Below are 115,310 nucleotides of genomic sequence, written 5' to 3' on the forward strand. Positions count from 1 at the left end.
GGGAAATGAACGTATTGCCCAAGTCACGTAGGATAAAACTGCAAAGCGAACTGCGGTGTCTGGGTGCAGCTGTGACTGCAGAGGGCAGGCGCTGCCCCAGCCCTGTGTCCAGGTGCTGCCCCGGCCCTGTGTCCGGGCGCTGCCCAGGCCCTGTGTCCCAGTGCTGCCCAGCCCTGTGTCCCGGTGCTGCCCAAGCCCTGTGTCCGGGTGCTGCCCCAGCCCTGTGTCCAGGTGCTGCCCAGGCCCTGTGTCCGGGCGCTGCCCAGGCCCTGTGTCCCAGTGCTGCCCAGCCCTGTGTCCCGGTGCTGCCCAAGCCCTGTGTCCGGGTGCTGCCCAGGCCCTGTGTCCAGGTGCTGCCCAAGCCCTGTGTCCGGGTGCTGCCCAGGCCCTGTGTCCGGGTGCTGCCCAAGCCCTGTGTCCCAGTGCTGCCCAGGCCCTGTGTCCGGGTGCTGCCCAGCCCTGTGTCCCAGTGCTGCCCAGGCCCTGTGTCCAGGTGCTGCCCAAGCCCTGTGTCCGGGTGCTGCCCAGCCCCGTGTCCAGGCGCTGCCCCAGCCCTGTGTCCCGGCGCTGCCCAGCCCTGTGTCCGGGTGCTGCCCAGCCCTGTGTCCGGGTGCTGCCCCAGCCCTCTGTCCAGGTGCTGCCCAAGCCCTGTGTCCGGGTGCTGCCCAGCCCCGTGTCCAGGCGCTGCCCCAGCCCTGTGTCCGGGTGCTGCCCAGCCCTGTGTCCGGGCGCTGCCCCAGCCCTGTGTCCGGGTGCTGCCCCAGCCCTCTGTCCAGGTGCTGCCCAAGCTCTGTATCTGGGCGCTGCCCAGCCCCGTGTCCGGGCGCTGCCCCAGCCCTGTGTCCGAGTGCTGCCCAGCCCTGTGTCCGGGTGCTGCCCAGCCCTGTGTCCGGGTGCTGCCCAGGCCCTGTGTCCGAGTGCTGCCCAGCCCTGTCCGGGCACTGCCCAAGCCCTGTGTCCGGGCGCTGCCCAGTCCTGTGTCCGAGTGCTGCCCAGCCCTGTCCGGGCACTGCCCAAGCCCTGTGTCCGGGCGCTGCCCAGTCCTGTGTCCGAGTGCTGCCCAGCCCTGTCCGGGCACTGCCCAGGCCATGTGTCCGGGCGCTGCCCAGCCCCGTGTCCGGGCGCTGCCCGCCGCACTCCGGGCTCACTGACCACGAGCGACCCCAGTCCCCTGGCGGGTCCTCGGGCACGCCTCACACTGTTAACAATACTCCTGTTGATTTAACTAGCTGCAGCAGAGGTTTTTACATACACACACACCAAATATATTTCACCATTTTTTATAATACTCTACAGAACAGTACTACCTCTCTTTGCTTACTTCATCTCACAGCTGTGTTAAGCCCTTCACTTTTGCAGCTGCTGGTGACTCAAACATGCTGTTACCCAAAAACTGCATGCATGTGTGCCTGATTTTTCCTATGAGGTTTTTGTAGCAGTGCAATTTGCATGCTCTTGCTCCTGATCTGAGCTAGTGTGAATTTTGAAACAAGCCAAACTCCCTCAACTGACACTCAGCAACACTCATACATATCTATATAAAAGGTACTCCATGACCCACATGATGGAAAAGGTCAGAAGAAGCCATCACAATCATCTCTGCTGGCCTTGGGCATGATGAATCTCTGAATTTATATATTTGAATGGATCTGATTACTGCCTGCCCCTTGCCAAAAGTGCTGGAATTTACAGTTAAGTGCCTGTTCTCATCTTAAGGAATCAATTTCTGCTTTCTCTGTGAACTGCGACCTAATTATTGTATCAAACTCTTGCAATTTTCTGTTCTTTTCCTTCCCTCATGCACATGGCAGATCTTGGTTCACACATTCTGACAGGAGCTCATTGGGTGGGAATTCATTCACCCACCGAGGAATGGGCCCAGAGGGTTCATGAGTTCATTTTTGCAGCAACACGTTTATTTTTTGTTTAAGTCGTCTGATGAAGAGTGAAGGGCAGTGAATTTGCAGCCAAGCACCGTCCACATAGACCACTGCTGAATGAAACACAATTTAAACTATTTCCACAGTAAAAGCACCATGCAAAGGAACCCTGGAAAATCTGTGCTTTCACCTGAATCCCGCATGCTGCAGAAGCTGGAGAGCATCCACCTCCTTAGGCTGCATGGCAGGATGATCCCTTTAACCCACGGTGCATAGCCCGCTGATCTGTGAGCACCTTCCCGTCGGGATGCAGTGCTGTGGGCTGTCCCACCATGGCCGAGCTGCTGGGAAGCCCCGGCAGCCCTCGGGCTGTGCCGCCCTGCCCAAGAGCTTGGCCGGCAAAGCGCTCCCACCAGCCCAGCTGGAGCCCGCTCGAGCACATCCCCAGGAGCAGAGTGGCCCCGTAGAGCCCTGCCAAGTGAGGACAGTTCTCCGTAGGAATGCTTCCTGCTGTTTTATTGGCACTGTGGGCTTTGCTGTAGCAGGAATAAACTGGTTTATCTTGCTGAACGACGAAGTTACAACTTGTTATTATACACAGAACACCAAAACAGAGAACATATCTCCTCCTCCCAAGCCCCTGAAATACTCATTTAAATTAAAATACCAGGAGGTCCCAACTGCATTTTCATACACTTGTTGCCCTATTCTGTTAGCAGAGAAATGTATGGAAAAGCTTAGTAGGAGGTGGAGCAGCCTGACACAAAGCAAATCTCCAAAAGCTACTGGTTTTCACTTGTGTTGTTGAGACAAAATATTTAAGTGGAGTTTTACATGATTCCCAGCTGGTTGTGCACAAGTCAATAATGTAAAGAGTATTTGTTCCCCCATGGTGCTCAGCACCTCATGCAGAACTGTTGTTTTCCTCCATGCCCTGACACAAACAGCTCATCCTCAGCTGCCCTTAGTACATGGATCTCAAAACTAAAAGCTAAGACTCCACCAAGGTCTGCCTTGTATGTCTGAGTCACTGGACATTCTTCATTGTAGATGTACAAACACACCACAGAAACAAGCCTCTGGGACACCAGCATGTGGATTGGATGAAAAATCAGCAGAACAACATACTGTACTTCAAAAGAAAATATCAAACCCCAAACCAGAGAACATTTTGAGTTAATTGTTTCTAAGTATTTTCAGAGATTCCTTAATATTTAAAGCAGTGGAAAGTTTCTCATCATATCATTCCCAACCGGAAAGGAGAAGAACCTGAAACCACAGGTAAGATTGTTCAGAAATATTTAACGCTGACCTTTCTCTGCCCTCGTGTTAAAGTTGGCAACCATTTATTGATTTTTATAGGACTAAATTTAGTCTGATGTTGAGACTTTTGGAACAAAAAGATCCCACATTGTCATGGTTTAACCCCAGTCAGCATCCAAGCTCCACACAGCCGCTCGCTCGTTCCCCCACCAGTGGGACTGAGAAGAGAATCAGAAGAGCAAAAGTGAGAAAACTCGTGGGTTCAGATAAAGACAGTTTAATAGATGAAGCAAAAGCCACACACACCAGCAAAGCAAAGGAATTCCTTCCCTATCTTCCACGGGCAGTCAGGTGTTCAGCCGTTTCCAGGGCAGCAGGGCTCCATCACATGCAGCAGTTACTTGGGAAGACAAACTCCAATGACCCTCCACCTTGTGTACTGAGCATGATGTCCTGTGGTCTGGAATATCCTTTGGGTCAGTTGGGATCACCTGTCCTGGCTGTTTCCCCTCCCAACCTCTCAGCACTCCAAGCTTCCTTGCCAGCGTGGCAGTACGAGGAGCAGTAAAGGCCTTGGTTCTGTGTGAACCCTGCTCAGCAAGAGCAAAAACATCTCTATTTATAATCACTGTGTTCAGCACAAATCCCAAACACAGCCCCACACCAGCCACTGGGAAGAAAATTAACTCTACCCCAGCCCAAACCAGCACAACCAAGTGCAGGCCTGGAGCAGCCAGAGGATGTCCTGGAGTGAGGCATCAGGGTACCTGCGAGGGGCTGTGGGGTCAGCCCTGCAGTATCTGCTGGTTTTCTGCACTGCCATACTCAAAGACAACAGACTGCAGAGGCGGATTCAGAGGTGCTGGTTTTTCTTTCCTGTCATTAGTTTTTGGCTAAAAGCCTCTGTTTCAGCAATGGTCCCACCACCCCTCTGTTGTTTCCTTGGAGAGCCAAGCACAGCAGCCTCCTGTGCAGCCAGCGATGCTGAGAGCCTCAGTCGCAGCCTTTCAAGCACAAAAGACCACAGGAAATGCTAACAACCTTTCAGTAGTCAAAATGATCCCAGCCTATGTGCTGAAGCGAATTTATCACCCTAGCAGAGGTTGTGCTGGCAGGAACCTCACACCCAACGTTTGCTGCTTTGGCTGTGCCATAGCTCCACAAGTAACTGGTCATTTCACACAGAAATTACTTGAAAGCACAGATGAAATATTTTTCTTTTTTTTGTTGTTTTGGTTTGGTTTTTTGTTTTATAGTCTACTGCAATGATTTTAGGCCAACATAAACCAGTGAAAAGCATCTTACAGTTTTACAGAGCAGCATGGAAACTTTCATGAAAAAGCTGTGAGAGCTAGCAGCCAAAGGAGCCAGAAATAATATTTAAACTTTTTCCTGGAGTGCTTTAAGATGGACATCATGAGTAAAATCACTCTGGGTATTTCAAGTAAACCAATGGTGATTGAGTTGGGCCTGACCAGGGGGCAGGATGAAATGACAGCGGCTGCTGGACAGGCAGCCTGGGGAGAGGAGGCAGCAGATGAACTGGCACAGCTCTGACCTGGGACAGCAACACAGTGTCAAAGAATGAGCCAGCAGTGAATTGGCCTTTGCTGGTTTTGGCCTTCTGCCACAGCAACACTTGCTGACGTTTCAGAGACATTGTTTTGCATATGCAGATACCTCCCATTTGGACACTGATGCTGATGTAATAAATGTTATAAAAATCGTGAGTAATCTCACTAGCTCCGAACTACTCCAGTATAAAAACTCCCACACCGACAGTCCATGCACACTTAGACACAGTGGTAGGTCTGTAATACCTTCCATTTTCTTTGACTGTCTCCCAACAGTGTATTCCATTGCCAGCTTTGTGCCTTAGAGTCGCTCTTTGGCTGTTTGGTTCTTGGGTAAATCAGGTGAAATCCAAAGGCAAGAGAGTCAGTATATTAACAGAAGTGTTTCTTAGTTGACATTCCAGCTCTCCTGCACAGATTTAGCCTTTTTCAGTTGAAGGACTTGGGAGCAGAGTTTGGATACAAGCTGTTCCCAGTCCCTTGTGCCATATGGCTGCTGATTTGCCACCAAAATGCCCATCACTGGGACTTCACTCCTTTGCTAAAACTTGTATGGGTTGTTCTGCTGCTGTATTTATCACTTCGTTGCTGCCTTCCCCTGTTCCTAAACATTAAGCAGTTCTCAGCCTTTGCAATGCAAGAGTAGCACACATCCCTCCACTCCATCCCTATGCCAGGGTAAGACATTCCCCAAACATGCCCTTGCTCCAATGAAGGTTCATTTATCCTCCCTCTTAATTACTGGGAAGTGCAAGAGAGTCTGGAGAGCTCCTCATGGGGCTCTGACCCCCTCAAGCACTTCCCAACTCTGGTTTAGTTAAGAACACAACTTTCAACAACAAGGCTTCCATGCTTTGCCATGGATTATGAACTTGTGCCCCTGGACTTTCTGCCCAGAGCTGCCTGAGGTCAGGGATCCATCCTGCCTCCCACCAGCCCTATCCCTGCTCATTAGTACTCTCCAGCAGTCCCCAGCACTTCCAGCACTGTCTTGCCAAGATGCTAATGAGTCCCAGGAGCCACTGGAGATGTATTTCCCTGGATCATGGGGCCCCGGCAGAGTCTCTGGCTGCTCCTTGTGCCACTGTGCGTCACCTACAGCTCAGCTCACTCTGCATTTCACTGGTGAACTGCTGCTCATCAACTAAGCAAGGGTAAAACAGTCAGAACACGAGAACTATGAAGAGACAATTTCAGCTCCTGCTCAGCTTAGCCTGTTTATGCCTGGATTTATATGCCAGAGTGAGACCAAACAGAGGGAGGAGGAGCCATTTGTCACCAAAACACCTGCAGAAAAAGCAGCTCCAGCCCATCCATGGCTCTGCAGCCTGCTCTAGTAGTGCACAGACCACTGCTGATGAGTCTGGGGTGAGATGTGTGTTGGGATTGATGCCAGTGGTGAAAAACAAAACCCCTCGAATGTTGGCAGCTGAAACACCAGGTAATTACTTAATTGACTCCATGATTTCCACCTTGGAGCAGCAGCCTGCAGCACTCAGGCTAAAAGCAGAAGCCCATTAGTAATTCTGGCAGCAGTTAATGTCCCAGACCATGGAAAGCAGAAACCCAGAGCATGTCCTGGTGCAGTGTTTGGAAGCTGAGAGACATCCTGCATCCATCCATCTGCCAGGAGTGCTCACCTCTGCTGGACCCAGCAGCTCCTCCAGCTCTGTCCAGAGGCACAGACACAGAGTGTCCAGAACTGAGACATCCATGCAGGGAAACTAGAACAAAAATGAAGGCATACCAAGAAAAATTCAGCACAGAAGTGAGTTAGCCCCATTCCCCGCTGGGTGGTACTGGGCAGACTGGCAGCCACAGGACTCCTGCTGGGACATGGGGAGGTTGGAGGCTTGGGGTGGGCAGGGGGCACCAGACCCACCCAAGGTTTCAACTGGAATCAAGAGGCAAACAAGTGAGCAAAGTTATAAAGATGCTGCAGAGCAGCACTGCCAGAATGGGAAAGCTCTGTGGGAATAAAACCACATCTGGGGGCTGCTTTGGCTGTCAGGTCTGTAAAACATTTCCTTGCACTTCCCCTCAGGCAGACCAGCCCTCAGCAACACTTTCTCACACCAAAGGGATGCAGATCTTGGGATCTGTCACTGCCATGAGCCCTGTCGTGGGGAAGGCACCAGCACCCCAGTGTCTCAGGCAGGGTGGTCTGGAGGGCACAGCAGCGTCACCAGAGGCTGCCACACTGGGCACACCCACAGCCCAGCACTCAGCTAATTCAGCTGTCAGCACTGTACATCAATAACCTCAGCTTTAAACACAGGTAACTGTCCAGTTAAGCTGACTTTGGCAGGAATAAATCCGCCCTGGCACCAGCTGGGCCAGGGACAATGTGTTTGGGCTCTGCTGCTGTCAGCTCATGGCAGCAGTGCAGCAGGGCCAGGATCAGCTGGGTCCAAAGCCATGAGCAAACAGTGCGAGGGAAGGGGTGGCTGAACACGAGGCTTGTCCCCAAAAGCCCTATGAACAATGTATAACTTCTTACAGGAAACAATCATTTATATAATTCCCATGGACTTCAGTTGCCACACCAGGGAGGAGGGAAAGCATTAGTCATGCACTAGCAGATGTTTTGACTTACGTAAGACTTAATTTTTTTTGTTTCTTTCTTTTAAGAAAAAGGCTGCATCCCACCCTAGAGCCTTCCTGAGAGCCTCCTCACCCTCAGCCACTGCCACAGCCCCACAAGCCCAGCGCTGCCCTGCCCTGTGGCATGGCTCTGCCAGCTTCAGCACTTGCCCAGTCATTGTAAATACATTATTTTTATAAAGGCTGTCTTGAAGGGGGTGTAAAAAATGGATGCAACAACAGCTTAGAGACAGAAATTCAACACAAGTTTCATTGGTGTTCAGCAGCAGCAGGTAGGGCATGGGTAAGGCTGGTAAGGACAGTTAGTTCTTGTCAGCTGAGACACATCAAGGAGGGAAACAAGCTCGTTAGCTTTGAGCGGGATAGGAAGGTGTGGGCTGGTGACCAGCACTGGTGACAGCCCTTCCCTGGGGGAGTGTCACAGGGAGAACAGGGCTCTCACCAGGCTGCAGAACCCCATCCAGGCTCATCACCGCCTCACTGCATGAGCTCCCTGGAAGAGCAGCCAAAGGATCTGCACCAGCTCCCAGCCAAGCTCACGCTCATCGAAATCTCTGAGTGCCCCAGACAGCTGGGTATCTTAATTAAAAAATTTATCTTCGTTAGATAGAACCGGACACGTTTGCATGTCCAGAGATGAGTCTCACGCTGGTGGGGCTCGGGTGGAATTAGGAGCTGTCAGAGGGTGCCTGGCCTTTGGATGCTGTCAGGAGGGTGTTATTAGATTTAAAGGTCTGGGATAAGCTTTGCTCCAAGGCTGAAGCTTCATTTCCAACACACAAACCTCCACTGATTTTGCAGCATCAAGGATTCCAAGCCCAAGTCTCTGGAAGGTTCCTGGGGAGGGAAGAGGCATCTCTGTGGAACAGAGCAAGGTTGGTTTACCTGCAATGTTTATGCTGATCTGATGCACGAGTAGTTAAAATCCAGCAAATTACACTTTTATCTCATGGAACACAAACCAAAATGCTTCAACAGCTGCTGCCCTCCACCCCACAAGCAAGGAAAGTGATCCCAAAGGGCATCAGGAATGTGGTGCTGTTTTCCAGCTGAGCTGTGATCATAAAAAGGTTTCCAACTGCTCCACGGTATTTACAGAAGATGGATAATGCTGCAGTCTCTCAGGGCCGCTAAAGTCTGCTTTCCAATGTTTCCATAGTGAGGCTAGAGGTGTATATTAAGGAGAAACAAAAAAGTTATCAAAAGTTGGGGAAATACTCTTATTTTCATTCTGTGCCTGCAGCCGGCTCAGGCTCGGGATACAGCACAACCTCCCCAAGGGAGTGGCTCACTCAGCCCTGGCTGCTCCAGGTCCTGCTTAAGCCCAGAGGTGGGCAGGGGGATGGGGACAGCCGGGGCACCAGGAACACTCCAGACACCCACCACATCAGCACTGGTCAGCCAAGGGAAGGGCTTCACTCCAGGGAGATGGGGACATTGCTCTGGCTTGTGCTGGAGCAGGGAGGGAAACATTCAAAGAAAAATATTAACACAAACCAAATCGCACCAAAACCCAGCATATCCCAGAGCAGCACTGGCTGGTGCCAGTACTGTCCCTCCCACAGCTGATGAGCTATCACTGGGCAGGGCCAGGGGAACTGACATCTGAAAAACACTTTGCCAGTTTCAAGAATCAATCTCATCTGGCAAGTCTTTTCTCCTCTCCACAGGAAATTAAACATATGCTCACAGGGAATGTCTCCAAACACATGCACACCCACGTGGGAAAATCTCTGCCACATCCCTGGGGCTGTGGTCACTCCTGCTGCCCTGCCCCAGGGGACTGAGCTGTTGGGCAGCCCCAGACACCGAGGGTGCCAAAGGCAGAGGGGATCAGGCAGGAAAAACGGCACTAAATGGCCCAACATGGGCATAGTCCAGCCAGAAGTAATGAGGGTGCAATTAATGTACAGCCTTAGCAATTAATATACACCCTCAGCAACAAAGCCAATGCAACAGAGAATCTCTCAAATGTTCACAAGACCAGGGAGCTCCATGAAAGTCAGAGCTGCTGCCCAAAGGGACCAACCTGCAGCCATATCTGAGCTGAAACAACAGCAGGGGCTGCCAAAACCCTCCGAACTGAGATGCCTGGGGTGAGCCGCTATCTGCAGGTGGCCCCAGCTCTCACTGGGAAGGAATGCTCCTCTCTGCACCCTGGGCTCCATGCTGGCTCCCCAGCGTGGCCCACGGCTGTGCACAGATGCCATTCCCAGGCAGAGCCACTCCCAGGGCAGTCGGACTCAGAGGACGCAGGAGGGACGGGGCTGCCACGCACAGTCCCTGCCATGAGCTCACAGCAAGCTCTGGGCACCCACAGCACAGTGCTCTGTTTTAGTTTTAAACATGGATGGAAAATCTTTACCTCATTTGCTAAAAGCACTTTAATGTCTTTGCACGGAAAAAAACCACTAAAATGTATCAGTAATTTGGATTATTTGATTCAGTCAGCACGACTGAGAGTACTTGCTTCACTTCGAGTCCAGGTTCAAAGCACTAATCACTGAATTCTGCATCATTTCCTTTACATTTCATTTGTGTCATTTTTTCATTCATTAGTGAAGAGTGTGACAGGTGCCAGAGTGCCCTTAGGTGCCCCTTGGAGCCCACAGAGTGAGTGGCTCTTGGATCCAGCCAAGTACTGAACTGCTGGACCCATCCAAGTTAAAGGCAAGTCACCCACAGAGCATTCCTTGGTGGTCAACTATTCCAGAGATGACTGGAGGAAGCTGAGAGTTCATTTCAGCACCTCAGAGGGTTCTAGTGTTGAATGAGGTCCTGGTGAGGCAGAGGCAAGGCCTGGCACTGCCACACTCCAGCACTGTCCTGCTCCAGCCCTGGCAGCATCAGGCCAGGAGCGCTCCCAGAGCTAAAAGCAGGTTCTGTGCTATTTCTCCTCACCAGTGGAGAACGGGGCTGGCTGGGACAGCATCTTCCACCCAGCCCTCATCCTGCCATGTGCCATCTCACAGCGGTGCGGTTCATCCAGGGCGACGTTGGCGCTGCACGAGGAAACACCATTTATCCAGAAGAAGAAAACCAGAGTCACCAAGAAGGAATTGTTGGGAGCTGCTGCTTCCCCAGTCACCCTTGTCTAGAGCCCAGACAGGCCCTGCTGTGGCCCTCAAGCACTGCCACGTGCTCCCTGCAGCACCATGGCTGCTCCTGCTCAGCCAGAGCCAGCCCCGGCCCCGCTCCGCAGCAGCGCTCTCAGCAAATTCTCCGTGCAGACAATGCCACCGCAGAGCTGCCCTGCTGTGATGAGCACATTTCACCCTGTGACAGGCTGCACTTTGGACATACACAACACAGCTTTCCCAGGAGTCTCTTATTCACCCAGTTGCTCAGAGAGGCAGACACAGAGTCATGATTTTATCTCCTCGTCTTTTTTTATCACCTGGCTCATGTCCAGTCCTGTGGTATCTTCCAACAAGGGGCATCAGCAAGACTCACCACGCACCCACCTCAGACACCACCATCACTTCCAAGCTCCCGGAGCCCCTGGGAGAGCCTCTGCTCAGAGGGGCCAGCCAAGCTCCTGCAGCCCCTGCTCCGTGCCCTGCACCCCACAGCAGAACCCCAAATGGGGACAGAGCAACTCAGCGCACCCTGACCAGGCCCAGCACGCAGCTCTGCTTCTAGGGCACTGCAGGCACCTGCCAGCCACAAGTTCCTTGAGCCCCAAGGGCCCCTTTGCTCTGGTGGGCTGGGCAAGGAGCAGAGCAGCTGCCCAGTAGCTCTCCGATGCAGCAGACGAGGAAGTGCTTACACACACTCACCAGTTAAAAGGCATTTTTAACTTTAGAAGGAAATCAACACACGTGTCAGTGCGCAGCAGTGTGGAAAGGTAATTTAAATGCAAATACTGCATTCAGCCCATGGAAATTAATAAATACATTCAACTTATTGTTCACACTTAGAGTTAATGATTATTACACCTCAGCCGGGTAACTGGACCCTCTGGAGAGAAACAGAAAAGGTATTAATTTCAGTTCAATCAGTCAGTGAGAGCCTGCACAGCACCTTCCCCCGGAGCCACGGCAGTGCCCGGCCCGGCCCAGCCCCGAGCGGGGACAGCGGCCGGGGAGGGAAGTGAAAGGGGAAAGGAAAGGGGAAAGGAAAGGAAAGGAAAGGAAAGGAAAGGAAAGGAAAGGAAAGGAAAGGAAAGGAAAGGAAAGGAAAGGAAAGGAAAGGAAAGGAAAGGAAAGGAAAGGAAAGGAAAGGAAAGGAAAGGAAAGGAAAGGAAAGGTCGGGCAGGGTCGGGTCGGGCACGGCAGAGCCGGGAAGGGCAAGGCAGGGCGGGGTCAGGAAGGGCAGAGCAGGGCAGGGTCGGGTCGAGCAGGGCAGGGTCGAGCAGGGCAGGGCAGGGCAGGGCAGGGCAGGGCCGGGCAGAGCAGGGCCGGGCAGGGCAGGGCCGGGCAGGGCAGGGCAAGGCAGGGAAGGGTCGTTTCGGGAAGGGTCGGGTCGGGTCCCCCCTCCCCGCGCGGGTCGCTCGGCCCGGCCGGGCGCGGGGCGCTGCTGCCCCCTGCTGGCGGCGGGCGGACACGGCGGGGACACTCCGGACACCCTCCGGACACCCTCCGGACACCCTCCGGACACCCTCCGGACACCGGGCCCGCCCGCCGCAGGACGAGACGGGCACCGAGCACACCCGGTGCACACCTTGCACTCAGCCCGGAGAGGCCTCATGAGTGTCGCACACAGCTGGCACCCTCAAGGGCCTGGCCAGGGCCCTGCTCCTCCATACGCATCCGCTGCCCAGGGACCTGCTGGAGCCACCCCCGCGCTTTCCCCCGAGGCGGTGCCCAGGATGCTCCCGCGGTGGGCACCGGGCCGTGTCAGAACCAGACCCTGCTGCTCTCGGTGCTAAGGAGAGGGTGGTGACCGGTACAGGGTGGGCCTGGCAGTCCAGAACTTATCCTATCCTATCCTATCCTATCCTATCCTATCCTATCCTATCCTATCCTATCCTATCCTATCCTATCCTATCCTATCCTATCCTATCCTATCCTATCCTATCCTATCCTATCCTATCCTATCCTATCCTATCCTATCCTGCCCTGCACTCCCCTCCCCTGAGGCTGTCCCCATTAACCGGTGAGGTGTAATTAAGGACGGGGTGATGTAGGTGGAGCCCCGCCTGCAGCTCAGCCAGTCCTCCCCCTGCTCATGGCCCACACAAACCCCTCCTCGAGCATCACCAGCTGCGTCTGCAGCTGCCCCACCTCAAGGATGGATGATGGATGGAATCAGAGAGGTCTCTGCCTCTCCACGCTGCCAGGATGGGAGGAAAGTGAAGCCATGAACCAGCAGCAATAAAAAAAAAAAAATAGGAAGAGAGATAACCCAGTGTGAGTGAACATCCAGCATGGTTCCTTGCAGCTCGGGTGCGAAGGGCTCTGGGGCTGTTTGTTTAGAATCGGAGTTTTTTATCCTCTCAGCAGCCATAAACAGCACCCAGAGCCCAGCTATAGGGGCAGGACATGGTGTCTGTATTGCCCAGGGCAGGATGCTGTGGGGCGCAGGAGGGCTCTGCACTTTGACAGCCCACACTGGCACCTGGGAGAGGCAGAGGCTAAGGGTCTCCCATGTTCCCAGGTTGCAGTATCACCTGCTTTGGTGTGACACTTCCCCATCCTGCTGCTCCCACACTGGGCCATGGGACAGTCTCTGCCTCAGAGATTGCTGACGAAGGCTGAACCTTGCTGTCTGCAAGAGGTACATTAGCCCCTGGTGAGCCCACCCAAAACTAGCCTGAACAAACCTGACTTATAAAGCTGCCTGTAACTCCAGCCCAGGAGCTGAATCCCAACCTCCCATCTGGAGCCACAGCAGCCCACACTCCAGCCCTGAGGTCAGCTCCTGCATGGGGCCCGGGGACAAAGGGCACAGCTCCCATGGTCCATTTACCACCCCAGTTGTGGCACTTAAAGCCTCACTGTCAGAAGAGAGGACGAACAGCTTCACATGAGCCTGGATTAGGAGTACTGCAGAACAGGGACTTTTTAATTGAAACTATTATTGGTAACAGTGACATTGACTGTCAGGCAAAGGCTTCATTTGGCTCATTGCCAGTGTTGCTGTGGGGACCTTCTCAGCTAGAGGTGAGCCTGCCTGGAAGCATTTTGGATGCAGGACAGACCCTTGATGAACCTAGCAGTGCAGGCGCATTGGGAAAGCTGTTTAATTGCATTGTTTTACTGAACCTGGTGATAAATCTCATGGGTTAGAGGTGCAGTGCAGCAAGGTGCTGCTTGGCGAGCGCAGAGCCCTGGTGAGGTGGGACCAGCTTGGCTGGCAAGGCAGTGACTGCCGAGGGGGCTGACAGAGCTGGGCAGGACGGTGCTGCCTGGGCACCTCCATGGCAGGATACCGGATACACAGCGGGGCTGAGCTGAGCACCGAGCACGCTGCCACGGACAAGGTCCTCCTGTGCTTCCTGTGGTTCTCACGTCACCGAGCTGGCTCTAATTGATTCTGTAAAAGCCAAGGTAGACAGTCTCAAGGCCCATGGTGCCTGCTGGGGACCCACCGCCACTGCAGGAAGGGACTTGGTTTGTCCCCTTGGCCGTGCTATCCCCTCACTTCTATGCTCCTTCCCTTTGGGAGGAGATCACTCTTGTCCCATTTGCCACAGAGCGAGCACTAAATAATCTCTGCTAAAGCTCATTTTGACATTTGCTTTCATCTGCCCTCATTTGTGCGCTGCGGGCACAGTCCCCTTCCCAGAGCAGAGTGTGAGGTGTCCCCTGTGGCAGGGCAGGGGGCTCCCCCCTGTGGATACAATATTGCTGCCAGCAAGAATTTCTCTTGCTTCTTTCCAGTGCCGTGAGATATTTTTCTCTCTCACGGAAGACATTAGCAGAGTTCTATAAACTATGAACACCTGCGACCTTGCAAACCTTTGTTTATAGTAGAGTAGAAAAATATTGTGACAATGGATGTTTTAGGATTTTAGCCAGTCACCCCAAGGGGTGGCTGATCCTCTGACCAATTAGACTATGAAGAAAAAAAGTCTTATATAAAAGAGTTGTAAAATAATTAACTAAATCAATCTTGCTGCACAATTCCTGCCTGCTGGATCTTTCTTCTCCTCCCTACCACTGTGGGATACCGTGACACCCCCAATGGGGGGATATGGCGGCTGGCACAGATCAGCACAGGTCCTGCCACCTCACTGGAAATGGGCAAATCCCTTGGAGGTGGTGGGTGGGTCATTTTATTCACCTACATCCTTCTTTCCTGTGTTTGCACCATATGCCCAGAGCTGAAAGAGCCCATATGTCACCTCCATGGCCCATCCAAACACACAAAAAGGCAGCCGCTGAGCATCCAGGGGATGAGGGGTGGGGAAGAAGCACAGGCAAGAGGCAGCAAAAGTCTTCTGAAACCACAGACAACATTTTTGAGAAAAGTTAAGCAGTTTATTCAACAGGATGAGTCCACACCCAACCAGTGGCTTCATTTACATGGCATCACCAGCACACACGAGGACCCACTCAGACACTCTAGCTGACGGCATCTCACCATACATTACAGAGACAACACCAGAGGAGGAAGAGGAGGAGGAGGATGACCGGTACAGTGGGCAGCAGCCGGCGGTTTCCCACGGCCTCCCGGCATAACCAACCCCGTCCCCACCAGACCTCGCAGCCCAGCCACGCGAAGCAAATCAGACTCGGGACATCTACTGCCGCCCCGCGAGAACCACAACACCGCTAGTTCAATAACATACCCGGGGATACAAAAGCGACCTACCAGGGACTTCAGCCTAGGGAACAAAGTGCACCGTCATCGCCGCCCCGGAGCGCGCGCTCGCCCCTCGGAAGGGGCCGCGGGGCCGTCGCGCTGCCCCCCAGCACTGGGGCAGGCCCGGGGCCCAACTGCCCCGGCAGAACGGGCTGGGCGGGGCAGGCCCGCGGAGCCGAGCCCAGATCCGCGCTCGCTCTGCACAGCAGAGAAACAGCTGCCCCGTGCAGCCGCCCTGCCAGGGCCGCGGTCCTGGGGCACGAGCACACCCAGCCTGGGTCCGGCGGCAGCTCGGCCGTGGGTTGTCACAGTGAAGCTCTGTGAACTCTGAAGCCCACACACAGTCTGTGCCCTCGGGGAGGTACCGTGGATCGGAGTCAGTCACTCACAAACCATGAGCAGGTTCCAGTTACGATGCTCCTACAATGTATGTGGTTCAATTTTGTGCCAAGTTCGCTTAAAGAAAAATACATTTCTTCCCTTAAATTTACAGTAGTTAAAACTACACTTGGAATACCATATTACAAAGGGGGAGTTTATTCTCCAACAAAAAGTCTTGGTTCCCTTTTCATTAAACAGAAAAATGGAAGGACTTTAAAAGCAATCACCCCCAGCACAACACAACTGCCCAGACGAACCCATGTGTGCACAGCTCCCAGGCCTGAACTCCAACCGTTTGTTTTGGTGCTCAAAAAGGCACTTAAAGATAAGAAAATAATTGTATTAAAAACTCACAACAAAACAAAACAAAGGAAAATGAAAGGCAATAATTTAATAGAAAGACACTGGAACTTGTACCGTATGGTCAAAAGCAAGAAGGGAGGAAATAAAACCCTGAATGAAGATGGGTTTGCTCTCAAGTCATCTCGGAAAGCATATAAAAAACAGAAAACTGGCAAAGTGAACGTTCTCCAGGAACTAAATGGAAACAAAAGTAATAATTACTGGCAATGGATACACAGCACTCGTGCCAAATGGATCCTTCCCTCTCCCAGCACAAGGTCCATGACCAGCCCAGCCTGGCTGAACATCTGTGCCAGGCCGGGCAGTGGCCAGGGCTGTGACAGGAAAGGGGGATGATGGAGAAATAAACACCAACATGAACCAATTGTGGTCATTACAAACGCCAAGGACGTTCACAGACAAGCACACACACCATCTGCCCTGCCAGTGTGACAGGGAGGGACATGGGCAGAGCTGCTCCCTACGGGCTCTGCGAGGGGTGCCGGCGGCTTTGCTTCCCTTCGGGATTACTATTATTATTACTGGGTTTATTTTTACATCGAGCTACCTACTAAGTGCAAAGATTTGTTGAGTGGCATCGGCTTTTATCTAATTTTAGCCTATCTTTGTACAGTTTACAGGTTAACAGTTACTTTCGAGCAGTTAAGCAAGTATAGCAATATATACAGGGCTGGCAGAGCGGGGTGTGAGGGGACACGTGCGATGGGCACGGGGCAGGCACCAGCCGGTCCCAATGGTCCGCAGTGTCAACTCCGTGCCCGGTGCACAGAGGTGCAGGTGTGGAGGTGCAGATATGGGGGTGCAGCTGTGAAAGTACAAGCATGGAGGTACAGGTACAGAGGTACAGGTGTGCATGTACAGGTGGTCTTGCGTGAGTGTGAGCTCGCCAGCCGAGGAGACACGAGCCACTGCAGGACTGACAGGCTCTGCCACCCTGCTCAACACCTCCACTGCCTTCTGGAAGTCAGGCTGCTTCTCCTGCAGAGCTGGGGTCCACAGCAGTGCTGGAGAGAGGAGGAAGATGAAGTGGGGGGACAAAGCAAAGCCCCAGGCAGGGTAGGTGGCCGCTGGGTGAGTCAGGAGGGCTTGCAGGCATCTTCGCCCAGGCACAGACAGAGCAGCAGGATCAGAGATGGCAGGAAGGAAGGATGAATGTTAAGGAGCCATTAGTACATGACCATGGGGAAGTGCCAAATCAAACCATGGGGCATTGCGTGGAAATCTGTACAAGGAAAAGCTGCAGGAGAAGCACGGAGCATCTTGGATTCAGTGCTTACAGAGGAGTCTGGATCATCAGAGAGGACCATGCAATGCCCAGCCTTCTGCATATTTTTTCTCTGGGTAAAACAAAATGTAGATTCCATTGCATAAACTCAAATGGTTGTATTACATGGTACAGTACAAAAAGTGCAAAGTATCACCCATCAGATCAGTTTTGCATCTGATGCAGTCAAATACGGCTCATGCTTCTCATGCAGGACAACCACTCTGACCCGAGACCCCTCCTCGCTGCTCAGGCCGGACTGTCGAGAGACCATTGGGTTGGGTTTTGATTAAAAAAAAAAAAACAGAAAAAGCGCATGGGGAAAGGGAGATGAAGAATCTCCAAACTCTGTAAGTTACTCCATGCTTTACCACAGGTTTGGTCACTAGACCTTGTTCACTCTGAAAACTTGCAGAGCAGCAGTGTTCCACGGTCCCGGTGCAGCACAGTGTCCTCCTCCTGCGTGAGGGTGATGGCACACACCTCTCTGTCCCCACTCATGACATTCACTTCACTCCATCCCACTCATGGCACACACCTTGCTTTGTCCCTGCTGCCCAGGGCATCATGGGCACATGAAGACATCTGAGGATTCAGGATTGGAAAGACTCTAGCTGGCCAGACACACACGGTAATTTATGGATTTCCAGCTCTTCTCCACAGCCCAGCAGTGAACAGACCCCACTGTATGCCCATCCAGTTTTTTTTTTTCAACGCCAAGAGGTACAGAAAATAAATTCCAGGATGGCCTTGTATTGCTTGACGCACAGCTGCTGCAGTGTGGACTTCCATGTGCGCACAGAGAGCCTTGGAAACCCAGACCAACCCACTGTCTCAAGAGAGGACATTTCAGAGCCAGTTTCTGAGGTAAATCTACTGTTTTAAGAAGTCACTGAATTCTGTACACTTTGTTTTTAATATATACTTCTACATTGAGCATGTTCTCCAGTGCCAACACGTAGACCTGCTGTCTCCTCCTGCTGTAGGACTGCAAGCTCGGGAGGTGTTTCTGCATGAATGGGGTGTGTGCACACCTATGTACATACACACACACGTATGTACAGCACCAGGCCAAGGCCACACACGTTTCCTTTCACAGAGGCTCCCCGCAGCAAGGCTCCGAGCCCTGCTCCTGCAGCGAGGCTTCGCCGCGCCCGCCCCGCTCCCACCATCCGGGTGCCGGCTCTCCTGCCGCAGTCCCCGTGTCCCAGCCTACATGGTGCCCGATTTATCTGCCGAGCTGCTGGGGAAGAGCTTCTCAGTGGGGGTGACGGCGGGGCTGCCCACCCCCGAGCTGCTGCTGCTGCTGGAGCGGTGCTGCACCACCGGCCGCACCGGCCGCATCGGCGGCGGCCGCAGCTGCGCCCCAGCCAGCCGGGCCGACAGCGCCGGCTTGAAGGTGGTCATCATCTCGGTGGTGGAGCTGCTGCTGCGCCGCATGGCCGCGTCGGGGTCCCGGATCAGGATGGTGTGCAGGGGGCTGGCTGGCTCCGAGTTGGCAGCGCCCATCGGGGGGTTCTTCATGGGCTCTAGTGTGTCCAGCACCACGTCTGGGGCCTGCTTGGCCGTGTTCTGCCTCTCCAGCTCCCGCAGCTCGTTCAGCGCTGTGCTCATGGTCTTCTCGATGTCCTGTGAATGCCAAAGGAATGTCTGCACTGTGCCACAGCATCACCTGCTCTTCTGCACCCCACCGTCCTGGCATGCCTGTCTGCAGAGAGGGTTTCTGACCTAAGAGCCCCCAGGGAAAACAGGAGCTTTGGGAGAAGGTGTGAAGCCCAAACTGGCCGCACAAAGGTACCCGGTGTTCCCCAGGTCAGCAGGAGGTTGATCACTAGCTAGCTCCAAAGGGCGTAAATCCTGAGCACCAGGAGTGATGGGGTGAACACCAGCCTGCCCACACAGCTCCCCCTCAGCACTGAGGCTGGCTTTTCCCCACAAAAGAGGCCCTGCAGCCTCCATTGCATGCATGGGGCCTCTGCTGTCCCTGTGCCCACAGGACATTGGCACGTGGCAGGGACACGCACAGGGATGTTTATCGAGTGAGTGGCATGACAGCAGCTTGCCATGGATATACGAGAGGCAGCAACAAGGCCTGAGGCAGCTGAGGAGAGATTGGCTCCAGCCCCTCACCACCCACCCACCTCCAGCCTCCACAGTCTGTCCACAAGGATCCCCCAGAAGGTGAACGCAGTTCAACCAGAAGTGCCCATGCACAGAGAACTAGCTACACTGCCTACGGCTGGGGTCTCCTGCACAAATGGAGAGGCCCTAGTTTGGATTTACTTAAATTCACCTTAACTTAATTAAGGCCACTAACTCAGCAAGACCATGGGAGAAGTAACTTAAGGCACCAGAGTCAAGTGCTGAAAAGTCACTCTAGTTAATGCTGTTCTGGTGTAGACAAGTCCTTATTTTATAACACCTACAAAATGCTCGCTAAGCCTCAGGTAAAGTTCAGCTGAAGGGAAATAATTATCAAGTTAGCTCCAATTCATTCTATTAAGCTGCTCAGATGATGAGTGAAAATATTCCCAAGCCCAGCAGCCCCACAGGCTTCAAGGTGAAAATTTACATCAGCTGAGTTAGCATCTTTTACAACAACAACCCAACACAGTTGGGTAACAGCTGTGACAGCAGCACCGTGACAATGTCTGAGGTGAAGGGGCTCTGGGCACTCCCTAGTGAGTTCCCCCTTCAGCCTCTTGGTCCTTTCCCAGCCCTCTTACCTCAGCAAGAGCTTCTGCTTCCAGAGATTTCTGATCTCCAAGACTGCTGTGCCGGGTGGATCCACAGGTCGATCTCAGTGGGTGGCTGTCAGCCAGGGCCTTCCTGTCTGGGAAATTGATGCTGCCTGCGCTGCCGAACGTCGCCATCCTGCGCTTCTCAGGACTCTCGATCCTGCCCCTGTTGAGGGGGATCTTGTGGGGGCTGCTGGGGCAGGCTGCTGCTCGAGGAGGGGTGTCTATGCCAGGCCCCATCCCTCGGGGCGGGCTGTGGGTGTCCCCGCCGCTGCGGCGCCGGGGGATGGCCGCACCATCAGACCTCAGTCGCACTCTGCAAAGAATCCAGCACAACAGCGGGTCAGCGTCTGCCAGCCTGACCGTGGCTGGCCACATGCTGCAAGAAAATTGTTCAGCTCAAACCAAACTCGAGCCCTCCAGCTTCAGAAGACTCAAGCAAGGGGGAAGACAAATATTTCAGCTAGTACCAAGAAAGGGACAGCATCAAATTGTAAGAGTAGTTTGGATTGCAAGAGACCTCAAAGGTCATCTTGTTTCAACCCCCTGCCATGGGCAGGGACACCTTCCACTAGAACAGGTTGCTTAGGGCCCCCCTCTGTACATATTAAATCCCCACTAGCAGTGCACATGAAACCCCCTCCATGCTCATATTATCCTGCAGTGCTTACTAGAGCCTTCCCTCTCATCCTGCCCTACCCCACACACCGACTGTTCACACCTGTGACAGCAACCACCTCCATGATCACAGGAAAATGAGTTACCTGCCCATCACTCCCCCAAAGCCATAGTCCATGATATGATCTGTTGGCGACTGGATGTCATTCTTGGAGGAGGCTTTATCATCCAGCAGTGGCCCGCTGCTCGCCTCGCTGTCCGCCTTCTGGCTCAGGCTGTCGGAGAACGCATCATCCCTAGGGAAAGGAGACCACATCAGGGACAGGGCTGTGCCCTGGGGAGCCAGGGCCCAGATGCCACGTGAATCCAAGCATCACCACTCCAGCAGCTCCCACTTTGTTAACAAGGAGCTGGACCAAGGCCACAACTTCACTGGGAGCTTGGAAACAGTGCACATCTTCCTCCACATCCCCTGCTACATCCCCTCTGTACTTATAATAGAAACAGCACCTGCAAAGGGCCCTGGGATCTGCCCACAGGCCAGGTGAGCACCAAACTATCCAGGTCAACGCTCAAAGGGGGAAGGCCAGTGGGAAGCCTGGGTCACATCACTTTGGGGAGTCCATGAGAGATGGGGTCCAGGTACACTGAGGTACAGTGTTTAGTACTTGTCCTTATCAGCCTGAATGAGAAAAAAATGGAGCCAATACATGGACAGGGAGAAGTGAACAGGCCCAGATTTCTCACCAAAGTCATTAAACCTCAGCAAAACTGACTGATTATTTTAGGTGACTGAAGTGGACCTTGTGCAAGTATAGGATTTTAACAACCCTCACCACTTTACTCACATGTCTTGCACCACGATGTACTGGTGGGGAATGAGCCCATCCACCCCATTGTGTCTCCCTTCCCACCAGTCTTCCGACGCCCGATGGTACAGCAGGAGTGAGGCCCCTTTCTTGAATGAGAGCTCCCGTGGAGATCGTCCAATGTAGTCAAACTTGGCTATGGCTTCAATCTGCTCCACCTCTGCACAGGAGAGAGGCACAGCAAGAGAGCAGCTCAGTTCAGCTACCACAAGGGAAGATGAACCCAAAAGAGCCATCTCACCAGAGCAGCACTGCTGCTGCTGCCCAGCGTCCCCAGAGCATCTGACACTGAGCACAGGCCTTCTTGTTTCCAGACTGATCAATTCTTATTGTTGTTCCAGCCTTTCTGGGACCTCTCTCAGACTCACAAACCACCGGCAATTACAAACAGCTACAAACCAGATGGGGAGCAGCAGGAATCTCCCTCTGTGCATATGGCATCCTCACCCACACTCCCATTTTCTGCCTTTGGTTACAGAACCCCATTATCCTCCAGCCTGAGATTTTGCCAAGCTGTGTCAGATGCTGTGATCAAACCCCACTTACCTTCTCTTCCCTTCCTTATCCTGAAGACAGTTTGGCCTGAATTACCGATGAACAACTAATGCCCCTTTGGGGATCCCCATGGAAATAATGATACCAGCTCCAGCCAGACAGCTGCTCTGCACCCCACCATCTGCAGCACCCTGCCTCACTGCTACCCCACTTTTCCTAATGTGAACTCTACCAAACACCTGTGACTCTCAAACTGGGAGCTCAGGGCCTGAAATACAGGAGGGCTGAGGCAGAACTTCACTTTGGAAGGTCATGAGCACACAGGGTCCTCTAAGCCTCTGGCCAAGGGCATCACAGCAGGAGCTGCTGGGGCACCCAGCACGGAGGAGCCTGTGAAAATGCCAATCTGTTTCCAGCTGGGGAACACTGAATCCTGAAGAAACCATTGCAACAACTGCAAAGCAGCAACAGTGTCTCTCTCCTCACTAACCACAGTGACCCACACTCTGCCTTGCTTGGGTAGCAGACTGCTGCCACTCCCCAGCTGCCCCTGCCACTGTCGGAGCATTAACGTGCCTTGATTATACGAGACTGGATCATTTCAATCCCCACCTGGACACTGGCAGACAGAAAAGGACAAAACAAAACAGGGCAAGCCTGCCCAGTTCCTCCAGATCTGCACATTCTGATTAAACACAGAAACTTGCTCTGCCCCATCGATGACTGTGGGCTCAGCAACCATCACTGTGTGAACCAACACTCTGCTTAGGGACCAAACCCACATGGAGAAGGGGGACACCAAAGGACACGGGAGATGCTGCATTGGACCTCTGCCCTATTCCATCCCCACCTGCGACAGGCCAGGCCACTTCAGCAGATTCATCTTCCCCACCTTAAGCAACCCCCACATGAGGGCAGAGTGTCTGGGAACACCACAAGAGGATCAACAGGAAATGTTATGGAGGAGACAGAGCCAGAAGGGCTCCTACAGCCCTGACACAATGCTGGGCTACCAGCAGGGCAAGGGGGAGAGGGAATATGTAAATTCACAAAGCCGTTCCTCTGCTGTACACTTGGCACCACAGTTAATCACTCGGAAACCCCAATCGGAGCCATTAACGTGGCCACCCAAGTGTGAAATTGGCTGCACAGCAGCTCCCTTGCCTCCCTCTGCCAGGCCTGTCGGCTCCTGCCTGGAGCTGAGAGCAGGCCTGGAGCCGCCCGGCCCTGCTTGCCCTTCCCTGTGCCCGGAGCCGCCTGGCCTCGCGTGCCCTTCCCTGTGCCATTCCTCCTCCCGTGGCCCCGCTTGCCAGGTGAGCCCATCCTCCTGCCCGCAGGCCTCACAGGGCAGACGTGTTCTGCCGAGGCAGGATGCAGCCGAGGCAGCAGCAGCTGTCAGAAGCAGAAGGTGCTCAGCTCCCCAGGGCCCTCCCAAGCCCTGCCATGGTTCCCTGCCCCACAGCGGTGCCCACGGCATTTCCCAAACTCCCCCTCATGGCTGGTGTTGCTGGGACGCAGGAAGCACAGTGCTGCCTCCTGCTCCAGCCCAGCCCTGCCAGCAGCCAGCCCGTCCAGCCTCTATCCCGCAGTGCTCGCTGCTCTCCTGCAGGCATGGCTCTGCTGACACGGACCCAGCCCCTGCTCACACCCTGCTCACCATCATCACTGGTGTGCGGCTCTGTCCCGTTGTCGTGGTCCACTTCATCAATGGTGCCCGGCTCGCTGTGCGGGCTGTCACTGCAAAGAAACACATCAGGCTGTCACACAACAAATGGCACTGCTCCCAATGCACTCAGCACACCTCATGTGTTGAGGGAGATGCTGCCCAGGGAGGTGGTGGAGACCCCATCCCTGGAGGTGTACAAGAAATGACTGGACATGTCTAGGCAACAAGGTGGTGGTTTGGTCAAAGGTTAGACTCGATCTTGGAGGTCTTTTCCAAGCTAACTGATTCTGTGATTCTCTGATTCTACGATTTCAAATCACAGCGTATCTCCAAACTTGCTCTGAGAACAGCAAACACCTGCACCACGAACGCCAGGCCCAGAATGTCACATTCTGTCGGCTCTTGTGTCTATTTAGTAGAGTTTGGCAAAACTAACACAAAGTGACACCAAGTTAAATGTCCCATTCCCTAATTCACCGTGAGCTTTAGCATTTTATCCTCTGCTGCACCAGGAAGGATGGTGGCAGGTGACTAGTATCAGGCACGGTGAGGTCTCAGAAATGTATGAAATTTGTAGAAAATCAGCTCAAGTCTGTTATTGATCCTGGTTTGTTAAACCCAGACCTGAATGCTGGGTTAGAATTCCAGCAACAAAGGGAACTGGAAGGTTTGGGTTAACCTCGGGCTGAGGGATTTCATCCAACCAGCAAGTTATGATGGAACTATGGGACTTTACTCAAAATTCCCAGCCTAGCAGGAATTTAGATAGAATTGACCTAAAATTCTGTTTCGTTGAACATGCTTCTGTGGATCTGCAACTCAAAAAATCTTCATCAATACTAGTATTTGCACTGGAAAAAGTTTCTTCTGATGTTTTTTACTGAGGTTTTCTAATACAAGAAAATGAAGTATCTGGTGAAACTGCCTGTTTTGACTGCTAACACTAAATCAAACGGTTCAGCGTGCAAGAGCCTCTTGGCCTGATGCAGGCGTTTGTACCCAGGAACCCTGCAGAGAGCTCACCAGTACTCCTCCCCTCCGGTCATGCACTTCTCATAGACAGGCCCTTCCAACTCTCGGTGGCTGGGGAAGATGCCCTCGTGGTGAATGATGATGGTTTTGATGACCTCATTGACATGGGCCTGGCAGGACACCGGATCCTGCCCATCAGGAATGTGCATCAGCGTGGGCCCGAAGCAGATGGCCAGGTTGTAGGGATCCATCATGTTCTCATCGCTGTACTGTGACAAGCTGCAAGCACATGTGTGAGGGAGCTGCCGTGCCTCATTCCCGCTCGCTTGGAAAACCTCCCACCACCAACCCCCACCGGCCCAGGACACATCGTCAGCGAGCTGCCCCCTTCCCCAGACACACAGCCACGGCCCAGCAAGGCTGGGGAAGAAGCCAAGCACAGCTCCACATGGCAACACCAGAGAGAACTCGGGCAGCAAAGACGGGGAAGCCCCGGCAAAAGGGGTGGCAAGGAGAAGCTTGGCGAAGCAGGAAAACAGACTCACTGGTTAAGGAAAGCAAAGAGGTATCTCATGACCACGATGACAGCCCGAGGCAGAGTGACAATGATCTGCTGGATCTGGTGCACTCTCTCTGCAGGGTTCTCAATTTCTGGAACACATGGACAGAAAGCACATCCTTTAAAACTTTCTCAGGACCAGACAGCTCAGCACCAGAGGGACTTGTTCCAGATCTAGTGGCCCAGTAAGAGAGGAAAACAAACACCTGTCTCCAGAGGTCATCCATGAGTTTGGCACTAAGGTGCAGGAAGAGAATGGGGCACACTGCTCCTCCAGAGGGGAATTTGTACGTTCAGATTCAGCATAAAGACCATATAAAGACATTTCCGTGGGTTTATTTTTAAAATAAATGTTTATGCATTATTTATTTCATTCCTCAACAACTCCTCTGTTCCTCAAAAGCCTGAGTCAATGTGGCACAGAAAACAGAGCACTGTTTTCTAGGGCAGATTTTTAAATGAGGTTTTTATTCGTGTTGCTCTTTTGGGCTATGCATTGGATCCTTCAGAGCCCTTCCACTCCTGTCTCCTACTGCTCTGAACAGGAATTAGAAATTCCTAGGAAATAGGTTAGCTGAACCAGTGCTGAGTCAGTACTCTCAGATTTGCTGCTCCCCACTCCACAGGGGTGCATAGAGCCCGGAGCTGCCATCAGACACCTGCTCCCTCCCTTGGGAAGGAGGTGACTCAGGGCTGTCCTGCCCTAAGCTATCCCTGTGTTCTGTAGAGAGTTAATCCTGTGGCTGCTGTTTCACAGGAAGCAGAGGACAAGCACCAGAGCTTTTCTGGAGCAGGCAGATCACACAGAAGTGTTGCTCTAGCTCAAACTATGCCATTTGCTAATCACAATAAAATTCACTGACAACATGTAGCTGGGATGCCATTTAATCAAAATTCTGAGCTAAATCCCACCTCAGTGCCAAGATGGATAGCTTTATAGTATTTAATGTGGGGAATTTTTCCATTTGATTTATCCCATCATTGCCCGCTGGGTTCTCTACTTCTTCAGTTTGGTTTTACGTAAGAGGATGTTTGTTAAAACAACTAAATACAAACTGGATAAAACCCTATGACAATAGAGATCTGTTTTGACACCTAGAGGAATAAACTCTCAAAGCACTTGCCTTTCTCACTGAGCAAAATGTTCCAACTGGGCATAATTCAGGAATTAACGGGGGTAACCATCACCACTGCACACATGAGGACAGCTCCATGTGGCCGCTGCAAAGTGCCTTTTGACCTGTCTATTGCCCATGTGCCTTTGAGGAACTTCCACATAAAGCCCCAGCCCTCCAAGAATAAAAGGAAAAGTCCTTCACCCTGCTTAGGCTGGGACACCAAGTGTGCAGCCTGTGTTTATGTGTGTTAGTATTTCTCTTGTCCCACCCAGTTCTCCACGAAGAGCTGTCACATGTACTTACTTATAGTAGATATCAAATCTTGAAACCTTTCCTTAGGAAAGAGGGGGTTTTCCAGTCCTCGGAAATACAGCTTCAAGACTCCAGCCACTGAGTTAATGTCTCGTTCATTCTGATCATCAGCAAGGGGGTCTTCACCTGCCCAGAGAAAAGGTTTTATGTCCAGCATCAGCATCAAGCTGGACTAACTCAACAAGTGGTTTTCCTCATTTAGTGGAACACCCAAAATTCCCAGGGTGCAGAAACCCTCCTCATGTGCAATGGCAATGCTGACTTTTCCTGAAAACCAGTTTTACTGGGGGATTTCAAACCTTTCCTGAGGACAAGGATGGTATTGGTTGTCTCTCCTTCACAGTCTCCAGTCCAGCAAATTTGCATTTACAGCACCAGCCCGGAAAGCTGAGGTGGTCTGAATGACAGCAAGTGAGAGCCTGAGAGGAGAGGCTTGGCTGGAGGATATAATTACACCCCTGGAAGAGACCCAGTGGTTCTGGACAGCTTTGTACTGACCCACACCTATGAAAGGCTTTCAGTGCCCCAGAAATCTGGATACTAATTAGTCTTAAATTGGATATGCAAATCCTCCAGCCTTTGACAATCCCAACACTCCCTTATCCATTACCCCATCCACCTTCACCCCGATCCTTCCAATGCTGCTCAAGGATTAAGGGTCACTATTCCCAGCAGGACTGTCCCTGTCTCTCCACCCAGGACAGCAGGACTGCTTTCCCTTTCTCACCAGCCTGGCACCCTGAATGTGATTTTCTCAACAGATTTACTGGCACCTCCACAGCCAGCACTGCCACCAGGTACAGGCAGGGATGCTGTGCATCCCTTGGCAAACTGCTGCAGGAAGGATGAACAAGGATCCCCAGCAAAGTCTTTTATGACTCTTGTGTTTTTAATGACTGTGGAAAAGACATCTGCATGTACCCCTACTTCTCATACTCCTTCCCTGGGTGACTCTTTGCTATTCCCAGAGACACAACACTGAGAAATCCAGAAGGGATAAAACCTTCTCATGTCTCGTAGCAGAAAGGGATTTACACAGGCTTTACACCATGGCTAATGCAGCCAGCACACACCAACTCCCACCAAGGATCCCTGCTTGGACAGGGCATCCTGCTGTATCTGCACACCCCAGCTACACACCTCTCTCAAATGAGTTCTTGATATCGTTGACTTCCACCTGGGAGCCAGGGACTCTGAAGATGCCCTGTTGCTGGAGGCCTGGAAGAGAACAACACTTTAGGAGAGATTCCTGGAACTGTGGGGCAATACCTGCAGGTAAAAACAGCAGAACCCAGGAGTCGATGTACCAGACAGGCTTGGACCAAGCAGGGACAGCCTGCTCCATCTCACTTCTGCTCATATTCTCCAACCAAGGCCCCAGATCAGGGTGCTGAAAGAGCTCGTGGCCTGAGTGAACAATTTAACCTGGGTACATGCTAGCAAAACCTCACTATTTGCCACTCATCCAATGCTGCATCACAGCCAATGCCATTGGAATTATAACCCAAGCCCATGGAGAATGGAGTGCAGGCACCCCTGCGATCTGCTGGATCTCACTGCTCACTCAAGTACTTTATTCCTTGGCAGAAGGTTTCTGTGGATGTACTGAGCCTACTTACCATACAGATTGATGTAGCGGATGCAGCTTTCTACGACAAGTGGAATGGCCTGTCCCGAATCCTTCAGGAAAGGAAAGGAAAAAGAGGAAAAATTACTGGTTTATTGCTAACAAAGCATGGGAAATGCATTAAAGATTGCAAAACCAGAGATTTGAAAATTAGTGCTGGGGAGTTTAGTAAGAGGACAGGCAGGGAAAGGAGCTGTTACAAACATGGAGCCATCGAAGAGCGCTGAGGATACTGTGTGCAGCCAAAAACACACAAGAAAGCTGTCACTAAGGTGTGTGAAATATTGCTGCTCCCTCTCTGGCTCAGATAAGGAACTGCCGTGAGGGATCACAGCTATTCCACCCCGAAGGTGGAATGCTGAGCTAAAATAAAACTTGTGCTACACCTGGCTGGTGGAATAAGCTTCCAGTAACACAGCTTACAACATTATTTCCACCAAAGGAAACAGCCATTGTCAGCAGGTGCTAAAAAACCGAATAACCACCACTGTGCATGGAATGAAGTGCCTGAGTCTGAACCAGTGAAGAGTTCTGGCTTCTCCCCAGGCCCCTGGTGGCAGAAGCTCAAGGGGACCATGGGCCATGTCTGACAGCCCAAGTGGACACATTTCTCTTTGGGATTCTGGCTGTTTTTCCAGCAGAGCACAGTGGCATCTCTGGCAATTCCCTTTGTCTCACAGATGGGCCTCCAGTAAGTACCTGATTCCTCGTTCGCGCATTCCTCCTTCCTCTGAGCACACAAAAAAGCAGCAGAGTGGAAAAAAGAGAACAGATTAAGCAGGGGTAAGTTCAGTTAGAGGTAAGCATCTCCTTCGGAGGCCATGAACGCTCAAATGCAATGGCAGCTTGGCAAGGGCCAACACAGGCCTTTGGGATGTCCACGCTCCCACCCAAACCCCTTCGGCACGCTGCACCCCAGCCTCAGCAACCTGCAGGGACAGCCTCTTGATTTCCTCCCTCTCTGAACCTGTGGCGTTCCCAGGAGCCTGAGGACAAGGCCAGACCTTGCCTGGAGCACAGGCAAGGCTCTGAGGGGGCACTGGGCAGCCATGGGGGCACTGGGTGACCAGGGGACAACTGGGCAGCTGCCAGTGGCCCAGCTGCCTGTGAGGCCGTACATCCCAGGGGCAGTCAGCCGTCCCCTGAGGGGTCTTTGCTAGCACGGGACACTCCTGCTCAGATGGATTTCTAGAGCAGGCAATTCCTCCTTCTCAGTGATGAACAGGCTGGGATTTAATGAGCATTACTTTTTTAAAAACCAGTTTAAGTCAGGAGTAATCACAAATCCTAACGGGATTACAGGCTTTGCCAGCAGGGCCAGTACTCTCTGTGCTGGCACTGTGTACAGACTGCCCTGAGACTCAGGGCCGAGCCTGAGGGAATAAACCCCAGCCAGATGATGCCTATTAGTCACCTAATCCAACAGTTCATCATTACTGCTTCCTACAGTGTTTTCACTGAAGCTTTCTCCAGAACAGGATTAAACACTGCCACTGGAATAGCATCACTGCCTTTGGAAATCCTTCCCACAGCCATTCCACAGCTAATGGCAGGGTTTGGAGGACTGGCAGTGGGATAGTTGGAGGCATCCTTTGGGACAAATCCCACATCCACAGCTCTTCATTCTGCTTTTCAAACCTTCCTTCTGGGTGATTTCCTAGGATGAGCAGTGCCAAATGTCCCTTACACTGAGATGCACTGGGATTAACTGAGTTCATCCAAGTTCACCCCACCATATCGAAAGGAATACTCTGTCCCACGGATGACAGCCCCATGCTATACATTACCAGCGCTGGTCTGGAGGAGACCCCTCGGCAGCTGTCTAGGAATGACTGCTCCGAGGCTGGATGGTGAGCCCAGGCGCTGGCCCTGGCGTGGGCTGGTCAGCATGCAGGCCACTGAGTCCCTTCCCCTGCAGCATTCTGAGGTCATGGCCTCCCAGACAGGATGGTGACTCTGCAGGGACAAGGTCACCTGTCCTCCCCAAAGGTTAGTGCCTACTCTGGGCTGTGGGAAGGGCCCTTCAGACCTCAGTAAGCCCCAGGCTGCATAGGACATCACCTGTCAGCAGCTGGCAGGGGATGAGACAGCTGGGCTGGTTGTTATTGATGTATTTTTGTGTAAGGCTGAGGATCTCCTGTCTGCCCTCCAACATGGCCACCCATACAACAGGATTTCTACCCCAGGCTGACAATCCTTGAAAGTGGGAGACACTTTCTGGGGGCTTATGAGACATTTTATCTTCCTTCTCAGCCACAAGGACGGATGGCCACCAAAACCATGTGGAAAAGGGGAAGAGGGGATGTCTGTTGATCCTTTGAGGGCTGGGCTGAGCTTGTGTAATCTTTTTTCTCAGGATGGGTAGAAGCAGCAGGACAATGAGAACACTCAGCCAGGACTGCCTCATACTGCACGTGGCCACCAGCCATGGGCCCTCCCTGCTGCCCTGGTCTGGGGCACAGAGTTGATGGGACAGGGAACACCAGGAATGTACGAGGGAAGCTATGGAGAGAAATCATCACCGAGGCAGAGGCTGCAGACGGGCTGGAGGGACCCCCTGAGGATGGCAAGCAGCCAGGACAGGAAAGCCACCATTCCATTCCCAGCGTTCACAGACACTCCTACTGCAAGCCAGCAAGTACCTTAATGAATGTTTCCATATTGCCGTTAAAGAGTTTATGATTATAGACTGAGAGAGGCCTAGGTCTCCTCATTTTCTGTGGCTTAGGGGGAAGACATGGGGGCCTGGGAGAAAATGGAACAAAATAAATCAACAAAACACCAACATAAATGCAATGACAGGGTGAGATCTCACAGGTTAAAACTGAGAATAAAAAATCAAACAGAAAAATCCTTCTGTGAGGATTTGACGTGTAGCTCCACACACCCTGCAGCCACTCACACTGGTGTATCCCACATGGACACCGCTCCAGCAGGAAACCAAAGGCATTGGTGGTCAGCTGGATTTAACACCTGCCTCCCACCACCACAGCTCAGCACTCCCTCAGCCCAAAAAGGAACCAAGAGCAGCTGAGGGGATATAAACCTCAGCTACCCTAGAAAACACTGGGGTATTCCTTTTTGTTCCCAAACAGATTTCCTTCTGCTCACAGAAAGTTCCTGAATGAGGACAATGGGAACACCTCCACCTTCCCGTGTCTAACTTCTGTTTGGAATCCCAGGGAGGGGAATGACCCTGCCACTGCTAGTGACCAAGAAGCCAGGGAAGCTTGTGACAGGTTTCAGTGCAGTACTGAGGACACTGGAGGGCTGCTCCCATTAATGCTATTCCCAGTCCAATTTCTTTGGATAATGAAGGACATTCAGTGTCTAGATCTAGAAAAAGGAGAAAAACACCACAAAATCCCAAACAGATTTCTGCCCTACCCTCTGCCCCAGGCCCTACTGTCTGTAGGGGAAAGAACACAACTGCAAACACACACAAAACTGGGTGCTGGGAGCCTTCATGCAGGAGTCCTCATGGAATAACATGGACACTGTACACAAAGCTTGGTGCAAAGGGGACAGCAGGACTCAGCCACAGGAGAGGGAAAGGGTCTGCAGCTCCCACTGACATCACCTGCTGGTTCCTTAATCAGATGCCTCTAATTGAGCAACCTCGACTCTACACTCCTACAGCTTCCAACCACTCCTTCGAGGGGTACCTGAGGAGCAGAGGTGACTGCTGCCCACTGGAGCATCCCTGCCCCTCACACTGCAGGGGCTGTGCCTGCAGCCCCCAGCCAGGGACCTGCACACACATCCGGGCCCAGGCTGTTGGGGCAGCTCCCCTGTGCCCAGAGGCAGCAATGGCACTGAGGGGCGGCTGCTCTGACAGCTGACCTGGCAGGGACTGGTGAGCAGGGCCACGGACAGCTCCTCGGAGTGCACCTGGGCAGCCACACACTGCACAGCCCCTGCTCTCTGCAGGTCCCTCTCTGTCCTCACAGCACCTCGGTGCCCCACTGGGTGCCCAGCCCTGACGCCACTCGGCCCAGTGCCAGCAGCACAAGGAGCCTCCTTCCTGCCTGGCACGGCAGCCCAGGCTGCACCATCTGCTTCACCACTTCTAAGAGGGAATGGAGCTTTTTTTTGCCGGTATTATAAATTTTATTAAATACAAACAAGGTTGGAACAAGCTCACACACAGAGAGGCTGTGCGTGTTCTAGGGAGCAGTTTGGAGGCTCTGCTGGCCTATGTCTCACTGCCAGAACACCAGCACACTCCTAGCAAGCCACTGGAGCTCTGTGGAGAAGCTTCACGGACTGGACACGGATCAAAGCCTCCTCTCAGTCACATTTACCCCAGCCCCACCCCCTGCAGTAGGGGGATGAAGTCTGTGATACAGGCATGCTCTGCACTCATAGGCAAAGCAACCAGAGCTGGGAGAGCATTTCAGGGACATATTAAAGTCCTCAGAGGAAGAGGGATGGCAGGGAGTGGGTGGACACCTTCATGTCACCCTGTCCAAACACAACCCCATCTCAGCTACGCTCCAGGGCACTGCACCGTGCTGACAAAGCACATCCAGGCACACCAGAGCCAGTCAGCCAGAAACCACACTGCAGCAGAACCAAGGGCCTGTGTGTCACCCCCCTGATCCAGGCATTCCAGGCCATGCAGCTGGGAAGCAGGATGTGGGGCATGGGGACTGCCAGCCCATCAACACAGGGGGGCTGGAGGTGGGCAACTGAACCCCACCAAGCTGCACCAGTAGCAAAGCAAACCCCCCTTCCCACAGCCCACTCCTGCCAGCACCAGCCCTCCTCAGGAGCAAGTAAGGGGAAGAAAGTGCTCACCTGGTTGTTCCGCACTCAGCTCTTTCACCTGTAAGAAACACAAGTTCCCATCATCGCTCCACATCAGCCACCACCACACGACTGCAGAGCACAGCTGTGCAGGTGCTCACACCCTCACTGCTGGTTACCCAAGGTAATGGATTCTGGCAGAGAGAAGCTGAATTTGGGGAGGAGAGATGCCCACCTGGTGCCCCCACCATTAAAGACAGATTAGAAATCCAAGACCCAGCCACAAGAGAGGGAAAGGATCTGCAGCTCCCACTGACAACACCAGTTCCTTTGCCATGTGAAATCCACCATGTGTGTACCCAGTGGCACAGCAGGCCCACAGCACAGGCTCCTGGGCAGGACAGGTAGGACAGGCTGAGTCCCAGCAGGAACAGGGCAGCCCAAGAGGGGCTGGAGCCCAGGGAGGCCACAGAGATCACCCAACTGCCTCACGCAGGGCCATGAACAGCACCTGAAAGCAACAGAGTATTTGGGTCCCCAGCTTTTCCTGGGAGATAACAGTCCATCTAATCACCATCAGGCAAACTCTACAACTGTCAATATTTCCATTCCCTTTGTGTATTTTTAGTGCTTGGATCTTATATAAATGCAAGCAGATCCCTGCTGATTAGATCTCTTCCTTTTTTACAGTATTTGTCAATCCACTGAAAAAAACTAAACTAATTTCACATCCTCTTTGTGCCTGTCTCCCAGGGCTAGGAAAGCTGAGTTATTCTTCCCTTGCTAAAACACATAAAAGGAAGTATTTGGCTGCACATGCCTCCATCCTGCTTTCCCTTGGCACCTGCAGAAAACAAGCTGGGAGCCAATTCCTCACTGAAACAGCAAAGAACTCCACACACGTGATTTGCAAATTCAGACTCCTTCCTAATGAGAATCAGCTCACGCTGAAACACAGCACTTGGTATTTCTGGGCTAAATACTTGCTGAAAGCCTACAGAGCAGGATGATCCCATGGCCTGGGAAAAGCTTGGAAAGCTTCATGTGAGGATCTTCTGCTTCTGCACAGCTCTGGAGAATGAAATGCCTGACCCTGCATCTCCATCCTGAGCATAGCAGCAGTGTGGCTTTGGGGGAAGAAAGCAGCACAGCATTAAGTGAATCTTCAGTAGATTACTCATTTCTTGCCCCAGTCCACAGGAGCCCGAGCACTGTATGCCAGCCCTGCCTACAGGCCCTTGAGCCTTCCCTGGGCTCACAGTCTGTGCCTGACTGGGCTCTGTCTTCACTGAGTGGAGCACACCACAGAAAGTGGATTTTAAGGTTAAATAAATCTGGCAAAGAAAACATGTTTGGCAAAGCAGCCAACAAAAAGCCATTATTTATTATTTATTGTTTTTACTCTAAGATGAAGATTCCAATTTTTGTATTGTTAAAATAAGGCCATGGACCATTTTTGTGTTTTCATTTAAATATATTCTCTCCTGTTGAATCAGGATACCAACTCATCTCCATCTTCTTTACACCAGAAATAATTCAGTTAGTTTAGATGCTTTAAAGAGCTAAAATCTTCTCCCAGGGGCATGGTGACATCACTATCCCAGCAGTGGTGGGTCCCACCCAGAGCCACTCACTGCCCCTGCTTTGTGCGGAGCCTGTGTGCACGTGCTCTAAAACAGATCTGTGAAACTATCTGGGAGAATGAAAGACTCTTATGGGAAAACTGGTTTAAAAACAAGGATGTCCTTGCAGTTCTTGTTTAGGACAAGTCAAAATATGTATGGCCAGGGGTCAAGGAGTCTGTTGAATCAACAAGGGTGCTGCAAATCTGTGACAGACACATGGCACCGAGGGCAGGAAAACACCAGGTCAGGGCTGCAGAAAGCAGGGGAGAAGAGGGAGAGGAAGGAAAGAGGTAGAGGGTGGGAGTGAGTGGGAATCTGCTGCTGGAGAAGTAATCCAGCACTTCAGCACACAGTATCAGATTCAAAGAGATTTCTCTATGTGCACTCCCAAAGAAAAGTGGGAGGAGTAATATTCCAAGGAAATCATGATTTTGCATGTCACTAGTTAACCTGAGCAGCAGCAGCAGCCAGGCACAGAACCATCAGTCACTCAGGAGAACACACGAGTGAGGCTGACACATGACACATGGTTTAAACCCTCTCAGGTGACTGGAGGATCCTCCCTGGACCTGACCCCAACTCACCTTCTCCCAGAGTTTGCTTCAGCAGGTCGTGTTTAGCCTGGAGCTTCGTGATGAGGTTACTGCCATTCAGATACTCCTTAAATTTCTGGAATTAAAAAAGGAACACAGTGGGTTAAGCAACGCAGCCCCTAATGGACGTTCAGTGTTGCCTGGGGGCTGCCGGGGGGGCCTGGGGCTGCTGGAGCGGGCTCAGGAGCTGGGCAGGCTGCACCGCAGGGCTCAGCAGGCTCTAATCACTTCTCCCTGCTCCAGGCACCGGCCTGATGATCTTATTAGCCTGGTCGCCTTGGTGCTGCCCCTCCTGCCTGGGAATGAAGGGAGGGACAAAGAGTTCAAAGCTGGCTTTCTTTTGTCAGGCTTCTGGGAATGGCCTAGGAAATCAAAGAAGCTTTGCCTGCACTGCCAGGGCTTTGCCTCTGTGCAACCAACAATGCCAAGCAAGAACTCCCAGTGCCTGAGCCCTCCCAGGTGCTCCATGCAGCAGGTGACACTGTGCAGCACAACTGCCCACCCCACAGTGAGGCCGTCGGACACCCAGGAACACTCCAGAGGCAAGGCATTATACAGGGAAGAGGAGAGAGGGAGACAGAGATGGAAAACAGGAGACAGGGAATGGGAAAGATCAAATCTCTGCAAAAACCATTAAAACAATCCCAAGCACAACTCCAAATGAAAACTGCAGTTCCCCCCCCCAGTTTACAATAATATTATTAAGAGGAAGTAGTTCTTCTATGCATATGTAATATATCACAAGATGCTGTTAACTGTAGGCTATGACCCACACTGAAATGAGGGAGACTTCTGATGAACTCATGGCTGTTCCTTGTATTTCAGGTACCAGAACAGAGACCTGAATTCTGCCTGGGAGTGCAGCATGAGAGCTGCAGGGCAGGCACACACACCACAGCCCGGCTTTTGTGCCTTCCTTGGTATGGGAGTGGCTTCAGCTCATCTGTGGGCTCAGAGCAAATTTAAGCTCTGTAGGCTAGAGAGAGAAGGCTTGGCTGATAGTTCACAGTCCTGAAGGCCTTCCTGAAGAGCCTCTGGATGGTGACCCATGGTGAGGCCATCTGGAGTCTGCACCCTGCTCTGAGCCTCTCCTACTCCACTCAGTAAGTTTTCAATCTCGTCTGGCTGCTCCAGTTGTTCCTTCAAAGAGAAAAACAAGGCAGGCACTGCATTGTCAGTCCCTATGTGGTGCCCTGCCACTGAAATGCATTCCAGACCCAAATCTGACAGAAGACAAGTACCTAAAGAGACTGAATTGGTTCTTGCTCTTCACTAATGAGCACTTAACTGGGCCTCAGCCCTGGCAATTAATGCTTCGTGTCCTGTATGGCCTGAGCTGAGACTTACAGTGAAATAGAACATTTCAGTCTCCTGCTGGTTGGCTCTCCTCTTGGCAATGTTGATTTTGCTCATGTAGGTCTCTGATGCAGCTGATTTGACTGACTCAGTGGAGCGGCTGTGCTGGAAGGCATCAGAAACATCAAAATCTTCCACTGTCAGCATGTCCTGCAAGGTCTGCATCGTGGCATCCAGCGTTTTCCGTACCTACCAGAAACAGGACAGCGCGGGTTTGAGGTAGACTGGGGAAAGAACACATCTTGAGCCAAAACAACCAGCCAAAAGGCAGCTCCTGAGCCCTGGGCTAGCACTGGCTGCGGTCTGTGGGCACTTCCAGCTCTGTCACAGGAGGGGCTCCACACCTGAGCAACCAGGAAACCTCCAACAGAAGAAAGGTTCAGCAGCACTGCCCACAAACCTGAGCTCTTACCTCTTCATTCTCTATCTTGAGGGTGGCCAGTCGAGACTGCAGCTGGTGGTACCGCATCAGCAGCTCGGTCTGCACAGGCTGCTGGGCGCTCACCTGGCACACCTGAGACAGGAGACATTCCATGGCTCATGCATGGACCAGACACACATTTCCATACCCACACAACTCCGTCCAGCCCCCACAAGCTCCTGGCAACCTCCAGAGAGGTTGCATTGCCATGTGTCCCATCAGCAGTGCCCTGGACCTGGGCCAGCACCGATGTTTTGCACTCAGCACTCTCCCAATTACAGCACGTTAATCACAGTTCCCCTGTGCAGATCTGTGGGGCAGAGAGAGCCAAACCATGGGCTCCCTAATTGGAAGAGACACGGAGCAAGAGGCAGCCTGAAAGGAGGAGCCCTGACGAGCCAAGAGTCTCATTAGGAAAGGAAACATGAACAGCAGTGTGTGAAGGCAGCAGAGAGGGGTAAGGAGTCAGGAACAATTTCAAAGTGATGATTCAGAGGAGGGCCAGGCCAGGCCCCTCTGCAGCCCCACAGGTGAGTACCTTACCTCATCCCCCATGTGTGGCTGGAACTCGAATTTCAGCGGTGGGCAGAAGACCTGGTTGCACATGTCCATGATGGTGTGCTTGTCGCTGCGTGCATCCAGGTTGTCCACAGCGTTCTCAATGATGTCCAGGCCCTCATGGCGGGACGTTTCCAGGTTGTACTCAGCAGACAGGTATGTCCTGAAGGTCCGAGCAAGGCTGGCGTGGAATCCCAGATCACAGCACTGAGAAACACAAAGGAGGGTCTGGTCGCACAAACACTCCCAAACCATTTCCCAAAGTTCTCAAACACAGATGGACATTGAAGCAAGGTGGCAGTGGACATCATGCCCTGCAGTGTGTGTACATCCTGCTCTGTCCCTGGGCAGCTGCCTGCCTCTCACCATGGAGCAGCTCCTCATGCATAACTGATCACTCTCATGTCTGTCTTGGGGAGAATGATAAAACTTGGAGTTAATTGCTGCCAAAATACTGTACTTTAGACAAAAGACTGCTTTTAAACTCTGTCCTCACTATAATTGAATTTAGCATGTCAAGTGTCATACCAGCACTGCTGCTCATACCAGCACAGCTTGATTTGCTGCTCAGAAAGCTCCAGAGCTGAGCAAGAAGCAGCTCCAGTCCCCTCCAGGAGCCTGACCCAGCACAGGGCTTCACAGGGCTCTGCGCCCATGAGCAGCGATCAGGAGACCCCAGGAGAGGAGCAAGGACAGCACTGAAGAACCACTCAAAATCTGGAGGTCAGCAGATGCTGTTCTGCGGGGAAAGGCGAGACAGAAGATGCCAGAAGCGAGAACAGCAATGCCTCAGCCTGAGCCACGGCCCTGGGGCTGGAAAGAGAGCACAGCAGAACGGAAGGGCCACAGTCCAGCACTGAAGCACAGGTATTTCTGGGATGTAAGAGAGAGCTGGAGTTCCTGACAGAAGATGTAAAGTTAGATAATTATGGGACAAACAGAGGAATCCTAGGAGGAACGCCTCTAATACCTCCCACGGCTGCACCACCAAACTAACCACTGCCGGCAAATCTCTCCAATCACATGAAAACTGCCATGGGACAATTTCTATTACAGAAGTTAAGACACTTTGTTGCCACACAGTGTAGTCCCACCATGAGTGTTGCCAGGAGGACTAGCACAGCACAAAAGCTATAGGAAAGATGAGACAGATTGCTGGTGCAATCTCAATGATCCAAATGAGCCCAACTTTTCTGCAGAGCTCCCTCTTGGGAGCTGGTAGTTGAAAGTCACTTCTCCAGCTCTGCAGCATCCACAGGCACTACTGAACCAATGCAGAAAGGCACAGGAAGTGATTCCATATCAGAACATCAGATATTCACAGAATCACAGATGTTGGAAATTACCTCCAAGATCGTAAGTCCAACCTGCGACCAATTTCCACCTCGTCACCCAGCCCAGAGCACTGAGTGCCAGGTCTAACTATTCCTTGTGCACCTCCAGGGATGGGGACTCCACCACCTCCCTGGGCAGCCCATTCCAGTGTCTGACAACTCTTTCCGTGAATAAATTCTTCTGAAATTCATACTGATAAACTCTAAGTGAAATCCGAAAGCTCAGTTGGTGCCACGAGCAGCTCCAACCCAAGAAGCCATCTCATGCTCTGTGCCGATGTGAGAAGACACCGCTCAGCTCAGATCACGTCACGGCAGAGCTGTGCTTGCTTCAGTTTCTGCTAAAACCAGCAGCAGCAGAGCTACACTGGGCAGATTCCCACCCACAGGTGCCCGAGAGAGCTCCACTGTCCCTTCTAGTCTTTAAAAGCTCTGAAACCCCATGTGCAGTAATGAGGCTTTTTGTAAAACCTATCGAATTGCCCTCCATTTATCCTGCTTCTATTTAACTTCTAATCACACTAGTTGAGAGCATGGGCAGTTATGGACTGGCATAGACCTGCCTTAAAAAATCAACAAGCAACACAAGAAAGATAAGGGGTGAATTTCCATTTGCTGCTTGGGGCAAAACCTCATTCTGTGTTGCAGCTCTCTCCCATGAGACAGTTTCAGCACCAACACCCGGTATGAACCCTCCAGGTCATACAGAAACCCCAGAGCTGGAACAATGCAGCTGAGGGGCTGTCATACAGATGGGGCAGGGACCAGGGCCAGGACCCCTGTGCCAGCACTGGAGGAGGACCAGCACTCCTGCCATGACCAGCTGACCGCAGCCCTGGGAACGGACCGCACATTCCCCAGCACCTCCCAGCCCTCACCAGTGCTCTCCCAGCCCCTGAAATCACAGCTACTCGGCTACAAAAAACCAGGCTACAAAGTACCAGGAAGAAATATCTGCCACTGTTCAAGGGTGGGAATTCCCACAGCACACTAACCAAGCCACTACAAGGCAAAGCACTGAATGCCACAGAACCCAAGGAGAGGGGCTCAGGGCACTGCCAGCTGCTTTTAGGACAAAATTCCATGTGAAATGTTCCCCTTCTTTTGCTGCTGAAGCTGGCGGTGATTTGCAGCCCCCAGAAATCAGCTGCTCCTGAAAACCAGGGCAGGCACTTCCTGCACACACTGCAGCCCTTGAAGTCCCTGGTGATCAGCACTGTGCCGGCTGCTTCACACACGGGTGCCCAGAGAAGAAAAGACAGAGCAGGGACTTCCACGCAATTCCCAGAGGAACACACAATGGGGAGGGGAAAAGAAGAAGGAAGAAAAAAAAGACTTCAAACTGATGCTCCCCACCCCAGAACAAATGGCATTTTCTCACCCCTCTCATCTCTTTGATGGCAAATAAATTAGAACCACAAATAATAATCCCCAGCCCTTCTGCAGTGCCTTTCATCTGCCAAGCTCAGAGCTCCTCAAGCATTAATTCATCACGTCTGGTAACACCCTGCAAGGGGTGGAAATATCCCAGTGTTCAGCTTGAGAAACAAACCAGCTCCTGGAGCCCAAGCAAGCACGTTTGGCCAAAACACCACAGAAGCAGCCAAATACCTGTGTGCCTTCCACTGCCTACCCCAGAGCTGCACCGGGGGGCAGTCCTGGGCTCTGGGGAGAAGCAAATGCACACGGTCTGTGGCTCCAGCAACTTTGAGTCCCTCTGTTATCTGGGAGGCTGAACCTGCATGACAGAGCTCAGCCAGGGCCATCCCTCACCTGAATGATGACCCTGGAGTAACACCTGAGCACCTTGGGTGTCCTGCAGGCCACCCCTTCACTTCCCAGGCAGAGCAGTAATGCCCCAGCCTCCACAGGACCCAGCACTGCATGCAAACAAACAACCCAACTCATTTGCTCTGCTCCCTCTTTTCTGCATTTTTTTCTTTATCCTTTCTTTTAAAAATATTCTGCATTATTTTTAATTATATGCATAATATATAATAATCCTATGCCTATTTTAATCTCTGGCCTCTACTCACTTGACGTTGCCACAAAATCCAGAGCTGTACTGTGAGGCAAGTAAATCACAGAATCCCAGAATGGTTTGGGCTGGGGAAGACTGGAAAGATGATCTAATTCCAACTGCCCTGCCATGAACAGGGTCACCTTCCACTAGCCCAGGTTGCTCCAAGCCCTGTTCAACCAGGCCAGCAAAGCCAACTGAGGATTTTTGGCGTAACTTTTTCAACTGCTGTTTCTGTTTCCCTAACCTGACTCAGCTAATTTTCCCAGGGACCAAGCAATTTGACAGTTACATGTAAATTCCTCAGAGTTCCCCTCCTTTCTGGGCTTGTTTGTCTCAGATACAGCAAACACTAATCCATAGGGAAGCAAGCTGCTGCTCCAGGACTCAGAGGAGGCTGCACACTTTTTGGCAGATCAGTTTGTATGGACACCAACTGTTCCATTTTTTCTGTTGAACATGACCAGTTCAAACTACCTTGCAGCCATTTCCCACAGAACTCCAGAGGGATGGATAAGGAGCTTTATCTCCACTTTACATATGTGGCTGAAGAGATTAACTTGGTCACACAGTTAATGACAGAAACGAGTCAAGCCCAGGAGTTTAAACAGACACACGTGTCACCCGAGGAAGAGGCCCCCATGGTGCACTGCCAGTCCAAGGCTAATTTGATCTGTCTCTATATTCTTCCTTTCTCTTCTAAGACAAAACACCAAGGCCACTGGAGACAGAGGGGCAGACGGCTCTGCGTCCCTTCACAGCTCCTCTGATGGGCTTTACAGCTCTCATTAAGCTGCAGCCCTGGGAGGCCTCTCACCCTCCCCCAGAGCAGCTGGGTCCTCTGCCTTGCCAGAGCAGGAGAGCAGAGCCCGACTTTGTTACCAGCCACTGCTCTGCAGTGATGCTCAGGGAGCAAGCAATGTCAAGGCTGTGCCTAAGAGATGACACTGAGGCAGCTGGGATTTGGGGGAAACGCTGGTAAATTGGCTGCTGCAGTGTCCTGACAGTTCGGATTTGTGTGAAATTTGTGCTGGAGATGGAGGGTGTGTGAGCCCCCTCGCCTCTGCCACGTCCCAGAAAGCCAGCCCGGTGCATCCCTCACCATCCCCACGGTGCAGGATCCACAGGAGCACAGCCAGCCGGGCTCTGAGCTGCCCCAAGCTCTGCTGTCCCATGGAGCCCCTTCTCACCCACATTCTCCCCGAGACCCACTCCCTCCATGGGCTCAGCTGCCCTGCAGAGACCCCCTTCAGCACCACTGGGATCCAGTAACTTGGATTCATTTCTTCTGGAGCTGCTGAAGCCCTTCTTGCCTCACCCCTGTAAAATACACTGAATTTGTAAAAAAGCCTGTTCAGATAAACTGCTTTCCCTTTGAGGATATAGGACAGCCATGCGCAGCTCACACAGCAAATACTTTTGTTTCTTGCCTGTAAACAGAATTTAAAATCAGGGAAATTTCATTGCTCCATGTTAAAGATGCTTTAGCTAAAGTCCCTGAAGGGATTCCTGGAGTGCAGCGGAAAAGCCATCTGCTGACTCCAGTGGAAGTGTCAGTGAGGAAATAAAAGTTGGGAAGAATAATATAAACAGACAGAGCTAAAATGGAACTCAGCAAATCTCCAGAAAATCAAAATTCAAAAAACTCCACAAAAGTAAGTCATTCTTGCTTAAAAAATAATTAAACGAGAGAAAGAAAGAGAGACTATACACCACAAAAGCAGAAAGCCTGCAAATAAATCAAGGTGTTCTCACACTTTGCCATTCAAATGTCTCCACAATCAAGTAATTTGTTTTTTAATACATCTTCAATAGTAAAGAGAACAAAAGGGACATAATGAGTATTTTATCATATATCAAAATCTTGAAGTCATCAGGGGTTTTGCATCAGACTTACTTTAATTAATTCTCAGAAGTGTAACTACATGTTAGTGGGTTAGAAAAGGAGGTAAACACTCAAGCAGTTTTTTAAATTGTACATTTAGGCAATGATGGTAACTCAGTGCTTTGAGCTCAGCTATTTACGTGCTCACTGAGGCAATTCCAGCAGGAAGAAACTGCACCGTGCAATCTACACACTGTGAGATGTCTGTTAAAGGAAGAAACAGAAATCCCTTCTCTGGGTAAATCCCTCCTTTAAATCATCTCAAAGCAGTTTATAGGAGTCACCAGTGTTCAGTTCCTGCCACTGCCATGAATCCTGCCTCCAGCAGTTCCTTCCCTGAGGCTATTCCCTGCAAGGAGCACTGGGACAAAGCTCCAAAGGCGCCTTCCCCAGCCAGGACATCACTTCCACATGTACTGAACCACCACCAAAGTCACCAAGCAGTAGAAAGAAAAAAACCTTCTGTTTCAGCACCAACACCAAGGCTGTGTCTGATCTTGGGAAGCATTTCTCTGTCTCAAACACAGACTGATGGGCCGAGAACAAACCTCAGTCTCACCTGGCTCACTCCAAGGCAAACCCAATTTACAGCACATCTTCAGCCCCAGTTAAGAGTATCCTAAAGCCCCCAGAGACACCCCTTCACCACCACACAGGAGTGCAATTAAGAGCTCAGCCAGGCTGGATGGGCCCAGGGAAGGGACTCACGTCGATGAGGTCGGAGACGTCGTGGATGTAGTATTTGCTGACGGCTGCATTGGTGGCTGCCAGGTTCAGCAGGTAGTCATTCCTGGCTTTTGTACACTTCAGCTTGTTTTCAGAATACTTGGCTTGTCTCTGAAAAAGCAGAATGGAGTGTCAGAGCACAAACAGGATGGTTTTGCACAGTTTCTCCTGCCACAGAGCCTCACAGCACCCTGCAGCCTGGGTGTGACAAGGTAATTACTACAACTTGGTATCTGGTATGGAAACAGGGACCTTGCCAGGGTGGAGGAGATCCCATCTGAACATCCCTCACTGTGTCAGCCAGCCACAATGAATGCATCCTGTTCAGAGGTACTTGGAGCCCCTGAGCACAGCTGCTGCTTGGGGTTTTGGCATCAGTCAAAATCAGAGGGCCAAATTTTCCCCCCAGAAATGCTGACATACGTTTGGACTTGCTCCAGATGTGTGCAGCTGTATCAGAGTGGAATCTGGCCCAGAGGCCCAAGCTACACAGAACAGCTAGAACAGGACCCCGAATTCAAAACTGTAGGAAAGCAGATGTGCTCCAGACCTGGGACATCTGCTCAGACAGATTCCTGCTCTGAAGGCTGAATCAAAAGATTAACCCTTCTGAGAAATTCACTATTAGATATGTCCCAGGGCTGGGTGAGCCAGCGAGCAAAGGCGTCCTGGCTGGGGAAGCTATCTCCTTTTCTCCAAAATTAGCACACAAATTTGTGGAGATCCTGAGGCCCAGGGGATTTGCTGAGGCCAGAACGACACAAAGTGTTTTGCTTAGCAAATCCATCTAAATACTGCACTCTCATGCCCAGTCTACAGAGGAAAAACACTGGTATTTTATAGATCCAACTATTTTTTTGCTACCAGGAGTCAGTGCCTGAGCGAACTCTGAGGCTGTTGTTGTTCATTTTTAAAAGAATACATCACAGACAAGCCCCAATTTCCCAGAGCAGGGTCTGGTGTCCGGATCAGGATCACGCCAAACCACACATCCTGGTGTGCCGCCCTCCTCAGCACGGCCTCCCACATCCCCGCTGGCACAGCCAGGCCCCCGGCAAACTCTGGCCCGAGCTGCTGGTGCAGCTCCCACCACCCCTTCTTGTCCTGCGCTCCAGGAGCCATGGCCCCCAAGGCCCCTCCAGTTGCCTGTCTCAGCTCTCCCTCCAGAGAGCCAGTCAGGAAGGTGTCACAGGTGGCCACATGGCTGCTGTGCAGGTCCACCCCCCATCCAAGGCTGCACTGCCCATCCCTGTCATGCCATCCTGACTTTGAGTCAAACCTTCTCTAGCAGCTGGTCCTGGCCCTTCTCCACAGCCAGGAGCAGGGAAGAGACTTGTGATGGTCTCCTTGGGTTGCCTTTCAGCAGAACATGCACACGAGACACCACCCTTCCTAAGCCCTTCCCATAGATACAGGAATGGCTTCACAGACAAAGAAAAGGCTGAAGCCAACCCCCGCAGGGAGCCCCAACCCCAGCCCAGCTCCCTCCTCCTTCCCTCTCACCCACCTTCTCCTTCATCTTCTCAATCTTCTTGACAGAGCTGCGCCGCTGAGGCCGGTCCTCGTGTCGCAGCAGGTTCACACTGATGTCCCCTGACTTGTTGAACTGCTTTTCTTCCTGCTTCTCTGCCTCCTTCAGCTTGCTCTCGGCACTGATGCTCTCTGCATGGTACATGTGGTAGGTCTTCATCACCTGCAGACACAGGAGGTCATGAGCCACCTGCCCACAGCCACTCGGAGCACCGGAGCAGGACAATCCAGCTGCCATGGGCAGGGCAGAGGGACCGTAGGGGCCACTGTGGGAGCCACTGTGGCATTAAGGAACAAAGCGGGGAGGAAAGCTTGTGAGATTAATCCCAGCCCCAGCCCTATTTCTAGAGACTCCAGGCTGGTCTAAGAACTGTGATGCCACTCAGTCCCACTGTGGGGACGTGCTCCAGCACACACCCGCAGTCAAAGAGCTCCGTGTGCCTGCCAACAGGGAAATAAGGAATAACCTCAGTGCTCTGCAGTTGGGATAAGGGTCTCCATGGTAAGTGGCTGTGATGAAGCCACAATCACCCCAAACTCCCTTTTGACCCAAGCCCTCCATTCCTACACTGGGACTTGCTAAGCCATCAAACAGCCCCTCCTCTGCCACCCAGACAGCAGAACCATCCATGCAGAGGAGCTGCAATTCCCAGGCAGAAATGGGGTTTGTCTCCTGTCACCACCTCATCCTCCCCTTGCAGCTGCCAGCAGGCACAGGCAGTGCTGGGGTAGGTGCAGCAGCACCTTGTCCTTCACATTCCAGATCCAGGAGGGATAACGCTGATCCAGGAACCCTCTGCAGGCAGAACTTCCACTACAACCTTCCCTTTCAGAAACAGGAGCCCAAAGGGCAGACTGGATCATTTTAATGGAGCTGGCAAGAGGGACACATCTGCTCCTCTCTCTTTATGCCTTTAGTCACACTGTCCCCTTCTATCATCTCCCTTCGGGATGTGGATGGTTTATTTCACATTGCCTTGACACGGCCCACGGTGCCCGACTGCTCGCTGCGGTCGGGCTCAGCAGAGCTGGGCACTGCAGGCTGGGGCACGCTGGGACGGGCTGGGACAGGCTGCATGAGGCCCAAGGGTTAAAATAGAGCAGGAACCTGCAAATGCAGGGGATTTTTACACAAGGCTTAATGAAGAAAACACAGTTTCCCTCAGCTGCGGCTGTCAGCAGGACCCAGGAGTGTTTGACTTGGAGCAGGTCAGGCTGAGCCGCATGATCCCTCCTCCTGCCAAGCACAAACCTCAGCTGAAGCAGGCTCCTAATGCCGCATCAGAGCCACACAAACCTGCCACTGCAGCGAGATCCAACTGCAGGCAAAGGCAAGGGACAGTGAGCAAAGGCTCCTGCCTTGGCCCAGGGCTGCTTCATCTCCAAACCCTGCAAATTCTTAACACAGATTCCAGCCACGTATTTCAAACTGCATTTTCTGCAGTGAATGTCACAGGACACACACAGACCAGACAATTCCTGGGATTTTTTTAAAGAGAAAGACCAGAGGATTTCATTGAGCCCTCCCCTCAACCTCATCCTCACTATCTCCATCTTTTTGTGAAACACACAGAGGGAAGTGAAAAAGCAAAGTGCTGCACATCAGGGCTTCAGGCAGTAAGAGGAAAGGTTTCTGCAGCACTCAGGCCCTGACACAACATGACAGAAGCCCAACAAATAACAGGGGTCCAAATCGCAGGATTTTTATGAAATCTAAAGGCTATGGGACAGTTACCCAACCAAAACAGACATCTTAAACAGTTCACTGTGCTCCTCACCAGCTGCCCTGCCACACAGCTCACTCTTGGAAATTCAGGGGATATTTCTGTTTAATATCTGCCTTAAATTTGGCCAGGGTCAACCTGCACTGCAGCAATCAGCCCCTGATCTGCAATTCCCTCGTGCCGTCTCGGTGCCCGCAATCAAATCACGCTGTCCCTGGCTCGCACTGCTGTGACACAAAGACAAACTGCCACAGCTGCATCCCGGGGAGCTTTCCTGCAAATCAGTTAATTAGCTGCAGCAAAGGAGGAAAAATATGTTCCAATGTTCATTAGTTATTTAACAACACGAGTTGTGTTTTCCATATTAATTACACATTCTGGATAAAGGCTGTTGCCAAAATACTGGCCGTAAATGGCACAGTTGGCTGTCTCCAGCTACAAGGGCTTTGTTCTCCTCAACAGCTCATCCCCAAGGTTCTGACCCAGCAGAGGAGCCAGAGCAGAAATGGGGTGACCGGGGCAGGTACAGGCTCAGGCCCCCTCAGCCTTTTGCCTTTACCAGCTCCAACTGGTACCTCTCTTCTGGAATCCGTAAGCAGGAACCAAAGGAACAAAGCTGGTTTTAATTCACAGCTGAACTATTTCTGCACAAAACCATTCACAAGCACCTCCACTTCAGAACGAAAGTCACCCACTTCTGTTTTGATTAAAATCAGTGTGGGTTTGGTTCTTTCCATAGAGAGGCCACAGGGTGACTTACATCAGAACAGCAACAAGGCTGAGTTAAAATCAATGTGGTTGTTTTGGCTTAAGTTGGAGACAGTGAATCCCTGAGAAGCCTGTAAAAAATTGTAGCTTCCTCCTAGTGCACAGAATTCCCCTTGGAGAGGCTTAAAAAGCAGCCTTGCCAGGGCACAGATGAGCTGTGGGTAAAGGCCTGGCCAAAGGCAACAAAATCGACTTCCCTGTGCTGACAGCAGACAAGTGACATTTCTCAAGAAGCAGCAGCCTGGTGTCCTGGGAGCCAGATCCTTATCTGGCTTTGTCAGCAGCCACAATTCTGGTGCTGCTTGTGGGGACCCAATGTGCTGCAAAGAACACACCAACAGCAGCTCAGTCCCAAAGTTGTCCCCAGCCACCCCCAGCACCTGTGAGCCGGGGGGCAGCTGGGCCCATTTCACCCAATGGCTCAAGGACAGAACTCTGACTGGCAGGAGCTGCTGGCACCAAGCAGATTTGAGGTGACCCTGATTGCCCCACAGCTTTTTCTTCATGCTTTTGAAGCCAGTGTGTCCCTTCCCTGCTCCTACCTGGCTGGATGACACAACCAGTTTGTTATCTTAGCAGCAAGGCTGAATGCAAACACAAAGCTCTCCAGCTGTTCCAGTTTCACCATTCAAACCAGTGTGTTTCACCATTCAAGCCCATTCTGCTCAGCACGTGGAGCAAAGCAGTGAATGGGAGAAATCTCAGCTCCTGTGAGGATGGGCAGAATCTCCCTCTGTGCTCTTCCTTGGGCACTGCTCCTACTTTGGACTCAGCACACTGCTGGTCCCCACCCTGACCCCAGCGCGTCCCTCGGGGACGGCCCTGTCCCATGTCTGGGTTCAGACCACATTGGTCCACAGGTACTCATGTCAGCCCAGCCCTTGTTAGTCTTTCTGTGTTTTGCATCTGTCATGCTGATGTTGTAATTAATCTTAATTAGTCACCACCCCTAACACAACTTGTGACATTCAATCATCAACAATGCCCTCCCAAATCTCACACAGGCTTTTTAATCTGATCTGCTGTCCACCCACACTGCAGGTCTCACAACAACCAAATCCTTCAACAGCCAATGCAGGAACAAACCTGTTAAGGGAAGATTTATGGCAGAAATTTCAAATACAATCGTTCACGCTCTGTTGTTTAGGCCTGTTATTCAAAAAGATGAAATAGAATGATTGTTTAGGAATAAACTACTGCAGTATTATTTATGTACCAGTAGCAGATACAACCAAACAAAGCTAATATATTATCTCAATTTTCCAACAAAACACAGACTTTATATGGTTTTGTTGCTCCTAAACCACAAATAAAATAAATTCTTTAAAAAACAATTGCTACAGGGCAACAGGCAGAAGCAACACAAAGACTTTTACTACCCCGCTAAGAAAACCTGCTTGAAGAGCCATGTCCTGACTAACAGCACATGATCCCACCAGAAGGCACAGGCAGCTCTGCAGCCAAAGTGCTCCTCAGGGCACAAAACAGAGCTGAGCACCTACGAGCTAGAAGTTTTCTGCACTCCCCAGCAAAAGGTCACGGGCTCACAGGAGCAGGGAGGTGTCCAACAAACAAGCACAGCCAGCTCAGAGCCACTGGTCCCTGGAAATCACCAACTGACTGAGCATGGCCAAAAGGCAACGTGGTGCCCAGCAGGTGAGAGCATTAGGGACACAGGGATCACACTGGATCACCCCAAACATCCCCAGCTATGCTCAAGAGAAGCAGCTGGGCAGTGTGACCCAGCCCTTGGCCTTGGACCGCTGGGAAATCCTCCACCACTGCCATCCTCCCAGTGAGGAGTGAGACTCCCCACAGGAAGCAGGGGGAAGGAATGGGCCATGCTGCAGGACAGCCAGGGCAGAGCCCCCTCAGATTTGCTCTAACAAACACCTGCTCTCCCCATGCTGCCGGCCAGGAATGGTGGGATTGGCTCATTGCTCACCGTGTAGAGCTCATTGGTGACTTTCAGGAGCTCTTCATGCATCTGGAGGCCAATCTCCTTGCTCTGCAAGACAAAAGCAAGGAGAGTTGTGACTGTTATGCTCAAAACATGCAGTTCTGAAATGAAAATACATTTTGGAGGGAAACGTGAATATAGAGTGCAGCAAAGTCTTGTGCAGTTTCAGAACTGCTGTGTATTCCTTTGAGGTTGATGTTTGCTCATGGATCACCCAGCCTGGCTTTCAGAGACCACGAGGAGGAGTTTCAGATAATTTAACTTACTTATCCTGCAAAACAGATTAATCTAAAATTACAGGCAATACTGCTTTGCCCTTCCACTGCCCAGCCAACTCCCCGTTTGGGTCTAACACATAACACCCTGCCCCAGTCTGGGACTGGCAGGGTGTACATCATCCAATAGCCATTTGTGGGCACACAGTTCCCTAGACTGGCATTCTCCACTCCCACAGCATCACCTGTCAATCTGCCTTGAACTGAAACACTCATTAAACACACCTGCTCCTGGACTTGCAATTTCCAGCCAATGCTGGTATTTCAGAGCAAAGATTATCAGGGCTCCTCAGCACTGGCATCCCAGGTTTATGTTTCCCTTGGCCATGACCCACCCTCCCAGCTTCTCCTCAATACTCTGAGTATTTTCTGCTCAGTATTTTCACTATTCTGACCCGAGTGAACCAAAGCATCTCTGAAAAAAGGACTTTACAAAATAGCTACACCACAGTTACATAATAAAGTTTCCAGTTTCACAACAGCAGCAGCCAAAGCTCAGCCAGCTGAGGAGACACTCGCTGCCAGTGAGGAACTCCTGGCATACTCCTGTCTGCTGAAATCCCATTACCAGCCTGTGTTTTCCCTTTCCCTGCCAGGCAGGACGAGGCAGATCCAGTTGCCAGCCTCCTACAGCATGGACACAGCTCTTCATGGAGAGGCCACAGCATGGGGAGCTGCCCAACACTGGAGCTTGGCTGCAGATCAAGCCAACTCCTACTGCAACCCAGAGGCTGGAGGTGCTGGGATGAGCTTGCACTGCTTTCCTGCCTCCCTGTAATTACACCACAAATCTCTCCGTGGAATCTTCTTGGCTAGGAAACACTTATTATAGCTTAAAGATGAGTTTAAACTAAGTATAGACACTCCCTCCTCCCTCCCCTAAACCAAACCAAACCAAAACTGAGCAGCTTCTTCCAGATTTCCTCAAATAACTCCAGGAAGTTTTGTGCACGTGGCCAGGGAAAACAACATTCCATCAGGCTGGGTGACAAGCCCAAGGTACAGAAAGGTGCTCTAATTCCAGTCAAAAGGACAACTTACATACTTTGAAAGTTTAGTCTAGATTATGAGAAGTTAGAATTGAAGCAAAGCCTGAAGCAAGAAGTCTAAAGGGTGAAAGTCCCACCCAGTAACCACAGTGTGTCCGTGAGTTAGTGTCAGGGTACTTGGGACAGTCCCATCCCTCAGAGGCCCAACTGATGCACACTGGTCCCACTCCCACGGGTACAAGGTGCCAGGATGATGCCAATGACCAGAAGGTGCTCAGTTGAGGAACTCTCATCTGGACTGGACCCCAGTCTCTGTCCCCTGCCCACAAACACTGATGGTCATCATTGCTCTCCAAGATCTCACTGGGACTTGCTAATTCTGAGCCATGATAGGTGTGCATCCCCCCAGACAGCCCAAAGATGACTGGGGACCTTCTCACTCTCTACAGCTCCCTGACAGGAGGGTACAGCCAGGTGGAGGGTCAGGTTCTGCTTCCAGGAAACAAGGGACAGGACAAGAGGAAACAGCCTCAAGTTGTGCCAGGGAGGTTTAGGTTGAATATTAGGAAAAATTTCTGTCCCATGCCTGGAGGGATTTAAAAGCTGTTTGGATGTGGCAGTTGGTGACATGGGTTAGTGGTGGCCTTGGCAGTGCTGGGGTAAGGGTTGGACTCGATGGTCTCAGAGGGCTTTTCCAACCTAAACAATTCTGTAATATGAGTTATTTTGGTCAAGGTCTTCAAACGGGGGTCTCAGAGCCCAGAGCCTGCAGGAGCCAAGTCACATGTAGCCCCTCCAGCTATCCCTGCTGCCACGAGTCACAGGCCGCTCCCAAAGCAAGGCTTCCCAAAAGCCTGTGCAGGAGGACAGGACAGGCTGGTGGCAGAAGCCACGGCCCAGGCTCAGCTGCAGCTCCTGCCTCTGCCCCAGATTTCCTGTGCAGCGCAGGGCAAGGCCACAAAGCTGTAATTTTCAAACCCAATTTTAGACTCTGAAATAGAGCAACACAGATCAGCTCAGTGTGCTGTTCCAGGAGCTACGCCTGCACAGGAGACCACAGGTGGGGACCACAGCTAAAGAGCCATTTGCTTACAGACACTATAACCCAACACCTGCTGCGGGAAACCAACGGGTCTGCGGCTTCGTCGGGAGTCTCCCAGCATCCAGGAGGGCAGTGTCCAGAGTGAGGATGGTGGAGCCTCTTTCAAGCACAGGCAAATGAGCAGCTGAAGGACTTGCCTCTCCTCTGAGCCTGCTGCCTTCCCTTTCTCCAATGGAGAAATTGTATTTCTGTGCTTATGGAAGACAACACCAAAACATCATTCCAGTTCCCTGGGACCGTCCACAAAACCGAAACTACAACTTAGCTGCTTCCTTTATCCCTCCCATTCCTCCTAAAACCCACAGTTGCTCACTGAGATGGCAATGGCTTCAAGTTAGCAATTTATTAAAATTCCTGCCACTGCTTACAAAGTAAGGGGAAGAGCAGCATGGAGAATGCTTATTCTAAAGAGCTCCCATCCAGACACTACTTCTTCATCCAACCTCCATCCAGGACAATGCAGCACAGGGTGTAATCAAATTCACTGTCATAGCACATAATTAAATCCCACACTGGGGAGTAACCCAGCACCCTTATTTTGGGCATAAAAACGCTCTGTCTCTAATGTGTAATTTCCTGTATTCCATACCTGGAAGAAGCATCAAACTTTCTTCCTTCTGCCACAGCAGGTTAGAGTGGAGCAAACACCTGCCTGGCAATGGGTCCCTCAGCCTGGGTCTGACTCTGCCAGGACACGCTGTGAGATCTCATGGTGACAGAGACCCACCCCAACAGCAGAGCGAGACAGATCTCCACAGGGACACGTCTTGGCATCTCCATTTATTGCTGCCTATTAGCAACGTCAACACACTCGCCTTGATCATCTCCTCCTGCATCGGGAACGTGACTCGCACTGGAAGCTCCAGGGAGATTTGCCCAATTGAGTTTTCTTCTTCTGCTTTCCTCCCAGAATCACAGAATGGTTTGGGTTGGAAGGGTTCCCAGCTGGACACGAGAAGAGGCGTGCTGGAGCCGCTGCTGCCGGTCAGCGGGGGGGCAGAACACTTGGGTGGAGAGGAACAAACCGCAGCGCCCCAGTTTGGTGCTGGGTGTCCCCACCACCGCCAAGCTCACCCAGGGGAGCCGAGGCAGCAGCAGTTCAGCACCCCAGCTCAGCACCCCACATCTTTCTAGGCAACTGACCACTTGCTGAGCAACTGCTCCTTAGTTATGCTCATCCTGTACCCCAGTGAGCCCCCCCTGCCGCTTTGCTGGGATTGTTTACATTTACATAATGAATGCAGGAAACACAAAACCTCCTGGTTCCCCATGTCCCCACAGCATGTCACGGGCCATTAATAAATTCTAGATGGGAAGAATTAAAAGTGACATTTCTGGGAAAAAATGTTACCCTAATTTACCATCACAGAGCTATCTCCAGCACACCCAGCAGCTGAACCACAACTGTGGGTGCTTTAACCCTTCCGGAGCCGGGTTCTCTGCCAGCGGCCCTGCACAGCATGGCCCCCCTGGAGGAGTGCTTCGAGCACTTTATCCACCACACTCAAAACCAGACTGGACACAAGAGGGAAAGATCCTCCTCTGAGCAGCCTCGTTCGCTGCAAGGCTGGATCTTCAAAATCCATTTACCAGCATGCTCCTGTTCCCACACAGGTGCCCAAGGCTCCCACTGAACACTGCTGTGAAGTAGAAGTGCAGCCTCAGATCCCTTCAGACAAGGTGTGCCATAGGTTGAAAAAAATAAATAACCTGAATACACCCAAAAGTGGCAGCCTCCCTGTCCACATGAAAGGCAAATGTTGACACAAAATAAGTCTTTTCCCTGATTTAGCTGAACATTATTTTCAAGGACAGGTTAAGTCCAAGGGACAAATGGAGTGACATCTCAGATGACCACAACTACAGAGGCTCCTTTGGATGCAAAGCAGGTGCTGGCTCTGGCAGGCTGCAGAGAGAGTCACGCCAGCTCTCCTGGCAGGAGACAGAGGAGGGAGAAACAAGGAGTAACCATTTCTATCGAATGTAAGTGTTGAGCCTTAGAAGTTGAAATTTAAGTTCAAAACTGAGGGGAGATGGAAGAAAACCAAACACAAAGAAATAATTCTGTTGAGTGGATGAACTACTTCATCATCTTGTCCTGGCTGAGGATTGACATACGACAAGAGAACACTGGAAACACTCAACATATGTCCTTGTTTGCAAGCTGACTGAATTTGTCCTGTGTTTCCAAATGAGACACACCATCCACAGACATGGGCAAGGAAAGCAGGATAGTTTAAATATAAATCTCAAAAACAGGATCAGAGCAAAATGCAAATGGGAGGAAGATTTTGAGACAGAACTGGACTAACCAACATATACCAAATGTCTCCATTTCTGGAGGCCAGGGGAACAGGAAAAGGGATGATATCCTGTATCAAATCAGCCAACCCAAATCTGACCTTGCAGTTTAATTTCTAGGTCAGACCTATAAACTAGAGGAAACTGGCCATAAAAATATCACATTAAATTTATTCTCCAGTCAGGCTGAAATTTCAAGATAAGGCCTGATTACAAGCCTTCTCCTGTTGGAGAGGCAGGTGCCCTGTGGCTCACCCTGCTCCTCATTACAGTCCCCAGCTGCCCCTGACGAAAACAAGGCCCCAGAGCCTACTGGCTGCTGGGACTCTTCGTGCCCTTACTGCACTCCTCACTTTCAATGACAGTCCTGGTCCACCTGACTGCGTGATTCTCAGAAGTCTTTGATGCTGCTTTTTAATTTGGTTATCATTAATAATTCTGTATCATCAGCAGATTTTGTCATCTTACTATTCAGGCTTTTTCCAACTAATTTATTAAGAACTTCATTGGAATTCTCCTTTCCTTTTTTCCTGTCTTTTAACTAATCATTAATCCAGAAAACAACCCCTCTCTTTAACAGCTCTTCAAGAATTTCAGCTAAGGCCCTTTTCCAGTGAAGGCCCTGCACCAGCTAATGACATGATCTCTGGCTCCTAGAAATACCTGCACCAAATTTCTGAGGCATGACTCTTCCCTTCAGGAAGCCACACTGACTTTCTTGTACCTGCCTCATAGTTGTCATCCTGCTCTTGAGCAAGGTTCCACCCAATGAGCCTGTTCTGACTGTTCTCTGAAGCCCTCCAAGAGTCTTCAAAAAAAGTCCTCACGTTGCCACCTCTCATTTCTCCAGCACTGACACTTTGAGCACCAGGTCACACCTCACATTCTAGACTTGACAGGTCTAGATCTCAGTTTCTTTAAAACTCTAGGATAAATACTACCTGGAAAGACTTTTAGTGGTAGTCCTTGCAAGATGTGCTCTGCAACATTTATGACAACTCTTTTAGACTAAAATGCCAGGATGGATGCTCATGAAGCAAGGCTGCCCAGGTTACCTTTTTAAAGAGCCTGATGACGTCCTCACTGATCTGCGACAGTCGGACGATGACATTGTTCATGAAGATGTCATTCAGGGTGGCGTGGTCCCGGCTCTCCCGACGGGTCTGCGTCAGAACCAGGTACCAGCAGTTCACAGGGGAAAGGAGGTGCTGATCTTTCCTAGAGAATGTGGAAACAAAACTCAAAAAGGTCAGTGAAACACAGATTTGGAAGAAACATAAAGATTTTAGTTATAGGCTAGCTGTGTTGAAATTAGTTAGAATAGGAAGGAATTTGGGCCCAGCTAGAGTTAATTAAAATAGTTAAGAGAGCTGGACCTGAAATGGGTTTTAAGATGTTAGTAACTGATTACCAAATAACTGATGATCTGTCATTTGCATGTTTGCTTAGCTGTGCTTAGAACAAGGAATAGAAACATTGATAAGTTGGTGTAGGGAACAAGGACAATTACCAATTTCCTCCCTTGGTGGGAACCCGTTCAAAAAGTCATGCAAGAGGAAACTTAGAGGTCACTAAAGTAATTAGGATTGTTAAAGTTCAGAAAGGCAAAAAAGTCAAAATGAGGAAGATGAGTTACTTCATCTTTTTAAGACCACTGACCCAATTCAAGACCACCGACTCCATTCAGATCACACACTGTGCATGCTTAATGACATTTAAGCTCATTTCCATATGAAGCGGAGAATGGGAGGTGTTAATGTTATGAATATGCATTTGTATTTTCGATACTCTTAATTCCTGTAAATAAAAAGCTTTGTGTTTGCTTGGATCGGGGCCCTGCGTCTTAGGGAGCCATCCCACGCAGTGCCTGGCGCCAAATAAAACATTCACTTTCTAACTCTAAACTGTTAGAGAGGTTTTGTCCATCTCAGTTGGATATCGATATTAGATCGATATTCATATCTTGGTAAATCATCAGGTGAACACATCAAAAAGGCACATTTTCAAATGAATGCTGTCAGCACGTTGCCCCCCTCCCCTGAACGCAGCCACTGGGCTTCACGGCGTGATCTCCTCTTCCAGCTGTACCAGCGTTGCCACGCAGGGATGTCCAGTGGCACACAGGCACCCATACCACACCAGAACCCCAGCCAGCCCCTTCCCAAACTGGGTGCTCTGGAAGATGGCACAGGAGAAGAGACACCCCTGGAAAGAGAGAGAGTTTTGCTCATTCTTTCCACTCACACTAAGAATATGGCTGTCACTCCACTGCCGAAGGGCCCTTTGCCACCCAATACACTGTGCTGGTTTTAGTCCACTAAAAAGTACTCATGAAAGGGTTCTGCATCCAACATTTCCTCCAAGTGTCTGTGCACAACATGAACACACTCAGGTATGCTGGAGGGGATAGCATGGAGATGTCAGACACCTCTGCATGCACGCACAGACAGAACAACCGTGTACAGAAACTGGGACGAGTCTGTGGACCTGGAACCACCATGAGCCACGGCACCGCGGCGATTGCCAGATCCAGGGCTGGGCACAGCCCGCTGCACATGGCTACACGGGGACAAAGGAGCGCTGAAGGGACCATAAATCCTCAGCGTGTCACAGCCTCATCAGAATAATGACACACATGAGCAGCTGGGGAAGGGGTGCAGATGAGCCTGGTAAGGGCAGGTACAGAGCAGTCTGGAAGAAAAAAATGCATTAAGGGAGTCTCTGGACATGGAACTGACAGAGAGGACTCAGCAGGAGTGAGCACTGAAATGAAGCTGACCTGATTAACACCACCAACACCAGCACTTGTGCCCAGGTGTTTTGTAACAGTGGAGAGCCACTGTCACCTGTGGACACTGCAGAGCAGCAGCTTCCAGAACTGTAAGCAATGGAGAGCCCTAATACTGCTCTGAACTAATGGGTGAGGCTAGACATCCCCTGAACCTTTGTGGGCTCCATCTCTGAACCAGAGCTCCTTACTGCCCAATTCCTTTCAATTCCTTGGTGCACACTGCAGCACTCGGCACCACACAACCAACACGCAACAGTCAAGATGCCAAAAGGACAGAGAGGATCTGAACAGCAACTCATAGCAGCAGAGCTTGGCATAAGACAGCAGTAAAGCCTCACACTGGAGAGACTGAGTAAACAGATTAAATGGGATTTAGTAATATGGAATAAATAGGATTTAGTAATGTAACAGCAGAAATCACTGCTCTTGCAGCTGAAACGGGGAAAAAACCACCAGGGGTTAGAGGAAGAAAAAGACCATGAAGAGCCTGGGGCTGGCAAAGAGAAGGGCAGCAAGCAGGCAAACCCCAGGCTCTCTGTGAAATGCACTGAACAGCAGCTGCAGTCTTTGGCTACTGAACTGAATGACATGAGTTTCATCTGGAACAAAGGGCACAATTCCAGCCGAGAGACTCTTTCACAGATACCGCTAGCAGAAGTAGAGAGAGGGACCAACACTGTGGCCCAGGGAGGAAAAGGCAGAGAGCTCGAGCTGAGGTGCTGCAAGGGGAGCAGCCAGGATCAGCACCTGGCTCCATGCAGCCAGTGCTGCCACACGGCCCCAGAGCACAGCTCCTGCCAGGCACATCCGTGGCACCGCTCGTGCTGCCCAGCGAGACCCCCGCGCCCCCAGCACCGCTCTCCTCTGTGGCAAGGGACAAAACAACCCCCAGAAGCTGCTGACACCCAGCAGGAGCACCAAGCATTGTCCTGCAGAGCCCAGCCAGACACCTCTGGCCTGGCACACACACGGGCATGTGGGGAGCAGGAACCAGCCCCCAGCAGCAATAGGGCAGTGGCCTTCACAGAGCCTTGAGGCCACCAGCCAGCAGAATGGCACAAGCCAGCACCCTCACCACACAGCAGTCAGCTCCAAACTGAAATTCTAAGTTTGTTTTTCTCTCTATTTTTTTCAGATATTTTCTGTTTTAGCCAAGCTCACAAGAGTGGTTAAACTGAAAAGAAGCTGCTTTTGAAAATGCGTATTTACATATTCATGGCTTTCACAACTGCATCACTGGTTTGATACTCACACAATCCCAGGACCCAGTTCATATTTCCTACTTCAAAGCTTTGTTTCACAGTATTTCCACTAAGGATCTGCCTGCCTCCAGCACCATACAGCTAAGCACAGAAAAAACACATACTTTATTGCAAATAAACTGCAGTAAATTCCATTTCCAGAAACTGCTTTCAAGCCTGAGCCTGCCAGTGAGCCTGCATGAAACACGCAGCACTGGGACAGCTGTGGACTGGACTACGCACAGAAACACCAGGGGTATAGACCAGGCCCACCACTATTTGCACAATCAAACCAGTGGCTGAATTCAAGACCCTTCAAAAAATCAAGGGATTTGACTCCTTCCTGTCCCTGATTCGTATTCTTATTGTATTGCTCAAGAAGTGCACAGTCAGTGCAATTCATGCAGCACGGGTCAGTGACACTGTGGTGGAAGTCTTGGAAAGAGACATGTCCAGTTTCTTCTGTGAGCCCCACACAGGGATGGGACAGACGAGGTCACTTCTGACATGATGGACTTTACTCCACTTTAGGACTGTGCAGCTACAAACCAACCTTCAGTGCTCACAGCAACCTCTGCTCATCATTTTGCACCAGTTTGTCCCTGGGAACACCCACTTACTTGAATTGGTGCTCTCTGGAGCTGCGGATCTTGGAGGAGAAGCGCTCAGCCAGCTTCTCCAGGCTCCGGGAGTACTCCAGCTCGATCTCGGCCTTCCTGCGGAAGAACTCCTGCAGGTCCTGCAGCAGCTGCAGGCGTGACTCTGACTGCTGCTCCAGGCATTTGAACTGCTCCACCAGCTGTGTTCGGATTTCTGCAGGCACACAAGAGAGGAGAAAGAACAAAAGACATCAGCAACAGACACCAGTCATGAAGGTTGTCCTTCCCTGTCCCAGAGCAAACAGCACAGCTCTGCTGGAGCTCCCTCCAAGCCCTGGGGTGAATTCGGGGTTTGATAAGGCCAATGGATCTGCATCCCAAGGGAGAGCAGAACAATGCTGCTGACCAGCCTCATATTAACCCTTAATCTTCATCAAAACAAATGGTCTTAGAACACTGAGACCAACCTCAGATCTTTCAATTGCCTTTTGAAACCAGAAAACGATACTTCTATCTCTCTGGTACTACCTGAAATCACATACTATTTTCATATAAATATATTATTTCTTGATAAATGTCCATGTGAATACCTCCAGGATGGCCAGCACTGACCTTAAGGAAGCTGGCACTGCCAATGCACCCTCCTCTCCCCCCATCCCCCTGCGCTGCTGGGTTTACCAACAAATCCAATGCGGCTTTGGCTCAAAGGCTTAAAAAGTCTTTCACACCCTCCAAATCCCAGCTCAAAAACACAAAAGGTTTCATCTATTCCAGGTTTATTTGCTTTCCCATAAGGACCTTTGGACACCCGGACAGACACACTGCAGCCCCCCGCAACCTTTCCCAAAGTGGGCTCAGCAGTGCCTGGAGGTGCCTGTGGAGTGTGGGGATGGGCTCGCTGGGCAGCTGCTGTCTCCTGCAGCACCGGGGTCCCTGCTGTGTCCTGCAGGGAACAGGCACGGCAGGAACAACAGACAGAGCTGGTCTCCAGTGCTGACTCTCCCTGGCACTGCCAGAACCCACCCCCTGGGCTGTAAATTCCCCACACCAGTCTGATCCCACAAGACAGGCAGGCAGTGGGGAAGGGAGCACTGCTCATGGGAGCAGCCAGACCCCTTGCCCTGTCTGCAAGAGAAGCAACACAGCACCTGTGGCACAGGATGTGATGGAAATACACCTCCCCAACTCTTCCCAACCTTTCCCAACCCTGGGCAGGGTTTCTGCAGCTCTGTGAAGTGCACCTGGCCAGGACGCCAGTGCAGGAGCCACTCACTCTCTTTGGAGCAACAGCTGAGCTCTGCCCGGAGGGACAGGGAGCCCTGCAGGAGGGGGCCTGCAGAACTGAAAAGAGAGGAAAAATGAGACTAGGTGGTAGAAAAATCTATTCAAAGTGAGAACAATTGGGCTGAGCTGGCTTTGGGGAGCAGCTGCACAGTGGAGGGATCAGAGGAGTTGGAATGGCAGGGATCAGCTAAGGGAATGGGTCCATGTGCTGCCTGCCTGTTCCCAAAGCCCATGGGGAGGGGCAAGAGCAGTGCCCAGCTCCCCACTGCCACACACCCCCTGGCAGAAGGCAGGTGAGCACACCTGAGGTGAGGCAGCTCCTTCATGTGCTCACCTTGAGACCCTTCACTTTCTTCCCTTCATGACAGTGCCCAGAGCAGCCACGGCACTTGAGGCCATTTTAGTCTACCTACAGAAACAGCCTCTTTACTACTCCTAACAGATATATAAACAATCCACAACACCCAACACTCCTTTGTCTTTCACTAAGGATTGTAAGGAGGTCCATTTTTCTCGCTTTGCTCACCTGTCACTGGTGGACCCAATACTTGCAGAGCAGGCCCAGCCAAAAGCCAGCAGGGAAGTTTGGCAGCAGAAGCACAGCATCACATCTGCCCCCCTTGCTGTGGAGCATCCCCGGGCTCGAGGGGGCCAGGGCAGCACAGGGCAGCCCACTGACACCTTGGGGAGCACCCATCCCTCTGTGGGCCCATGATGGGCCAGTTCACTGCCACAGTAACTACACCACAACCAACTCAACTCTCTCTCTTCTGACCCAACACTGTTCTTTCCTTTCCCAATTAGTGCCCAAAATCCTGAAGTACTTGTGTGACTCTGCCTGGATTTTCTGCTGCAGCAGGAGCTGGACTTTCCCAAAGTGCTGCTGCAGGATTGCAGCATGTCAAGCTGTTGCTGCCTGTGTGACAGGGCTTAGCCTGCACCGAGAAGGAAGTCACAAAATCCTTCTTTGGCAAGATGCCTAGAGCTCATCCTTGGTTCCTCCTGCAAGTTCAGCATAGCAGGATGACAAACAGTACCTTACCCACAAGAGTCCCAGCAAACTAAAAATGCCTGCACTGCCTGAAATGGCTGCATGGTCACTGAGGCACTCAATGACACAAACAGAGACAATACAGAGGTGTCATTCCAGTGTGTGGAAGAATCTTCAGTACCTGTGTATTACATGTACATGAGGCAGGCTGGCCCTGCCAGTCCCTGCCAGCACTGGGCTGTCCCACAGCCTTACCACTACAGCAAGATCCTGTCAGACAATCATCACTCCATGCTGGATGCTGAATTAATAAATGATGGAGTAATGATGATGCAAAGCGGTGACTGAAATCATGAAAGACTTATGAACAATTTCAATCTGGTATTTTTCAACATTTCTTCATATAACAACTCTCATGTGAGTCTCAGCTCTGGCAGCTTGGCAGGTTAACTCATCACTGGTCACTTAACAGTGACATTGGGACTTGGAGGCTGCATGAAGGTCACCTAAAGCCAAAACTCCTCAGAAATAAGAAATGCTAAATGCTCCAACGTTAATTACCTTACATGGGACCCTCCCTGGGCACTTTCTTTATGTCCTAAATACACCATGAGAGGATAGCACAACTGTTCAAAAAATGCCTCCAAGGCTCACAGCCAGCGATGGCAAGGGACTCAACACACAGCATTTGTCCACCAGCAAAGCCCTTTGCTGCTCCTGAAGGCTGCCTGGAGAGCAGGGTAACATCCCTGCAGAGCCCGAGCACTCCAACTCCTTTCTAACCTACATCCATCCCATCTGCAGCCACAAGGACACTGACACAGGAGCCGGCAGGGCCGAGGCCCCTGCACAGGAGGAACGGTGAGGCACAGCAGGGATGCTCAGCACAGCTGCTGCCTCTGCCCAGACAGGGGTTTCCCTGAGACTCTGGGCATCTGCTGCACATAGACAAAAAGACATTAGCCCTCACTCGCAGCAAGCTGTAGAAACTCCAAAATGAAGGACAATTCCACTCCATAGAGAATGCTAGAGATACCTTTAGAAGTTAAATTTTCTGCTAAAAGAATGCAGAAAAGGAAACAAAATTGCAAACGAGGTCTCACAACAACTGGTATCAGAGTGCCTCAGTCTTTATTCTCTCCCTCCCCACTTTGCTGGGGTCCAGCTCTCTCTGTCCCTGGCACACTTTGACCTTTGTCAACAGAATTTTTTTGGTTTTCCTATGCCTGTAATATGTTGATTTGATACTTCAAAGTTTCCTTGCAGGAGTTCAGCAGGTCAGTGCCAGCCCAGCCTGCAGAAGCAAAGGCCAGCCGTGACCGTAAAGCCACCCGGTGACAAGCCATCACACCAACAGTGGAGATGGGCACTGACCCCAGGGGCTGCTGCTGCATGCTAAATGGGAAGGGTTTGTGTAGAAAACAAAGTGAGAAGCTGCTGGCATCATCAATGCAAAGACAGACATGGTGGCAGAGAGAAGGACATCTCTCAGTGCCCCAAGGGTCCCTGGGAGTCAGTGCTCCCGGACACAGCCCCGACAGCTTCTGCAGCCGTGCTACATCCACCCTCTCCGTTGTGGGGGGATTCACAGGTCTGGAATTCCAACCTTCAACCAAGTGCCAGTTATGTTTTCCACGTTAGATAATCTCTCTTCAGCACCCAACCCCAAAATCTCACCTTTGGCTCATAAGAAGGAGTTTCCACGGTGAACAGTCCTGTTATTTAAAATGCAGAATCAGGGGTAGAAAATGCAGGAAATCTGATTTCCTCAGCATTTCTGCAAGTGACAGGGACGCTGGAGAAAACAAAATTCCTTGGCAAACCAAGGAGAGCAGCAAGGGTCAATGTGGGCTGTGGAACTGCTAATCCAGACAAGAGAGGGAACATCTGTATCAGAACATCCGGGGATTTGGTTTTCGTAGTATTTCCAAATCAATCAGCCCGTATCACAGCCATAACTGCTCATTATCCTCAGGCCATGTGAGATGCTGGCAGCGTTCACATTTCCAGGCTGCCAGGGTACAGCAAAATCCCTCATCAGTCAAAGACCCCCAAGAATGTCCCCACCCCTCTGAAACCCAGCAAAAGGCTTCTGAGTGCTGTTCCAAGAAGGAACCAAGTGGCAGAGCACGGGCTGAGGTGCCCATGGGGGGATAAACCCACGGCAGACTCCCTCCCACCGCCAGAAGCCAACTGGTACCCAAGTGTGAGAGACAGACACGATTTACATTCAGCCTTTGGCAGGTTTGTAAATGAACAGCAACATTTTAAAAACTGGGGGGAAAAAACCTACCAAATAAAGAAAAAAATGTTTTAAAACATCACCGCAAAACTTGCCAGAGCTATTCAAAAGGCAACTCAGGAAAACAACAGAGAGCAAACAGAGGTGCTGTCTGTTGGGAAGATGACCCAAGAATGGAGCAATTTACAACTAACGAAAGAGTATCAGCATAAGATGCAGAGATGTGAATTTGATACAAAGGAAATCAGGTGAGAAATCGGAAAAAGCAGTAAGATTCTGGGTCAGCCTGGGCAGCATGTCAACAGGGCTCACAATGGGCCCCAAGAAGAACCTATTCTCAGGGGCATTTCCACTGGAAACACAAACCTTCGGAAACCCTGAAATTCCTACAATCACCACCATGGCAAGGCAAACTCCCTGCCTGAGGGAGCTCTGCACTGGGTTGGAAACAGACACTCATCAGTGTGCCAGGGAAAGGGTGAACGGAAGAAAACTCCCCAAGCCTTCACAAGACATCAGAAAAGTGCTGTTTTGGTCGATCTGACATCTTGGCCAGTAGATCAGGGTAAGCTTCACTTTTTCCTCTCCTTGGCTGTTAACCTCATCCATTCCCACCAGTGAGGACAATGCTGGCAGCCATGCACAGAGCCCAGGAACACTCACATACATCCAAACAGCATGCCTCTGACACCAGGGATGAGACTGGGTTTGACAAAGAGCAAAATTATCTGGGACAAGCCCTGGCCAACTTGAGCACTCATATTAGAATCACCATGCTTATGTGGAGAAGTCAGGCCAAAGACCACACGCTCAGCTCCAGGTCATTACGAACATGCTGCTACTCCAACTTGTCCCACTCTCAGCTTGCTAAAGGGTATTTTCCATATGGTCTCATTTTTTAAACATAACAGTTACACTGTAGACAAATGCCATGAGATCAATGCAACTTTTACCAGTGGTAGTCATTATTATTATTATTATTATTATTACTACTACTATTACTATTACTATTATTATCATCATCATTCACTTATTCTTTGTGTTTCTGTATGGTTCACATATCTCCCTGGGAAGCAGCATCTCTGACTTCCACGAATTCACAAATACCACGCTGAAATCCCAGCTCCAGCTCCAATGTAGCTGGGATTTCATCCTCTGGCAGTAAATGGAGCTGGTGAGACAATCCTTTTCCCGGACAGTTATTTTGCAAGTCTCCCTCTCTTCCAAGTAATGCCTGGCTCCATTACTTTGTACCTCCTGTGCTCTTACGGGCCAAGCTCCTCAAACGGCATCAGGATATGCTGCAGTTAATGGATAGGCAATACATGTGAAGTTCAGGATGAGTTATTAAATAAACCCAATTCTACACAGGCAAACACTGGTGAAAAGCAGGCAGTGGAAAATCCTGGATAGTTCAGACTTGCAAAGGTTGGAGCCTAAACTGACACACGAGAGGCCATGGGAGCCAGGCGTGCAGCAGCTCGGGGAAGCCTGAAGCCGTGGGGATTGGTGATGCTCCAGGCAGCAGAGCCGGCTGGGAGCCCTGCTCAGCCCTGCCCCGCCAGCTGCAGACCGGAGCCGGGCCCGTGCAAGCGAGCGTCTTCCTCCTCCTCCAGGAGATGTCGGGTTTGGCACAACACCCCCTCCCCAGTCCCGCCAGGCCAGAGCCACGCTCTGGCTGCTCAGACAGGGACAGACAAAAGCAGAGGTTTCTCTAGCAACGGGCTGGGATGAAAGCTGCCGGAGCCTCCCGCTCCTCCCGTGCCGGCGGGGAGCGGGACAAAGCCCTGCTGCCAAGTCCCCAGCCCGGAGCTCCGGGTGCAGCCACACACCCCCCCGGCTGGGTCGGGGTGGCTGCTCCACGATGCTGAATTATCTGAATTATCCGTCCAGGAGAACAGTGTTGTCACGGATCCTCCCGCCGGGCAGCCTGAGACAGCCGCTCCTCTAACATATGCTTCACCCCACTGATTTGTGACAAGTGAGAAAATGTGCTTGGCAACAAAAGCCATTATTTTCTCACAACTGGGATTAGACCCAATAGTCCATTGCAAATATAGCACAGCAAGCTGGACTCAGGGAGGATCCAATTCTTATACAAACACAAAATACACTAACAAGGCCATTTGACTTTCAATTGTTTTTATGCCCCCTTCAGAGTATCCATGTGCTGCCTTCCCTAAAAGTCCAGCCCTCTTCATAACAGAAATACCTCGGATGTATTTTCCAGTGCTTTGTCATCCCATGTTTCACCAGCACACACCATTTCCCTTGAGAGAGCTCTCACACACACACACACAGAGCTAATGCAACTGGAGCCTGGATCCAATATGAAACACCAGCGGGCTGTTCCACCAGGAAAACCCCTGCTACAGGCAAGTGCTGCCAGCACAGCCCCAAGAGTGGCCAGAACCTCTGTGAGATCCCAAGGAGCTGGGCTCAGCCCCACAGGCAAGGGACGTTGGCAGAGTTTCGAGAGCCCACGCGTGTCCATGGGATGCTCCCGCTGCCGGCACCTCTGGCACGGTGCTTTCCGTGCACAGCAAGCCCCCAACGCCAACACGGGGCTGGGAGCAGCAGCAGAGGGATGCAAGGGATGGGGCTGAATCCAGGCAAGACTTTGTCAGGTCCCAGCAGTGACACGACTGAGCTTGAACAGCCAAGGAGCTGCAGGGCCCACGGCCTGGAGCATCCACAGACAGAGCTGCCAGGGGCGCATCCGTCCCGCTGCGCAGGTCCCTGTGGAGCCAGCCGGAGGGGACCTGCAGTGAAAGCAAACAGCCCAAAGCAAGCCAACAAGCCTCCCCTCTCCGTCCTTCCGTGTGATTAGTAACATCACTACCTAGACAAAGACTGGAGATGTGGCTCCTGGTAAAACAAAGAACAAGACAAGCCTTTTATCTGAAACGAGATGTTCCCAGTTAAAAAAAAAAAAAAAAAAAAGAGAAAGGAAAACACTTCTCTCCAGTATGAAAACAACTCCTGTGGCACTGGCACTTTTCAGGTTCTTTTCACGCGTGTCTTTAATCCCCAGCCGATGCCCAACCAGCAGCACTTCATGTGCACAGCCTCAGTTTTCCCTTGTACCTGGACCAAGCCCCCACACTGCAACTTGCTGGACTGTGAGGCAACATCTCCATCTGCAACTACTGAGAAGGGAAGTGAAAGTGTAAGAAATTCTATCTTGAACCCAGTGACGACTTCTCTCCTGGGAAACCCCTGCCCTGGAGAGGGCCCAGGTCAGGGCACAGGGTTGTCCTGGGGGTAGCTTCCCCAATGGGTCCTGGGGTTTCAAAGCCTCAACTAGCAGCCCAGGAGCTAGGAAAACACCACAATCATTTTGCTGCTGACCAAGACGGTTTTAGGACCCTGCCCAAGCCCCTGTTTGCTCACCCCTCACTCCTGGAAGGGTATAGCCAGTTCTGGGGTTTCCTTCAAGCTCAGACTGAGCATCCTGTGCAGGATGGGCTCCCTCCCACACCTCCAAGAAAAACATGGCCAAGCCATAAGGAAAAACTCCATTTCTATAGGGATATTTGCATATACAGTTTGAAACACAGCATTTTTCCCTTGGAATTAACTGAAAGAATGCAGCAGAAGTGAACGGCTGTGCTGGCACCCCTCGGAGCAGGGCACGGGTGTACCGGTGGGTGGGTGCCCAAAGACATGCACCCCATCAGGGCCAGATACAACACCTAAACACCCATCATCCCAACAGCTCCATGCATGCCATCAGTTCCAAGCAGCAGTGACACACTGGCCGTGTGCCTCCCAGCAGTGCCACAGCGGGCAGGAGGTGACCACCTTCTCCTGCCAACACAGGCAGCAATGCAGCTGGGCCAAGCTGACCACAGCCCACAGCTTGGGCTCTGCCTCCTGCTCTCTCCAGTTACCTACAAACTTTGTTTCTAACAAGACTCCCCCAAAACCCAACTCACCCATCGCACAATGAAGAGGCAAATAACTCAGTTCAGTGTTTTGCGCTGCCCTGACCCAGACGGGCACACGTGTGGCCAACAGGGGCTATCAGGGTGCATGGTTTGGGGTGGGACTGGCCTTCATCAGGCTTTTTCCATTTAAATTTCAAGTCCGTAGTCATAGCAATGGCTAGAGGAAATATCTCTGTGCATCCCCTGCAAGAGGCCCGAGCAGTTTGTCAGCAGAAATGGGTTGATAATGGCTTTCCAGCCACCTGTGAGGAGCATAAATTCTACACTGTGTTCCCGAAACAGCGTCCTGGTGCAATCCCAGCAGAGCAAGGGCCTCCTGACCCCCTGGGAACTCAGCCAAATGCACAGAAGCTGAGGCCTAGGCAGCGCTTAGGCCCTACCATGAGATCTGCTGGCTCCAGTATCTCAATAGCAACAATCTTCACCCCACCACAACACCCTGGTTCAGCAGCACAGTCCTGCTCACCCTGTGGGAGAAGCTGATGGCTCTGCTCAGGGACAACACACAGCACACAGCCGCTTCCTGCAAAGCAACACGAGCCAAAGGGTCCACTGCTGTGATACTGCGGCTCTCCCAAGCAGAGAGAGTGGAACATCATCAGAGGAAAAAACACCTGGCAGCCAAGCCAGCCTCTTCCTCCTACACCCCACCCTGAGGGTCTGCAGAAACCAGACTGAGAAGCTGACAACCCGGGCAGACCAGGTTCTCCAGACACAGTACAGTGCTCTGGAGAAACATCTGGAGCTGAAGGAAGCACCAGGCACTGCTGGTGGTCACCTCACTGTCACTCCCCCTTTCCAGGGCACAGTGTCCATGCTGGGGTTCTGGCAGGAAGCAGCCATGTGAGAAGGGGACTGACAGGGAGGTGGATGCCAGAGCAATAGACCTGTCCTACCTGCTCTTGCCCACCAGCACAAGGTACACCCTCCTGCATGGGGGATTCCAGCCCAACACAACATGCAGCTACTCCAGACCTTACACAGCATGTAAACATGACCCAACAGAGAAGACCTTCCATGGAGTGTGTTTGAACCCCAGTGGGTCAGACCACCTGATCCCAAGATTCAAGGTGATGCCTCCCTGTGAATACAGGAGAAACTCTTCCCCATCATCCCTTTCTTCCTTTTAACTGAAGCACAGACACCCTGCAGCAGCAGCACTTCTTAGGAAATGACTGTAGCACGGGCAACAGGTTAGGCCAGATTTAAAACAGTGGCAATTTTTCCCCCTCATTTTTCACAGCGAGATTCAAAATGCAACGAAAAAGAGTCATAATGTTTTTAAAATAAAGCAACTGAGTCATTTTTTGCTTTTATACTTTTAGAATGTAGCTTAATAGTAGGGCATTCTTTGTGAGAAAAGCAAATGTAGGAGGAGAATACTCCTGATAAGAGATGGGTAATGATCTCCTCTGGTTAGAACCACCACACAGGTACTTCCGTTCAACTGCTCACCAGCGTGTCAGAGAGGGGAATTCCATCCCACTAGAAATGACACACCACAACTCACCCATCTTTCTGGGTCACAAAACACCTTCCTAGATGGCAAACAAGCCTCCAGCTACCAAATAATGAAAGATCAAACGTAGCTGCTAAGACAGCACAGGCTCCTGCTATACAAACTGTGCAAAAGGCTGGTCTTACCTGGGCTGTGCAGGTTTTGTAATCCAATTCATTGGTGGCTTTTAAATTAGTTGGCAGTGCCATGACAAAAGGCAAAACCACAAACCAGACACAATGCCAACTTCTCTCTGACCTGCAGTCTGAAAATTTCATGGCATCAACCTTTTCCCCAGAAAACCTCTCAGATCAAGTTAGTCCTGGCCTAAGCAGACACTATGCTTATGACAGCACCAAACTGGGCTTAAGACTTATGCGATGCCTACAGAGCAGCCCCTCCTTTAATGCAAAGGAAGACGAGAACAGCTCCTCACTGTCCAAGAACAAAGATCACAGCTGATATGGCTACAACAAAGCCTTGAAATGATTAATAATAAGCTTGGCAAGCACAAGAACAAGGTGACAAAGCTCTGCCACTGAGAGGCACAGCAACAGCAGATCCCACATGCTGCTCCTCATGCAGTCCCCTTCCCTCTCCTGTCCCTGCACGGGATGGCAGCCGCTGCTGCTGGCAGGGTGGTGGCATTTGTCATATATTTTGATACTCCAAATCCGCAGGAGTTACTGATGGGGGATTTCCCTTAAAAGCTGGCTCTAAATGCAGATCTGGAAGTGGCCAGCCTGGCTCGTGAGGAGGCAGCAGGGAACAAGTGTTTTGGGTGAAGCAGAGCACCCAGTTCCCTTCCACAGGCAGCACTGCCTGCACGACAGCCCATGCTCCTGGGACACAAGGAACCAAAAACCCAACCAAAGGAATCCAAACAGTGTTTATTGTTAACATCAGCTGAGCCTCGAGGCCAAACTTCCCCCAGATCAAGACTGAGAACAGATATAATGGCGTGTTGCAATTATGTTCAATTTAAGAAGAGAAGCAGCACTTCAAACCACACACCACGTGTGCCAGATGGGAAGAGAGAGACGGCCAGGAGAGTGCCCAGACCAGGGATCAATGCCAATCACAGCTTCCCTGGCTCTGGGAACACCGACCGCAGCTGGGCGGCTGCCTCTCCAGGTGCTCTCAGCATGGAACCCAACGTTGTCCAGGGATACCATGGTCCTTCCTCTCAGACTACGGAGAAGGCAAACCTGCTTGCAGAAGAAATCCTCACTCAGAGGAGGAATGGCTGCAAAGCAGAAGGGGTGGCAGGAGCAGTGTGGCTCACGCTACCTGCCTGCTACCCTTTATGACACACAAAAAGCTCCTTTCACAATGCCCACTGACTACAAAGGGAAATTATTTCTTGGGGGGGGGGGGGGAAAGCTGAACTCCAGAGTCAAAATGTCTTTTCCCAATAAGAAAATTTCAGCCGAGATTAATCCATAAGCAGACTGGTTTTCAAGTAAATGTATTGCAAATTTTTCTGTGGGGCGTCAGCTGCTCTCCCGTTGTCTCCATGCCAGCCTCTAATGAATTCAATGCGCTGGTGACTACACTGTTTTCTAAAGAACTTGGAAAGATGTTCAGCATTATTAGAGAAGAGAGAAAAAACAGAGCAGAATTTAGTCATTTAATACTCCATCTTCCAATAACTGAAGAAACATCCTGGTCCCATCAAGATCACTATGGACATCCATCAAAGGCAGGGTGATGGTACAGGAAGAACTGATGGGGAGAACAGCCAAGTCCACATGTCTCAATCCAAACTTCCCATTGGAAGTAGTCCACCTAAAACCAGCACCAGGATTAGTCCAGGATCACTTCAGTGCTGCTGAAGGCAGAATGCAGCCCAAAGGAACTGAAGCAAGAACACATTTAACCAGTCTCTTAAAATATATCTATTTTTTACAGCCACCCCTGAGCAGATAGCAGAGATGTAGAGCATCCATTAGTGGAGATGTGGCTGGTGAAATGGAAACGGGGAAAGGCAGGGGGGAACCAAAGGAGAAGCAAAGTGAGCCCTGGCATGTGGATGTGGAGCAGACCCAGGGACTTGGTGAGGGTGCCCACTCTGCTGGGAGCAATGCCCAAGGGCCAGCAGGCACCCAGCCTGACCCACAGGCAGGCAGAGGGGACAGGGCCTGGGGGCCTGCCCTGGCCAAAATAAATACCTGCAGCAAGAGAGGAAACCTGCTCACACTGCACAGTGCTTCAGGGGAGCTCTGCCCTGTCCCACCACAGTATCTGAGCTCCTTCAGCCTCAGCCCAGGGCAGCTCCCAGGCTGCCTGGCACTCGGCAGGGGAGATGGTTTGCTTCACTCTGCACCCTACACAGAAAAGAGCCAGACTGACCCAAAGTCATTCTTCTCCCTGCCTCCCTCTGTGAAGAGAGGCATGTGCAGAGCTGAAGCCTGGTAGCAGGTACTGACCCACATCCTTGTCAGAGGCTGGAGATGTGGCTGATCCTCACTTTGGAGCTGTGGTTTACCACAGGAGTCAGCACTGGGACCAGACAAGCTTTAGGGGCTAAATTCAGGCAGAGAAGTGCATATTTTCATGTTTTCTCCTGCCTGGCACAGAGCCCAGCCAGCAGCACAAGCAGGTTATATCCAGGGGACGACCCTGCTGGCAGTGAGGCACTGGATCCTGACCCTGGATCCCTCCATGGCCACACAAGTACAGCCCCTGTGTGCAAGGTGCAGGGCACAGGACACGGCAAGCACAGGCGCAGTACAGCTCCACACTGTGTCCTCCTCCAGGGAGCACTGGAAGTTCCAGAGCCACTCCAGCTCTTTGCATCACTCAATCCTTGCCTGCTTCAGCTAAAGGTTCCTGTCAGCAGAGGGGTCCGTGCCCATCCCACCCTGCCCACAAGGGCCTGGCAGTGACTCTGCACAGGGACCCCGACACTGGCCCCAGTGAGAGCAGCTGGGCGTGGAGGAAACCCCTGGCCTCAGCTGCAGCATCCTCCTGCTGCTTTTCCCACAGCCCTTGGCACCTCCCTGTCTCCTTGGGAACAGACTTGTCCACTTGTAATTCACAGCCTGAACTGGTCACATCTGCTGCCACTTTTGTCTGACCGCGAGCAGCACTGAGGGAGTAAATCTCATTTTCTGTCCCTAGACCCTGTTGTCTGGGCTATGTGGCCCTACACTGATCACACTGATCAATAGGAAGGAGAATTTACAGGACTGAAAGTGGAGCAAGACCCCAGAAATGCTCATTAACAAAAGACTTTCAGGGGGTTGGGGTTGGTTTTGTCGTTTGGGGTTTGGATTTGGGTTTGTTTGTTTGTTTTGGGGTTTTTGGGTTGGTGTTATTTTAATGTATATTAAAACATTGGTGTTATTTTAAAGAAGCCAAACTTTAAAGAGGTCCATGCCAAACCTCCAGCATTCCAAGATCCCTGGCAATCCTTTGCTGCCTGCATCTTTTGGGGAATCCCCACCTCCACCAGTCCCTCGTGCCCCACAGCCAGCATTCCTGCCCAAGCGAGCTCTGTCCCCAGCCACTTCCCAGGCAGGAACAGGAAGAGAAGGGGGAAGGCAGAACAGCTGCCTTTGCTGAGTTTGTGCCTCCTCTGTTTTTGTCTGATAGGAATACAAGGGATGCAAAAAAGCATTAAAAAGAAAGAGCCAAACAGATCTCTTGTGTTTGTTCATGATTTAAGAAGAGCAAAGGAAGCTTCACAAGAACAGATGGTGGCTTTTTCCCCCAGAGAAAACAGCCCTTCTGACTGCCCTCCTGCACAGCCGGCATGAGCTCCAGATCCTTCATCTGTCCACTCTCCAGCGTGGAAACAGCACATGGGAGGCACCGGGATCGGCTGGAGAAAGTCTTTTACCCACTGAAAGCCCTGAAATGATGTAACCAGAGCTCTGGGCTTGGGGCTATTAAGATGCAAAGGAGAATGCATTCAAACTGGGAAAGAAAGAGCTGAACAAGAATGTGAATGCTGCCCTGAGCCACTGAGATGGAATAAAGGAAAGATCATTAAACGGTTCACTTCAGCACCTCACATTCCTTAATTCAGGCATGGAAAGATTTCACAGATCATTAAGAGAGCGGACCTTTGCAGACAGTTCCTAGAGCCAGCCCCATGTATCTGTGCAAGTTCCCCAACCTCTGTACAGCCCTAACAGGATCAAATATTACACACACAAATCAGATCAGATTACCCAGCAGTGCCTTCTGGCCTGAAAAATCTGTGCATTCATGGATCCACTGAAGCAATTATCTTCCAGAGTAATGCTTTACATGCATAAAAATATAGGATAATTCCTTTAAGAACTTTTCATCTCACATCTCAAAGCATCCTATAAATGGTAATCATATAAGCCTCAACATCTTCAAGAAAGAGGGAAGGATTACAAACCTAATTTTACAGATAGGATAAAACAAGTCTTTCCTTGGACACCTCTGCCATTGCTGTTCCCCACTGTGCCTTTCTGCAGTGGAGATGGGCCTGAACTTCATTTCAAGGCCAAACTGCTCCCAGTCCGAGAGGGACACAGAAAACAACAAGAAAAACTAATTCCAAAGCAGTAGACACAAAGTGAGGAGTCTGTAGGAATCGGCAAGTCCAACAGCAGCAGTTGCCCAGTTTCTTTTATTTGCTTGATTTAACGTTCCTAAAAATATCATGGGCAACCAGCTCCCTGAAGCCTGTACCTGGCACAGCCAGCTTCACACTGACCAAAACCTGTGCACCTCCAGGGTCTGATCCAGTTCCCTGCTGTGCCTCCAGACCAAAACCTCCTGAGCATTCCCGGAGCCTAATCACACTTCATTTGGAGCATGTCATCATCACCCAGAAATGCTGTTCTTCCATGTCCTCTTGGCTAACTAACTATCTCCACTGTGCTTTTTCAATTTCAGCACAAAGGACCGGGCCAAAGGCAAGTGCAGATGCTCTGCTCACTGCCTTCATCAGCACTGACCAGAAAAGCCTCAGCTGCTGCTAGGGAATCAACAGTGCTGCTTCATTCAGAGCCTCTGCCTCAGAGATCAGCAAAACATCAGCCCAAGGCTGACAATGCTCTTCACTCCTCATCCTTTCCCAGGAAAAGAACCATATTGGAATAGCAAGGGAAAGCTGTGCCGTGACCAATGAAAGTACATTGTCTGACACTGGTTCCAGCCAGCCTGCAACTTGCAGAGAGGAAGCATAAAGGTAGGGAGGAATTTCACCTTCCCAAGAACCAGCACAACTCTCCCCGATGGCTGCAAAGGCAGCCCCAGGCAGCACCAGCAGTCTTGGGGTGTTTCAGGGTGAATAAAGACCTGCAGAATCTCACTATTGCAGTGCTGAAGGATCACGTGGATATTCAGAAGGTAACAAACATGCAATAGAGAATCCAACAGCTGTGGGGAGACTGTCTCCAAAGGGCTTTCCATACCAGACAGGATCCAGCTCAATACTTCACAACCTCCTCATCAATTCATCATTTACTATAGACCTGGAGCAAGTTCCAGACTGCAGACAGCTTAGCTTGAGGCTAATGATATGTTCTACACTGGGATCACTGGGTTGTGCAGCTGCCACCCACAAAGCAGAGATTATCGCCCTCGCTTGCTTCATTTCTTCAGGACGAAGTGATCGTGTTCCTGCCTTCTAAAGGAAGGGAAAATCAGCATAAAGCATATTGTCTGCTCTCACCATCTTCCCCAGCATCCCATTTATTAGTGGGTGCAGAACCAGATGGTTACAGATAAACAATACCAAAGAAACACAGAAATAGCCTGGTGTAGTACAGAAGTGTTAAATTCCCAACCAGAAATAAGAAAGGGCATTAAAGGTACTTGGGCAGCTCCAGGGGAAGTGAGTCAGCAGGCAAACGCAATCCATGCACACTGGTGTGAGTGGCTTTTCCTAAGGAACCATCAGGACAGAAAGAGCTCCCACAGCTACAGCTCTGGCTAAAATCAGCTGTCACTGCAGGTGTCCATCACTTCCAGAAAATAATCCCTCAAATATTTCACTTGATTCCCTTGGTATGCAGAGCCAGAGCTGCTGCAGCACTGTCCCTGCAGGACTCTCCTGCCATGCTTGGCTTGTGTCACACGTGTAAGGAAGAGAAGGGCTAGATGTAAACATTCCAGCATTCCTTCTGTCAAGGCACTGTTTTTTTTTAAAAATACCTTCCTTCTGCTCCCACTCTGATGTGCAGAGTTCTCCAATTCTTTGAATTCACGTCCCTTCATACAAGAAGAAAATACGGGGCTTGCAGCTTGGCTGAGATACCAGCCAGCTTAACAGTCACTTAAAAAATGAAGTCATGCATCGTCCTGGCAGGGTGAGCAAATAAAGACTGTCATTTGTTTATTTATGTGAACTGTTACTGAGAGGCAGCCCTAACCCTTGTTCAGATCTCCCTAACAGGGTCGGCTGGCATGTGCCATGGCCTGACCCACCTGAGCCCCCAACTGACCCACCTCAGCTGCCCACAGGTGCTGGGTGAGGAGGCATCGTGGGATGTCCTGGGGCAGCCTGTGCCCCTTGTGGAGTTTGGTAGCCATGCCTGAACCCTGGGCTATGGACACATCTGCCTGTCCTGTACAGCACTGCTGCCACGTTCCACTGCCTTCACCTGAGCCCTTGAGACTGCACCTTGCATCTACAATACACTGGGAACTCCCATATTAACCACCTGCAATGGCTTTACTGCAGCTGCTGGCTGTCAGCAGGAGTGCTTACCCATAAGGGCCACACTGACGAACATCCACGAGCCCATGGGCTACTGTGGGGACACACTGGCCGAGCTCAGCAAAGAGCCCAGCCCTCTGCGTGCCACAGAGCTGGTGTCTGCTCTTTCCTAGATCCTTCCTGAGCAGATTGCTAATTGCTCCTGATTTTTGCTTTTCTAAAATAAGCTCAGACCACAATCTGCATAAATGCTGCAGAAAGAGTAATGAACTGCCCGCCCACCTGAAATTCAGACTCGAGCAAAACACACAGGAGACAGAAGGATGGAATGAGCCACTGGCAACCCTCACCATGCCACTGCCACTCCACCTGAGGACAGGGAGAGCAGGGGGGACATGGGGACTGTTCCAAATAAAGCCATGGATTTCTACCTAAACTAAGAACTGAAAACAAAGACTAAATGGAAGCACAAGAAACCCCATCACTGCATTACTCTGGCAAATGGGGACAGCAGAGAGAAGCATGTCAGTGGGCACAGCCCTGCAGGAGTGGGAGAGTGGAAAGGAATTAAAAATTAGACCTATCAGCCCCTGGTTTCTACCATTCATTTAAAAAATACACAGCTGCAGATGTCCAAGGTGTAAAAGGAAGCAATTACATACACAAACCTCCCCACAAATAAACATCTCATGACTTTATCACCAGATAATCTTCAATACCAAAAGCACATGAGAGCATTATTTTGCCTTTCATCTTTCTGAATTGTCAGCTGTGACCATGCCACTTCCATGCACACCCCCCACCTGCAGCATGCAGGCACTGCTCCCCTGCTTTTGTATCTCCCAAAAACACCACACAGAGACAGGTTTTAACACAGTTGTTTTAAAACTCTGTTAAATTAAGGGTTTGTTTACTGCGCTGAACTCTCCCTCCAGAGTGCTGGGAATACAGATGTAAAAGCAACCAGTGCTTGCTCCAGTGCAGGTGAAGTGTCCCTACACCTGCACGAGCCTCCCCCGCCACTGAAGCACAGCTCTAAGTCATTTCTGATTTTTTCTTCATCTAAGGGAGGACCTAAGAAAATAAACCATTTAGCTCTAGACTAAGCATCTGGAGAGCACCTTGTAATTACCAGTTCTGGTTCTCTTCTCTCTGACAGCTTCTCAAAACACATGTGGATCCTGGTACATCCCAGAGCCTCTCAGCTCCCTTCTCCCCTGGTGGCCCCCCAGCTGCAGCTGCTGCATCAGCTCCAGTATTTATAGCCCCTCTCTGCTGAGTCACTACTGTTCCTGGCTTATTTAGAAGCTGCTTTAACTACATTTGCTTTTGACAGTGTCACATTCATCACTCTCACGTGCAATTTTGACAGTTTGCCCTTCCAAAACTGACACAGAAGAGACATCCTTTGCTTCTCTGTGTGGATGGGTGGGGATGTCCAGAATTTCCTTGCCTTCCACTTTCTTTCCTTGTCCCAACTTCAGGAGTTCAGAGGAACAGAACCTGGCTAAATCTGATAGAAGCACTATGAGTTTGGCAAGAGAGCTGAGACAACAAGGCAGCCAGCTCAGGATGTCTGGTCTGAGGTGAGGGCAGCCGAGCCACTGCTCCCTACACTGAGCTCATGGGCAGCTTCTCCTCAGCCCTCTCCCCTGGGTATCTTTGCATGTGGCCTTAGGATTCATCCACACCATGCTAACATTGCCAACGCTGACTCCGGCTAGTTGGAAAGAGATTAAAGAGAGCAATTAGTTTCAAAGACAGAGGAAAGATTTGCTACAGGTTGGTATAAATAAGCTAAAACAGAGGGTTTAGGCAGCAGCAGTGCCTTACACACATCATCATCACCTAATGTGTTATTGTTACCTGTGAGCCTGTATTCCATATGGAATTTTTTTTACCCTAGCCCTCCCAAAATCCGCTTTTGAAATGCTGAGTTTCTCTGAGCAGGAATCTTGAACTTCCCTTGGCCCTGAGATCATCTTGAGGGGTCAATATCCTCAGGCAATTTTAGCACATTTTTAGGACAGGGTTTGACATTGGAACAGGCTTATAAAAACACATGGAACTGACGCTCCCTGTGCACTCCCTGCAGTGACTGACAGGGTCTCAACCCCTTCCAACCCAGCACCACACCTGCAGTCCCTCCGAGAACCATTCCCTTTCTCTCTGCTTGACCTACATGACCAGAAAAGCTGCTTCTCCTGATTTGTCAGCCTAAGAGTGAAAAAGAAGAAAAATTACTTTCAAAAGTGTTTCTCTATCACTCCTGCATGTAACAAAGCCCTCACTGACAGCTTGACAAAAATCTGGCAAAATGTTTTCCAACTGAATTAAAAAAAAAATTTAAGCACAAAGCGGTTACACAAGAACCTCACAGTTATCAAAATACGCACTGAAGTGACCTTAATAACAAGGACAAGTCAAGCTTAGCAAGAAGAGAACTTAATGGTCTTAATATTTGCTTTGTCCAAGTAGCCTGTGGGCTCAGCTACTTTAAACATCATTTCCCGAGCCTACATAATACATGGGCAATATGTTACACCTTGGGAGCGTTCCAAACATGCGTTCTCTCTTCTGCTCTAACCCTCCTGTGTTTTGAAGGCATCAGCCACAATCTTACTCCCTTAAAATGGCAGAATGTGCACAAGAGCTCTCTGAGTGCAGCTGCTCACCAACAGGCTCCACCTCACACCTCTGCCTGCTCCAGGGCCAGAGTTCCCTTTATGCTTCCCTCTGGTACCATTTATCCCGGGAAACAGCATCACAAAGGGGCCACCTCCCTTCTCAGGGGGAACTCAACAGCTCCTTCAGAGGCACCTTTAACCTCTGCCTTTCAGACATCCATCACCACCTGCTTGGATGGACTCACTGAAGAATAAGAGTCCCTTGGGCTCCTCCCAAGAGCCAGCCTTTCCTTCCTTTGCTCCATGTGTTATTCTCATTCTCTCCCACACATCAAATTGCCCATTTACGTGATTCTGAAGTATGTTTAGCACCATCTCTTCACTCACCTAGACCTGAACTGGAGCCTAAAGACTCACCTAAACCAACACTGTAAAATGCCTTCTCTCGTCTCTTGAGCAAGATGAGCAAACCAGGTGTGAGGGAAGACAAAAGGCAGCCTGGAAAGGTGGAGATGGGGGCGTGCACAGGGACAGGAGTCAGCCTCAGCACGTTTGGGATTCAGCCCAGACCCCCTGTGCACAGCACGGTATCTTAGGCACACTGGGGACACATTTCCTCCCTGCTCCGAAACCGTCTCGGCCCATCTTGGCACAAACAAGACAAACTTGCCCATGTGAACAGTTTGCCATCACTGTTCAATAGCACTTTATGGACTAAATAACCCCCTGAAATTGCAGCTACTGCTGCCAAGGGGTAAGCATGGAGTAGTCCAAGGAATTCTTGAGGTCCCAGATAGGGGATCTCACGAGTTCAGACCCCAAAGTGAAAGAAAACATTCACAATCTTTTTGTGTCAAAGTATTCTTTCCTATTGCACATCCATGCTTACCAAATGATTCATAAATCAAATGAAGTAATGAAAAACTGCTGGTGGAAAACTGTATTTTCCTCTTCTCCTTATGCTGTACAAAGACTCTTTAAAGATACAAAATTTCAAACAAAGGTGGCAGCATGCTGTCACTGTTCCTCACACGAATTCCTAATTTTATGATTACATCCTGCCATCAGTGCCAGGAATAAACAGAAGTCTCCAATCCTACAATAACTGTGTTTCTCCTTTAATACAAGCCTCTGGTGGAACAAGTCCCACTCTATCACACAGATTCAAAGCGTGTCCTCATTCCAATCTGACAGCACAAAGCTGAAGCAGTGATGAACTTAGGGGCTCACTTATTTAGCCGAAAATAATGCACATGGAATGCGGAACAGTGTATTAATGACGTGCAGCAGAATCCACAGAGCCAGCCTGAGCAGCATCCCAGCTTCATATCTCCTGACAACACATTATTCCAGACTAACAGAACTGACACCCACCCCTCCCTGCACATGAAGTGTGTAACCAACCCCCTGCAAATGTTCCTCAATGGAGATTTCTTCTCAGTTACTAAAATTCTGACAATGTCAGCAAAATAATCCAGGAGCTATATCTGACACAGCTCAGTGGTGTTTGTTTTCTGTGCAAGAGCCGTTCCCTCTGTGAGACACTTCCAATCAGGGATGACTTGTGCTCACTACAAGCAGCCAATATTGACAGGAATCACACTGGGCTGTGGAGCTGCTCCTGCCGAGCAGCACCAGCTGATCCAACACTTGTACCAATCTGCACAGGAGCCGTTTCAAGCTCATTTGAAAAACAGAAGAATGTATCTCCCTGAATTGAGAAAACAAGGTTTTAGCCACTGAAGCATCACGAACACTAACCCTATATACGCTTGTTGCTCTCCTCCTCCAATATGTGCATGACCCCTGGAGCCCCATCTCCCCTCCACTGGTCAGCCTGTCCTCTGACCTGAACTGAATCCTGCCTTTTCCTGCCCATCTCTAACGATTACTCACTGCACATCTCTGTCTACCAAGGCACTCTTATTTCATCACATCACATTTGGCTTTCAGAGCAGCATCTGTAACCCAGAGCAAAAGAACACAGTCAGTACTTTTAGGCCATGAGTCCCATGTGACACTCAGATTTTCATCTGCATTGCCTAGTTCAAAGTCAGAGAAGACTCTTGACGATCTAGACACAGTAATGCTTCACAGCACTGCAGAGGTGTGTGACCCTGCAGACACGCCCAAGATCTGACTGTACTGTCAAGACCCTCCCCCCTGCAAAAGAAACATGCTGGCCCCAGCCACGAAGAAGACTCCAGTGCTCTTCCTTGTGGCTGAGGGCAGACAAAAATCTGTTGTATCCTCAAAGCTCCATGTGCTCCCTGATAATAAAAGCACACCTGTGCAGGGACAGGCAAGGCACTTTGGAATGGTGAAATGACTTAGCATGTGGTTTTGCCTGCTTTCATGCTGTCCCCCCGTAAGATGATGCTGTTCCTTTCTGAAGGGACACAGCAGTGAGACAAAGAGCATGAATGGACTTCTGAGGTAGGGAGCACATTGTGACCTTTAGCCACAACCATCAAATGAAGTTCCAATAACTGCAATCTGAAGGGAAAAGCTGACAGTGTCTTGACATGGTCACTTACATGAAATGCACCCTATTTCTTTTGTGCCATATGCCTTTGATGCATTATCATTCCCACTCTTCTTGATTGCTTTTCAAAAGCCATCTAAATTAATGTGAATTGGTAAAGGGCAATTATTGCTATGAATAATCAGTGTATGCTAATAAATGCAAAAATAGGACAAAATGCTAAGTTTCACCAGCACTGACAGCTTCTATCAGTGATAAAGGGCACCTCCTGCACTGACAGCAGGACAGGGAGGACAGCTGAGTCCTTACTGCAGGGGTACAGAGTTACTCTGCTCAGCAAAGAAGCACACAGAAGCACAGCTCCTGCTCTTTGTCTAAAGCACCATCTTGCCAAAGATCAGCTGGTCTGCTCTTAGCAAAATTCTATAGGAATCTATATTAATGAAGATACCAAAAGAGGAAAAAGATATTACCAAGAAGAAGACAAAAGATATTGCCAATAAGAGGACGCAAACAGAAGGTTGTAGAAGTATTTGTCATTGACTCCCAGGGTGCTGCTTCACTGATGGCCAGGCACACACTGGGTCCCTCAGGCCAGGAGCAGGAAGGGCTGGAATCAGCTCAGGCCCCACCACCAAATGTGGCCCCACAGGCTCCAAGGCAAGCACCCCACATTTATTCCCTCCATTAAACTGTACTGACCTGAATGGCTTCACATAGCATGATTTAGGGGGGCCTCCAGCACACTAATAGGATTAAATAGCACACAAGAACAAGGAGAAATGTGTCAGCCTTCTCAGCAATGGCAGGAAACTCCAAGTGAGAACTAAGATCTTGCTTAAAATAAATGGCAGTTCAGAATTCTCTGCAAATTGCATTTGCTGCCTCCTCAAAGTCACAGCACACATTCTTGCAACGTGATGGGAAAGACATTAGTGAATTATAAGAAACATTTTAAATCCAGTCAGAGACCAGCCCACCATTATTTTATTAGTGTGCTTTTTAAGAAATGTAACCTGTAACAGTACAGTGAGTCTAAAAGGACTATTTCCCTATCTTTTGGGAAAAAAAGACTTGCAGGATGTGGCACTTCCCTTGCTGAACTTCACAAGACTCTGCTGCCTGTCTCTCCAAGCCTCTCGAGGTGCCTTTGAGCAGCAGCAGCACAACCACTGGGTCCGTCAGCCGCACTCACTCAGAACACACAGCACCTCCCTGACCACACCAGTCCCACACTCCAGCTGGAAGACTGCCAGAGCAACTGTTTGCTTCACCTAGGATACAACTGGACTCTCAGAAAAATGTTATGATTTCTCTGAAGCAATTTTGTCCTCAGAGAATCCCATTTCACAAGCACCAAGGAAAGCACAGAAACAAGTCACCTCCTCTACACAAAATAAAATTTAGTTTCAGTACTGGGAAAAAACTATCAAATCAGTTAACAGACTACCCAGGGAGGATGTCAGATCTCCCAGCACTGCAGGATTTTATCAACAGACTAGATGAGCATCTGTCAAAGACGTCTGCTCTGCCAGGAAGATATAAAGATACAGAAGAGAGGCGTTAGTTAGGGAAGTTTTTTGGCTAAGCAACCTCTCCCACAGAGCCAAGGGGATGTCACTGCCTTCCTGCCCTCCCCAGCGCAGGGCAGCCAGGCCACGCTGCAGATCTGAGGGAAAGCCTGGCTGCCCCGGCACCCTGGCAGGCCACAGAAATCCCCTTGCAAACACCCAAAAATCACACTTATAAATACAAAAAGGGTACAGCTAAAAATATTTTAGTGAAATACACATGGACCTTCTCCCAGGAGCCACGTGCTGCTCTTGGAGGGAGGGACATCTCATTTATCCGAGCACACAGAGCCACAGCGTTTGATGGCCTTGTGCTCACTCCCTGTTTGGGAAAAATCACACGGAATGGCCTTCAGGGAACTCATTAAGGAAGACACGTTGGAGCTGAGGAAGGCACAGGCTACAGACAGATTGACCACAAGGCAAAGTACAGGAAAGAAAACAGCTGAGACCCTTACAAATAATTGCATATTTCTAACTTATTGGAACTTTTAAGATCAAACTCGAGATTCATACTTTTATTGTAAGTTTTAAAATTTAAATTATGAATAAAATTACAGTCACTTTAGTGAAAAGGTGGAAGGCTACATATTAATATTTCCCTGAAATAATGAATATATATTATGTGACTATCTCTTATTAAGGATTAATTCCAAACTCAGCAGAATTAATTCAGTAGAAAATCTCCTTTTAATTTAGGAGCTTTTGATTCAAATGAACGCTGAAACTGAACAAAACAAAGCAGAGTAGTTGTCCAAACTAAGGAATGTGTAAAGAACACACCTAAACTTAGCCATAGATTTCATTAAAAACTATAAGCAAACAAACTTTTTTAAAATTCACAGTTTATCCTAACAATTTTACTGCCAATTTTAATGGATTCTTTTCTCTCTCCCTCTCCCAAAAAATGTCACAAGATGCCTTTGCTCATAAATTATGTTCAATAAGTTGCTTCCAGCCAGGATATTTTACTGAGATAAGGAACAGCTGCATTATACAGAGCTATAATTATGTTTCAAGGAAAAGATCATCAACATGGAAGTATAATTTTCTATTTGGATTTAAAACTAGTGAACAAAACCAGTCCTCATGTGAACAGCACTGTACAATCCCAGGCTCCTCTCAAGCATCTCCACAGCTGGCTGCACCAGCACACACTGGATGGTGGGGCCATGAGGAAAATCAAGGGGCTGTTATTTCCTTCCAATGAATTTCAGAAAAAATGTTATGAAAAACCTCTTAACAGGAACAGGAAAAAGATACTGCTGAGAATCGGGGAAACCACAGATTATAACACAAACACCAGTTTCAGCACGGTAACAGTCACCAATTACAAGAAGCCCAACACCAAAAGCCCACATTAATGGGGTACTAAAAATCTGAGTTGAGGTCAAAGTACATTCAGAGATCTGGAGGTAAAATGGGAATATCCTACCTCACGCTCCCACTGCCAGACTAGCTCACCCCTATGGAAAATCTTTCATTGCTATGGCGACAGGGAATCGAAAAAACTTAGATCCATGTAAACACAGGTTTTCATATGCAGATTGCAGTATTCTGTACTGCCAGTTAATCCCAATTTATGAATTTTCAGTTATTCAGCCAGCCAGAGAAAACTGAGTGATTATTCATAAATATAAAAGTTAAAGTTCATTCCTAGATAAATCGCAAACAAAAACAGGTCTGAATTTCTCATATCAATTATTCACAATGACTAACTCCCTCACCTCCAGTTACTTGCCAAAACCCAGCTACACTAATCTCAATTACTTATTTTAGGGGGCAACTCTTCCTTGTTTTCCTCATGCTATATTTGTTTATATACGTATGTCTGTATGTTTCCTCCCCCCTGTGGGCCACACACAGAGTAAACAAGGAACAGAGGCTGTTAGTGAAGGCTTCTGAAATTCACTATATTCAGCTTTGAACTGCTGGCCCAAGGGTGAAATCAGAACTGACTCATAATGTCTCAGTTCTTTTTTAAGCTGCAACTGAACATTTATAGGAAAACGAAAATAGTGTGAAACAGTTTCAGCTACCAGATGTGATGGTTTTTATCTCCAATGTCCTGACACCAGCCATTCATTTTTCTCCTTTTTTGAGCCTTTTCAAAACTGTGTTCCAGGAACACACAGAAATCGAGTCTCGCACCCCAGGTACCTGCCACCTCCTCTTGCCTACATGAACCTTATCCTGAGACTATAGCTTCCATGCAGGAATCTAGTCCTGCCTCGATTATCAAACAGGTTTCTGGAAGATTAGGAATCTGCCAGCTTTTCTCAGGTGGGGATCCTGCAATCTGGGTTCCCACAGCTGTTGCAGCAGCCAAAGGGCACAGAACACACACCTGAGTGGTACCCACCACCAGCCCCTTCCAAACAGTCCAGGTTTCCAGCCTCCCAGCTCCAGCACGTGCGTGTGCATCCCCCTCCTAACACAGCTCCTCTATGAGCAGGGCAGAGAGCTCACCCACCACCTGCGTGGTGCCGGATGCAGCGGGCACTGGCGCTCCCAGGGGCTGCTCTGCAGCCGCTGCACCAGCACCTCCAGCACATCGCTCACTCCACGTGGGCAGCGAAGCTCCCTGGCTGGGGCCAGGATGCACCACACAATGCTTTATCTCTCTTTGGTTTATGTAGCATTTGTTATTTCAATCATTAATTCCCTCTGTCCTACAAAGAACACCCGTGCAGCAAAGCACCGCGCGGCTCCAGGCGATGCCGGCACAGGAACCCTTTGGTAACTCAGCAGCAGCAATCAAGGCCTCACATTGTTCTGGCAGCGCTATCAGGCAATCCACGACCAGATGGATGTATTTGTAAATAAGGCAAATCAGTTTTGTCAGGTTGTAATTGGTTTTAGAACAAGCAATTCCCACGACGACAAACAACAATTAAAGAGCACAGAGCCCCACAGTGCAACGCCGAGCAGGCAGCACTTAGGGACAACAGCAAAGGGGAGCAGTGGCAGTGCCATGGAAGACACACAGACAGCCTCATCCTGGGATGGGCCTAGCAATGCAGGAGAACGGGAAAGCTCAGCAGCTCTGTCAGGGTGATTCCAGAAGTTGAGGATGTCGGGTGCCCACTGAAGCTGCAACTGGAGCCACAGCTAACACCTTGGCCTGCAGAGACCAGCTGTCCTTCTGCCCCGGCAAGTCATTTGGATGCAGGCTGACAAAGAGCTGTTAAGCTACTGGGAAACTTGAGTCTCTTCACAGAAAGACTGGGGACAAGGAGTTCTTCCCAACAAACTCTGGACACTTTCAGCCTGGTGAAGACCCCAGAAAAGTGAAAGAAGAGGATGCTGAAGGTTTTTTCTTTCTTCCAAAGGCATACTATACTGCCACCATGAATTTCTGCAGGCTCAGTAGTTAGCTTGGTGACCATAAATGTCTTTTTCATTGTCATTGTGATGTACACCACAGACAAGGACACTGCAGCAAACTCACAGTCATAACGTGACCAGCCTCCATGTAAATTCTTGGCACACCGACAAGACTCCATGTGCCAGAAACCAGCGGGGTAGCTGGGGTTTGCACCCAGCTCTCACACACAGTCAGGGAAATCCTAGGGACACAACCTGTGACTATTCCCATGACCAATCGCCACTAAATTCCCAATGAAAGTTTAATTTTGAAGTTACTCTCTGGCTTTGTGACCTGCAAAATTACTTCCTTCCATCCAGAGCCTTAAGAAAGGTACACCATCTGCTCCAGGCTCTTCTCCCATGCAACACAGATGTCTCCCCACCGCCCTGGGCAGGCATTTAAAAGCAGTAGGCAGCTACATCAACAACACAGTCCCAGGGATGCACGAGTACACACTGTGTGATCAGGAGGAGAGGAAAAGAGTGTGCATTTCTTTTTTCCTCTTCTTCCCACTCTCCCTTACTTTGGAGCTGACCTCTGCCATGGAACACATTGTTGTTATTTCAACAGTCTCACATCTCGCACTGCCATCCTGAAGAACAATGACTACATGAGTACTCTTTGTAATGGTTTCACTTTCAGGGGTTTATAATATGACATTTTCACTTACAATATGTTTACTTAGTATTTCTTCAGGAATTTTAGCGAGAGTAGGTCAAGAGCACACAAGCAGGAAAAAACATGCAGGAAAAAACGCTTTTAAAGCTGTGAGTCACTCAGAACACGATCCAGCAAGGATGTTAAAAGAAACAAAAAATGCTTTGAAAGAACCTACTGAGAGTCTGATTCCCAGGTTACTTGATCTATTCCAAATCAAAACTCTTTTTTTGCCACACTTCCTCGGGCTCTTCCTGAACTATTTGAAAAATCCAATTACAGTGGAGATCCTGATTTCCAGGTTCATTTATTACCAGAGTAGAAGTTCCATTCACTTTAGCGGTAAAAAAGAACAGAGCAATAGGAAATTCCCTACAAAACATTTATTTAATGGAAAGCAAAATCAAGAACGATTCAAGGAAAAGCTGGCAGAATACAAGAGTTTCTATCTATGACTGTAAAACCCAATTCCAAGAGCTCTGACCAGGATGTCGCCCTTGCACTGGGTGCAGCACAGAATGCACGAAGACCTCACACCCTCACAGGGCGCTCACCAGCCATCTGCTACAGAATGACCTCTACAATGCGTCCGGCTTCTCCATCTCTCCCTGCCTGATGCCCAGCCCCATCCAGAGACACAGTTCACGTTCCCCAAGGTGTGACACAACAAATGGTTTTGTTCCCAGAGTGAGGCAAGCTCTCCCAGGCTATCAGGATTTCTGTACAACACCTCAGAAACCAGCATTTCCCCATCCACGACGGCTGCAAGCTTGGTGCAGCCTGCTCTCTCCTGGAGCTGCAGTACATCTCCATCACGTGAAGTTACGCACGGTGCTGGGGAAGATCCATCCATTTGTGCCCCACAGACAGAGAACACTTTGTCCTGCCCCAGGAGCCAAGTGCCTCCCCTGCACAGGAAGCCGAGCTGGGAGACCGGCAGGGCAGCCGGACCACGGTGACCGGTCCCCGCAGCTCAGCCCAGCACAGGGTCCACGGGGGCTCACACCGCTGGGGGAGGACACACGGCCACTGCACAGCCCCCACACAGGGGCAGAGGCAGGGACCCCACTGCTGCTCCTGCTCCTAAGGACTGCCCTCCCACCCAAGTCCCCATGCTGCTGCCTCATCCCACCTGCCTCTTGGAAGTGCTGGGAAAATACAGCCATTAATACTCTTAACTGTTTTGAAGCTATTACACGAGTATTTACAGACATGCCAGTGTAACTTAATCCAGTGGCCTCTCAGGGCATTGCTTCAATGCTGCAGGTGAAACTAACATATCCAGCCAATTGCGTATTCTGCACAGGGAAATTTGTTTTCTGATCTCTCCAGCAATCACATTCCACCCTGAAGCACGATACTCACTTGTGCTGGCCTCAGCATGCTTCACTGTATACAATATTGATGGTAAAAGTACTCAGCCCTTTGGAAAACATGCCCACTTTGGAAGAGAAATAGCCATTAGGCAACACAGCAAAACAAAAACACCCCACAGTTCTCCAGCCTGCACTGGTAGAGTGTGACTGCACTGAGCAGGGGTGAGCGGGAAGCACCCAGTGGCACACACCTTACTGCTGAGGTCCTCCATGTGACAACCAACAAGAATTTTTACCTACAGGAAGGGACATCCCAAAGGAAGAGTTTCCCCTGACTGGTCCTGCTGGAGGGGTGGGTGTGGACAGGTTTCAGCCACTGCACGATGAAGAGGAAGGTGAAGGATCACCATAACTCTTTCCTAATGCTGCAACATGCACTGCATGGTCCCTTATGTGAACACGGATTTCGACACATGATCCCAAGGGCATGAAGCACCACAGGCCACAGTCCATGGGAGACATCCCACCCACTCAAGAGGATTTGCTTAAACCCACACTGACATGGTTGACAGCCGCTGAGCATATTTTCAAATTAAACTCTCTCTCTTTTGGCCAGAGCAGGACTTCCGCACCACTTAAGGATCATTTAGGGCACACTGTCCTTCCAGAGGAATCAGCACACTCTCCTAAATAACAGAGGAGTAAGAACAGGTGCCTACAATAACATTTTCTTAGAAGGCCCAATAGATCTTCGTCAACTGGGGGCCTATCTCCTTCCAGTGGAAGTCGCTGCTGGTCAGTGGTCCACAGCATCCTTCCAGAGATGTCACTGAACAGACATCCCCATCTGGCTTACAAGGTCCAGAGACCCCACTCCACAGTGACCACAGGTCACCCGCTCAGCACCAGCATCAGTCTGGAGTGACTAATCAGCTTCTGAGGGCATGCAGGAGCAGTAGATGGGGATTTTAAGAAAAAGCTAAATATACTCTCTGCTGTTGGCAGGGTAATCTTGCTGGCAGTGTTTCCTCCCGCACTAACGGAGCAGCTAAACACAGCATTTTTCACACCATTCCCATCTTGTCCTAAGCCACAGCCCACTGACCCACACTGCATTCCATATCAGGGCAACATTCCCAAACTGGACTTGTCTGCACATGGCTTTCCCTCCTGGCCATCACTCTCTGGCAATGCAGCTCCCATCTTCAAGCTCTCCTGCAGCTTCAGTCCTGCTAATGCTGCCAACACTGCAAAATGGCAGCAGGATTTCGCTCTCTCCAGCTCAGATACAAGTCTGTATCTTTAAAATTTCCAATACTAACAAGCTGTCTTGAACGAAACATCATTTAAGCTTTTCCCAAAAATCTTCAATTGTCTCTGAAGTGTTTGCCAACACAAAAGCTTTAGGCTGCCACACCACCAGTCTGATCTCTTGTCCTTACTCTTCCATGAGTCCCATAATCTCAATGATTAAAGTGTCATGAGAGTCAAACTTCCCTGAAGTAAAAAAAAAGGGAGTGGAGATTTAAAGACAGGCATCTTACTAAACCCAGTCCACTTAGAGCCATCAGGTCACTAGGACCAGGCAGCCAGTGCTACCTATTGCAGCCAGGCTCTGAGCCAGAGCTTTTACACTGATAGTGATGTTCCAAAGCACTCACTGTGTGAGCTCCCTCGGATCCCAGCTGCTGGCAGGCCATAAGGTTACACACACAGAAAGTTTCTGGAAAGCATTCACCATACAGTAGAGCAGAATTCTGGCACCTTGGTCAGGGGAAGCATTTTCAATCCTTACCAATACCCACGTTATTCCCATGAAGCAACTACTGATTTATCAGTGCATTTGACAGAGAGAAAAACTTTGCACACACATGAGGCCAGCATCTAAAAATTGTTAAACTGATGATCTTGAGCTTAGAAATCTGTTCTTGAGGTCATCTCCTCTTGAAGCTCCAAACGCACAACATCCCCTCAGGCTCTCACCATGCCACAGAAGCACCCGGAGACCAAAAACAACTCTTCAAACAAACAAGCAGCAAGACCTCAAACCACTCTTCAAACAAACAAACAAAGCAGCAACACTACAGCAGCAAGAAGAAAACGGGTCTTTGGGGCTCTGTCATGGTGAAGGGGAAGCCACTACTTCAGCAAGTCCACGACAGGGCCTTACACTGCAGTCCTGCTGTGTGCAACACTGCTCCACAAAGTTGGACCAACAGATGAAGAAAAGCCACAGAAAACCAGATTCCCTTTTCCCTTAATGGGAATCATTAAAGTCAGTCCTCCATCTCCTGAACTGTGGTTATTTACACGCCTGTATCCTCCTCTCTTCTTAAATATTTACTCTTAAAATACAAACCCGAGCAAAACAGCACCGAGCTTCACCCCACCACTACAGCTCACTTTGCTGTCTCCCTTAATAACTAAAGCATAAACCACGTGGATAAAATCCCTGCCCTGGAGTGCTGCCCTGAGCATTCCAAGAAGCAGCAGGATGAACAGAATCCCAAAGAGAGGCATTCCCTCTCCTCTGCCTGAGGCAGGGCATCAAGAGATGCTCAACACAGGAGCAACCCCCTCTCCTCCCCCAGCTAATACAGACACTGAGACCATTTAACTCCACAGTTCTTCTAGCAGCAAGTTCCTCAGCTGTCCTGCACACCTGCCATTGCTACAAGATGGAGTAATGTTTTCCAGAGCTACTTTGGGAAGCCAGACACATTCCACTGACTGCCATCTCTTGCCACAGACACAAGTGTTCCTCCCAAAGGCTGAGGTGAAAAAGTTGGAGGTATCTTTCCCCTCTTCAAAACCATTCTCCAACTTCAAAGGCAAGAAGACCAACCAATACTAATGCAAATTCTTCTCAGAAGCTGCTGGGCACAGTGTGGCTGTGTAATTTTCCCAAAATTTGCAGTTTCCAGACTATTACCTGCACCACAACAATAATCTCCTTGAACATCAGCAGAGCTTCATAGCCAGGAAAGGACATTTGGAAAGCTATAGAAACACTTCTGGGAAGCAGATTAAGGCAGCTCAACAGCACAAGACATGGAAGCAAGAGACTCTGATAGCAGCAGCTTTCTCCCAGTCTCTCCAGTCCCTCCTAGGCCAGAGGTTCCCATACTGGGGAACCCACTCTAGTACACACAGACAGACACTCCACAGCCACATGAACACCAGCCTAGAGGCACTGCTGCTGCTCCCCTCTGATAACGCTGTGCCTGCAGAGCTGAATTTGGGGACCCACCTCCACAAGAGGCTCGGAAGCACCAACTTCCACACTGGAATTATGTCACTGCACCTTTTTTACGTATCTTTGTTGGTAAGACAGAGGAGAATATTTAAATTAAGGAGGAAGATTTAAAACCTCTCCCTCCCTTCCGTGACCATCCTACCAGCTGTCTCCTCACTGCTGAGCACCAACAACCCTGCAAGAAATAGCACAACCCTGGGATAAACAGCAGGGCTGTATGACCCTGGCTGCTGCACTGTGATGGGGCTATTTCTCACATGAACTCTAAAGTCAGGCTGCTGGAAAATCGCAGACATTAAACACTCCCACAGCACCCTGGCAGTAAGGAACACACAGCCCCATCACACCGACTGAGTCCAGTGCAGGCAACACACCACAGCCACATGAACTCCCTCAGTAATTTTATTTTGACACCCTACTTCCTCTCTTAAAATTCCATGTTGCAATACACTGTTCAGTGGCTGCCTCTGCCCAAACCACTGCAACTGCCTTTCAGAGAGAAAAGGGAATCTAAAATAAGTTATCTCAGGCCAGTTTGTCAGGGAAAAGTTTACAAATCAGGCTCTTGAAGACACAAACAGCGTAAAGTGCATCCAGTAACCACAGGCCCAGAGCAGAAGCCCGGGGCAAGGGCTGGCAGCTCTAAGGAGGTCAGTGACAGGTACACCCCATCACCACACAGGCTCACACTGTTCACCCATCTCCCCGTCCTCAGTCACTGCTATGGCACATGCCACTAACACACACGGGTGGGGCACACACAGCACATTAGTTGTTACTAAGGAATACTCACCTTTTCAGGAGAAGGGTTTGCTGGCAGCTCAGCAAAAGCCTCCTGCGATTAAACCAATAGTCAAGACTAAAGAGCCACCCAGGTTGTAAGAAAGGGGAGATTACTTCGTGCCAGTTTTGCTGGAGAGTGGCACGAGGAACACGCCTGCACACGCTGCTGAACCCTCTGCAGCCCTGAGCCCGAGCCAGGCGTTACGTGTGTGACCTGTCCCATCACCCAGCAGGAGCACAGGTACCTCCCCAAGTCACTAAAAGCATTTCAGGAGGTGACTGCTGCTGCTGCTGTGCATGGTAGCTTGTCAAACAGCTACTGAAACCAAGCCAAACCCAGGCAGGAGAAAATCTTGAGAGCTCAAAGGGGAGGGCTCCCCACCATCTTCCACAGGCCAGCAAAGGGGAGAGTAAATCCTGCTCCTCATAGGGGCTGAAACTGCACACAGAACTGACAATATTACACCTTACAGAGGCTTATAAATATCTACTAAGCACCTGAAGCGCATTTGGTGCTGCACTCTGATGGCCCTTAAAACTCTTCACCTGGAACCAGGACTAGCTACAGGCTTTGAATAAGTGTTGTAAGAGGGTTTTATTGTTATCAGGTGGAGAGGTAGACTGACAAATAATGCCAGCTGCACACCCAGGCACCTGCCAGCTATCAGGAAAGAACTCAGCCAGGCTTGCAGGACCAAAATACCCTTCTTTTGTATCTAAATCACCTCACAGCACGGCAGGACCCCAGCTCCTGCCACCAGATCCCTGCCCTGGGACAAGCCATGACCCTGGACATACTGCTCAGCAGTTCTGACCTCTGGTCATGAAGACAAGCAGGAGGAGCTGCTGAGGATGGATGGACCATCCCACCAGCAGCTGCACAGAGCTGGTGGTGGTCAGCTGCACACAGGAGCTGCTGCTCAGCTGAACCATCCCAGCCTCTGCCAAAGTGCTCAGGACTTGAACTTTGCAGGAATAGCTCTGATAAATTCAATTTCTTTCCATTAGAGACTGCCAATTAATCTTTATTAGGAATCATATCTAAACTCCCTGCTATCCCTGCACATGGCCTGCCCAGTGCCTACACACAGAGGGCTCTATAAAACCCAGTTGCCAGGGCCACACTCAGAGCCACGGAGGAAACACAGCAGGGAAGAGGATGGTAACAACCAGCAGCAGTGTGGAGCAGTTCTCCCAAAGTCTCACAGCAGAAACTAGATCAGATTCATCAGGATCTGATCAGCTGCATACAGCTCCACCAAAGCCAGCTGAGCTATGCCAGGCATGCTGGGTGCCCTTGGGTCACACTTCCCCACATTTTGTTAAGCACAATTAAGCCAACAGACATTTTCTATCTGTTTCTGCAATTAACACTCAGAAGTTTCCCACCAGCCCCCACAAAGGGGTGCAACTTTCTCTCTTGCACAGAACCATTTCATCGAATGAGCTGTCAATGTCAAGCCTTGATGCCCCTCCTCGTTGGGAAGCAAAGCTTCTCCCCTGAGCAAACCAGCATCCTAGAAAATTATCTGGCATGGGAGTTTTCCCAACATTTTCTGAGCAAAGTGGAAAGATAAGAAGAGCTAGGAAAAGAGAACAGATACAAAAGAAGGGATGTGGCTACTGCAATAGAAGAAGTCAAAGGAAGCTAATGGGCAATGATAAATTAACCTAAACTTTATGAAAATGGGAAAGAACACATTGGTTTTCTTTGGCCCCAAGTCTGCAAACGTTTTTAGTGTTTTTATGTGCTAAATCCACCAAAACTCTAGTTTTAGTATCAATTTACACAGCAACCAAGAGTCCCAGAAGTCAAGGAGTCATCCCTTTGCCACTATGCAGCCAGATGCACCATTTGGAGAGCCCCACCTCCAGGATCACAAAGGATCATGTCACCTGCCAGTCACACGACACAAGATGCTACTGCCTCACAACAGTCTCCCTGCCAACAGCAGCCAGAGGGATCACACAGGGACCTGTGCTTTGCCAGGGTTAAGGCAAAACTGCGGGAAGCAATATAAAATTTACCAGCCAATCAACACAATGCCCAATTTTCTGCAAGATTTCCAATGCTGGACCATAGGCGGTTGCATCTGCATAACTGGTTCATTTTACTGCATTAAAGCCACAAATCAGGCATGTGACCATAATGAGGGAGAGACATTTATTTAGATTTCTGCCCAGATAGACCAATTAAAACTGTACGTCTGAAAACACGCGCTTTAAATTGTGCATCCAAGGATCTGCTGTGTTCTGTATTCCGCAGGCAGCTGTCATGTGGCAGTTGTAAATCTGCAGCCATATCTCCATTGGTGTTTATTTTTAACACCACCACTCCTGTCTGCAAGGCTAAGGCAAATAAGAAAACCTGCCTCCTAGAAGTATTCTTAAATATTTTCTTTCTGATACCATCCAGCAAGCATCTCCTGCCAGCACTCGGGCCAGCTCTCTCCTGTCCTGACAGCTGGAGGGTGCAAAGCAGCAGCAGAAGAGAAGGACAGACCCTGGACAACTGACAGGAGATACTGCACCATGGGAAGGAGCCTGCCAGCGCTGCGTGTGTGCAGGAGAGGTGAGAGAGAGGTCTCCATGCACGGGCAGACAGCAAACACTGTGCAGAGCTGCAAGAACAGCACCTGCAGCAGCCGCAGGCAGCAGCCATCACGTACTCCCACTCCCAAAAGCAGAGTGGCTCCAACCCAGAGCCTCATGCACCGTGTAGCACTGTCAGCCCCTGACCAGCCATCAGCCCCTAGCCCTCTCTGAGACACCCAGGAACAGACTGTGCATGCAGCAGGGCACTCGCAGGCCCACATGCACCTCACACACTCCTGCTATCTTTTCCATGCATTTTCAGGACAACTCCTTCCCACCATGAGAGGAGCAGACACAGTTCTCCAGGGAAGGAGGGAAGACACAGAGCCATCATGGCCAATAAATCACCCTGTGCATGAAGATAATTCCCCAGTTCAGCCCTCCTCCTTCCAATCTCACTCCCCACACAGCGCGTGGGCTCCTCGATTGCTGTACCCAAGGCTGCAGCACCCGAACACAGCAGGGCTCGGCTCCCACACTGCAGCTACTGACAGGCCATCCCCAAACCACCCCAGCCTTTGCTCTACTTCCCAACAGCTGGAGCTAGAGGCTCCAGCAAAACTTTCCTGTAATCAGTCTAAGTAACTTTTTCCCCCTCCGTGTCATTCCAGGTGTCTTGTCAGCTCCTCTAGTCCAGAGGCTTCATGCACCTGAGGCACTGCTGCAACACCATTGCCTCACCCAGCGCTGGCTGACACCTCACAACAGCAGCACCCTGCCCACTTCCAATCCTCTCTGACATCGTCTCCAAATGCATTTCCAATGCAGCTTTGCTGGAGTTACTTCCCTTCCATCCATGCTGACATATGCCCTGGAGCTCACATGCAGGGTTTTCCACCTTTCTCCCTTCCATTTTCCTGTCCATGCGATGGGGACAAGCACTGTGCCATGTTCAGATTCTAGACCCATCCTCCATAACATAGCATCACTTCTTCAAATTTTCATCTATTATCATCTTCATATTTAAGCATTTCCATACCAACCCTTTGGCTGTCAGTCCCCGTTGCCACCACTTCCCCTCTTCTTTATCCCTATTTCTCTTCCATTTTAGTCTTTCTCTGGAGGTTTGGGCATCTGTCTTCACCAGGGTAGCAAGGGATTAGATATGAATAGCGTAATGACTCAATCCTTGAAGAAAATAAACAGGATATCTGGGATAATGAAGTAGCCTACATCCTCTCCTTCAGTCAAGCCAGGAGAGGCCAGACTCTGCACAAAGGGAGCATAAGTGGAGGTGGGTGCTCGTGGTCACTGTCACAGCCTCAGAGAAGGTTTAGATGATCACAAGCCCTGGCCCATGTTGGGCTGGCACACTCAACACACAACTGAGCACAGAAAAGCTCTGCTCCTTCTGCAGTGCATCCTCAGCCCCCAGCCCTCCTTGGGCCCCTACAAATGCCATGACCAACTGCTGTCCTGCCTGCTCAGCCACGTTTGTTTACACTGCTCCTATTTAGTGAAGGAAGCACAGGCTAACCCTAATCCTGCTCTGCACCAATCCCTCCAGAGACAGAGGGTTATCCTCCTCCAACAGTTCAGCAAGGTGGGAAGATCAGACCCACCCTGGTCCCCACAGAGAGCGAGTGATGGCCATCAGGTCACAGCTGTGAGCACTGGAGCCCCTGCACCTCACCACAGTCATCCCAAGACCACCCTCACTGTGTAACAGACCCAATGTGCCCAGGGATGGAGCTGCCACCTCCTCAAAGGCAGCAGGCAGGCAGCAGACACAGGCACTGGGGTCTGACTCTGCCCACCTCTCCCCAGCTACAGGCACACTCACACCCTGTCAACATAAAAATCAGCCTTTGTTCAGGTGAAAACACAGACCAAGTACCCTACATGAGGAATCAGACATTCCTGGAGGTGTAATTATGCACAGAACAGTATCAAGGAAATTATTACTGGCCCATCAGCAAACTGTCTGCATTACAGGCGCCCAAAACGTGATCACTGTGGTGTAATGTAACACCCTCACACACTACAACATTAACTGCCTCACATATGGAAACCATGAGGCTACAGAAGCCGGGCCAAGAACAATCATGGCACATGAGTACTTCAGTTACAAACAACAATCAGAAAAAACACTGGAGACATCCACAGCAAAGCTTTTGGAAGAGCTCAGAACCAGTCCTGCCCCCAGTGACCCCTCTGCAACCCGAGCACCCAAGAAGAAGGAATCACCAGGCCCAGGACATCTTTGAAAATAACATGAAACCATGGGACAGTCTCTGGGAACAAATGCAAATCCCCTCCCATAAAACGAACAATACCACAGGCTAAAAGAATATTTCATCTGCTTAACTGCAGGGTGCAATAACATCAATTTGCCCAAATTACACACAAGCAGAAAGGTAATTGGCACAGAGCAGGGTGTGTTGTGACTGTTCCATCACTCTTCGAGGCCAGCTACAAAAGACTGAAATGCAAGAAAGTAAACAATGGCACGAAACCAACAGCCAGCCCCTTCCCCAGAATCCCTCCCTCTGGCATCACGCTGCCGCAGTTAGGCAGAGACTTTTCCAAGTGGAGTCTGTGCAGACCAGCCATCACCCAGCTGAGCCGGGATCTAGAGAAAAATGGAAGCTCTTGAGTTTGCACAAGCACAAGTTACTCTGCAGAAAAGCTGTCTTACACTTTTAATTAACCATGCCCTGGACTTAAATATAATGAAGTGGTGCACACACACCCATATGAAACAACCAAGCAAAGGGAGAGTGGAGCTGGTTTTATATAATAGTGGGGGGCCTGAAGGAGGCAGTTCGAGGAAAAGGCATGAAGTAAGCAGCTGAGAGTATCCTCCGTCTGAAGGTGGGAAAAGGAATTGTCATCAGCTAACAGAATTAGCAATTATTGCAATATGGAGCAGATTTATTAAGTTATCCAAAAATGTCCATTAATACAGTTTGCTACCAACACGAAAATCCCTGGGTGTTCAATAGAGCGAAGGTTACACTGGCTCATTTCCCTCAGCCTCCAACCTGCTCAGACCTTCCCTGGGCTGCAGAGCTGCCATGTGTCACAGGGTACCAACTTTCCTCCGAAACAAGAATTAACTTGGAGCCTGAGATTCGATGCTCAGCGGTCTCAATAGACAAAACGTCTGATTTTATTCCTCTCCAGCACTCAGAAACGCAGCGTCTGCCGCACAGCTCCGCGCCCCGCACCAGTACCGGCACTTGCATAATAATGACTGCGGGCCTGGAGGCGAGGGGCCGGAGCACGAAGGCGAAGTTCCTTACATAAGGACCGCAGGATCGATGCGCTCCCCACCAGGAGGCCGTGGGCAGCGCTCCCGACACCGCACAGCCCCGGGGCTCCCTTAGCCACCGGTCCCGCTCCCCTGCGCCCCGGGCAGGCACTTCCCGGGTGGGCGCAGGGCGCTGCCCCCGGAGGACAGCCCCGGCCAGCGCCGCTTCGGGGGCTGAACAATCCCTGCCCATCACCGCCGCTCGCACGCCGAGTCCCCGCACGGCGACGGCACCGGCGCCCGCAGCGCCCAGCGGGCAGGGCCGGGACTCGCCCGCCGGTGCCTCCGTGGGGCCGCGGCTCCCGCGCCCGGCGGTGCCGCAGCGCGGGAGGGGCGGGGGGCGGCGGCGCAGCCCCCGCGGCCGGAGCCGGCCCGTCCCGGCCCCGCCCCGCACACAAAGGCGGCCCCGCCGCGCCCCGCACCGGTCCCCGCTCCGCACCTTTGACCTGCGCCTCGTAGTCGGCGATGATCTCTTTGTCCTTCTTGAACTTGCCCTGCGCTGACATCGTGCGGGAGGGCGCGGGCCCCGCCGGGACCGCCGCCCGCCGCGCTCCGCCGCCGCCTCACCCGGCCGCGGCCCCGCCGCCGCCAGCGGCCGCCGTCATTGGCGGCGCCGGGGACACCGCGCGCCGCGGGAACACCGCGCACCGCCCGCACCGCGGGGAGCGCAGCGCCGCCGGGAGCGGAGCCGGGCAGGGCAGAGCCGAGCCGAGCCGAGCCGAACGCCACCGCTCCCGCCGCCGGCCGAGGCGGGGCCCTGGCGCCGCTCCCGCGCTCAGGTTGCGCGCGGGGCGGGGCGTCCCGGAGCCCCTTCCCCGCCCCGGCCCCGCCCCGGCCCCGCCGCCCTCGGCTCGGCCGCGCTCCCCGGGCCGGGCAGCGCCGCCGTGCTCCGGCACCTTCCGGTACCGCTGCGTGCAGAGCGCCCCGTTTTGCGCCCCGCTCTCCCCGCACGATCGGCCCCTCCGGCACCATCCGGTCGCCGCTGGGACTGCGCGGGTGCACGGGAGCAGATTTGTCACTTCTTGTTAAAATGAAGGAAAAAGGGAGAAAGTGTTCGTTCCAGCAGAAGCAACATCAGTGCTTAAGGCTCTTTATCAGGGGTTCTAGTTGAGCGGTTGGGAGCCAGTCCATGAAACCTCACACACTTGCCAGCAGCGTATGCAATGGCACATCCGAGCCCTCGGACAGGCAGGATCCACAATCCACTGAGTGGGTCCTCTGTCCGGCCCCGGCTACGCTCCCATCATTGCTCCACACAATGGGTTCTTTTATGGGTGTCTTGTGAGGAGTGAATTCAGGGAGATTTGATGATTCACAGTTACTCTGCCAACTTTAAAAAATAACCCCAGCCCATTACACAAATAATTTACCTAGTGCAAGCAGGCAGCACAGAGAAGCATTCTGGATCTCAGTGGCTGTGGAAGGGCCTGGAAAGGAGGGAGAAAAAGCGAGCTCTTCCAGGAAAGCACAGCCACTGCAGAATGTGAGGCCCAAGATGAGGGCTGAGCATTGTTACTCCAGGTGGACCAAGGTGCTCAGAGCTTCAGGGAAAGCACAGACTGTGCTAGACCCCCGCTGAGCACAGGGAGAGGCATAGGACAGGGACCACGGGGAAGGCACAGGGACAGTGGCTGTGAGCACAGCTCAGTGTTCTGTGTCAGAGCAGGAGCAGCCAGAGAGCATGTACCAGTCCTTAGGGTGGGTTGTGCAGCATGGGGGAAGCAGGACAACAGGCTGCTCCAGTTCACAGGGTTTGGGGGGCAAACCCCTCTGGGGGATGAGCATGCAGGGCTGGCAGCTGGCACGGACTGAAGGGACAGGGACACACACCAGCAATCTGGTGGACCTGCCCTGTGGGATCCTCCTTGTGCCGGTGTGCTGACCTATGGAGCAGCCAGGGTCCTGAGCCGATGGCTGCAGAAGCTGCAGAACCAGGGGGAGTGGGGCAGCCTGGGCACACCCCAGGAAAACAGCACTGCTCTGCAAACCCTCGATCCAACAACCAAGCACAGGTGAAGAGAGGGAGCCAAGTGCAGAGACAGAACAAGAATGTAAAACTTGACAGGGGAAGGTGCAGCCAGCACAAAAGAGGCAGGAAGAGAGAAGTGGGAAAAGAGGCCATGAGCAATCCTGGGGTGAGCTGGAAGGGTGAAGGATGGACATTGGCTCAGGAGCTTCTTCGCTGGTCTCAGCAAGGATGGTGGGGCAGGAACATCAGCAAAGGAGTGTTGACACATCAGCTGAGGAGAGCTGGGGCATCTGGAGAGACAAACAACAATTCCTGAACTGAGATAAAAGAAAAGAGTGAGAGAGGGGAAGCCACTGATTTGGGATGGGGAAGCCAGGAAGCTGTGCCCACTCTGTGCCCAAGGTTGTGTGAAATCTCAGCAGGGCAGGCAGCAGGCTGGCCAGCCACTCTTGCTGTTTTGGGTTCTGCCACTCACTGATACCCTGAATATTTTATGTCAAAACATCTTTGAAACACAATTTGCCTTGGTCTGGACAGTTTCACAGTGCTGAGAATATTGGGGTGGGGCAATGGAGCTTGCCAGCAGTACAGCATGTTATTGGTTAGGGGGATAGAAGGTGCAAATGGCAGACAAGAACGAGTCAAAGTGCTGCATGCAAGGAAGTGGCTGGGAGATGAACTTATTTCCAATATATTGCTTAGGGCGGGTGAGGAATTTTTGGTGGTGGGCAACATAACAGCTGACGTGGGGAAATGGGAGAGAGATTAAAGCTCTATTAAGCTGTTAGAAGCATGGTAAAGGAAAAGAGAAAAATAACACAAATTTGTACAGAACAGGAACATGACAAGGTTTTTTGCTGAGAAGGATTCTGCCCTGAAAATCTGCTGGGTAACAGCCCTCCAAGAGGAGCATGTTGATCAGGACTGGGAGCTGATGCCAGGGCATTCAGGTGCAGGCATGAAAACAAGAAAATAGTAGAAGATTGTAATTGAAGAAAGGAGAAAATGGGAATGTCTCAGGCACTTTACTGAATCATAATAAATCACCTGTCAGACAAAAGGCTCGAAACCCAAGCCCACTGTGTGGAATCCTCACAATCCTCCCTCATGAACATACTGCTCCCCAGCACAGTTCATGCCGAGTGTGTGTCTGCTGCACCAAGAGCATGGGTTTGGGGGTGAATCGTGCTCTACATAAACCCACAGTTTTAGGCAGAACTACTCCAGAAGGGGAGAGGAAGAAAAAGGAGCATCCTGCTAACCTGGTGACAGTCCTGCAGCCATGGGTGTAGTGGGCTCCAAGAATGACACTGCTGGACTCCTTACACAGGATTTGATGAACCACAAACGTGGCTTCATTCCCTGCCCGGGAATCTGGGAAGGGGCTGGCCTGGGATGCAGTGTGTGACCACCCTTAGCTGTACTTGGAGCAGGGCTGGAAAGGCAACACCAAGGAAGAGTCAAGAGATATCAAAGAATGATTCTCCAGGAACATCAAGTCTCTGGAGAGGGTGCCACTAGGGTGTGAAAAGATTGGTATACACTGATGGTGTATCATCTCCCAAAACAAGGAAAAGCCAACTTACACAATGACCAGAAAAGTCCAGGGATAACGATGTTGTGTTCCTTCACAGCCAAGAACACTCTGGAGGGACCTCACAGTTCTGAGCTCCCTCTTCACAAAGAAAAAACAAACCAAACTAAACACGGGAAGAGAAGAACAGGCCATTTTATAAAGGATTCATCCTGGTGGCAGTCACTTCTTGCAATACCCACAGGGATTCAGAGAACAAGGACCAGCGTATCCTGATAACCACCTGTGCCATAAGACAGATTTTGATTTTCTTGCCAAATTGCTTCACACCTGTGAGGCCACCTCTGAGGTCAAAGCCAAGTGTCTGAGGGTGTTAAGCATCTTTTCTCAGAGTGGTCCACAATATAGTGGTGAAAGAAAAATCCCAGTCATGAAATGATCCAACAGCACCAGGGGTTTCTGCTACTCAGATATCATGAAGAATAAAGAAGCAGCGACGGCTGAAGAAAAATAATCCAATCATGAATTAATGATCTTTAATAAATATCAATGTCTAAGACATTTTGTGGAATTTCTACTTGAAACAGCTTCTTAAAAGGAAGGATTACATTATAATTCACTCTGTGACACTTTCAACCCAGAATTTTTTAATGAAGAATGAGACTGGATGAGATTTAATCATAATAAACACTTCAAGCTTGAGGTATAGAGAAGCCAACAGTAACTATGGCAACATGGTCACTCCAGTAAGGCTAATGCAGATTATTTCCAGGGCAGTAGCCTTGTGTGTGCTCAGGAAGCAGAGGTAATGTTGGCTTAAAGCAATTCCTAAATTAAGGAAAAATTTTTAAGCAGAAAGCTGTCTTGCACTCTTTGTTTCCAGCTTCAAACTGTAAGTGTTTCATGATGTGCTGAACATACACACAGCAGCCTCAGCAGAGTATTGACATGCTGCTTCCAGAGACACTCATGTGTGTTACCATGAGTTGGGCAGACCCTCTGGTCATGGATTCACAGACTGGTTTGGGTTGGAAGGAACCTTGAGGCTCATCTCAGTCCATCCCCTGCCATGGGCAGGGACACCTTCCACTAGACCAGGTTGCTCCAAGCACTGTCCAGCCTCGCCTTGAATACTTTCAGAGATGGAATATCCATCATACCCATTCTCACACCACTGAAGCTTTGCAAGAGAAGGCTGGAGCCAGGCTGGAGGCCACACTGAGCCACAGATGATACAGACACCAAGCTGTTTGTTGAAACCCTTCACAGCACTGCCGCCAGTTACACATCCCAGAGTAAGGCAGCTTTGACATTTCCCCAACTCTCCCTTGGTTTTTCTGCCTTCCTGAGATCTCTGAAAGGCAGAATCACTTGTGCCATACCTTGCGTTGATGGAGTTGGGGAAGGGGGACGACCTTGGCCATTGATGTGTGGCTGAACCCTCTGCAGCCTCTCTGGGAAGTTGCTGTAAATCCTTACTTGGTGATGGAAACTACTCCAGTCTGGGCTCGAGGGTCACCTGGAGGTGTGGCCTCTGCCTCAGGCTCATGAGACCTGCAGTAAACCAGCCAGACTGGGAGAGACTGCCCATGCAGGAGAGCACTCAGCTGCAGCGGGGACAGCTGGGGAATAAAATCTGTATGAGCTGGGGCAGCAGCACCCAGCTCTGCTGGCTGTCTCCTCTGTGGGCATGGCATGGCTCTGATACAGCATGCTGGACTGCTGGGGAAAGGCTTCCATACACACGTTTCCCAGTGTAGGAGTAAAGTAGCTGGAGATGCGTAACACGGCAGCTGTTGGTGCTGCACTACATCACCTTTGTTTTTTGAACCTTACATCTTCTTTCCTGCCAGCAAAGTGCTGTTACCTTGTCATATTAACAGAGAACCACTTCTCACTCTGTTCCCTTTTTTATCTCTGTAGTGAAGTGCAGTTGTAACTTGGCACTGACAGAGCTGTATCAATGGGTCCTGCCTTTGCACCCAAAATAGCTGCAGCCAAAGTCAAGTCCTCATTTGCATATGCAGAAATACATGTTGTTTTTCAGGTAAAGCATACCAGAAGTTTGCTTTTGATTTTTATTTTGTACAGGTTTCCAACAGCTCAGTTGTTAGTAGAAAGGTATCTTCTGAAAATACATGTGTAGTATCCTTGAACCCATGAATATTCAGAGAAGAAAAAGAGCATTCTAAAATACACACCCATCTCGATCCCAGCCTTTTCCACTGTTACCATCTTAAGCCCTTGTGATACCATTAGAATTCAGCATTATGCTGGTCAGTAATTCAAGTCCCTGTAAGAAATGGGAATATTTTTGTGTGACTAAATGCATGAAGAATTATGATAAACAACTCGGCAAGGCAACAGCAATTCTTCCCAGTAGCTCTAATTCTCCTGTTAAAGGCACTGGAGTCACAAGCTACTCAGAACCTGTTGTAACTGCACGAGCAATGGCCACACTACACAGTGCTTATCAGTGGTGAAAAGACTCTTGCAAGCAGTTTCCTTCTGGAGATCTGCTACCTCTGTTTCCTCAGGGAGATTGCCCAGACTCTGTGGTCAAAGCTGCGCTTTCATTTCTCTGCTGCAAGCAGCAGCTTCAGCTGGTGCTTGAGCAGCCACTGCTTTGGGGAGTGGGCACTCAGCATCCACGCCCAGGCTCTTCAGGAAGGACATCCCCTGCACAATGCTGGCATTTGCATGTTAATATCCAAGGTGTGCATCTGAAATCCAAGCAGCTGTTTAAGCCTTGCCCGTGGGATGGGTTGCAGCCCTTTGCCCTGTACTACGTAAGCCCCCAAAGAAGTGCTTTTGCACACAGCTCTCCAGGAAAAACAACAGGAGCTGTTTACTCCGTTGGGCTGTTTCCATAGCTTTGATCTTGTGCTAAACCCAAGGTGGCCCAGACTCCTCTTGGGCACATCCCTTCTGTGCACACCGTGCTGAAACAAGCTGCCAGAGCCAGGTCGTTAATTATACTCCCACTGATTCAGAGGAAAGCTAAATATGTAATATTTCATGTGAATCAGTCACCCCCCCTTTCTCCATATGTTGTTGTTCCTCTCTGCCTGCATTTTCTTCCATTTTCCCCCATTCTCTCCCTCCCCAGGGGTGAGGATTCCCCACCCTGCACTCCTGGGAGCTGCGGCTCCACCATCCAGGATGGTCCCACCATCTCCTCTTCCACCATACGGGCACAGTTCTCTTCAAGGCTGGGTACACACCTCTGCCATTTGGTGCAGTTGGATTTGCAGTTTGGTTATGACCTGACCCATGCTTTGCTCACATAGGATGGTGCGGTTCTCCCTTGGATACGTGCTCCCAGGAGTTCATCCCAGTGCCAGGGGCAGTCATGTTTTGTGTCATCTCAGACTAACTCCACTGGCCTTTCTTCCCCTCATCCCCGTTCCCTGCAGTGCTGAGCTCCCCTAGCCCAGTCTGGAGCAGCCCTGTTGTATCTGGCACACACAGGTGACAGTCAAACACAAAGTGACAGAGCACTTGCTCCAAGGGCTCGGGGCTGTGACGGTCCCCATGCAGGAGCACTGAACCTCCAAAGCCAAGGGTCGGGGCTCTGAAGGTGACAGGCCCTCACATCGAGGCAGGTCCTTGTCAGGCTCTGTTCCACCAAACCCAGGGGTTCTGCATGTGCAGACGTGATCCCAGAGATGCAGGTCCGTGGCCTGCTCAGGGTCTGCCCCACAAGAAACACAAACTGTGGGGAGGGAGAACTGAAATGCAGCAGTGCTTTAAAACCAATTTTAATGTTCCCAAATCCAGATGATCTCTGTTGCAGTTACTCAGATTTTACATTTCTGATCTGTGCCACTGGCATACGTTGAACTTTGCTGAAACAGTACTTGCCAAGAACTGTTTGTTTCTTTTTAAAGAATATCAAGGCTTTGGGGATTTTGGTACAGAATATGATTTGTGGGTTAAAATACATGATGTTCACATGCAAAAGAAATAAAGCCAAGAAATGCAGTGTTTATAATCACCCACTGAACTTAAATAAATTGATTTAATTGGTTTCTGAGGGGAAGGAGGAAAGAGCAAAACAGGAATTCTTGTCACGGGAAGGCATGATTTCCATCTGAAATCTAACACAATTAATGCATCAGGATTCAGTTACCAAAGGCAAAAAAAAGAAGGGAAATCAGGAGTCAATTGAGTTGCTGCAAAATTTAATATCTTGCTGTCATCTTTGTTCTTGGTAGAGAGTTGCTGTAGCAACAGACCAAAAAAAGAACTTGCACAAGAGGAGGAGCTTGCTGCTCTTTTAACAACATCTCTTTACCCTCCCTGAATTACTGTTTATGGCCAATCAGTCTCACGCTGCAGTATCAATGACTATGGACACAAGGCCAGAGCCTGCAGGTACTACACCTGTCACACACACAACAGTGTTCTCAGCTCCTCTCTGCACGTCACATGCAATTCTCTTCTGTAGAACTGAGCCCATTCTTATCACATGCAAGATACATCTATTTGTTGATCCATTTCCATCACTGGGGGCTCTGCAGCCTGCAAATCAGCACTGCGTGGGACTGTGCCACTATAAATAAGAGACAGCTTTCCCTACCACTGCTTTTCTGGATGATGCTGATGGCACAGTAGCTCAGGAAGGACAGGCCATGGGGTAATGGTGCCAGCAGCCTCAGGCCCGGTCCGCAGAGCAGAGCCTCTGGAGCTGCGTGCAGTTGGTCACGCTGAAGCAAAGGAAATGCTCCAGCATCAGTGGTGGCTGGGCTGTCAGTGTTTTCCAATACTTGGGTCCCTGCTGTTTGTTGTTCCCAATTAATTTAGTCACACATGATTTCCAATTCTCCATCTGCACTGTGAAACCCACTAACGGCAATTTCAGGCATTTTGGGATCCAGAACTCCTAAGTGCAGGAGCAGGTTAGAAAGCAGGAGGTTTCCTCATGTGCCCTGTGGAAGGGTCCCTTCACAGCCCAGGAGGACCAGCACCCACCGCAAGCCTGGCCATCATGGCCCTGAACATCCCTGCACCAAAAGAGGGTCCCTGCACATCACAGCGTGTCCACCTGATGTGGTGCTTGATTGGATTTGCCAGCAGTGCACAGAACTGAGGGTGATCCCCTGTTCCTGCCTGTGCTGTTGGGGCTCAGCGTTTCCAGCAGCACCCTGAGCCACTTGGCAGCAGTGAGGGGCAGGAGGGCGGGCATGGGGCCCACGGGGACAGAAACAGGGGCTGATCTGGGACACAAAGGTCTTGCCCCATTTCCACGTCTGTAAGTGGAATGCTTCCTTCTGGGGGTACTTTCATGTCTGCTGATACAAAGGAACATCCCCTTGTGTGCAGGCTGGATGGCCCTGCAGTCTTGCCTCTGTGAAAGAGCACCACCAACCTGTTGCAGAGATTCAGCCTAGTTTGATTTTTTTTAAGCTTCACTCTGTGCTCCTCTCTGCAGCACCTCCATCTGTCTTGGTATCACCTGTTGCCAGGGAGCCCTCACCAAAGGACACCACATGGGCACCACAGCACTCTGCCCTCACCAAAGCCACCCCTGGTGCCATCACCATGTCTCCAGGGCTGCAGCAAGGGCCCTGCCTGCCTGTGGACCTGCTGAAGCAGTGGCTGGAGCCCTCCTTGCATCCTGCTGGGCATTTTTGCTCAAATTACTCAGGTCTGTTGTACTTGAGGAAAATGATCCAGTACCTGCAGCTGGAGCCAGGGGCAGGGGTGGAGGGGCCCACCCCACACCCTTTGTTCAGTGGCAGCAGCCCCTGCTCGGTTCTGCATTGCCGGGGGCTTCCAGCAGGACAGGGAAGAGGAGAAAAGGAAAAGCCTGGGAAACTGAGCTTGCACTGTGTGCTCACACAAAGCGCTATTGTTCGGTGGCTCAGAGATGCAGTTTAGTAGGGCAGGCTGTCCTCCCCAGCAGCCCCGGGCGGCACACAGGCCCAAGGGAAGCTGCGTGTGGGGCCTCTGTCTGAACTGACAGCGATTGATGAGGGAAAAGGGGCCAAATGGAAAACACAGCTTTGAGGGAGAATTCAGCCCTCTCATTAGAGCTGAATACAGCTGGCCAAAGGGGCCTTTTCCTGGAGAAGCCCCGGGCTCCAGCCACATTCACAACTTCACTCAAAATTCCAGCATGAAAGTGTTCTTTCCTGAAAGAGTGGAAAGTTATGGAGTGTTTTTAAGTGCCCCTTCAGCGGCACAGAGACCCAGTGACCTGGCCTGTGCACCACAGCAGTGCCGAGATACTGAGGTTTGATTTTATTATCTGAGGTCTCAGTCACCTAGTAGCAGCCCACCTGGAGAGATTTTTTAGCTTTTCTTAGGAACTTGGGCTAGGCACACTGAAATGGGTTCAGTGCATTAGCCATGACTGCCCATCCCATGGATTATCTACCACTGGGCACACACAAGAAAACACCAGCACTTGCACATACAAGTTGCGTCTCGGGCTCTTGGCTTCAGCACTAATTTAGCAGACAGGGATTTTCTGATTTCCTCCACCAGCTCAACTGAATGCAAAGTAGGCTGGGATAATCACAGCCATCGGAGCCGAAGGGCTGGTGAGGAGGGGAATGGTCTGTGTGTTCAAGGGCTCCAGGGCCTTTGCCAGGAAACTGCTGAGTCTGCTCCACTGCACCCCGTGGTTTCTTGAGTTTTGTTTCCTCAGACATTGCCTTCTGCTAAGGCCCAAATGACACCCAGCCTCGCTTTGGGAGGTGAAGCCAGCCCTTGGTACAAGGCTTAAGTCAGTGCATGTGCTTTTGTACTTTCACGTGGCAAAACCAGGAGAAAACTGGTGATTATTGTTGCTATTACACATCGAGGCCACACATTTAACCCCATTGTGATGGACTGGCTTAATAGGCGTAAGAGAAGGAGATGGGAGGGGAGTGGCAGTGAATGAAAGAAGAAAAGTGAGGTTGAGGTGAAGGTAAGTGAGTACCCGGCTGCCTGCTCCAAACCTGCTGGCACAGGCCCCATTGGCAGGGGGATGCCGAGTGACACTGGCACGCCACAACACCCTCATGCAAGGGAGTGAACAGGGTTGCACCAGGGCCTTCACACTCGCACAGGGCCCACTTAACACACTGTGCAAATCCTTTCCCTTGGCTGCAGCTCCATGCCTGGAGCAAACCCAGACCTACCTTAACACCTCGGCACCTTCAGCCCCGGGGTGCAGCTGGGAGCAGGAGCCATCAGTCAGGCCAGTCCATGCACCTGCAACGGGAACGTGGAACAGAGAAGACTGGGAAGGTTTTCTGAGAACTCCTTAGCACTCCCCCTTCATTCCCGATGACAAACATTCATACGGAACTGCCTCTGAGAGCTCCTGCTCAGCAAGGAAATGCCTCTACAGTGCCAAGCCTGGGCCACAACTGGGCATAATCCCCTGCCAACAGACAGCACAGTCCTGGGGTTGCTCCCTCCACCCGCCCCTCCACAGCACAGCCTAAACAGTTTTTCTTCACAGTTAAACAAAATTAAAGTGGCTGTTCAGACCCAATAAGGCAGCTGCTTTCAAAAACAACCCTGCAAGAAGGCTGAAACTCCCCACAGCACTAGTGAAGAAAACACAGTTACCAGCAAAGGCCAGGCAATATTAACTATAGCACTTCAGTAACAGCAGCTATTGATTGATCATCCCAAACCAAACCTGTGCACATCCTGGGAAAGCCTGACTGTTCCACTGCCACTCCCCACTGCTGGCTCAGCAGCTGAAAAACTATATTGGAAAATCCTTGCGGATGGCAGCAAGAGGAGAAGCAGATGAAAGCACAGGGAGAGCTGGAGCAGCCAGCACCAGCTGTGTGCCCCACGCTGTCACAGGGACTGACTGCAACAGGGTGGGACTGCACAGACAGTGCTTTAGGGCACCACTGCAGTCTGGATCAAAAGCCACTGGAGCCAATAGATCATCTCCCAGGGATTTCAGCTGGCTTTGGATCAGTTTCAGACACATTTGGAGGAAGATCTTTGAGACATGAACACAATCCTACAGCCCAGAAGCACTGGGTCTGGCTGAGGAAAAGCCAGGCTCCCTCCTAACAGGTCCAGCTGTTTGCAGATGTGGTGTCAGGCCTGCCTGATGTGATCACAACCCTTGCATCACCAGTACTGCTGTGGGGCTACAGCAAAGCTGCTAAACAAGCACTGGGGCCTGGGAAAGCCCAGGGTCCTTCCTGCTGCCCTAATAAAGCTGCTTTTGGGCTGGAGCAACCAATCCTCCCTCCTCAGCAGAGTCAGGGTTAGTCTGCACCATCAGTGCCAGCTCTGGCCTATTACCTGGGGGCACAGCCCTGCATGCAGCACCTGAAGCCAGGGAGATCTGCTGATGGAGACGTACCTTCCCTGGAGAAGGAAGGCTGTTTAATGGAGCAGCATCAGTCAAACTTTCCTAGAACAGCTGAAGCAGCATAAGCACTTTGCTGACGTGAGCTGTGTCAGCACGTCTGGACCTGGCCAAGCCCCTCCTGGATCTGCAGAGGGCTTGGGCCGCATCCACAGCAGTGAGGTGCCCCCGTGGCCAAGCCCCAGGGTGCCACCCTCTGGGAGGGTCACCAGGCCCTGCCTCAGCTCCAGGACAGTGATGCTGCTGCAGCTCACAGGGAATCCTGAACGTTCGCACGCTGCAGCTCGGGCTCAGCCATGGGGCTGCCCTGCACAGAGTGAGGTCTGGCAGCACTCCCTCCAGTTAGCACCATGGGGACAAAACAGCTGCCTGGGACAGGCAGGGAAGGTGTATTAAACCACCACAGCAACTCACTGCAGGCACATCTCAGCCCTGGCCGTGCCTGCAGGACACAAAGAGACTCCCAAGTGAGGCAAGGACAGCAATCCACTTTTATGCCATGTTTTTAAAGCTGTTTTCTTCCCTCTTTGACCAGCATCACTGTGCTTTGGGTTTGACAGTTTGTGTGCACAGTGAATCTAATTTGATTTGTATCCTTTTTGTCTCCCTCTATTTTGCACACTACATTAGGCTTTTGTTCCAAGGCAGTTAAAGCAGATTTGCTGTGTGCTTCGAGCTGCCTTGCAGTGCTGGCAGAGCCTCAGAGCACAGATGAGTGTCACATAACAGATATGCTATATCGATAAGGGGGAGGCTTGCACAACAGGGAGGCCCAGAAAACTAGAATTCTCAACAACAGCAGTGAAACCAGTTGTGTGTGAGCAGGTCCCTCCAGCTGGAGAACTGCACCCTGCAATGACAGCACTGTGGTTGCTGGAGCTGCAGCCACTGGGGGGGAATTGTCAGGGACAGAAATAGCAGCCCTGCTATTGTTCAGCTACACCCTGATGTTTGATTTCTCCTTCCCCTCTTTTTAAGTTCATGCTGCATTGACTGTGCTGCTCTCACAGCCCTGTGAAATGTGGAGGTGGCAGAGCAGCAGTTGTTCGTGGCCCAAGGTCTGCTCCTGCAGCCCCCCAAGGCACTGCGGGTCTGCCCGGCAGAGCTGTGCATCCAAACTCCACTGCTGGGATGGGCCAGCTCCTCCTGGACACTCAATGAGCTGCATGTGAATCCTTCCCTTTAGGCAGGACCAGGAATGTCCCAGCATATTCTAAGTATAGCCACGATTGCTTTCCAGAAAAAAAAAGCTGCACTAATCTGTGTTGGCACTGATTTGGCACTGGTTTCGCATGTGCCAATCATCATGATACAGTTTCTTTTCCTCCCCTAATCACTGCAGTAAGAAAAATCTGGTTTACAGTGACAGTGGAATATCCATTAGCTATTATTTAAATGTATACAGATCCGTAGATGCTTAAATGTACTTAGATTCAAATGCCTTGAGGAGGAAATGAGGACAAAAGATATTTTGTCAAGACAATAAAAAGTACATTGTTTGAGACAAGCTACTGGTTTAATAATACTAGAAAATATTTTAAAAATTACTGCAGACTTTTAATACCTGTGAGTTTCAGTCTGAAGGAAAAAGCCGACCCTCCTAACATGAGAACAGTGGTGCTGCAAGGAGGGGAAAGCTGAGGCAGAACTGTGCTGATCAGACAGCCAGGGACAGAAGCAAAGCTGAGGAGGCACAGCTTGAAATACACCTGAGCAAGCCCTGAGTTGGGCTGAGCTGCTGAGCCAGTAGACAGTCACCATGGCTTCATGCTGGGCTTCAGCAACCCATGGTCACACCACTGCTGCGAGGCTTGTGCTGCCCTGCTGCCTCCCAGCCCTCCTCTCCATCCTCTTTCTCCCGCTGGCACTGTGAGCAGCACAGCACTCAGCTCTCTATGCTGCTCTGGCTGTCACTGAACCTGCCAAAATGGGCTGCAGCTTGTAACTCACACAAGTTAAAGGATCTCTGACCTGGGAGGTACTGGGGTATGTGCCTAGTGTGGGTCCCTGAGGCACAGACCTCTCAGGAGTACACTGCTCCAGAAGGGAAAACTTCGTATCCTGAGGGGTCTCCAAAACACAACTAGGAATGAAGGCGCTGACCTGAAAATACCAAGCAAAAGCTTGAGTCAGTCATCTCCAAAGGCAAAGCAGAAGCACAGCCCACATGTTTGGGGTTTCACCTTCTCAAAGAGCCAGATGGGCCTTTTTATTCATTTCACTGACAGAAGACAAGGCAGTGACCTTAGCTCCCTGCAGCAGTGACCCTGACTCCCTGCAGTGGTGACTGTGACTCCCTGCAACAGGATTCCAGAGGCTCCGTGTTCTGTGGCACTGGGTGTGCAGCTCTGCAGAGGTGTGACACCTCTAAGCTCTCACAGCTTCTCTCCAGTGAGGACATGACCCTGCATTATGGGGCTCCCGTTCCAAAGCACTGGCATTGCAGGGATGCAGCTGGATCCAGCAGCTCCCAGATTTGAGGAGCAGAGCAAAACACATGTGTAAAACAGGAACTCAGCTGAACTGTGCCAGCTGTCCGCGTGCCCAGAATTGGTGCAAAACACTGTCAGATCTAACTGGCAACATCAACTGTAATACAAACAACGCAGCCTTCTTGCTCCCAGGGACTCACAGCCAGTACTTGTATGAGAGGCAACATGTTGTGGGGGATTTTAATTTGAAATAAAGGCTGGAACAACCTTTCATTTCAGGTTTTAATTAAGCTCCCCTGCCTCAAAGCTACAGAGAAAAATTCTGAAAAATATAATCCACGAGCATGGTAAAGTCTCAAATGTCAAAAGCAAGCAAAATCCTGAGCTGCTGTTGTTTTAATTGTAATTTAGTTAGTCCAAAGGACACAGCATAGTTTCTGAGGAAGCTCGTGCTTCTCCAATGCTCACAGTCTGACTTTCTGTAGGACACATCAAATGCCAGCCAAGTTGTAGATATAAGCCTGCATTTCATCTTATCACAAGATGCTGATTTACCTGCATTCAGGATATTATTTTTCCATCTTTTCACTCTCTCAACTCAAAACAGCTACTTGCAGAGCTTTTGTCAGCCTCTGGCTGAAGGCCTGGATCCCCCATTCTTTACAAACCAGTCCCAAACCTCCTGTTCCCAAGCAGTATGACCTGGGCTCCATGAGATCTCCCAGCAGGTTTGCTCATCTCCTCTTTCTGTCTGGGGTTTGGCTAGTTTTTCCCTAGGCAGATGTGCAGATAGCCCAGAAATATTTACAGAAATTAAGCATTAAGAGCTCCTTCCCTTCTGCTGGACTGAGGGAACCAGTGCTGGAGACTGCAGTCCTGCCCAAGCACCATCCGGGCAGTTACTGTCTCCGGTTTCTGTAGCCTTGGCATCCCTCCCGTGTCCTGTTGCACTCCTGCTCTGGGTTCTTCTAAGAGCTGTTTCATTGCCAGTGTTTGACATCTAGCCCTTGGCGTGTGCTTAAGAGGAGGAAATTGAGCTGACACCAGCACCAGAGCCTGCTGCAGCCTCACGGGGAAGCTACTGCATGCGCAGGGAGCTGGGCCAGAGCAGAGGGAGCCCCATTTCCTGAGCAAACCACCCACAAGGTCACTGTTTCATAATCAGCTTGAGCAAGATCATGGGGGAAACAGCATGAAACACTCCTGCAAATGTTTCAAAACTGCTACAAAAACTCAGCACCAACACTGCAAGATCTTTGCTCTGACATAGTTCGCACTAAACTGAATCCCACTAATCCACAAATGGTTTGCTGTGTGAGTGTGGTTCAGGTTGGAACAGGGGCATGAGTTGTTGCTCCCTGTTCCCTCGTCTCTTCTCATCCAAAACAGCTCCAGCTCACAGCACATCCAAGTCAAAAAAGAAGAACCAGGTCAGCAGAGACAGTGACTGACACCTCCACACTCTACTATGACATGAAACCACTGGGAAATCGCCAGGTAAGGAAAACCAAGAATTTGGGACAACTGGCACCTCCCTAACACTCCCTTCCACCTACTGATTTACCCCACAAAATAATGCACAACTGATTGAGCTGACTGAATACTGTCATCCTCAGGGAGGAGCTACAAACCACATACCGTTGGTCCCCTGGAGGCTGTGTATCACAGGCCTTACACACAACACACCTGACACATCACAAGCAGAGCTGGCTGCCAAGGCCCACCACAGGAGCAATGAACACACAGAGCTAATGGGTTCAACACTGTGGAGGGAGTCCCACACCCTCCAACCCAAAATCTTGCAGGTAGGAATTTGGGTGAGTGACTAATGTCAGTGCTAAGTTGGATTCATTCCAACAAAGGGTTATCTTCCCCTCCTATGAAATGAGTTTAAAAATCATCATGTTTCAGAATTCCAAAATTACAAGCCTTGGTTCTCTCACTTCACTGTTTTGCAGCTCAGTTAAATCCCTGTCTCTGCTGAAGGGATTCCCTCCAGCCCAGGGTGAGGCATGCTGGAGGGGCAGGTCTAGAGAGCAGGAGCACCTAGCCAGAGGATTGGCATCCACAGCCCAGGAGACCGATGATCCTCTAATTATTGCCATGGCTGAAAGTATTTCATATGAGCCACATCTGATGATAAAAGTCTGCTCATAGCAGCCATGTAGTCATGGATATAGAACAAACAAGTCACTAAATAGCAGAAAAACAGTGAGAAAATTTAAACCTGGAGTTTGTTCTGGACTCTGCAGAGTTGCACAATGTTCCCAGTTTTGCTTTAAAATACCTCTGTGATTTAATGCCAAAGAGCTGGGTTTCAAGGGAAGCCTGGATTCCCCGTGGCTGACTTCACAGATTGAGTTCAACACTGTGTAACTTGGAAGGCATCTCCTCTCAGCCTCTGAAAAACCCAGTGCTGCAGAATCTGTTAAGGAATCAGTCAGATATCTGCTCAGACAGAACATTCATCACAACACAGGAATACCCAGAAATTAATGTGTGAACCATAACGTGCAGGGGGTTGTCTCTGGCCCAGAAGAGCGTGTAACTGTATGAAGAATTAATACAGATCAGTGGTGCTTCATGAGACCCTGTTGGGGTCTGTGGGTTTGGAATGGAACCTTAATTATCAAATCTGAGTTTTCATCTTACTGACATCATCCTTTTAAAATTACTTAGGATGAAGGTGTAGCAGTAAGCAGACACATTATCCAGGATTACTCCTTTTCCTAGCAGAGGAAGGGCTGTCCACTTGCTGCAGTATGAACCTTATGCAATTCCCTGTGAGTCCCTGCGTGAGCTGTGCAAGCCCGGAGGCCTGAAGGAGATGCTGGGTTTGGCAGGACAGGTAGCAGGAAATGCAATGCTTGCACATTGTTGCTTCTCACCTTGATGCTCCCTGCACAGCACTTCCAGGAGAGAAGGACCTGCAAGCAGGCACCTTCCCCATGCCAGCACTGATCTCAGACCTGGCTGATAAAAGGTTCCTCAGCCTGCGGGGCTGGAGGGGAGGGAGAGGAGGGTTTGTGGCAAGGTATGTGTGATGAGTCAAGCCACAGATTCAAGCACAATTGCCAGCACATTGAACAAACACAGCAGAGAGGGAAGGAGAGAGAATGGGAAAAAAGTCACAGATTTTCCTTCCCTGCTCCAGAAGTTCTCCACCTGGGCCTGTGGGCAGGTCCCATCTGGTGGGCAGCTCCCGAGCCCATGTTCAGAGGGGCCATGTCCTCCTGCCCTCCCCACAGTGCTCCAGCAGCACCTGTCCCGGGTGCCCGCTCTTGGACACAGTCCCCATCCCGGGTACCATCAAGGGCTCAAGAGGAGACAACCAAGGTGTGAATTCTTCCTTTAGGTTTTCAGTTGGTTTCAGCCAGCATTTCCAAAGCCATTACACAAGCGGAGCACAGCTGCAGAGCCCTTGTGTTGTCACCACAGCAGTGATAGGAGGGAACAGGAGTCCCACTGCCACAGGCACACTCAAACTCACAACACAAGCAGATTCCAAAATCACTCAGATGTGAGGGGTGATGTTGTTTATAAAAGCAAGTAAGATACTACCTTTTTTTATTATTTAAATGATCATTTCCCTATCTATCTTTAAAATGGGGGTGGAGATACTGAACCTTTTTAAGAACATATTCAGAATTTTTCAGGAGCCTGACAGCAGTCCCAAAGTCAGCTAAAGCTCTGCCCAGTTCCTTTTGTCACTGTGTCTAGATGCAAACCAGAAATTCCTTGCAGTGTTGCCATTTTGACTTCTCAGATCCTCACGTCTTTTTTCTTCCTCCTCACATTCCCAAGTCAGGGGGAAGAACAGAAACCATTTTCCACTTCTTACTCTCTTCCCATTGTCCTTTCATGTGCAGCAGTCAAGTATTCTCTCCACATAATAATTTATTTTAGAAGAAGAG

General features: G+C 50.6%; 1 protein-coding gene across 2 annotated transcripts; it reads right to left on the bottom strand.

Moving 5' to 3' along the window:
- Nucleotides 1-14,723: 14,723 nt before the first annotated feature.
- SRGAP3 (SLIT-ROBO Rho GTPase activating protein 3) lies at nucleotides 14,724-97,639 on the bottom strand. Of its 2 annotated transcripts, none has more exons than XM_069027667.1 (22): nucleotides 97,563-97,639; nucleotides 58,621-58,813; nucleotides 55,024-55,186; nucleotides 49,287-49,349; nucleotides 44,827-45,012; nucleotides 43,302-43,430; nucleotides 37,340-37,561; nucleotides 36,788-36,889; nucleotides 36,367-36,564; nucleotides 35,011-35,095; nucleotides 32,853-32,880; nucleotides 28,752-28,782; nucleotides 28,045-28,105; nucleotides 27,566-27,643; nucleotides 26,417-26,551; nucleotides 24,982-25,087; nucleotides 24,488-24,715; nucleotides 23,456-23,535; nucleotides 21,283-21,463; nucleotides 20,581-20,730; nucleotides 19,805-20,132; nucleotides 14,724-18,707 (listed from the first exon to the last, which is right to left on the bottom strand). In XM_069027667.1, exons 1-22 carry the CDS (start codon nucleotides 97,627-97,629, stop codon nucleotides 18,291-18,293), a joined length of 3,231 nt encoding a protein of 1,076 aa, XP_068883768.1. In that variant the 5' UTR covers nucleotides 97,630-97,639; the 3' UTR covers nucleotides 14,724-18,290. The 2 variants fall into 2 exon arrangements, with proteins under 2 accessions (XP_068883768.1, XP_068883767.1); XM_069027666.1 differs by lacking the exon at nucleotides 28,752-28,782 and adding an exon at nucleotides 30,695-30,797.
- Nucleotides 97,640-115,310: the final 17,671 nt, after the last annotated feature.

This window comes from Aphelocoma coerulescens, chromosome 12 (genome assembly GCF_041296385.1).
Source record: "Aphelocoma coerulescens isolate FSJ_1873_10779 chromosome 12, UR_Acoe_1.0, whole genome shotgun sequence".
Classification (NCBI taxonomy): domain Eukaryota; kingdom Metazoa; phylum Chordata; class Aves; order Passeriformes; family Corvidae; genus Aphelocoma; species Aphelocoma coerulescens.

Excerpts from the sequence above, each read along its gene's own strand:
- SRGAP3 (XM_069027666.1), bottom strand. The coding sequence starts at position 97,629 with ATGTCAGCGCAGGGCAAGTTCAAGAAGGACAAAGAGATCATCGCCGAC. Across the intron at positions 58,814-97,562 it reads CTACGAGGCGCAGGTCAAAG|AAATCCGAACACAGCTGGTG; the intron begins GTGCGGAGCGGG and ends GTGTGCCTGCAG. Across the intron at positions 45,013-49,286 it reads TCACCAATGAGCTCTACACG|GTGATGAAGACCTACCACAT; the intron begins GTGAGCAATGAG and ends CTGTGTCTGCAG.